The sequence below is a fragment of the Anas acuta genome, chromosome 2 (assembly GCF_963932015.1).
Source record: "Anas acuta chromosome 2, bAnaAcu1.1, whole genome shotgun sequence".
NCBI classification, from domain to species: domain Eukaryota; kingdom Metazoa; phylum Chordata; class Aves; order Anseriformes; family Anatidae; genus Anas; species Anas acuta.
In genome coordinates, this window is record NC_088980.1 from 33,609,864 (window position 1) to 33,731,788 (window position 121,925).

General features: G+C 41.1%; 2 protein-coding genes, 4 long non-coding RNA genes and 1 other non-coding gene across 20 annotated transcripts in view; 4 read left to right on the top strand and 3 right to left on the bottom strand.

The window, feature by feature from the left end:
- Nucleotides 1-662, bottom strand: part of LOC137852431 (uncharacterized) — a 1,717-nt gene extending 1,055 nt beyond the window's left edge. Inside the window, exon 1 of the long non-coding RNA XR_011093824.1 lies at nucleotides 126-662. This is a non-coding gene — a long non-coding RNA (uncharacterized lncRNA). The remainder of the gene's footprint in view (nucleotides 1-125) is intronic.
- A 55,591-nt stretch (nucleotides 663-56,253) lies between these two features.
- On the top strand, nucleotides 56,254-60,750 carry LOC137852436 (uncharacterized). Its single transcript, XR_011093840.1, has 3 exons — nucleotides 56,254-56,369; nucleotides 56,465-56,867; nucleotides 60,612-60,750. It is a non-coding gene; the product is annotated as an uncharacterized lncRNA (long non-coding RNA).
- On the bottom strand, nucleotides 56,350-78,969 carry LOC137852435 (uncharacterized). 4 transcript variants are annotated; one of them, XR_011093838.1, is made up of 6 exons: nucleotides 71,968-78,969; nucleotides 69,597-69,766; nucleotides 69,367-69,515; nucleotides 60,622-60,699; nucleotides 56,816-56,872; nucleotides 56,350-56,610 (listed from the first exon to the last, which is right to left on the bottom strand). It is a non-coding gene; the product is annotated as an uncharacterized lncRNA (long non-coding RNA). The 4 variants fall into 4 exon arrangements; XR_011093839.1 differs by having other exon boundaries at nucleotides 69,367-69,511; nucleotides 69,597-78,969; XR_011093836.1 differs by having other exon boundaries at nucleotides 69,597-78,969.
- A 57-nt stretch (nucleotides 78,970-79,026) lies between these two features.
- Nucleotides 79,027-82,896, top strand: IL6 (interleukin 6). The gene is made up of 4 exons (XM_068674167.1): nucleotides 79,027-79,505; nucleotides 79,610-79,723; nucleotides 79,886-80,032; nucleotides 82,308-82,896. The coding sequence occupies exons 1-4, from the start codon at nucleotides 79,254-79,256 to the stop codon at nucleotides 82,497-82,499; spliced, it is 705 nt and encodes a 234-aa protein (XP_068530268.1). The 5' UTR covers nucleotides 79,027-79,253; the 3' UTR covers nucleotides 82,500-82,896.
- A 9,715-nt stretch (nucleotides 82,897-92,611) lies between these two features.
- On the bottom strand, nucleotides 92,612-97,288 carry TOMM7 (translocase of outer mitochondrial membrane 7). Its single transcript, XM_068674168.1, has 3 exons — nucleotides 97,147-97,288; nucleotides 93,998-94,046; nucleotides 92,612-92,833 (listed from the first exon to the last, which is right to left on the bottom strand). Exons 1-3 carry the CDS (start codon nucleotides 97,247-97,249, stop codon nucleotides 92,818-92,820), a joined length of 168 nt encoding a protein of 55 aa, XP_068530269.1. The 5' UTR covers nucleotides 97,250-97,288; the 3' UTR covers nucleotides 92,612-92,817.
- Nucleotides 97,289-97,308: 20 nt separating this feature from the next.
- Nucleotides 97,309-108,704, top strand: LOC137852434 (uncharacterized). 11 transcript variants are annotated; one of them, XR_011093829.1, is made up of 7 exons: nucleotides 97,309-97,403; nucleotides 98,219-98,289; nucleotides 100,989-101,024; nucleotides 102,180-102,276; nucleotides 103,643-103,798; nucleotides 106,097-106,157; nucleotides 107,777-108,704. It is a non-coding gene; the product is annotated as an uncharacterized lncRNA (long non-coding RNA). The 11 variants fall into 11 exon arrangements; XR_011093830.1 differs by having other exon boundaries at nucleotides 107,862-108,704; XR_011093828.1 differs by having other exon boundaries at nucleotides 103,643-107,921; nucleotides 108,209-108,704.
- Nucleotides 101,272-101,359, top strand: LOC137852848 (small nucleolar RNA SNORD93). Its single transcript, XR_011094075.1, has one exon. It is a non-coding gene; the product is annotated as a small nucleolar RNA SNORD93 (small nucleolar RNA).
- Nucleotides 108,705-121,925: the final 13,221 nt, after the last annotated feature.

Sequence of the window (121,925 nt, forward strand, 5' to 3'; positions counted from 1 at the left end):
CATTTCCTCCTGGTAGAGATGGACAGATACAGACAGAGTGGCACTATCAGAGGCAACAAGGCTACAGAGAAATCCAAGTGGCTTTCCCCTTTCCATTTGGGTGGTGGTAGAGTGGGAGGGCTCACCTCAACAAATCTGCTGGCAGGTGTTGGTGGGCGGTTGCTTTGAGGAGGTTGGGCACTCCTGGTGACCAGGAGTCAGGGACGAGGTTTCAGTGATCCTGGCTTTGTCCTTATCTGTCCACAGCCAAACCATGAACATGTTTGTCCTCCACATCTGCCAGTGCTACCACACAGCAGCACTGTAGCAAACACCTGGGGGGATATAAGACCTTCAGGAAGGCCAAGCAATCACAAGGTGCATGTGTATCTGTGGTCTAGGTCTACTAAGTGACTTTTGAATGTATCCACATAAAGGCATTTTGAACTCTGTGTCTACAGTTACACCTTGGTGGTCACTCAAGTCTCAGTCCAAGAGCTCTCCTAGCATTCCCCATAAGCACTGACTGTTCAGTTGTTCTTCAGGGATAACGCTTCCTTGTGGGAAAATCTTCCATCACTTTTGTAATAACCTATTGAAGGAAGCAGTAGATGGGTGGTGCAGGGAAGAAGAGGTGACAGACCAGAATAGCTCTCTCCATGCCAAGACATGAACACCTGGGGAAAAAAAAAAAAAAAAAAAGAAGAAGAAGAAATTGGCTTTGTCCTGGTTAACCTGGTCTCTCCAGTCTTTTAGCCTCTGACTGCTTACAGACATGCCTGGAAAGTTCTGAAAAGGCAGTAGGAGTCAGGGAATTAAAGAAATTGTGATGGCAAACCAGTGTGATCTAGTATGTAGATTGGTTAGTCCAGTACAGAAAGACCATCCATGGAAGGTTATAGATATTGGCTTTTAAAGGGGGACAGGTTTCAGTGAGAATATCAGCTACAGAGGCTGAAAACGTTTATGATTTTCGATTTTGCCAGGTGTATTTCTATATCAGAACAGTACTTAGCTCTGGGGTGTGTGCACATTAAGCTGCCTGAAATGTACACAGGTCACGAGGGAGCACCCGGCACTGTGCAAGAGGACACCTACGGGTCAGTCCCCTGACAAAACCACAACAGCAGCCCTGCAAAACCAGCCAGAGGAGACTCACAACAAACTCACAGCATTTTTCTGGACCTACACACAAGAAACACATAAGATGATTTTTCTATGCCCATGAGAAAAAAATGCTCAATCTCACTGAAGCTGCAGAAAAAAAAGACCTTTTTTGTACTCTGCCTGCAAGACATTTACAGCGTTTTCTGAGATGCACTACCATTGTAAACAATGTTATATCTGTAATTGTAATGAAATAAAATTATAAAGTCATGTAAAGGTTAAGCTATTTCTAAGAAAATACCAAATAAAATTAGTCTAATTAACAAGTTGACAGTGAACTTATTAGCTTATGGACAAGCAATTCTAGACTACCTAATGATGTATTTAGCTAATAGCCCAAACAGTGTGTATCAAAGCAAATTTAAGATAGACATTCTGCCAACTAGAGGACCTGGCTAAACTAATAAATTTGTAGCTGAGATTAATTTTTGAAATAGATCTTCAATACTCTTATGGCAGCCCGCCTAGACTGTTGTGGTTAGACAGTAGCAATTCATGCCTTTTCTTCTAGTATTTTTACTCATTGGCAACACAATTTGTGAAGAATATAACTTGAAAACCAGCTTAGCACCCTACATCACAATTAACACTCAAAACTTTAAGACAATAAGCAAGAATAATACATTATTTCCCCATTTATGTGATAAATACATTTATGTGACCTCCTCAACATAATCAGATGTTTACAGCCAGACACTTCTCTTTAAACGTTGTCCTTAGCAGTGATCCTAAAAAAACCCTAACAGACATGAAGAAAGCAAACAGAAAATTATTTAATTAGACATTTAAGTTTCTGCTTCCCGGTTCTTTCCAAACAGCATTTATCTCAGGAAGACTGACTTAGTGTTTAGTTAAGATATAGGTAGCTTTCTGGTAATGATAAACTAATGGACTAGTAAACTACTCTTCCTGGTTTGCAGTGGTTCTGTTTCTAGCATTGTTCGGTTGTTCCACTTGCTAGAAAAGAAGAGTAAATACCTTGTCTGAAACTTTCTAAGGTTCAAGTGTCTCTGCAAACAAATACAGTAAAATAAAAAAGAGGTGAAAAAAAAAAAAAAAAGGAACGTAAGTGTCTCAAGAAATCTGATAAAAACAGGATGAAATATAGTGCATCCCTCTAAGATTATATTAGGCCTCCACTGCAAACTAAGAAAATCTTCCTATCAGCCTTCACTGATGCTGCCAGTCAGTAAGTACTGATTACTGATTAAGTAATTCATGAAAAATTCTATTTTGGCAAGTGAGAATGCTGTCTGAATGCAAAGTTATTAAAACTAAATGGGTCATGTAAAATCACACAACTTGTCCTGTGAGCTCCACAAAGCTGAGCCAACTTTGAGAATGTCTGAGAACTTCTTACTCTGAGAACTTCTAAGCACATCAGATCTCATTAAAAACAACAACAAAAAATAATCACACAACACATTTCAGAAGTCACAGAAAATGGAACAGAACCAGTCTGTTTTTCGCATAGTTCTTATTTACACCCAATGGGCACACACACAGGCTGAACACACCTATAGATCCTTACTACAAAATGTTAGGTGCTTTCACACACACACACATTTATTTATTTATTGTATTGTAGGCTATTTCTATTATTTCCACTCTGGATTAGTTCAATTAATTACAGCACAAGGACAGGACCAAGCAGCCAGGGACACAAATATTCAGAGCTACCCAGAAAAATGTCCAAGCACCCATATCTCAGGCAGGAGTCTAATGATCACTCTGGAGGTAACCATTAAAAAAGAGGGGCACAGGAACAATCTTCCTGTCAACACTACTGGGAGAAGGAAGGGAACAGCTTTTGACATGCGATTTTATATCTTCATGACATGATGTGGTCACCTAACAAATCTCTCCTGATCCATGGAGGGCACCTGCAGATCACCCCTGATTTTCAGAGATTTACCATATTTCTTATATCGATTTTTCACCTTTGGTTTTTGTTTACCTACAGTGTGTCTGCATGTAAAAAGATCAACCAGGCTCCCTTTACTGTCAATGTAGAGAAACAGGTGTTTGTAGGTTTGGATTCAGCCACTGTATTTTGAATGAAGCCTGTCTTCCAAATGACTGTTTTTCTCCACTAACTATAAACCAAATTTAGGCAAGCAGCTCAAATCTAGACAGCTGCACTGCAGACGCCTAAATTTTGCTCTGGGTTTTTATTCACACTTCTGCAAATGGGCATAAAATGTAACTAAGCCAGGACAGAGCATTTACATCACCTATGAAAATACAGATTGATCTCATACAGTACAAGGAAATTGAAAACTGAGCATTATAGGCTGCTCTGGAGTAATTCAATTCTTATCTAAAGCTGCACAGGTGTATAAAGTGCAGAAGCCAACTGTGTTGTTGTTTTATTTTGTTGGGATATTTTTCTTTATAAAATCTCAAATTCCCTGTCACTGAGTGTTCCATAATACAAATACATATGCAAATATTTGTTATTTCTAATAATAGTTGTATTTATTTCACATAAATTGTACAATACTTGTGATTGCCAGTTTATCAGGATAGCAGTCATTGGCTTATTTATGAAAAAAAAAAAAAAAGTGTTTGAATAACTTCAGCCAAAGTAAACAAACCTCTCAGGTAAATGTATGCTATGCATGCCCTTCCTGTTCATCGTCTTGGATATCAGTTGCATGCCTGAATTAAATAAACAGGCTTTATCTCTTGTTACACCACAAGAATACACATACCTGCCTGCAAAATGTTTGGTTTTGGTAGGACCCACAACACAGTCTTGGCTCTGAACCCCTCATCCTCTTTGTCACAGGGAAAACAGTAACTCTCAGGAAAGTCATATACAAGCAGGCTATGTGTTGGTTAATCCATTCCCCAAAGGCTGTGTTTCTATGGATGAATAAACAGGGTGCAGTCTGAGGACAGTGCCTGGACTTGCTGCATTTTCCAGGCACAGGCAGCCAGGGGCAGAGCTGGGGAGCTGAGGAAGGGGGAATATGTTGTGCCTTTGCACTCCAGAGTACATGAAGGAAGTCACTGAGATTTTAAAGACAATGAAATTATTCAAACAGTTCATCCAGTTTTAACAACACTGAAGTAAGACTGCTGAAGTAAAGCTGCCAAATTCTTCCCTCTTTCTGCTTTGGGACTGTCACAGATTATCTCTGGCCAATGTACCTGCTCAGATCCTGCTTGCCAGCCCAGCTATCAAAATTATGGACATCATAACCATCACACTGACAGATCATCATTCCGTTGGGACACTAAGAATAAGTCCAGGGCCTCTGTCTTTAACACAAAGACTTCAATGGGCACCAAGGGTTGCCAAAATGAATGTGTCCTCTTCCCCAGAAGAAAGCCTGTGGGCCTCGTGGGACATTACCAGTGACACTTCTGACAGTCAGCACACTGACAGCCATATGGCTCTGTCTTCCTACCTTCTACATACGCCTCCATAGCTTTCTGGCACTGCATGTGTTCCCCTATCAGAGACATGAAACATGAGTGCCAAATGGCAGAAAATAAAAGCTGAGGCTGCCCCACACTCCCACAAAACCTTCCTGCCCACCTCCCTCCGCTGATGCTGCCAAATCTCACCCCAAACCCCACTATGATTCACAGATGGTTTAATCAGTCCTGTTCAGATAGATCTTGTGACTGAACAAGCACCAGAAATGGAAGGCACTGTGAAAAGGTAGCAACCATACCCAGCAGCCCATCACGGCTCCCAGGGCCCAGTACTTTCAACCAGCACAAAGTTTCATATGCTCAGGAGAGGACATGAGACAAGAACAATGAATTCCACAGTTGCTTCTCCTCCACCATGTTAAGCAGGTGCCACTTGACTAAAATAGCTGTCATAGAAACTATAGGAGAAACCTCTCTTCTTCAAAGGCATAATTGGGCATGCAAAGTATCCCAGGTGCATGGGTAATGGCCTGCTATTGGCTATGGTCAGCCCTTCTCCACTCTATTTCTGAGCAAGCTCACAAAGAAAATAACCAAAGATAAGTACAGTCTCATATAATAGAATCATAATGCCTATATTTAGATTCAGGACATGGATGTGAAACCATTTTAGTCGATGCAAAATCTCCTGTAGTCAGTGGATAGACAATAAACATCCTTTCTCAGACTCCTGGAGCTGCCTCAAGCATTTGATGTCTCAGACACTCAGATCCTTTCCCTGAGAAAGAAAGGCATGGTTCAGAGTGATTGTCTGAAATGATCTGAGTTCTTTCTGGAGCAGAGTACCCAAAAGTACCACGAGAAAACTGCGGTTTTATCACAAATTTTCATACAGCTTTTATTCAACACCTATAATCAATCGTTAAATAACAGCAGTAGGAAAACCAGGACCTAAGTTCCCACAATATAGAAACGACACATAGCTTTTACATCTCCTCCAGCAGATACCCCCAAAGCCACCAGTACTTGAATGAGATCTGTTCATAAATGAAGAATGACCTGTGGAAATGGCATGCAAGCAAGGCAGAAATGATAAGAGAGAGCAAGAGAAAGCATTTGGAGAGTTTGCAGTCACAGCTCAGTAGCTGTGGCTGGAGGAGCACGTACACTTCCTCAGAGCAGACTTGTTACTTGGAAAGTCACTTGTGTTATCTTGCTGAAATCAAGATCTCACATAGCATCACCTAACAGTCATTCCTGGCTGGCTAGGAAGCTTGTTCCTGGTAGATGATAATTGATTTTAGTAAGTCATGCCTTGATCATTCACCGTCTGATCATAGCATGCAGTATGTCTTGGCAGGAGGCTGAAATTACTATAAAACTCTGCTGACTATCTTCTCAGAAACACAAACATGCCAAACCTTGCTACCACAAGCAGCTGCTCTGTTGTACACAGCTCTCCCCTCTGGAAGAACACACACCAAAAGCACACCATGGGCCTGACTAGTTTTACTCAGCACTTTGCAAGAAAGCACAGTGCAGTTGCACTGTAGGAGCCCCACGCAGGCGGGGAGCCGTGTGTATTTATGGACATCCACACTCAGCTGAAAGACTGCAAGTGATGACACATTGAAAATGCTTTTGAAATTGATTCCAGCAGTTAATTACCCTCACAGTTAAAACTTTGCTCTTTGGAAAGATATTTATAACAAGTATTTTAGTCATCTAATTGAACTGTGATTCAGAATACATAAGTCTGGGAGCCTAAGTTCCCTGCATGTCCAAAGGGAACGATGCAAATATGAGCACATGGCTCAGAGCACCTGAATAGATGCACAGAATCACACGGTGTGAATATCTATCTTCGTCTTTGTTAGTTTAAGATAACCTAAAGCCATGTTCTAGTTCAGGTTCATCGCCTTCACATAATTACTTTTGATATAGCAGAGAAACATTAAGGCAGAGCAAATCCGCCTGTGAATACAATGAGAATCATAACACAGCAACGTGCAATCAGTAGCACAGCTGGAACTTCAGCCCACACTTCTGCACTTTGCTAGCTTGTGATAGGCTTAAGTACGTACTTATGTCCTGCTCAATGGGGCCTGCAGAAACAGATCTCAGCTGTTATAACAATGCTTTTGACTCTGGCACGCATCCGTGTGAGGATTTCCAGCTTCTCAGATTTCCTCAGAATATTCCTTGTTTCCTGGAACATTTGGAAGGGTCACAAACATCTTTCCCACTTCTGTGCCAACACGTCTTCCAGGGCAAAGAGTTCAAGTGGCTTTGTTTGATTCACTTTTCCCAGAGTTTGTCTCAAACAGGAGTGTTGGATTAAAAAACAAAACACAGCAAAACAACTATCCAACAAACCAAAAACACCCTACCTTCATTTTCTCTCTATTGCTGCATGACAAAAGTTAGTGTTACAAAATATTTGCTTCATATTCATCATCTACTGACTTCAGTGGCTACTCTTTCAGACATAAAACCTGGGCTCTGTTCTTTCTCGTAGCTGTTTTCTAGTATATCCAATGACGTGTAATTGGGGGACAGATATACAGACTGCTCTCCGGAAGTGTGATGTTTCTATCTTCTCCTAGCAGCATAGCACTAGCTTGTGCTGGCATGGGTGGGCAGGCCATGAGACATTCAAAAGCTGCTGAGATTCCCACCTTGCTGTAATGGCTAGGTCCCTTGACATTTTCTTTTATTCCAGCACAAGGCTCAGCAGAAGAAAATGGACTGGGTAGTATGATCTCAGGGGCAGAGCAAGCTTTCAGGGCCACGATGGATCAACTGTTTGGTTTTACTCTGTACCAAAGACAACACAACCGTTTCAGTTTCACATCCCACTGACAAAATCAGAAGCAGAACAATGTGGGGCTGAGTGATTGAGCATATGTTCTCGCTCTGTTCCCAGGTGGCGTGAAGCACAATCACTGCCTTTTGATGATAATGTTTTGCTTTCTGAAAGATTGAATACAACATCCTGGTTTTCAAATAAATAAATAAATAAATAAAAATAAAGTTCACTATGTTGACCATTTGCCTGCTCTGTTGAATATGCGATCAGTAGTAAAACACCAGATCACGAGTCAGCAGAGGACTGTTGTAGTATTTACACTCATCTATGCAGAAGGCTTTGGTCAATACAGGAAATGGTTTTCTAACCCTTTCACGTACACTTTCTTGCTAGAAATTCTTTAGAGGCTGTTGTTTCCCTCACCTGAAATTTTATAAATGAATCACCAACAAGAATGTGACTTCCCTTATGCATCTTTTAAACTGTCCAGCCAGGAACTGTTTTGTATTCAAGTGAATTTCGACATGGAGAAGACTTAAAATCTAAACCCTCATTGACAGGCATTTAGAAAAGCATGCTATACTACAATGTCACCTTACCTTTGCTCTTGAGGCTGAAGTTTCTGAGAAAAATGTGCAATGTACACACTGATAATGCACAGATGCACTCACACAACACATACACATTGAAGTGCATTAAAATTTACATAATCTTACTTGTTTTTTGTTTCTTGTTTTTTTTTGTTTTGTTTGTTTGTTTGTTTTGTTTTTGTTCTTTTTTTGCAAGTCACTTTATGTAAACTCGCTATTGTGCATATATATACAAGTTTGCAATGGTATTGAGTATCTTCCTCAGCAGTGTCTCTAAATCATTGAGCAGACTACCCATTACTGTCACTATAAAGTGTCTACAGAATATATAAAGACACTGCCTTTTATATATGCATTAAGCTGGGTTAAGTCATTGGATCTAATTAATCTTCTGTTACAAGTAACTTTTTTTTAAAAGGTGGTCTAGTGCAAAGCTTTATGTACAAATTGGTATGGAGAGATGCACTAGGTTAAAAACAACTCAGCTCCTGTGGCACAGGCAGTCCATCCGCTGAATGACAATAATTGACCATGAGCATGTTCTTAGCATGCCCCAATTGCAGAGTAAAATGTGTTAGTTTAAACCACCATGAAGGTGCCCGCACCCTCAAATAGTCAATAGGCTGCAACGTGGCTATTGGAAACCTTACCACATCTTAGGACAGGCTTAATTGTCCCCTTGGTGTAACCTGAAATCTTCCACTGTCACATGCCAGGTTGTAAGGAGCCAGAAGAGCTGTTCATTTTAATTAGGTTAAGGTACAGAAAAAGAGCAGGGATCAAGAACCGCCCATAAATGTCGCTACAAGGAATGAGACATAATGCATCTCCACCACTGTGGGCTGGGCAAAACAGTGAAGTCTCCTTGTTATGAATTGTGAGTCTTAGAAGAGCAGGGTCCACCTCAACTCTCAGTAGTTCCAGAAAGTTTTAAGGCTACCTGAAACAGAAAATTGACTTTTCAAAAGACCAACATGAAACATCATTTTTTTCTTTTTGCTTCCACATTGTAAAATTGTTCCATTTTGAATACAGATCCTGCTTATCAAACACTATGATTTTACATTGCATTAAAGCTGCTACTATTATATTTCCTAACATTCTTTAATACAAACAAAACCAATGTTCATTTGCTCACTTAGTGAACCAAGTTATTTGATGAAAAAATACCTAATTTTGATGAAACAAGCAAAGACAGGTAATGCTTTTCAACAAGATCAAAAGCTATATCAAAACGTAAGGTTTCTATGAAGAAAAAATATTTGAAAAAAAATCAATGCACTGCTGCAGGGGAACTGTCTTCTCCTTTAGTCAAAGAGTGAAAAATATATAGTGAGTAGCAACAGTGCTGGGAGCATCTGCTAGCTACAGATACATTTGTGATGATACAGGTCTCATCCCTGTAAAAATCCACAGTGGTCTTGCTGGTCTTGGATTCTGTCCCTTCTCTTCAGGCCTTAGTCTTTCCCACACTCCACTTCCTCAAAGTTGTCTTGAAACCCAAAAGAGATTTAAAAAATAAAAATAAACTTTTATTATTCCTTGAGAAACACAACTATTTTCCAAGGAGTATCAAAGTGGAAAACAGGCTGAATAATCAGAACTTGGTCTTTATACAGAGAGAGAGTTATCTTCTGCAAATCCTAAATATTTTGCTCCAAGTTATCTCCATCACAGCAGAGAGGGTCAGTAGTCGAATTTATTCATAGTTCTGAATTAGAAAAAATAAAAGAGAAATCTCACTGATGATGAAGATACCAGAGCATGTTGACTGAAAGAAAAAAAAAAAAAGTCACCGCTGAGTGAATATTCCTGTGCAAATGTGGATGTTGTTCAGTTTGACTTTTGACAGGGTTTCCCACAGTACCCTTGTATCCAAGTTGAGAAGTTACAGACTGGTGAGACAGAATGCAAGATGAATGAAAAGCTGGACCACTGGGTTCAAAAGACAGCATTCAACATTTGGTCAAACTGTCATTTGGTTATAAATGGCAGTACCAACGTTGACACTATGAAGCATTTTCATCAGCAACCTGGATGTTGGGGTCATGCACACTCTCAAGAAATGCACAGATCAAACAAAAACAGGCAGAAAGCTGAAGGAATTTTTCATATTGATGTTTATGTAGCCACTGTGTCCAGTTTTACATCCCCCAGTGAGCTCAGAACACTGGAGTGAGCTCAACAGACAGCCACCAACATGGCAGGGGCTGGAGCACTTGCCCCGTGAGGAGAGGCTGAGGGAGCTGGGCTTGTTAGCCCAGAGATGAAATGGGTTCATGGAGACCTAACAGCAGCTTGCCAGGGCCTTTGGGGAATTACAGAGAAGATGGGGCCAACCTCTTTTCAGAGGGGAGTAGGGGTTTGGACCAGACAACCTCCAGAATTCCTCTCAGTAGTTCTGGGAAATGTTTTGTATGAATTTATAAAGAAAGAAAAGTGGAACCTTGAAATGTAACCTTTTAATTCATACAATCAAGTAAAATTAATTTCTGATTTAATGTAGAATCGCTACACAAGCCTTTAATCATGCAAATGTCATCTGTGTTTTCCTTCTATACAGGTTCATAAGCTGTGCTTATCAACATGACATCTGATCAACTTCTAGGAGTGCTCTGAGCAGCATAACATCTGGCATGTAGTTTGTTTCATGGTTACTGGCATTCTCTTCTATCTATTTAGATCTTGACTCCTTTTGTTAGGGACATTCACATAAACAGGATGTTTCTCTTTCTGCCTGTACTGATATCCTATTGATGCGAGTTCTCCTGCAATAGCCATTTTTAGCAAGGTAACATTAAAGGCTGCGATTACCAGCAAACAAAATCAAACCTGCATTCAAAATGACAAAATAAAATGGAATCTTGTCCAGATCCTGCTAAAGAAACTGCTCTCTGTCTCCACTTTATCTGATAGCCACGAATGTAATTTGCACAGCTGTTCTTCAGGGACTTATACAAAGGCTTCAGGCTCTGGGAAGACCTAACCTTTGTTTCTTTCTGGGTTGATTCTATCTCATTTTTATAAGGTCATAAATCAAGGCTAGTGAGAGAGAAAATATATTTGGGCTTTTGAATACAAAATGAGTAAGAAAAAAAGCTGTCATTTAAAGCAAATTCCTCCCCCACTACCACCTCCTTTTTCTTCCCAAGTGCAAGCTCCCTGCTGTACAAATCAAAAGTATGCACCGAGATGGTGCCTAAATCTTTTATGAAATGGGCCCTTCACTTGCACTTCAATGGAGCTTGCTGTGCATTAAAATTTCTTTTAATGGCAGAAGGAAATAATTCTGCAGTTATGGCTCTCTACTCCCTGCTGCATGCAATATTTGGGCTGAATATGGGACTTATGGAAGGGTACAAGTATTTGTGTTAGCGTCCTTTATGCTATATTCTTATGGGCCACAAGACCTGAAGGTCCCTATGGTCCTGTAAGGGTAGAAAACATGTACCTCTTGAGGTCCATGAGACCCCTATATACATTCCACAAATAGTTCCTATGCCTACCATCTGTAACATCACTCATCCTGCAGCAGGCGCGTTATAGCGTGGGTAGAGTGAAGCAACCCAAATCACTAGCCGTGGTGGGAAGGAAGCCAGCATGGTTGCCCAAGGACCCAGCCGCATGCTAGCACTCTCCCAGGGAGCAAGTAGAAGTGCCCCTGGGAAGGCATGACTGTCCTCCTCGGATTAACACCTCCTGGGGTTCCCTCAGCCCTATAGTGTACTCTTCTCATGGCTCTAGGAAATGGGGGAAATTTGACGTGAGGTAGCTTATGGACATGCACCAATTTGCCTAGCCACAGATGAGCGGATTCCCTGACATTGGGCATGTTCCTTCCTAAGCCCTCTTCCTTCTCCACAGCTATTTGCCCCCTGCACAAGAGCCCCCCACTAGCCACATGGCAGAGGATATACAAGTACTACCTTGTTTCCCCAAATCTTGCACAATATCATCTATACTGTAGGAGGTATCTCTGCTGCTCCTCACTGTTGTGCAGATGTCTGAGCACTGAAAGAATTGCTTCATTCTTTCCTTAAGTTGTTGACATTCATACAGCCCAGGCAAGACTAGCTCAGATCAATGCAGCTCACGAGGGTGCATGCTTGCAAACGCATTTAGCACCAGCCTTCAAAGCAACCCCCTCAAGCCCAAAAACAACAAAAAAGGAGGCTTCAAAGGATCTGTCTACCCCCTCCACAACATAATGTCCCAGGCTCACTGCAAACAGAAGTAACAGAAAAATCTGCCCTAACAAGGTTCAAGAAAGACATTGAAGTAAACTCAGCTGGATTCCCTAGGAAGAACAGGCTCTTTCACCATGGAAAAGAGATTTTTTTTCTAAATGGTAGGTATGTTTAATAATACAGAAGCTGCAGTACCATCATCCAAATATTTGTTTTTATCCCTGTGCAGGCAAGCCTGGCTCTGTTCAACAGTCAGATCCTGCTTTACTGTACACTTCCAGCGTGAAATCCTTCCTTACATGTTTTTCAGTTTTATAAATACCTGTCCTACCTCAAATAAACCCTTCCCTGTACTGTTTAGGTATAAACTCCAATTACAAACTCATGGGTAGAGCAGGGAAAAGACCTCATTTCCTTATACTGTAACTCAGCGTATTTCAGTGTCTCAGTTGTTGCTTTGTTTTTACCTGGCATCAGATATGAGATATAAATTGTGCTTAGAATAATTTTTCATCATTGTTTCTTGCAGGTATCTGCCAGTGAGTTTATTAAACCTGAAAAAGTAATACCAGTGTTTTTTTCTGAACCAAAAGTCATTAAATCTAATCAGTTTTCTATATACATGTTTAAGGAAACAGAACTTAAGGTACAATCGATGATAAAAATTGTTCAATGTCATGTTCCAGTATGTTACGTTTCTTCCCATGCTGCCTTGGTACACAATGTATCCTATTTTACTTCAGCCTGTTTTTCTGGGTTTAGAAGCAATTGTTGTAGTGTATCAGTACTGGGTGTTCTTGAGAAGACTTTTACATTAGTACACAACTAAGATCAGAGTACATTCATGCTTTCTAGGTGCTCCTGAAATGAAGTATTTGTTTTGCTACTGATAAATTCAGGATGTTTGCAATGAAAGAAAAGATATTTTCTCTCTTCCTCTGTCCACAAGTATTTGGAATATTACAATAAGACACAAGAAAAGCCTTCAGGAATGTCACTGGATATCTTGATTTACCATTTGTTTTTAATCTTGCCCATCTAGTTCAGGCCAAAACCCTGAAATCTCATTTTCTTCTCTGAAAATTAATAAAGAATCTCCACCTGACTGTTGGAAGCTTCATGGCACAGTCATTCTCATTTTCTCATACTAATTTACTCCAAACTCTGACTGCAAAGCTGAGCAGTGACTACCATACAGACAGACAGATAGATGGATAGCTTTCTCACATACCTTTTGATTTCCATATCTACCACATTAAGGACTCACTACCTGGGATGTGTTTGTCTATAATCTTGTTCAGTAAAGCACCTTTCTGTTCTAACTTCAAAAGACAACAAAATGTATCTTTCAATCTGCAGTGACTGGCAGATGGCCATTACCAAGTATCTTACTTTCTTTGAGTGTAGTTCATCAATGCTTCATCAATGCCATTCTCTATGCCATTAGACGACTTGAGTTTGTAGTGTGGGGTGTTGCTTTTTTTCCCCCGAAATCACATTCCATTGTCTCTGCAATCATTGTCTATTCTCATCTTCACATAATTGCTGCTTTATTAAGAAAAGTATTTAGAAAGTTCCTCCCAAAACCTCTACTCTGAGTACTTTTCAAAAATGAAATGCTAACAGAACAATTTCTCTCCCACCACTAGAGGAATGCTAAGTAGCAGGACTCTTGGTTTGTTTGGTTGGTTTTTTCTTTTTTTTTTTTTTCTGTTTTTTAAAATCTTCTCCCCTGAAACTGTATGAGATAGTTAAACACTAAACTGATGTGGGTGGCATAAGAACAAGAATTATTAGAACAGCACAAAACAGGATAGTACAGGATAGATTTCCTGTCCTGAGAAGGTAGACAAGAAGTTGTGTGGGAAGGCCAAGTGAAAGAGGAAGAAAAGAAACAGAAGAGAATAAGAGAATTTGGTGGTTTGTCTGGGACCTGGTCTTGCAAATACATGCTGCTGGGGCCACGCTCTGCAGATCAGACTGCATGGCTTCACATGGGACAGAATTATGTTAGAAGGAGATAACGGCAGAGCCAAGCTGATAATGATGCTGTGTCAAGTAAACCACAGGAGGAGGTTCACATATTCAAAATTATTGTTTCACCTCACTTAGGGAACTGAATATTGCAGCACTGGCATTCACAGACTTATGCTGATGCTCTGTTTGCTCAGTTTTAATTACAGGCAGATATGGCAGGAACATGCACAGAAATGAAACCTTGGTCGCAGAGGTGCTTGAGAGCAGCTGTTCCAGCAGCAGTCACCAGCAAGGCACACCACCACTAGGAGGATGACACCTTTCCAAAGAAGCTGGAGTCAAGAATACAGTAAGGTGCCTTGCAATGGGAACATGGGCACAGAGGAACCTTTCCTCACACAACTCATTTTCAGTGGACAGTCAAACACCACTCGCTGAAAAAGCTTTTTGATAGAGAGATGAGGCAGCTGAAATCGGAAGGTTCATGGAGCCAAGCCATGGGGCTAAGGCTGGCAGGGACTTACCTCAGCATCAACACTTGGTGCTTGTGCTGCCATGTACTGACAAAGGTTCGCTCATTCTGTATGCAGAGCTTTTACTGTCTCCCTCTGCATATTACCCGGTAGATAGCCATCATGTCATTTATTATTTACTACAGCTTTTGACAAATTGAATCCTGGCAAACACGGGTGCAATTCTTCTGAAAAAGTAGAACTTTGTCCATTGAGAAAATGGCCCCTGACATCTCTGTGGCATCCTGCAGGCTCTGCTGGAGGGCTGGGCAGAAGGAGAGCCACAGCTTCACAGGGCAGCTTACCATATCAGGATGAGTTCAGAGAATGCCTAAAAAACATTACTTTTTTAAGACAATGAATATACATTTTACAGGTGTACTGCAGTGTACGTTCAGTAAACAGCATGGTGGCATTTCTTTCCTCGGTGAACAGCACTACCATCAAAAAACAACTCCTTCCAACATGGTGTGGAAGCTGGAAATAAATAACCCTTCTCACCTCAAGCATTTGACATACTGTCAATCTTGAGCAGGCATAGTTATCCCCAGAGCTGTATTTTTAAAACAATTTTTCAAAAGCACATCGCCAGCACATTGTCAGTGTTCACAGTTCATTGAATCACGGAACCGTGGAGGCTGGAAGGGGCCTCAGGAGACACCCAGACAGCCTCCTGTTGAAGTTTCTTGTGGTTTTGCCCAGTCAAGTCCTGAAAACTTCCAGTGGCACAGATTCCACATCTTCTCTAGGCAGCTCTTCAGCTAAAAGTGTTTTCAGTTTTCCTCTTAAAAAAAAAAAAAAAAAAAAAAAGCTTCAAATCTTTCAATTTCTGGGCAACACAAAACATTTTTCTTCTGATTTACTGAAATGGTTTCAATACATCTGACAAGTGACAACCAGTCAGTAGGAAATTCCAGCAGCAGTTATATAAACACCTGAAAATAGGTGTGTTTAGAGAGGGAATGTTGATGCTGAGCCATGGCTGTGCTGCTACAGGTATTGCTAGACTTTAGAGATAGTACAATGTTAGTAACCCTCATCTGAACAACGTCAAGGTCAGTTCTAGTTGGATATCATGTACGTTTACATATCTTCATGTCAAATGAAAGAGAGAAAAAATTACACCTACATCCACCATTTTCAATTTTGAACCAATTTACCCACAGTGGTTGTAACTATTCAAAATGTCACTTCCAAAAAACTTTGCACAAGATATATTTTTCATATCAGGCAGAGCAATCCCTTCCTCCTGTTGTGAAGGAACAGATCGTTCAAGACGGGAGTCTGGGCTGTGCTAAAGACAGCTAAAATTGGAGCCAGTTCCCAAAATAGATGTCAAAAACCCAGCAGGCTCCTCTTCCCTCCACGGCTGCCCACACTGTGGGAACTGTTCCATCAGTGTTACACTCCTTAGACAGCTCTTCTCCCATCTCCCCAGGCCCAAAAAGGAGAGCTTGCCTTCTGCCCCCATGATTAGCCCTGCCCACACATGCCCTCCTCCCCCAAGCTGGCCAGGTTTAGCTTGAGAATTAAGCCCTGGAGAGTGTCCAAAAAAAATCAGGCGGTTTATTTGCATAGTAATTAAGGAATAACATTGATACATGTCTGCTTTTTTATTTCCACACCACGCACACTGAGGAGAAACTCAACCCTATGCAGAGAAGCAGATTTTGAACCACCAGTATGTGAGCAAGGAGGTAACGGATCAGAGCTCCCACGTTCAGCAGATGGCAGGTGAAAAGCCCATGCACTCACCCAGGCTGGTGACAAACAGGGAACCTTTCCTCATCGTTCAGTGGGCACAATTTGAGTTGGCACAATTCTCTGTAAAGCCACTCCTACCCACTTGCAGTAGTTCAGCAGGGCTCAAGTCATGCCTCATGTACACAGAATTATCTAGGCTGGAAAAGACCTTCACCATCACTGAGTCCAACCACCACACTGAGCTACCAGGTCCCATCACTAAACCATGTCCCTTAGTGCCACATCCACACATCTCAAATATCTCCAGTGATGGGGACTCTACCATTTCCCTGGGCAGCCTGTTCCAATGCTCAACCACCATGTCCATGAAGAAATCCTTCCTAATGTCAAATCTAAACCTCCCCAGCAACACTTGAGACCTTGCATCCCACCACTTATCACCCAAGAAAAGAGACCAACATCCTCCTCTCTGCAAGTTACAGACTTTTCCTGGGTAACAGGAGCCTTATCGCCTCTCAAGATATTTTGCAGCACCAAAATTCTCACTAGCACTGAACACCTCCGGGTGAAATACAATCCAGGCTATTGCAAGCTAGGCCCCCCACTGGGGTCTCTTGAGTTATAATGCCATGCCTGCTCTCGGTGGTCACCCAGCTAGAAAAAAGAGCTTTAGATGAGGTTGGCTACAAAGCAGAACTTGCAAGAGAGCTTTCTCCTTTTGCATGTCCTGCAGATGCTGGAAGCCCTGCAAGTTTGCAACATCAGCTTGCTGCCAGGGGAACTGCCTGATTCCTGTCCTGTTGGAAGAAAATCCCTCTCTCTCTCCCCTGTTTTTTTCAGGATGTTTTGAGAGTGTCAATCCTGAGGCTTCCTGCACCCAGGCTTCCTCTCCCAGCTCTCTCCAAAACCACAGTAATGAAGCAATCAGGACCTTTCAGCAATCAGCGCTTTGGTATAATCCTTCCTCTTTGACAGTCAGTGGGAAATAAATCACTGGCTGGAGCTTGCTACAAATACACAACAGAGGCATGTATAACATCCCTTAAAAAAATGACATGAAAGACAGACTAATCAGGGATTCTACAGATATCAGAGGAAGGTATTTTCTATAGCAGAGAAAATACCTTATTTTCCTGAGTATTTCCCATGCAATTTTAGTTTAGCTTCACGCAAATGTAAATGTGGAAGGTAGAACGCAAGAGATCTCTAGAGGTTCTGTGAATTTTCAGCATTAGTAAACAGAGGATTAAACAAAATTTGAAGGAAAACACAAGCTTTCTATTGTCCAGTGTATTATGTCTTTACATGAAGGACAAGATGAAGGAGAGAGACATGTGGCCAGGAGAAAAGCCATATGAAATTTCACCTTTTGACATAATCTAAATGAGGAAGCTGGAATGGAAATTAGAACAGCAAAACAGGAGTTAAAGCATTGATTGGTAGCAAGGGGTTTGGCTTAGAAAAGGATTCTTATGCTCCAAATATTTTTGCTGATGAATGAATGCATTCCAGCACTTACTTTAACTCTCTCCATCACCTCTTAGGAGAAGAAGCCTCCGTAGATGCTGAATCAAACCACACAAATGGTCTGGATCAGCGTTTAGGAAAACACAGATCAAGTTTTTGTGATGTTTGAAGATGAGCACTAGCAATTCCTTTCTAGCTGTTTCAGGCACCTACTGGAGCCTGACACACAGATACTCACTTTTAAATTCCAGTTCATTGGACCAGAAATCTAACAGCAGAGTGCTCTGTCCAAAGTACGTTGCCTACTGCTGTACATTTGTGGAGTATTCATTGATTTCAAAGAGGTTATAAATGTATTTTTATTCCAACTTTTATCTGCTTCACTCCGCAATGTATCTCATCACCTCCCTAAAAGAGCTGATGAAAGCGACAGCTCATTATTATTTTTTTATCACCCTTTTAATGATGATAGCATTAGAATTCATCACCTTGAGAAGACACAGGGCTCTTCAAGTTGCAGAAACTTTATGTTTAAAGTTATAATTTTGCTTTGAAGCCCCATGTCCTGAGACTTCAAAAAGAATTTTCCTCTGCAGTAAGGAAAGATGGAGGAAGAAAAATAGACAGCTGTAATGATGCAAGTTGAGGTATCTGATCTCACAGAATAAGAATACCTTGGAATCTGTACGTGAATTTATCTTAGTATTTTCTGAAGCCAGAACATGTACCCCTAAAGATATAGTAACTGCAATCTGCAAATGACTCCTAAGTCTTAGATCACTGACCATACTTCTTCAAACTTTTGTTGTCATTATACCTTGTTGCACACCATGCGTTAGAGAAAAGCCAATTGAGATATTATAAAAGAATTTGATAAGCCTTTCTGTGCCCAGAGCTCTCTGCTCTTATTCCCATTGGCTGACTGATGCACAAGCAGGACAATATGAACCCAGTCTTCAATTAGCCAAGTTAATTAGTTCCAGTAAAATAAAACCCAAACCTTTCCACCATTGCAGAAAAAAAAAAAAAAAAAAAAAGAGAGAGAGAGAGAGAGAGAGAGAGAGAGAGAGAGAGAGAAGGTAAATTTGCTTCCCACTCCTTGTTCCTCCAGTTAAAACTGAGTTCATCTCTCGGTACTTGCACACCTGATCACCTGCCAACATTCACAAACCCAAGGAAGTTAACAGAATCAAGGAAATGGGGAAACCCATGGGCATAAAATAGGCAGTAAACATCAAAAGGGATGATCTCCTTTACATCTAAAGCACATATATGTCCCATAGCTCACCTATTACCTCTTTGATGCTAATTCCTTTGGATGTAGAATGTATTGTTCTGATAATCTTTTTACCAAAACCAAGCCTTTCTTTTTTTTTTTCCTACATCAAAGTAGACTGAAATTTCTTAAAAATTTAATGTTATAAGCCTAGTTTTCATTCATTTCTTAATGGTCAGTTGAAAAAAAAAGAAAAAGCATAGAACATCTGGATTCTGGGAGCTGTCATCTCCAGTAACGTGTCTGTGATACTGACTGCTTTACACCTACCCTACCTCAAGATAACTTTCATCTTCCAACCAAAAAAGCAAAAAACAAACAAACAAAAAGACAGTAACCAAAAAAAAAAAAAAAAAAAAGGTGGATGGGCCCATGACAATCCCAAGACCTACTCACATTCCAAAGACCCCAAAGACCCTGAGTTGTGCCTGGGCAGAGCAGCAGTGGACATAGCAAAGGCTCATGCATGCAGGTGGATGCAAACAAAGCCAGCCAGTATCAGACCATAAAAGAGGAGCAGTAGGGAAGAAGCTTGGGAGATGCATTGTGCAGGCCAGACCAGGCCAGACTGGGGGGTGAGTGGACACAGACAGGAGGCATCTGACAGAATATTGCCTGGTAGGTAATATCATAGTGATGATGCCTCCATAAATGCTGGGGAAAGGAAGTTCCCAGAGCATTTGAGCTGACTCCCAACAGCCTCACAGCCTTTGTGCTCTGTGCTGCATCCCAGTGAGGTCATTCCCCCTTCCTCCTTCCTCCCAGCTTTGCAGTGAAGTGACGTCTGTGACTCCAGACCGGACAAGGGCAGAGCAGATCGACTGATCACTTCCTTCCCAAGGCAGGTCTTGTCTCTGCCATGGAGCACAGGACTGGGGCTATCTTAAGACTTTTCAAGGTACTGGATGGTGGCACAGAGATGATGAAAGACCCACAGCCCCTGACAGTGGAGAAGCTGCTGTTTTTCTGCTAAGTGGTTTAGGAGATTTTTGTGTACAACTCACAACCCTGCAAAACAGGGAAGAGGCATGTTCACCAGGGAAATGCTGCCCGTTGGTCAGGGGCTGTCCCCGTGGCCTGAAGGAGCAGGAGGCACAGCTCTTCAATACAAGCAGGAAGCAGTGCTTCCTCCAGTTCCCCTGTTTTCGCTCAGAATATTCATTTAGAAAATTCATTCTTAACATACCTGCTTCACATATGAGAAAGAAGCCTTTTTGAGAAGAGAAATGGCAGCACAAAGATCTGGGAGATGTGGGAGTTAGTCCAGCAGAAATGGGTTGGTGATTTCAGGCCAACTTTATCCTCAGCTTGAGGAAACCTGCTGCTTGTATTGAGCATAAAAGCAGTATTATTCAGTCTCACTTGGGTAGATCAAGAATACATACCCCATGTTTTGGGCTGCAGTCATAGTGCAGAGCAGCAGTACAGCCCCACACTCATCCTCATGCAGTACATTTCGGCAGTGTTTGGGGAAGGGTTTTGGTTGGCATACAGAAGGTTGCTTTCAGAGGAAAAAAAAAAAACAGATGCTGTGAGCCAGGCGTGTAGAAAGTGTGTTTTAAGGCTTGCTGGGTATGCAAAGGCACAGAATTCAGTGTAAAACAACCAAAAATTGAGTAGGGATTAGTGACAGAATGTAGGACCTGTTGCATCCTGTAAACATTGCTGCTAAGGCACTTAGGGCAAAGACTGAAACCGTGAAATAAAAACACAACTGCTCGAGGCAAAACAAGGCCTGACAATACATTTGGTATATCAGAGAAGCGTGCTAGAGAATTCATGATATGACAGACAAGGGAAATAAGGATAAACAATAATTAGCTAATATGCTATCAGAGAATGCGATGCTGCTTGCATCTAGAAACATTTTAATCAATCTCTCTGATATTACACATTTATAAAGCTTTTAAAAGGCTTAGCAGTTCATTGATGGAAAAAATAAACAAATATACTTTTGTATCTATAAATCACAAGGTGTGTCAGTGGCACTGCAAAATCATAAACTAAACCTTGACTGCTAAATGATGGGATCCCGGCTGATCTGATGCACCATTTAATTTGTCTGGTGGAAACCTCCCATTTGTCTTGCTTTCCAAGTTACTTGGAGACTAGCAATAAATCTAGCTAAATGCCAGACAAAAATGCACCTCTGAGTGGTCCTTAAAATAGGATGCCCATGGAGAAACTTTTCCTGCTGCTTGTGGTGTGCCTGACCCTTGCCTGGACAAAACTGTCACCTGAGCAAGGTGATGCTCCCAGGCAGCAATGCATGGTGTATGCTTAGCATTGGAAGCTGCAGGCAGGTATGGGTGGTGATTTTCAGTGCTGAGCAGGGCTGTGTTTGCACTTTACTGCACATCACAGGTCTAGGCAGCACCAAGGGGGCACAAAAATCCTGCCTGGAACCTGGAACAAAAGCTGGGCTAAACCCAGCTGAATTTCACTCAGACATGACACCATGCTGACACACCTGACAAACTGTAGCAAACCTATCCAAGCTGAGACAGGACATCTTATGGAACTGATGTTTTCCTTAGTTACTTCTACTTTTTTTTTTTTTTTCCTGTGAGAATTCACAGAGTTTCCAAACCAATTTCAATGTAGATTTCCAATACTTGCAAACTGCATTATGCCACCTAACAATACAGCATGAAGCTGATTCTCCACCATGTTGTTACATGAAACCCCTATGGCACTGCAGGAGAAAAGCAGTAATCAATAAAATACTACTGCATGTGGTGCTCAAAACAAAAGACCTTATTCTTCTGAGGGCAGTTTCAAGAATAGGCATCTTCCGTGAGCGTGATTGTACTCAGACCTCATTATATAAAAGCACTACTGGATTAATTAGTTAATGTCTCCTAAGCCTTTTGAAGAAATATGGGATTGTATATATCAGTGCTAGCTGTTATTTATTTGAGAGGTAATAGGGAATATTCTGTATCTAACTGTGACAATCCCCTTTGGCCTCAACCATGAGATCTCAATAAACAGGTGCAAGACCAGGACAGAATCCAGCTTTAATTTTTAAAAACATTGCCTTTACCATCTACCACCTTCTCCAGACTTCAAATTCTACTCCACTACAAATAAACTATTCTTACACAAAAGCAAGGTATGTTTCACCCACAGAAATCATCTGTCCCTTGCTTCCAATTTCCTCACAAGCCATAAACCAACACACTGTGCCTGGAGAGGGAAGAAAGCTCAGGCAGCTCTGAGAAACGCAGAGCATGAAAACGGCAGAAGTACTATGTAGTAAAGGCATGGACAACCAGGGAGTTATTACACTGTGAAAGCAGGATAACCAGCTACCACAGCTCTTAACAGTACTTCACAAAAATCAGTTAGACACATCTGTGCCTATGTCAAAAAACAAGACAGATAAACACCCTAAAATGCAACCCACACAGTCTCATAAGTGTACTTGAGAGGATTGTGTTAAGGCAAGAAAATACTGTCTAGAAAGCTATCAATAATTTAAACCCTTCTAGAAAGATAATGTTAGATATCACTTCTAGTCCTCCCTAGTATTTATACCCTCCTTGAAGTTGGCTTTCACAGGTTTCTTAGACAAAAACTCGAGTATAAAGCTCTCTCCAGTATATCCAAACAGTAGTATGCCTGAAGTTCAAAGGAAGCAATACATCCCTAGAGGGATTCAGTTTGTTCCCCAGAGAGGTGCTGTAAGGGTGGGAACAGACTCTTCCCAATGGTGAACGCAGTGTCCCCAGTAGCAGTCCCTGGACATACAATTCTGCCCCTACACTGCAGAGAGGCTGTGCAATTCATCTGAGGAGAACACCTCCTGAGCCATCTTTTTAACGTGCGCAGGCGATGTTCAGAAAGCCCAGCCCCCTACCATTTCTGTGTGGCATGCATCTGTGAGTAAACTCAGTATGGATCTCAGCTCTTCCGAGGTGACAAAAATACCACAGTTATAGACAATACCTTTATATCTTGCAGGTTATGTCAACAGTTTACTCCTTAAAGCTTGTCTGTGTTTAAAATATGTGTACTTAAATTAAGAAAATTAATTAGGGTAGGTTGCAAGTTTTAAATTCTATTCCCCAATAACACCAGGAAAGGACAATCTGATGTTGGAGAAAGAAGAATTTAAAGAATTTATTTCAAGATAAACTAGCATGCTGATTCCAGAATAAAAGACTGGCCCCATATGGAATATCCCTGGATCAATAATCCTGAAGACACTACATGCACCTAAATACACCTCTATCCATCCAACAGTGTAATCACAGCAAAACCTCAAAAAAAGTAAAATTCTTCTTTTTATTTTTTATTTTAAACCAATGCAAAGAGTTAAACCAATCAGACAATTCAAAAAAGGCCAAACTATGAAAACCAGATTTAATTACAGAACCAAAAGGCAGCACTGTTCAGGAAATTGGAAGCATGGATAATTACCTTGGGAGATTCAAAAAGTCTTTCTTTTACTGCACTAGCTATCTCCATCCATTATTTAACAAGGATGCCAAATTAGCCATTTTTGGTGTCAGGTTGCTCCTGGAGAAGATGCAGCAGCCAGGGGACAGGGTGGCTCACGCTGCACTGGTTTGTGCTGGGGACAAGGAGCTGCACTTTGCTCAAACCAGCTCAGTTATCCCAGTCAGTGGGCTCTTCGTCACCATGTTTCGGTTCAGCACGTGTCTGCCTATACACAAAGCAACTCCTTGTGGGATTTTCTCCTAGACATCTTCATATTCTTGTCCCCCTAGGATGTTTGGAGCAAACTCAGTGAGGGATAAGAGTAAATAAAGGAAGAGGACATTAAAAGACTGCAATGATACTTTACTGTTCTGTCAGATAAGGGGACATCCTGCCACCAAGCCTTTACATGTCCCATCCTCTTTACACCCCTATAGCTTCAGGTGCTGCTTGCCCCACATTTCTGCCTGTGCCCAGACCCCCTGCTCCCTCTCTCCCAGCAGCTATCATTCTCCATCTCCCATGCAAAGGACTTGCAATTCCCCCCTTTCATCATCATTCCGTTTCTTCTTTGCTTCTTCTTCTAAAGTTTAATCTTCTCGAAGCTGTCCTGGGAGTCTGGGAAGCACCAAGATGTGTTCTTACACATGCGTGTAACATCACCCTGCTCTCAGAAGCATCAGAAAGGCATCATCCCTTCCTGCAGCCCCAGGGAGCATGGCATGGAAGAACGTACACCCCAGGACTGAGGCAGGGGGACAGCAACAGCCAGGGGCTGAAGCCCCCAGGGAGTCTGCCCCAACATCCCAACGAACCCTTATAGCGCAGTGCCCATTCACAACCCAGCACCCCAGATGGCACCAGCCTGGGGAAGAAGCTGAACGGACAGCCCATTTCTTCGCCATAGATATTTCGGAAATGACATTTCCTGGATTATTTTAGTTTGCTTTACCAGTTGATCCTGCGAGCAGAGGGAATTTCTGTTTTTTCTCTTAACGATGTTACACAACATTGTGTTGAGCCGCATACATACAGCCGGAGGGAAAACTAGTCTTAGCAAGTACCTCATCTTGGCAATCAGTTTTTAAACAGATGTTCAGCTGTCGTAAGATGCATTGTAGTAGTGGGCTGGGCCCTAGTACAATGTGCAGCCAAGGATGTAGCGACAATTGTACAGGATTAATTAAACTTCCTGAATGACCTCACTTAACGGCCCTGCAGAGACCAGATAAGAATCACACAGCTTGGCTAAGAGCCTTAAAAGGGAAAGGAAAGGGAGGGAAGAGGACTTTCCGTAAATGCATACTTCTTTCCCCGGTCTGGGTTGCAGAGCAGCACCTGCAGGGCCTGGCAGAGGGCGGCACGGCTCAGTTTGAACAAAGGGAGCCAAATAGGTCAGGCGAGCAAGCAGATGGCCACGGGCAGCTCCACGACCTTATGGCAACACAGGCGGTCCCACTTCCTTGTGCTTTGGTACCTTGCCCTTACATAGCTCTCTCTGCCCACCCAGGGACCCCAATGCACCTGAGACCCAGCACACAAAGCTGGGGACACCCATGCTGCAGGTAATGCCGTTTGCTGGCTCACTTCCTCAATCCCCTGATAACTGCATAAATGCATCAAAAGCTGTCTCTGTCCAGCTGACTATTATCCCACAGTCCACTCCCCGCTCAAAGAATAAAAGACCATCACTAATTTGGCTCCTTTCACCTACATCAATCCTCCAGGACTACCTTAGCTGGCTTTGCAACCTGAAGACGCCCCCCAGATGCACTCTTGCCATACAGCCTGGTGTCATGCTGCAAAAACATCTGGCAGGTTGCTCAAAAGATGGCCAAGACTGCCTTGTTCTGGAGAGAAAGAGAGCTTATCCATAGACATCAGCTGTGAAGCATCCCCTTATGATGACTGGGACCTGGCCCATTTTATTTGCCCATCAGGGTCACTACACAAGGCTCAGAGGAGATATCCACTGGTGCTGCTTTCTAAACATGAGCCACTTTACCTGGAAACAAGGATTTGTTCCTGCAGGTAGATGTCTCTACTAACATAGATGCAGCCAAAAGTGTTCAAGAGTTCCTCTGCCTGTTTAGTGGCTGGGTTTTCCATCATGCCAATCAACGCACTAAGCAAGGACATGATCGCTGTGGGCCCAGACATGGAAGCAATGTTGGCATACAGCCAGAGGTAGGATTCTCCTTTCTGCAGCAGGTGAAAGATGAATTATTTTAGGTGTAAGAAGTAAAACTGGAGAAATACTGAGATTCACAGTTTCTGAGGAATAACATGGCTGCTTCTCTTCTATGCACCCATGTTACTTGCTGTGTCCCTACAACACTGCAGAAAACATGCCCCTGTAGAGCTTTACCATTCACACTTGCTCCATCAGCACCCTGCCTACGCGCGTACCAAGTGCCAAATGAAATCTTTCAACTCCACTCATACAGCCCTGCCACTTACCTTGAAAGCAGTTTTGCCTGGAAGACATATGGAGATAGGAGATCAGAAAGTTACCCGCAGAATGGAAAATATTCTCCTACACACTTTTTAATTCTCAACATAGGAAATATCTTTTGCTTTTCCTGAACAGGAAATCAGCGATAACATGAGGGTGAACACAGAGGAATATTTGATCACCATTCTGTTTTGAGTATCACACACATTTCTAATGTATTTGTGTGTTGATCTTGCTATATTACAAATAAAATGAAGGGTTGTAAAATACTGCTGGAGAAAGTAAAAGACTAGAAGAGTTAAATAACTTGCTGAGGTCCCAAAGCAAGTTGCTGATAAGAATCAAGAACAGAATCTATGTGAAACAGCAAAACAGAGCAGAATCCAACATGATTGGCAAGATGCCTATTGATTTCAAAGGGACCACAATTTAGTCCCCAGAGTCTCGACTTCTAACCTGCCATTCCTGTAGCACAGCAGATTATCAGCTGAGAAATTCCTGTTTCAGTCTGATCACCATGATGAAGCATGTGAAATGCATCTTGATAAGCAAGTTAAGATAAATGCATTTTTAAATACAGTTTAACAAAATAGGGTTAGTACATGTTGGTACCATCAAAGACAGGGTGAAAAAGTTTTCCGGGATTTATTTGCTTTATGTGATCCTGGAGTCAGGTCCCTGGTGTTCTTACAGAGCCCAAAAGTCCAGAAAAGAATATCATTGGCTTCAAAAAATCTCATCAAGTTTCCTTTCCAAATGAAATGTTAGTCCCATAGAATTTAGAATATTGCATTCAAACAGGGTTAAACACTTTCATTTAGTCTTTAGCATGGGTTTAATTACTGTACAGTTTGATCTCTTGGAGCTTTCCCTTCCCAATTAGACACTGCAAGCAAATGAGAAGAAAGGAAGAACTATGGATGTTACCACACTCGTTATGGGGCATCTCTTCTCAGCAAAGTAATAACAAAAATAGCTAAAACATTGCAATGTTTCTGTGGCAAAATCAGATGAGAAGAGACATCCATAGCTGGCAAAACACGTCTTGTACAATGACAGCTAGACTGGCTACCAAAACACTCCATCCTGTGAGCACCTCTGAAGTAAAAAAGACATCCTTTGTCTCAAAGATTGACCCAACCTGTGGCAAGAGGCAAGTGCAGAGCTGCCCCTGGCAACCCCAAGGCTTTCTTCATGCCCTGGTCCAGACCAGACCAAGACAATGCGTGACCTGAGTGACTGCACAAGCCAGCTGTGGCTGAGAGACTGGGAATACCAGCAAACAATGGGACTGCACTGGAGAGGCTGATGGGCAGTGGTCATTGTTTGCTTTGCACAATCAGAAAATAGCAGTATCACATCTTCTGTGCCTTTTGTCATCAGCTGTTAAGATCCTATAAAAGAGCTCTGCAGTATACATGTTTTCAAGTTTTCTTTCCACATATGGGGCTCAATACAGCTTTAATTCCTTTAAAAGCACACGCAGACACCTAATGACCTTGTTCAGATTCCTGCTGAATGTCTTCTGCATAATGCCCAGGCTTTATGGTAAAGGTGTATCCTAATTAGAAAAATTATTAATAATTAAACTCCAAACCAGTTCTTAAAACAGGTACATTTAACTGCTTACAGTGGAAGAACAGAGCACACTCTTTTCCATGGACATGCAAGGCCACAGAAGCATTTCTCAGTCTAGAGGTTCAGGTGAAAACAGCCCCAAAGTTAGGAGATCCTTAGTTCTAGGTCAGGCCTGTGACTACAAATAAAAGCATCAACCTTAATCTTACAACAAAAAGCATAGACAGTGTAAACAATTGTTTGATCCAGAGTGCTTACAGTGTACAAATGTGATTCTTCAGGACTTACTCAGATGAAGGTATCACTAACTTGTAGATATTCACAAAAATGATTAAAGCAGTTATTTTCCTTCAGTATGGTTTTAAAAGTCTTTTTGATAACAAAGCAAGCAACAATAAAACATGCACATTTATATAAAAATCAGCCTCATCATCTGTGCTCAAGTTGTCTTAGGTAAGATGAGACTTTGAAACTCTAAGAATGACCCAAAACTCAGCATTCTCAGATTTTGGAGAAGGGAAAAAGGGAGGAGGGGGGACATGACACATTTGGTTTATGTTTTCTTCTACTGACTTCTTTTTTCCATGGGCTTTATTAGAGAAATACTCGCTTGCTTAATTTTTTTTTGATGTTGTTTTTCTTAAGAGACTTCCCTACTAGATTTGACAAAACCACTTAGATGATATTTTGGACAAGTTTCTGCAGAGGGTGCTTTTTAGTCCTCAGCTTCTAGGCTTTTCTACCACCTCCTCCCATGGTTTGGTGTCTCTGCAACAACACAAGCACTCACTTTCATTCCAATCAAGCCTTTCCCATGTTGTAAAGCCCCAGCACTGTCCCAGTGCCCATCAGTTTGCAGACACTGCCAGAAAGCCCAAGGATTGCCGAGTGCCACAATGCTCCTCTTGGCAGGATGGTGGCCCCCAGCCTGAGCCAAGCCTTTGCTGATTTCCTGCCAGCCAGAAATCATAGGAGAGGTGAAAAGAGGGCAAATCCCATGCTTTAGCAGAAACCCAAAGCAGTTGCTTTGTTAGGGAAAGCTTCTAGAGAAAGTCCATTTTCTGTCATATGACACCTATCCACTTGCATCCTTTAGGGACATTTCCAGTAATTCCAGACACTTTTTTTTTAAGCATTGTGTTCATGTAGGAAGGCTGATAAACTACCAAGACTGGTACTTGCAGAACAGCACGTTATCTGGAGAGCCTCATGGATTTAGTCTATCCTTAGGCAAGACTGGGCCCATTCATAGCTAGAAAAAAGTGTTAAATACACAGCACCAGTGCAATAAAAGTGAAATATTTCCAGATTTTCTCAAGATAGAGCAGCTTAGCACAGAGGGAGCTTCCACAGGCCATCTCTGACTTCAGGCTGCACCCTCCCAGCCCCTCCACATCTCCTCTCCAGAAGCTGCCTCTGCAAATAACATTTTGACCTTTATCTAGGAACATGAAGATGACCAGGGATAACTTCCTCCTGTCCTACTCCATACCCCAGTCTAGGACCAGCGTACTTGAAACCTGCTGTCTTTCAGCCCCTCTGCAGCTTATTTGCAACCTTTAAGCAATGACCTGCATGCTCCCACTTTCCCATGTCCTACAATGTGCTTAGCATTTCCACTACTTTCCCTAAAGATGCTGGCAGGACACAGACCCCACCCTGAGGAACAGGGAAGCCCTCTCACAACTGCCAACAACTGCTCTGAAACAGGTCATCAAACCTTTTTAATTGACATTACAGGAAAAATTCCCAAATGCTTTCAATGTTGAAGCAAAAGACAGGAGTGGGATAGCAATGTACTTCAGATCCCCTTCTCAGGAAGAGGCTTGAAGAGGTTTCAGCTGCAGCTTTTCCAGGGTCTTCCTTGTCCTGAGAAGGATGTTCTGCCTGCAGGACTTTGGTTAGCAGCTCAGGAAATAAGGGTTCAGTACAATGAATCTGTGAAAAACCTTGATAAATAGGAGTTGGGGGGGGTCAAGGGGGATGGTGTAGAAACCAACTGGATTTTTATTCTATACTTATTACTTCTGCCAACTAGCATAAATTTAAAGAAAAAAAAAAAAAATAGCAGGCTGTCAGAGGGAAACACCTGCAGCTCTTTGAGAGTCCCTCTGCTTTGAATTTGAACTTCTTTGTTTTACCAGTTTAAATGAAGCAATTAGTAACATGCTGCCAATTTTTTTTTAACATGCCTCCCAAGCAAATGTCACCCATGAGCTTTTGATAAGACCATGGCACACAACAGACACAGGGGAGTGATGATTCCAGGGTTTGTTGTTGTCACACTTAAAGCACAAAATACCCCTGCCCTGTCCCCAGGGGTGTGGAAAAGCAGAGTATCTGAATAAAATTAGCCTAGCTGGGTACCTAAGAAAGACAAGTGCATGCACACAGAGTGTACTGACCCCATACTGCTCATTCGGGGGTTGATAAGGAACATATGTGAAGACATTGTCGTGCTGGAAGGATCTGAAGACTCCCTCCTCCCCTCAGGCAAGTTCCCTTTTGGCTTCACAGCTTGATCCTGGGTCACTCCCGCTACTCCTGTGATCTCCACCACCATGCCTGTGCAACCAGTACAAGCTTTCCCTCATGCAAGCAATAAATTTAACATAGTTTGTCCCCTAGAAACATTCATCTCAGCAGTCCTCCTCCGCCCACCTGCGTCTTCTCTAAATCCTGCTGCTCTCTCTGCATTCATTAATCCCCCAGGCAATTCTGCATTGACTGAACTGATGCCTGGGAATAGGAAATTTTCCCCAGTGGGGAAAGAAAAAAAAAAAAAAAAACAGGAAAAAAGTAGTTAAAGCTCATTTTAAAATGTCTTTTTAATGTCTGGATGACAGAGTCCACTGAGACAGCATCAGACTGTTTCTTGGGCAGTAGCTAATACCAAAGCTTTGGTTCTGTTCCCTTTAGACCACGTAGCTGTGTGGAACAGAAGACTTTTCTTATGAGATGCCACTTTCTGGGAAGGTTTTTTTCTTCACAGGCTGAGATCTGAGACCACATGCCTGGAGGCCCAGAAAGGCACCTTCCTCCACTTTATCTTAACCCTTAGTACCACACAAATCATTAACATACTGAGTTCCCTGGCCTGATGTGCCAACCCCAGCTCACCTTGCACTTTCCAGGACACTACAGAGGCCACAGGAGCACTTCGTGAACCAGAAGGGCATGTGCTGTGCTGTTGTATTGGTGGATTTGAGCACCCTCAATGCATTGCATCAGGCAGGAGTTAAAACGGGCATACAGCACTGCAGTACCTCACAACACCATGAACCCTGTGGGGCCTACACAAGCAAAATCAGGCCCACTCACCGAAACCTGCATCCCTCTGGGGGCTGTGCACCAAAGGTCACTCAATCTTCTGCCTGCTTTTAATCCATTTTAAAGCTGTCTTTTCATTAACATAACACAGCTGCAAATGCAAAACCTTAAGCTTCTCTGCTAGGGATTTAAAGAGGGTAAGTAAATAAATACAATGGGTGCAACAATTCCTAATAGAGAGGATTTTTTTTTTTTTAAATCAGAGGTAAGGGTACTTTTTGAGACTTATATTCTAAAAGCACTCACAGACCAAAGATCAAGTTGCTTGATCAAGGTCTGTGGTCCTAAGAATAAGGGGAAACTCCAAGCACTTGTGAGAGCGACATTGGTTAGGCCAACATGCATCAACCTGTGCCACACCACCTCCAAAGACCCCTGCCCTCCCCACCTCTCAGCCCATCATCAAGGGGCTTTAGTTCTCCTGTGTTGCCTTTTGCTGAATTCTGGCTTTCGTGACACCACCCCTGACAGCATTAGGACCATGTTCCCCTCAGGAACTCTCTCACCCTCTGTGCGGTGATTCTGGGACCCCTGCCCAGCTTACATACCCCAGGAACTGAGCACTTGCCTGCCTTGTCTGCACCAAACAAGGTCTGCTTTTGACAGCAATCTACAGGACAACATTGCCCAGATTAGATGGAGGCCAAGATTTCTGCACAAAAAGCACAATTGTCTGTAATTGAGCTGATGGATTTGTTCTTGTCAACATGTAAATGGTCCAGAATAGCTGCACAGCTCTTCTTCCATGCTGCAGTTGTCAATGGACTTAAATCACTAGAAAGCTTGCTTTCCTACAGCCCCCCCTCCCCCTGCCCAGCTAAACTCTGGATATTGCCTGCTATTAGAAAAATGATTTCTCCTACAGCACTGGACCATATGGCTGTGTTAGCATTATTGCTCAGATTAAAGACTTTCAGCCATCTGCTGGGCTATCAGCACCCGTTCTCTGCCTGTCCATACCCCAGCTCAGCCACTGCATGCTGAAGCCGGGTACATCCCTGGTTGCAAAGGGATTTCTCTACCCTACACCTCAGGGCTGTGAGCAAGGAGAACTGGCTGGGCAACCGTTTATTTATTCAGGACGAGCCAAGCTCCTCAAGGGGCTGAGAAACCTCCTCTCTCTGCATATGGGCTGAGGTCAACATCAAAAAACATTGAAAAATGGCCTTTTTATTACACATGCCACCACTCTTCAGGTCACACCTTTCCCAAAAAACTGCTTCTCTCCCACTCCATTAATGCCACTATTCCCAAATCTTAGACTGGCCACAAAATCTTAATTTTTGCAAAGCTTTCTTTCTTGCATTGGAATGAACAATGTCACTAACAAATTTTGAAATCTGCTGGAAATGTAAATTTTTCTGCAAGAAGAAATATCAATCCGAAATTTCGAAAACGAAAATTCTTTTCTTTTTTTTTTTTTAATAAAACTCTAGAATAGATTGGTTCCAGTTTGAAAGAACCTAGAAAAATTAAGACCAACTACCTGATCACTTCAGAACTAACCAAAAGATGGAGCATATTATGTCACCTAAATGCCTCTTAAACACTGCCAGGCTTGGGACATCAACCACATCTCTAGGAAGCCTAAATTGCTATAGTTTGCAAATGAAGAGTATTCCAGTTTGCACATGCAACTTAGGGTATTGATAGGAGCTGTTATTAACTAGTTTGTACACAATGCTGCCTGAATACAGTCCAGTCAGCATTAAAGAATTGGTAATGAGGTACCTCAGCCCAGCAACTCAGAGATCTGTGAATAATGAAACACCAATGTTGTATCTCGGGTGATCAATTTCTGTGAGTTTCCAAACTCCTTATTCTGCATTTAAATATTTTAATATTAATTTATTCTAATGTCATCTCAAGTGAATAATGAGTGATATCACAATTGTGGTTTAAGAAACTGCCAAGAAAAAAAAAACACACTGTTTTATTTCTGCTTGACCTGGTTATTAAAATATAGAGCACCAGTCTTTAAGCAGAAATTTCTCTATAACAAGCCCCAAAGGCTATTCAGCCAACTACAAGAATTTTATGTTTACCTTGAAAGCACTCCTTAGTATAGGCTAATGATATCTAAAAACACCCCTAAAACCTGCAGTTATGGGCTAAACAACTTCTACAGTCTAGAATAAACTCAGTAGGAAATGCCATAATAAAAACAGGAGAATAAAAAAAAAACTAACATTCAAGCAAAATGCACCAACAGTGTAGACAAAGTAGGCATTTCTTTAAGGCACCTAAATCTTTTTTGTCTGACCACAGAAATTCTTCCCGATCCTCCAAGACCTATTGGTACTTTTTTGGGGGAGGAAGGTTGCAAGGGGGGAAGAATCCTGAACTGTTGTACTGCTGTTTTGCATTTTCCAAAGCAGTTAGAAAATGTCAGTTAGTTCTTATGTTTGACCTCCAAATTGTATTTCCACTTAAATTCATTTGTCAAAGCATAGGGAGAAAATTAGTATTTTCTTTTTTCAGACTTTCTTGGGCACCTTTACTCCTGTAAAAAGCAATATCAGATTAAAGTGATTCTCCCCTCTGTATAAGAGGTGAAAAGGAAATTTAGAAAATAAATCTAAACAATTCTTATCATAGCCTATTTCAATTACCACCTTTCTGAATACACAGTTGTGCTGTTGTAATTAGGTACAGAGTCATTATATGTAGTTAGATACTACAATGACTTGGCAGGGAACATGCAATGTTTTTAATGCAAGGTTAGCTTGCCTGTGACTGTCAGAAGTGTACCCTTACAAGCTCACAAACTCTTTATCCTGACATAAGTTGGATCTCCATGAAAGGAAAGTCAGACTCTCCCTCTCCTGGGGCACCATTCTTGGCCCACATCCTCACCTCTCTGTTGCTTATAGAGAATCAGGATGAAAAACTGGTCCAGCTGAAAATTAGCTAAAACAATCAGACCAGTAACCAGTTCCCCCTTCCAGCACAGTGTGACCACACAAATGGCTTTTGCTCATGTCAGGGGATGCTGCTGCCATGAAAGGAATGAAAAAGGAGGGTGAAATCACTACCTCTGCTAGCTGTGCCATATTATGCTCGCCTTAAGCAACCATGCACATAGAGCAGAGTTTGCTCAGTGTGTTTTTCTGGGTGTTGTACCAAGTTAACATCAGGACATCTAAAACGAAAGCACTGACAAAGGTTTTAAACTGGTGATGTTTTAAAAATAATGGATATAAACCAAGTATAGGAGATTCTAAATGACGTATAAGAGACACAAGGAAAAGGGAGTAAGATTCCAAGTATCAGAACTGTTATGGCAAGATTCCCCAACAGAACCCAAAGGGGTTGGAGGTGTCAATGCCTGGAGCAAGTGTGGACCAGAGATCAACCAGAGGCAAAGCAGGAAGGATTCATTAACTGCCCTTGAGGCTATAAAACTTGACAGCCATTGAACATCATTTGAATCTGTCTTTTTGCTTTTGGAGGACCTCATCCCTTTCCAATTATTGAAGAGGACAGTGACTGTTTCTACCACAGGCTCCAGTTCTGCATTGTTCTCAATGCCTCTCTCATGTCTCCTTCCTCTGAAGGATGTTGTCACGATGAAGAATGGTTTATGTATCTGCCTGAAACCATCTCAATTCAATTCTGTCAACCAGTCTAAGAAAACTATTAGCTCATCTTCCAAAGTTTCTTTTCCTCTATGGTCAATATTAGAATAATTTTTAGATAACGTATACATATTGTAGAGGAAAATTAACCCACAGTGCATAACTACCTCAGACAGCACATACAATACCAGCATTCCATAAGAGACTAAAGAAACCCCACGGCTGTTGATGAGAAACTACAGGAGGGAAGGCCTGTTTGCTTTTGGGGTAAGTGACATCACATAGGAGTGACTGAGGAGTTGAGACGCTGTCTTTGGAAATAGCAAGATATTCTAAGAACAGGCCATTAGTCTGTATTAGGTAGCAAGCTCCACTTGCTGACTCTTTATGTCAGGAACCTGTACCCAGAAGTGTCTCCTCAAACGTCAGTTCCATGCAATACTTTTTTTCTAGTGTGTATGAGTTCCCACCCTCCTGGCATGGAGTGGCCAGACTTGTCACTGAGACTACTGATCTCATCCACAAATCTGTGACAATTATTTCAAATGAGCATTACATTAGGTGAAGAAGAGGCAATGAGGTCAAAGACACCATTTCAAGTTTACCAACTGCTGCCTCACTTAGACAGTTTTTTTTATTTTTTTCCCCATCCACCATGGCCATGGTGAATGTGCATAGTCCTTCTATACCAGTCTGCTTGCACACCTGTGGTGTTAAACCACACATTTGGAATGACGCCATGGAAACTGCTTGATTGCATTGTGGTCCTTGCTGCTGACAAATGCAAGACTGCCAGGTTTCAGCACAGCAGAAGCTCAGGTTCTTTAGCAACAACATAGACAGATTTCAAATACAAGTCATTCAGCCAATGCATTGCTCTTCTGAAATGTGAAGAGAGGCAATCAAAGAAATTGAACCAAAATACAAAAGGCTGCAGTCTGGCTCTCTTTTCCTGTATGCAGCTGAAGCAGCAACATACTTAACTAAAAAAATCAGTATTCAGTAATGCAGCTGTAACTATCCAACACCACAGAATATCATAAATATCCAACACCTATATGGCTGAGGCCTTACTGATGCAACTCTGCTTCTGCAAGGATCAAAGCACTCCAAAACAGATCAAATGAATAATTAATAACCATTGCCTACATCCCATCAGCACGAAATTGCTCATTTAATTCTACTCAAAGTTAAGTCAGTTTCCCAAGATCAGACTTCTTATGAAATTTACTGCAAAATCCTAATATTTCAGAGATGGATTTCCAATGCTGTTCATAGTTTGTTTTTTTTGTGACATCTTGACAGAGTGAATTCTCTTCAGTGCTTGCCTCAGCTGCAAGTTACAAGCACATGCATTAAAAAAAAAATAAAATAAAATATGTCTGAGATCTTGATCTGATATCTTTGTATTCCTCAGTCTGGAAGAGAAAGGACTCATAAGCAATTAGATAAACCCTCTAAAATCATAAGTGGCATAAAGAAAGTGAACGGTTACTCAGTTTTCCAACACAAGAACAAGTGACTGCCCAAAAAACAAAAGGAGATAATGGGTGTAAAGCAAAGCATGATTAAGCTGTGAAACTACCTGGTACAGGCTATGCAGATGCTGAGAAAGACCAAGAATTAAGGAACTTTGTAGGAGTATAGTTAATCAACATTCCTAGTAATTGAATTCCTCACTTACACAGTCTAGTAAGTATTGAGTTATTCTTCCTGGACTTTACTGTCTGTATTACCTTGTACAAAAATGGGCACCTGCAAAAAGCAAGTGAGTATTCCAGTCTGTAAAGGGAAAGGTGTGCCAGTTTGGACATCCGGAAAAAATTAATATACTCTCCATCTCAAAAATTTATTTAAAAAAAATCATATGGCAACTCTTTTGTATTGCAGTGACTATCAATAACATTGTTGATGTAAAACCTTATCTACTCAGTATTGTCATCTCAATATCAAAATAAGTTCTAGCACAATCACACACCATTGAAGCTTCTGACCTTTTAGAAGAATTATCTGAAAGACAACCCAAAATATAGAGAAAGCAGAAACAACCTCTTTTGTTGTATTTGATGAGGAAGAATGTGGGAGAGGCAGCTCCCAACTTAGACAAGAAATATAAAAATTGAATTCTTTCCTGAAACAGGTCAACATATAACCATAAGAACATTTATTGAAAGCAAATGATGCCAATGACAAGCACTCTTTCAGGATCTGTAAACACATCAGTAGAACCCACAAGGACTTCATAGACATAATGAAGCTCTGAGTATGCATTCCTGATGGCTGCAAGCTTCCACCTGCATTTTCTCCAGATATTTGAGATCCTGGCAGGGGACTGCAGGTGGGTAACTGCACACCAATAGCTGAGAACCTGGGACAGAAGTAACTGTGATGTTTTAAAGACCTGCCCAACACTACTGAAGACAAGAACAACTGCCTGTATTTGTATTCCACTGAAGGCACACAGTACATTATGTAGCACATTAGACTTAAAAGCTCCCAGTGTATGAAATGAATTATGCAGCAGTGTTTATTGAACAATTTTACTAATAAGCCATCTTAGATTTAAATAATAATATTTTTATATGTAAGGCTTACAGTAGAAATGATTCATGCATTCAAAGTGCCTGGAGCAAAGTGTACCTTCCTTAGAAGAAATCTTACTGGAGCTAAGAACCAAGAGTTTACCAGCTCTGAATAATAATGGAACATAGTAACAAAATGCCTCTGTTTTTTTCTGCCATTTCAGCCGGTCTAGAGGCAGCCTTGTGACTGGAGCTCGGGACTGTAAATATTAGGTATGTGAGACTATCACAGGTAGCTAGTGGCATTAGCTGGCAGCTCTGGCAGCAGATTATTCTGTGATGTACATCTACTGCTAAACATTGCCACAGACAGAAGCTGATGTAAAACTGATGAGAAACGTGAGGTGAAGTGACAAGGAATTCGTTTTTGGATTTTGGTCCCATTACATTGAGATCACCCAAATATTCCAAGAAGCCCATTAGAAAGGAAAAACACATTTGTTCAGCCCTGCTCCACATGCTTTAGAATCTTATTGACTTATGTGTTAGTGTATGGAATATTATAATTTACTGCAATTATAGAATTACAGCCATATTACATTACATAAAATTGGTATCATAATGTTGCATAATTATAACATGCAATATAATATACATACTAATTACTATACTATGCAACATTATATTATAGTGTATTCTGGCATTTCCCATGCTCCAACTGCAAATTGCCAGTTAAAGCATTTGCTTAAACCCCTACCACAGCTCATTTTGGCTTTCCAACCTACCTTAATTTGTTTTCTTCATATTTTGCATGGTCATCTTCACAGTTTGTGCCTAACCTGGCTTGCTCGCTGCTTCACCACAATATTTTTGCCTTGGCACATGTGGTTATTCAAATCTTGTCCTGGTGGATTATAAGCCATTTCAAATTAACACAGAATTGTTACAGAACCATCACAAAACTACAGACGAATAAAGCTTTGCCACTACTGAATGTCTGACTTTGTCTTTTTTGCTAACTAGAAAATCTTTTGGAACTATTAGTGTATCATAACAATTTCCTTTGGTTTGAGTAGTATATTATAAATACCATATCTACCTACGAATTGTTGAGCACATCTGGAATCAATGGATCAGCTACAGTTTGCAGCAGCCATCTTTTTCGGTCACATCTATTAGCTGTGATGGGGAAGGAGTCTTGCCCTGGGTCACCCAACAACCTGCAGCCTCCATTCCAGCTTTACTGTGTGCTTTGCACCCTCCTAGCCAATCTTTTATAAATTTATATATATACACACACTAAATTAACAATAATGTTAAATAATTGTGTCATTGTGTTTTGCTAATTTAAATTCAAACACATTATCTGTATTACTGTCACCTATGGACTTGTTCCAGTTTTAGCTAACTTCAAAAATAGTGTAATTTCATGTTTTCCCTCTGAATTTTTGCATGGAATGAATTATGTAACTAAGGACCAAATCCCAGAGGTAGACAGAAGTGTTGTTAAAACTTTGCTGCAATACCAAGCAGGATTTATAGCTTGGGTAGTTGAATTTCCCCTCTGAATTAGAAGTTACCACAAGACTTCACTTGTCATCAAGCACAGCCAACAAGGAACTTGTGTGGTGGCCATGACAGACAAGACAGGGGTTCTGCCATCCATAGCCACAGAAAGAACAAGCCAGGTGCATTTTCAATAACATTTTCAATGTATTTGGAGTTTTCCATTTTAACACAGAAATAGGATTTCATGCAGAATTTTGTGTTACTCTATCTGAAACTTTTTTCTTCTTCCTCACTAGTTCTAGCAACTTCTCCTAGTTGACGGTGACGCAGAGAGCTCAGCATCTCAGAGTGCTCCACAGAATAAAACACAGACTCTAATCATAAAATGATTTGCCATTTGACCAAAGGGCTCGACTGAAAAAGAATAACCTAGCATTTTTCCCTGCTTAATTTAATTTGCATTGTGTCTCTCTACTGGTCTCTGTTAATGCAGCCCACTTTGCATTTTTGGCAAATGAACCTTCCTATTCCTAAAAGTGATTTTTAATTAATCCAGAAGGTTCCTTTCAAACCCCATCAATTCCTCTTCTCTCTACCTATTTGTGTAAAGAGCTTTGGCCTAGATTTTGTCACCCAATGATGTCTTCCAGGAGAAAGCCTTCCGAGGCCCATTTATGTTTCAGGATGGGACTAGAGAGCTGTCTTGCTTTCTGCTCTCTCTAGGAAGCTGTGCTCATGCTGTACTAATCACCTTTGATAACTTGTTTTGATGAGACATGCTGATTCTGGTTCCTGACCTTAAACAGGTTAAAGGGGACGTATTTTGCACCACTGAGCAGTCATCCTCTGCAAAGCTGACCCTGAGGATACGTCTGGCTGAGTAACTCAATTTGCTGCTATTGGAAGTTTGCTGCCATGGAAAATTCAGCTGTGGGCTGTGGTTGTAAATACTGATTAGTACTTCAATAATAGTATTTAAAGAATTCTTTGTAACTAATTTATAACTATTCAATATTTAGATTCCTATCTCCTTACCATGACCTCACTATCTGCCTTCTTGTAACCTAAGCATTTATTGCTAAAGGTAAGCGAGAGTGATAAGTGGCATGCTCTGGCTTTGATTAAACTCCTCGTACTCCCTTCCGCTGCTGGAGGAGCAAACCACGGGCTCCCAAGGCGCTAGCAGAAACGCCTGCAGCGGCCGAGCGGAGCAGAGCCGAGGATGCTCGGGCAGCTGGCACCACCTAGCGCCCGCCGCGGCTCCGCACCCCGTGTGTGCGCACCGGGGGGAAAGGGGGCAAGGAGAAGGATGCCCGCCCCGGGCAGGGCCAGTTGTGGGGTATTCCGGCATGAGCAGCTCAGGGGAGCACAAAGATGCAGCTTCAAACCGCAGAGATTCGTCCATACGCTCAAAAAAATTTTTGAAACTTCAGACGAGAGATAAACTGGTTTAAAGATGCTTAAAGCAAAAGAAAAGTTTTTAGAACTGGGACATGAGGAAAATACTTGCAAAAAATCCCTGAGCAATTAATTGAAAGACTGATGGTTTTGACAACAGTACAGCTTCAGGGTGAGGGAAGAAGAAACCTAGAGCTCCAGCTAAATTGGGGCTGGAAAGCACCTGCCACAGGGAGCCAGTGCTGACAGTAAGTGGAAACACTGGCTGCATCTGCCATCTGCTCTGGCTCAGGGGCTGCCTCCGGGAATCCTCTTAACCTGGATGGCTGGGGTTGAAAGAGCCTATGGCCCCAAGTGAGGTGGGGCTGGAAAGGTTCTGTCAGAAGGCACATGAAGAATGCAGCAAAAAGCCTGCTCTCCTCTCTCTCTCTAAGCATGCCATAGTGACTACCACCTTAGCTTTGGTATTAGCTCATCTTTGGAATTGTTTTCCTGCCATAATTACATGCAACTATGTTTTTAGCCCCTCCATTAAACACATTAGTACTTTAAATCCCATGATATTTGTGGGTTTGTTGTTTTATTTTATTAGATTATTATAAGGCTGTTTTTTCTTTATTTAGCTGTTATTCACATAAATCAGATAAACACCAAATGAAAAAAATATATATATATGTATTCCATGAATTCACCAAAGGCAAATTAAAGCACTTCAGACATTAGTTCTGTGAAATTAGGGCTATTTTGTCCTTATTCCTGTGAAATTAGGGCTATTTTGTCCTTATTCCCAGCTGCTTTATCACCTGTCTTCTGTGCGCAAATTCTGCCTGATACAACTTTCTAGTATTCCCAGCTCAACCTGACTGACATCTGAGATGTGGTCCAGCAAACCATGGCACACAATAGCACAGCAGGGACTGGTACTGAATTCTAGGACAAAAAAGCTGCTCATGTCCAAGCAGGAACAGTAGTTAACAGCCATTTGGCTTAGCATTAGAAAATGAGTGGACTAAAACTATTGAAAACCTGCAGTATTTCCTGCATATAAAAACATACACTGAAGTTCTGCTTACAGATCAGAAGAGGCAGCACCACTGTGAGAGACTGGCATTTTAACCGTAGATTCACACTGGAAGTATACAACCTTGACTCAGTATGCATATTTCTGTCCACTGCTAGCTCCATTACCCCCTCAGAATATCTTCTACAGTAAGCTGATGTCTCAAAAGCTGTAGTTTCTGCTCAGCAAACAGCATCTGGTTTCCAGGCTCTCCTGTAAATAAATTTGCTTTACACTGAAATGGTGCAACAGGTGAGGAGAGTTTTGAGCTAGCACAGTCCATCCCAGAAGTTAGCTGCATCCCATTCCTCCATGGTAACAGCCAGCTTTCCCAATCTTTGGTAAGAACTACCAATAGACTTCTAATGCACAGAAGAGATGCAGACTGCAGCCACACAAAGCACTGTGACTCACAGGCACTTGATCTCTTTGAGGGAAAAAGCAGGATATTTATTAAAAATAATTTTCCAAATGAATGTTGCATTTGTATCAGAATGCTTTTTGCTGATGCAAAAAAAAATAATAATAATCTGCCACCTGAAATAAAACTATTTCTCCCAAAGCTTTAAGTTTACCTTTAAATGAAGACTACTCAGGCAATTGAGAATCACCTTTTCATAGCTAATTGCTGTTGGTAGTTTCTGAATCCTTTTCCTTTTGTCACCTCTAGCAGCCAGCACTCTTGAGCTATCTACACCACTGCCTCCAGCTGACTTCTGGTCTGAGAGCCCCAGCACCTTGTCAGTGAGACCTGGCAGAGCAGTGGTGTAGAAGGGCTCAGGATCTACTCAGGACTGTGCAGCAGTAGTGGTGATGCACCACTGGGGGCAATCTCCACCATCTGCAGAAACAGCACCTGGCACCCAGTGCAGAGATCTCATTTCAGGCAGGACTTCTGCAGGAGGGTATAACCCTTTCAGGTGTCTGTATGCAGCTCTGCACAGCTTAGAAAATAAACAGAAGTCTGTGCATGTACACAGAGATACAACCTCATTAGGATTACAGAGGATAGAATAGGTTACACAATTGGAGCTTACAAAGGACATGGGATTTTGCAGTTTAAGATCCTGAGGAGATTGTGCAAGATAAACAGAGTCAGAACCCTTAACTTCAGGAGAGCAGGTTTTGGTTTATTCAGGGACCTTGTCAGGATCCCATGGGAGACTACCCTAAAGGAAAAAGCATGCAAGAACAAATGGCTGGTCTTCAAGAACAGCCTCCTCAAAGTAAAGCACAGCCCATTCTGACATGCAGAAAACAAGTGTGGGAGACAGGCACCATGGAAAGGTCAGTCCATTCCTGGATGAACAGAAATGAAAAATGAAAGCAGACAGAAGGTTGAAGCAGAAACAGGCTGCCCAGAACAAATATAGGAACATTGCTTGAATTTACAGGAATGAAGTTGAAAGGCCAAGGTTCCTCTGGGTTGGAACTTGCAGGGCACATGTAGGTCAGAAATAAGGACTTCTGTAGCACGTTGGTAACAAAATGAAATCTAAGGAAGACACAGCCATGCTGCATAATGAGGCAAGGAAACTAGTGACAGAAGACATGGAGTAGACTGAAGTGTTAAGTGTATTTTATTCTATCCTTAGCTTTCATCAGTAAGGTCTGCTACCTGGTCTTCCGTTTTCCTAAGCCTCCTAGTCTGTAGGACTTACCAAGAGAGCACAGACCCATAATGAAGCAGGAGTTATGACACCTACAGGTCCCACCAGCAATTAGGCATTAGAGCCTTCAGGGCCTAGGATGGGCTCAGAATGTAGTGTTACAGGAGAAGAGAGTACAGCTAAGGAGTACTGAAGTCAGTTGGATAGATACAAGTCCCCAGGAGCAGGTGATTAGACCACGAGTCCAGGTCTTCTGATGAGCAAAGGGAATTCCTCATGGGAATGAGCCAGAGCAAAGTTCCTCTTTGTTATGCACAGCTTTGCACTGAGTACTGAAGCTTTTCCCAGACCTATTTCTAAATCTGACCACTACATCACAGACCCACATCTGATGGAGGTAAACAGTGCATTAAATCAACAAGTTAAATTGTTCTTCTAGTGCATGCTGGTCAATGTTAGAGCAGCGTTAGTGGAGGCGTGTTAAAAGAGGATGCAAGAAGTGCCTTTGTAAAGTGTATATATGGACAGTGAAGTAGGATGTCCTTCTTGCTAAAGTGGTGAAGGAATGGGATCTACGTTCATTAAATCAAACACAAATAAATTCGGTTAATGGTATAACTACATTGAGGGAGAAAAAAGTAATGCCTAGACACTATATTTCTTATTCACGTACTACCATTTCTCATCTCCTCAAGTGTGATGAAATCTTCCTCTTCACAAACCACAATGTTATTCAAACTGTAAAGACTATAGTTGCTTATGTAATGGCTTCAAGATCCTCTAAAATGGAGAAAATATAAAGTCCTCTTGTTAATATTTCAGATGGTGACATTTCTTTTACATTCACATCATAAACGTGAGAGTCAATATACGTCAAAATGGCAAATGATTTAAATAACAAAAATGATAAATTACAATGGTTGGAAACAGTCATAATTAATTTTGTAAGTGATAATCTTATCAGAGAAAAATGTTTCACACGTACACTAGTGTACAGAACAGAAATAATAACGCTGTACCTAAAACTGAAAACACGCAGACCACTCCTTGCAAAATGCCAGCATGATTCAGTTGAGATTCAGTGCTCTACAGTTTAACCTCTGATTCCTGGACATGCTCTTGTTACTTCTTGTGTGAGCAGCTGTTATCATCCAAATGTTCTTCCTCACAAAGTCTGTGGCCTTGGATCCTTCTGAGAGTTACATGTGTCCTTTATATTATGGAATTACTGTAAGTGGGCATTCCCATTGTTTTCAGCTATGATGTGGGGACAGGTTCTGTGCTGGCATCACTTCCAACAAAAAACAGAGGACTCTAAGATACCAATGCTCCTGGGGACATGTGCTAGCCAGAAAGGGTTCATGTGCTATATGATCCATCTGTACTCCTCATAAAGGCTAAAACATGCCTTACACACAAGACTATTTCAGCCTCATGAATGTTTAGAGGCAGTTAGTGAAAAAGGGTCTCTTTGTTGTTGTTTTTTTTTTAATGAGTCGTGGAAAAAAGGAAATTGTGATGATGGAAAAGCCATTGGAGTCATACTTGTTGCATGGTACTATTATTTCCTCTACAACTGTATGCAAATTCTTCAGTGGGTTTTACTGAGAGTTGATGTTTCCTCGGGAAATCCCCAAATCAGAATTATTCCAGTATGAATTTCATAATTCCATGAAAAGTTTCATAAAATTGTCAATCATGTCACTCTCTAAAATCATCTTTGCAATTGCAGGATATGTGGTTACAGTAGAAAGGTGGAAATGCCTTGTTAACACACATATATTTATACAGATATATAATTATTACATCATATATTTTATAATACCTATAATAATGTATAATATTTTCTTATATATATCGTATATATAAGTATATAAAAATGAATTTTGGGAATCTCCTCAGTGTATATAAATATCTGAGGGGTGGGTGACAGAAGAATGTAGCCAACCTCTTCTCAGTGGTTTGTGGGGATAGGACAAGGGGCAATGGCTGCAAGTTAGAGCACAGGAAGTTCCGCACTGACATGCGAAAGAACTTCTTCACGGTGAGGGTGATGGAGCATTGGAACAGGCTGCCTAGGGAGGTTGTGGAGTCTCCTTCTCTGGAGACATTCAAGGCCTGTCTGGACGCCTACCTGGGCAGCCTGCTCTGAGGAACCTGCTTTGGCAGGGGGGTTGGACCCGATGATCTTTCAAGGTCCCTTCCAACCCCTACAGTTCTGTGATTCTGTGATTCTGTGATTCTGTGATTCTGTGAATTCAATTTAATGTATATATATGTATGTAGTAGTGTGCATATGTACATAATGTATCTGTATACAGCACAATTTATCACTGATCTCTGGAAGCCACATTATTTGGAACAATGTCGGTTTAAGTCATAGTATCCACATGCTAGGGAAACTAATAAAAAAAAAAAAAAAAGTCAAATAAATGAATGAAAACGGATACATATGTCATGCCAAGAAAGACTCAGCAAATGCTTTCCAAATTGAAAGTTAAGCTTCACAAATCTATTGGGGTTCTTTGAAGACGTCTATGAGCATGTAGACTAACTAGCCAGATCCAGTTGATATAGTCCACTTATGTCTCCAAAGTGCATTTAACATGGTCTTTTAAAGGAAGTTTCCACAAGATAAAAATAAAGGATTCTGCATGGGTAAGCAATGATTAAATAATAAGAAACCACAAAGAATAGTCTTTTTCTCAGTGGAGGAAATCACCAAATGAATCCCACTCATTTGTGGGGATGAGTGGGAATATATGACAGAGCCTTCGCTCTGTCATATATTCCAACATTAGGGGAAAAGGTCATATACTTCAGTAGCAGTATTTGCTGATGAAACTATTCTAACTCTTTGTGCTGAAAGTAGTGACACTCTGGAAATTGTTGGCATGAAAAATTGCTGGGGCAGAGAGTATCAGCAGGTGCAGAAAAGGGTCAGGCAAACTCAGGGACAATATATTTCTAAATCAACAAGGGAACTGACAAGCCAATGTCATGTCATCACCTAGATTCCTTGTTAGAGACAGAACACTGAACTAGGCAGACCATTTCTCTGACTTAGTAGAGCATTTCTATATATTTTATGTACACTTTTTAAGAGTAATAAAGAGGTAGGTTAGTTATGAAAAACTACAGAAACAGTCCTGAGTTGCTGGGAGATTAAATTGCTTGTCGATAAATTTGTTTGAATAAAAATCCTAAATTCACAAACAGAATGATGAGCTTTGAACTAAACATTATTGCTCAGGAATGAGATCTTGGGGTTATAACAGAAAGGGCTATGAAAACATCCATTAAATATCCAGTAGGACTCTGTTAAAGAAAAATAATGCAACAAGATACTATGCATTAAAAAAATAAACAAATAAAAAGAGGGAAAGAAAGAAAACATTTACAATAAGACATCTTAACAACAACAACAAGAAAAAACAAACAAACAAAAAAAAAAAAAAAACACAACAACATGCAGAGAACTTTTTTTGACTGACTTGTGGTTTTAATTTGCTATTGCTCTATTGAACTAATGGCTGAGTTCATTACCACATAGCTTGCTTTCGTTTTCTTATATGAGCATGTTTTTTCTTGCCCCAAGTAAAACAGGATATCCATCTTTCAGAATTTCTGTCCTACCTTTTGCAATACCATTCATTTGTATGTGGTAAGAGCACAAGCATTCAGCAAATTACATTGTGGTCAAAGGAAGTTCGCAGCTTTTGTATTGCAAGAGGATAAAGCTTTTGTTGACTAATGTGGGACTTCCTACTTCCCCTTACTTTGATGTCATATGTTTAAGTTTAAAGGAAGAGCAGCAGAAATAATAAGTGTTACACTGTTTACTTTATCTCATTTTGCCATGACACTCAGCTTTAGTGAGAGCAGATTTAACCAGCCTGTAAACCCGCTGTGCGTGCCCCTATTCCCTTGCCAGTAGGCAGACGACCTTGTGTCACCCATGCAAAGGGTATGAGATCTGCCTTCACCTCATTGGTGAAGTACAGTAGTTTCTCTTTTAAAGAAAATGCTAACAGTTCAATGTTTTTGCTGGATTGTCTTAAATAACAAAAATGGACTAAAAATCATGGAGAGAGCCTGTAAAATAATTTTGTTTTTCTGAGGAGATTTTTCAGTTATATCTGACTTACTGTGACAAAATTGGTATACATATTCATTTCTTAACAATTTTCAATCCAAAATTTTAGTTTTAATTTGGAAGGAAGGGAGTGCCCAGAGTAGAATTTTAGGACCTGTTTGCTCTAGGAAAATCCACTATGATAAGAACTAATATAGGGAACTAAGTTCTGACACTGCAAAGTTGAAAGCAACAGCAAGTGAACTGCAAGTGAAAGTTGAGCAACTAAGACTCTTCGATATAGTTTGTTTCTCGTTTTGCAATTTTCATTTTACCAACTTTTTAGCTTCACTAGCTAGATAACTTTTGGTCTAGAAGTAGCACAGAAAGATCTTCAGTTCTGTTTAATATCTTCAGTTCTCTTTAATATCACCTGTTCTCTTAAATATCTTTATTAATGATCTGGATGAGAGGATCAAGTGCATCCTCAGTAAGATTGCAGACGACACCAAGTTAGGTGCGTGTGTCGATCTGCTCGAGGGTAGGAAGGCTCTGCAGGAGGATCTGGATAGGCTGGACTGATGGGCTGAGGCCAACTGTATGAAGTTCAACAAGGCCAAGTGTCGGGTCCTGCACCTGGGGCGCAATAACCCCAAGCAGAGCTACAGAGGAGATGAGTGGTTGGAAAGCTGCCAGGCAGAGAAGGACCTGGGAGTATTGGTTGATAGTCGGCTGAATATGAGCCAGCAGTGTGCTCAGGTCGCCAAGAAGGCCAACAGCATCCTGGCTTGTATAAGAAGCAGTGTGGCCAGCAGGTCTAGGGAAGTGATTGTCCCCCTGTACTCGGCTCTGGTGAGGCCGCACCTCGAGTACTGTGTTCAGTTTTGGGCCCCTCACTACAAGGACATCAAGGTGCTCGAGCGTGTCCAGAGGAGGACAACAAAGCTGGTGTGGGGTCTGCAGAACAAGTCTTATGAGGAGCGGCTGAGGGAGCTGGGATTGTTCAGCCTGGAGAAGAGGAGGCTCAGGGGCGACCTTATCGCTCTCTATAGGTACCTTAAAGGAGGCTGTAGCGAGGTGGAGGTTGGTCTGTTCTCCCACGTGCCTGGTGACAGGACGAGGGGGAATGGGCTAAAGTTGCTCCAGGGGAGGTTTAGATTGGATGTCAGGAAAACTTCTTTACCAAAAGGGTTGTTAGGCATTGGAATGGGCTGTCCAGGAAAGTGGTTGAATCACCATCCCTGAAGATATTTAAAAGATGTTTAGATGTAGAGCTTAGTGATATGGTCTAGTGGAGGACTTGTTAGTGTTAGGTCAGAGGTTGGACTGGGTGATCTTGGAGGTCTCTTCCAACCTAAATGATTCTGTGATTCTGTGATCTTGGTCAATGAATCAGCATTTCTGTCCCTTCAACTGAGGTGTGAGAGCATGCAAAGCCAGATCTCAGGGATATCCGATAGATTCTCCATGAAATGTGAAAAATCCTGGCCAACCTGCTTCATAGAGTTAAGGTAAGAAGTTAGATTAAAATTGAAGTGTTTGAACATAAATATCATTTTTTGGGGGGGGAAGGGAAGGGAAGGGAAGGGAAGGGAAGGGAAGGGAAGGGAAGGGAAGGGAAGGGAAGGGAAGGGAAGGGAAGGGAAGGGAAGGGAAGGGAAGGGAAGGGAAGGGAAGGGAAGGGAAGGGAAGGGAAGGGAAGGGAAGGGAAGGGAAGGGAAGGGAAGGGAAGGGAAGGGAAGGGAAGGGAAGGGAAGGGAAGGGAAGGGAAGGGAAGGGAAGGGAAGGGAAGGGAAGGGAAGGGAAGGGAAGGGAAGGGAAGGGAAGGGAAGGGAAGGGAAGGGAAGGGAAGGGAAGGGAAGGGAAGGGAAGGGAAGGGAAGGATCAGCTGTTTTTAAAACACTTTCTTTACTTGTAAAAGGACTTTGATTCTTCAAGTTAAATTACATGCATATATACCCTTTAGAAAGTATTTTATAAGGGTGTTATAATGGTTCATTCACTTCAAGTCTGTGGCTATTCTCCCTGATTAATATTACATATCACTTAAAAATAAGTGGGTTAGGAGGAAATTGCTTACAATGAAGCACATGAACAGGCCAGGATCACACTGTTTCCTTCTGGATACAGACACTTCAAGATTGTCTTTACTTCCAGGAATATGAGCTATTTCTTCAAGAGATTCTCACCTCATGGGGTGTCCAGGATGAGTTCTGCTCAGGGGAGGAGACAGTCACTCAGCATTTTCACATTTTGTTCAAGAGATGATCCCTCCCTCACCCATCACCTTCTGGGTCTTTCCTGAAACTTTCTACCCCAGGAACGGTAGAGAGGTGTTAACCTCAACAGGATTTCTACCACAGACATCTAACATATCAGAAGTATGAACTTACCCGAGGGAAAGGATGACATTAATATTACTACCATGGGAAGACAGAGAGATTTTCCTGAGGCTAACCACAGACCAGATAAAAAGATAGCGACATTTTCCATAAAAATGTTTAATTCACAGAAGTTGTTCCATCTGTGAAATATTTTTTTCAAAATAATTTCAAGATAGTTTCATACACTTAGCTTCAGCTAGATAGCTTCATCAATTCAGAAATTAACTGATGTCAGGGGACTCAGGTCTTCCTCATTTCTAATGTTATCTCCATTCCTTTAGATATCACAAATTCCTTGCTAATATGATGGATGCTGCAATAACTTTGGCTTTAGGTATCTAGAAAATGAAGAACACTACTGGTGTTTCAGCTTTTAAAGGCAGATGCTTAACAGTGGCCTACAGGAGTTTCTTATGGCCATCAAAACATGGCCAGTGGCTCCCTGTCTGTAGCATGGTAGGCAACAAAAGGACCATGTCTGAATCCTTCCCTACTGGTGGTGTCTTCCAGTGCAAAGAAAAAGAGTCTTTGATCAATTCCAGGAATTAATGTGTCTCTACATGTTCTTCAAACTAAATTATTTTATTTATTTTTCACTTTGAGCTAAATCTCTCTCTCAAAATTAGGTTTAGGGTTTGATTGGGAGGGGCTAATTTTGAATATCTTCATTTTATGCCCTACACCTGCTACATCCTTAATATGCAGTGCATAATTAGCATGTAAATGATTATAAGGTACTTCATGGAAGGTGAAGTTTGAAGCCCAAAACAAGAAAGAAAGGGAAAAAATGAAAGTTTCTAACATTTTATCATTGCTTTTAAAAGGAGTGAGACCAATTTACAGAAGCAAACCAACCATTAGGGACCTCTTTTCCAGTGAAGGTAGTTACAGTAAAACCACACTTTCGAACATTGTCCTCTTAGACTTCATTCCTAGTCTATTTCATCCATTTTATGTTTCATTTCCAGCAATGAATAAAACCCTGAGGAGAAATAAAACTAATTATTTGTAGGTGGCCCCTCACGATCTCCTATTTGACTGTGTCAAGCCAGAGTCATTCTGCTGACGCACCTCCCGTCAGCCGACTGTACAGTACAGCGGTGGCTCTCCTTCCCTCATTTTGCTTTCCCTTTCCACTTGGCAGAGGTATGTGTGTGGGATTTCAGAGTTGCCTGCCAACTTTGAAATGAGAGATGTGTCCAACTCTTATTGGTCGCTCTCAATTTGTAAGGGATAAAACAACAATTTGAAGTTTCAGACAAATACCAGGAAGGAAAAAAATTCTTTGCTGTTGATTTACTGGAACACACTATCATCAGGACTTGAAGGGAGGGAATTTAAAAAGAACAAATTGCATGGATTACGCAAGTTATTAACTTTCCAAGCTGATGAACAAGACCAATAACGCACACCCTAGAGTAAGAACATAGGTAACAAACATCCAGTTCACAGCTGCCATGTCTATCTTAAAACCGATCTCTGTATAACTTTCTAGACTAACCAGTTAATACACTGGCTCAAATAATGGCTGAATTTTCCCCTTCTCCTCTGCTCTGGACTCTTTTTGACCTCTAAATAGGACTGCATCCAAAGTTATCCTCATAGCACTGTGCATTTCCAGTTTAGTTTGCAGCAGTGGTTGCATAAATTAAAATTAAGAAGCAGCTTTCTGATGCTTCCTAAATCATATCCTTAATTATGTCAGGGCACAGCTAGTAAGATTTTAGGGATTAGACCCAAGATCAGTCTAAACTAGCTTTTGAGATACAAAACTTAAGAAGGACATCAAACCATTTTTGAAACATAAGCTGGAGACTGCATTTCCCATATACAGTATCTCACCTTTAAAATATGATATATCAGTTGGGGAATCTTTTTCTAGAGACATCATAAGATTTTTGTGGGAGTTGCAACAGAAAGAGTAATAAGAGGTCTATTAAACTTGGAACCTAGTGGTGGACTACAAAGCACGAATGTATATGCAGGGCTTTGCATGAAGACTAAGTGTGAGATATGTATCTTGCAGCAGCCAGTGAATTCACAGATTTTTAAATAATATCTATATAAGACTCATTCTAATAATAATAATAATAATAATAATAATAAAATAAAATAAAATAAAATAAAATAAAATAAAATAAAATAAAATAAAATAAAATAAAATAAAATAAAATAAAATAAAATAAAATAAATAAACCTCTTTTGAAGTAATATTATACAGGGTAAAAGAGTAAAAATAACATAAATATCTTAAAGAAAGAAAAATGTTTTTACCAATTTTTGGCCTACAAAGAGTTCTGTTATTTAAATACGACTCAGGATGTTTTCTTTATTCTTAGGACTTCCTAGGCAGTTATCTCAGCAGCCAAAGAGGACCTCATATAAGTTAGAGAAGAAGAATTTATCCTGGCGTAAAAACTACTGATTAGCTTTTTAAAAGTGGTAGGAGTTCATGTTGCTATTTTTAAAATTCTACATTGATCCAAAAAACCCACGCCATTCCTAAGAAATGAAAAATACTCTGAAAGCCTGATAAAACTTTTGGGGGGAGGGGAGAGAGGGAGAGTTTTTCTCCAAATAGTTTTCCACTGCCAAAAGCATAAGTAATTTTTCAGTCCAAGTAATTCATTTGAGGATAGTTGTTTTCGCATTATATCAGAGATCATTTCGTACTCCTTCTATTCCAGATGGTCCTAACAGGCTACCTAGTGCTTGTAGGTACAGCTAGGAATCTCACAACCTTACAGGTGTTTTACCATTACCCCAGACTGGAGCTCTAATGCCCTTTGTCTACTGCAGCCTTCCTGTGCCTCCCAAAATTGTCACCATCTCCCATGGGTTCCCATACTTTCCTTTTGGAAACTGAAACTAAACTGCTTGCAAAGACAATTTGCCCACCTCTGTACTAGAGGTATAAACTAAACATGCGGAGGCAATGTGTAAAGATGGATACTAGTTTCAGTAGTCTTTCTGTATAGCAGTTTATTTTTTTGGTGCATTTCATATCCATTTATTTTGTCCATGAATGCAAAGTACTGGTAGTTCGAAGACCAGATATAAATTCCCACAAAAAGGATGTTTCATGTTCTTCTCCTTTCCCTGCTCAATGGAAAAGCTGTGTGCAGTACTGCTTATTATGTTCGAGCATCTTTTTCTTAACACAAGGCATAGGACAAGAGTTGGACATTAAATCCCAGCAAGGTAGTATCCTTATGTTTAGATCACTGTATCTAACTACACCCAAGCTTTAAACCAGTCATGGCAATACCAAGTTTAGGATAAGCACTCAGTTAACTCCCCCAGTTTCCTAGGAAAGCTTTTCACTCTATACTGAGCCATCTGTTACCATGAATATGCTGCCAGAAGATGCACAAGATAACTACTTCATGGGACAATGACCTCACTCACTACATTTACTCCAAAAATCACTTGTATGGGGTCCTGGTGGAATTATTTTGTCACTGCCTTCAACTTCCCATAACCTCACACCCCCAAGACCTTGAAGACAAAGAACTGCCAGATTTTTACCTGTGCTATGTAGGCTGAAGGAGGTCAGTCTGGTGCTCTCCTGGCCTGCCCATAGGTTAGTGTGTTAACTTTCAGCCTCCTTAGCCCCCATGTTCCTCACAGAAAGTGCCTAATTCCCCTTCCAGAACATGCATATATGCAGCATGCTTTTAGATGACTACTATTGTGTTCAGTGATGCAAATATACTTTATTCTAGTCTCATTATTTTTCCACAGTCAGCTCAGGAGAGATTTTTTTTTCTATTTTATCTCACAGACATGGGATAGTGTAGCAACAATATCACTCACCAACAACTTTTTTTGAGGGGTTGCCTTTTCTCATTTTAAAGAGAGAAGATACTTTTCAAGAGTCTGTTTTCTAAAGCCACGGAAATTATTTTTTTTGCCAAAGAAAAGGATGAGTCAGGCTGCTCGCAGATAGTACACGCAGATCTTTTAGAAGTACATTAAACTGTTCTCTGGGAAATAACTCACATCTGACTTCACAGCCTGACACAGCCAGTGCAGGATGACCAGAACACCATTAGCACATGAATCATGCAAGAGCGACAGGTAGCTGAGCACACAACGTTATGTCACAGTTACATCAATATTTAGAGTACTAGAAGAGATAATAATAAAATAAATAAATAAACAAACAAACAAACAAACAAATATATAATTGTCAGAATACAACTGAATCATTCATCAGAAGCCAAAATACTGTGATGAGCCAGACAAAAAAAAGCACCAGTGCATTCACACCCATATTGCCTCTGCTGCCAGCATGGCCCAGGGTGGTGAATCCCAGGGGAAGGCATCAAGCAGAGAAGATCACAGCATTCACTACCCCCATAACTTTTGGCAGTCAAAGAGAGACTATTTGCTACAATTTGATTCTGGTACACAATAAAAAGAAAAAGGCAAAGAAAAAGGCAAAGAAAAATAAATCAGAATTAAATAATAATAATAATAATAGAATAAATAAAACAATTTAGAATAAAGACAATGCACACAAGCAGGGACTAAGGTATCCACCAAGCATTGTTAGACAGCATTTTCTTGTCTCTGCAACTGAGACTTTACTCTTTTTGTGGGAAGAGGACTCTACTAATGCTCGCAAGTCCTTCTAGGCCCCATACTGACTCAGTGCACAATTTGTTCCACTCTATCTGATGGAGCAACTTGCTTCCTATCAGCATACAATGTACTTACCTGCTTGCTGGATGCCAAAACCAGCCAGCTGTCTCAATGCCAGTTACACTGAGCAGAAATAGCTGAGCGTAATTTAATCTAGAGAAAAACTGTAACACACTGAGGAGTGAAAAGACTCACTTGTTAGTTAGGGAGAGTCCAGAGAACTAGTAACATCTGCTCCTGCTAGGTTACCATTTCCAGAAAAGTATTTGATGGCTCCATTTCCAGAAGAATGGAATGAGAAAGTCTTTCCTAAGAGAGTGACTCCAAGATAATTTAGCGAGCCATTGAAAACATGATTTCTTATGGGTGGAATTAACTAGAAAAGATTCTGTAAAGTTTGCAAAACTGAAGTCCATGATGCCAATTATGTTCTTTGGCATAATAATCCTACACAAAACCTAGATCCCAGGGGAGAGTTACCATATCTTGTGCACTAAATTTTGTGCTATTATTTCAGAGTCAGAACAGTAAAAAGCAAGAGCAATACCTGAGATACATGTACAGGATACTTGTAAGGACACCGAAATGCAGTCCCCATCACTACCAAAAAACAACCACAGATGTCAAACAGGGAGCTGTGACAAGCATACCCAGCTTCAGGAGTGCTGAAGGAAAAGGTCATCCTATTTCAGAGGGGATGATGCTGGATAGAATTTGTTTTTAATTTCAACAGATATTAAGCCAAACATTATAAAAGAATTAGTGACTGGGTCCTTTCCTCCGGCATACTGCTGGGAAGCTGTAGTGTTTAGAGGCTGTGATCTCACTGACTCTAAGGAAATTCAGAAACAACATCAACAGATGAAGAGGTGGCAGCAAGCCAGGCCAATTTTGCTCAGAAATTTCTGCTGGTGGTGCCTGCAGAGCTATCAAAACACTGGCTGAGTGTGACCAAGCCAACATGAGAACCAGGGGAGTTTTATACCACCACACAGTGCTAGGGAACCAACATGGTCCCATCATTCTCACTCCAGAACATGCTTTTGTGAAATTATTTTTCGGTTAACTCTTGCTGTTGGCCATGACAGGGAAGCCTGGTTTTTCTTAACAAGAGTTTTCCACTAGGGCAGGAATGTTAAGAATTCAGCAGCAAAGACTGAAACGTTAAGAATTCAGCAGCAAAGACCAGCAATGTGACATGAGATCAGCCAGTGTAAACACGTGGCATTCCTGGCTTCATGGAAAATATGAAGAAACAGGACAACTTTCCTTTTGAAAGTCCCAAAGCTCCAAAACCAGTCTGAAAAACCATGGTTACCTAATGTAGTACGCAGGCAGGGAGAAGTGAAGAAGTGATACAGAGATGAAGCCATCAGCCACACTCATAGGAAATATCCATATTGCACCTTCTTAAAAAAAAATAAAATAAAATAAATAAAACTGTTTTAGAGTCCTGTCCAGTTTTAGTTGGTGTCTGTGCTGACAGGCTTCTGAAAATACAGCTGTAGGGAGAAATACTCGTGGTACTTGCAGGCTGCAGTATAGCTTAAATATCTTCCAACTGTAGCTCCTATAATATCTTTCAGAGAGAAACTTCTGCTCTAGCCCATCAGACCTGCAAACAATAAATATTAAAATTCCAAAATTCCATTTGTTTGAGATAGAGTCTATGCTAACAGAGAAAATTCACAAAGCTCGGGATCTTTCAAAAGTTGTAGGCAGGAAGTGTGGCTTGTAACAAGTTCTGGAGTTGGAAGAATAGAGGATAACAATTTAGTTCTGTGACAAAAGGCTTATTACAGTCCAAATGAATGTGTATAAGCTCCAAACACCTGTCACTCAATTGTAATAGAGTGGATATTAAGAAGAGTGGTTTTGTAACAAGACAGTTGTAATGAGTCCAGCTTTTGGTGATGCTGAGAAAAATCTGTTATGTAGTGGCAATGTGCTCTGATTTTCCTCTGATTAGAGCTAGCTGGGATCCCTCTTAGTCTGTGCTACCAGGGTAAAATCTACTTATTAATCCACCAGATGAAACATCATAGTATGTTTATTTCTTTAAGAAACTCTAGTCATTGAAACACCATTTGTAGAAAACAGGCAGCAAGTTACCCTTGGGTTCAGGTTCATTGCACTCTATGATTAACCTCCAGGCTTCGGGTTTTCTTACCTTTAATTTGAACATTAGACAACAAAATTAAAATTGTCACATGGCTTGAAAAATCAGTAAAGATGAGTGTGAAACATCAGTTAAATAATTTCTAAGATGTAAATAACTTGTAATGTGTACTTTTGAAAATAGCATTTGGCCTCAAGGATTTTCCTGGGGGCTTTGACATTCATTCCTTATGTCTTTGGACAAAGCAGCTTCCCTGCACCTTGAATTCCCTGCCTGCACAACAAAGAGAATGACTGTAGGTAATCTACTGGGGACTGACTGACTGATTAATTACAGTGATATTGCTACTGCTAGCAGCCACTGAGTCAGCCAGGGATCGCCACTTCTTCATGCTCAGGATGCAGTGCAGCTCATCACAGTTTCTTTCATAGAAAAAGGAAGCAGGAGAGGACCCTGCACAATCTTGGAAAGCTTTGAACAACAGCTGAGCTCTCGCTCTCGAGAAATCACAACCATTTCCTCTTGCATTTCTCCTTTAGCACACTTATGCTATACTGACCAACCATGGCTCTCAAGAGGCGCCGAACACCAAGCTTCAGATGAGTGAGTCATCTTGAGACTGTGCAAATCAGATAATAGGGCTTAGGAAATTGGGAAGAGAGATAAGGGGGTTAACATTCCTTTTTTTCTCCTCACAGGCTTCCCAGGAAATAAGGTCAACTTATTTCAGCAAGAAAGACTTGCAGCTTCTTCTTTTCTCTCTTAGCAGGTACATTTGATTTCTGGTCAATGGATGGTGCTTGCTCTTCCCTTTTTCCATTGAAACCAAGCAAACCATTGGCATCTGCAAAGCAATCAGAGTGAAACCGCTTCAGTCTCTTTCAGGGAGACTGAGAGAGGCTTTCTGAAACATAACAGGATGCGAAAACAGCTGTGCTTTGTGCAGGGCTCCACAAGGAGCACTTGCAGTGGACACACATCTTAGTGCAATGCTACACTGCCCAGAGAACTTCTGCTCATCCTGCACGCCTCTTCCAGTGACATCTTACCTTAGTGCACTGCTTTAAAGTTATTGCTTCTGATGTCCAATGTTTGGCAAGTGTGGTCTAAACCGAAATAAATAAATAAATAAATAAATAAATAAATCCAAAAATCAACTCAGTTCCTTCTTCTGTCCATGTTTAGGGTATTTGGAAATTACACAACAATAATTGCCAAATTCCATTCACACTCCCCCCACCTTCCTGACCAGCCAGCTTTACTCTCAACCTCACATACAGTAGGTTTGGCTCACATCAAGACACCCATCCTCCTGAATATTCTGTGTGCATAAGTGTTATGACAGCTGTGGGCTGTGTCAGGACTGGCCAGCTGGGCAGAGAGCAGGGAGGAGGGGGCTGAAGTAAAGATGACAAAAGGCAGTTGTGACACCAGGCTTTGTACAGAGGAAATCAGGGATTGTGTTTCAAGTGCAGCTAAACTTTGATGGCTCCTCAGCATGTATATGAACTCCTGTTTTTCAATAGCAGTGTGGTTTGTACTTGTATTGTTTTGCTTTTTTTTTTTTTTTAATTTTAATCAAGATGTAGCCACAAGCCTAACACTGAAAATAACTTTTCCTTCCCCCTCCAGTGTAGACAGTGACAACACCTTCCACATACACAGACTTCTAGACTTAAACAATTGGCCAAGCTGTGGCACCGTCAGGTGGCTGATGTGCCATGGCATTAGTTACACTGTCTTACTGTGAGAAATCTCATGGGTTTAGAGAGAGAGGCTTTCCACAAAATTTCAGATGCAAAAACATCTTTTCTCTTTGAAACACGTGATAAATAGAAAAATAAATCACTGCCCAACATGGGCACTTGGATTGTTATATATGGGATTTGAGCCTCAAGGTTTGTTTATGATGCCAACCTGCCTCAGTGCATACTGCTTGATTCAGCCAAAAATACATCCCTCTTGCACGGTGCCTCCGCAGCAAGCTGCAAAGCTCAGAGGCTTCATTCTGCAGATGAAGTGGGGTTGCCCCCGAGATGCTACAAATCCCAGGAGTTCCCTAACACTGGGTCAAGAAAACCCAGCTCAGGTCCTGGGTTTCTGCACTGGCTCTGCTGGAGCCAGGCTGCAGGCTCTGGAAAGCTTATCCACTGATGTCAACAGGGATTTACCATGTGACCGTGTGTGGAAACAGGCTGTGAAAGCTGTTGCAACTTACAGTAAGAGCAGCAAAGGCAGCAGGAATATTACAAGCGCCTTTTTACTGCAGCAGTTTGTGCTGAATGAAATCCCCGAAAGGCCCTGACAGCTGTCCTCTAGCAGGGTAACGGGTGGTTAACAGGACAGAGAGTAAGTGAGACAGCTGGAGGTTCCCCAGGGCAGCTGTGGAGGTTTCCATATCCCAGAGATAACACTGGGTATGAAAGGAAAATAAGAAAAAGCAGGAAGTGATATAAAGCAGAGCAGAATCCACATTTCCTATGACCCAGCAACTTTCCCCAGGGCAGAAGAGAGCAGAAATCAGAAGTGAGTTTGCTGTTTTTTGTTTCTGGATTAATAAATAAATAAATAAAGGATCAGTCATGAGGTAAAAACACTTTGTAAGACTGTGAGTCAGCAGAAAAAGTTACTTGCTTAGAAGACACATGAGAACGTGGCCAGGATGCAGCAGTGAGTCAGTGAAAGTTGGAACTTGGGCTGCTGCCCTCACCCTTCACCCAACCCTTTGGTCTTCATTTAATAATGTGTGCACCTTGGAACAAGGCAGTGGTTTACACAGGTAAAGAGAGAGCTCATCCTGTGTTGTGTAGTCAGCATGGATTCAGACTGCACGGTACAAATAAAAGTACTGGATGACATTATTTGCCTTTTCATTAGGTGGTTTTTGGAGCTGATCTTCTACAGCATCTCCTGTGGTGTGGTCCCAGAAAAACGGGATGGTCAACAACAGAGGAGCCCTCGGGCATACACACTGGTATAAATCCAGAATGACACAGACCTGGATCCTCTGTTTTTCCACAGGAAAAATAAATGTGAGGAAGAAAGCCTTGTCTCATCACAGCCCTACCCTCCGGTGTTTTTAGGGGAAGACCCCTCTGAAAAGATAGTATGCCTTCTAGTAAATCACACATTGGCTTTTCTGAGAACCACCACAAGGACACTGGAGCAAGGAATTATGTCTCCAAGATGGGCACAAAACTTATCTTTCATCTCATGGGGTCAAAAGAAGACAGGAATAAGTCTCATCCCCAAGAAAGACGTTGAGAGGGTAGGACCAAGTCCAATTGCTCTCTCCTGTCTGGTTTACTTAGGCAACACTGTAGACCCACGTGTGGTACCTCTCAAAGCATCTTTGTTAATGGCTCTTAACCAGGTTACTTGAGGTTGCTTACACAGTTTTAACTCAGAATATGAATTATACACCCTTACAGCACTACTGCTAGGTCTTTTTTGCTTAGTCTCCTGCTTTATTGTATAAAAGTCTCAGTACAGGCTCTACACACGGGAGACTTCTTTGCTTTCCAGGTCCTTACTGCCCATGGTCCTGTCACTCTGAACAGTTTGTAGTGCTGTCTGAGCAAATAAAGGAGATTTTCAGACTTTCAGGCTGTCCTGCTCACCTTTTAGGAAGTGTTAATTGTCCCTAAACTCTTCAGATAGGCCTATATAGTGCTTTTCTTTCCCCTGATATTAAAAGATAGTGTGCAGACCCCATCAAGAAGTAAATCTCATGGCGAATAGCAGTGTATAACTCACATGGAAGTTGACTTTCCCCCACAGATTTTATGATCTGAGATACAGCAAAAAGGCAGAAGCCAAATGCAGAGACAGGAAAAGTGAGGGTAGCAGTGAAGGCAGGTGTGGTTACATGACCTAGTCAACACAGAGACCTGGTAAATTATGAGCTGTTTCTGGGTGCTTTGTGTGGTAGACACCATGAAAAATAGGGCTTAGTGAAGGAAAAATAATGGTCTCATGAATTTTGAAATAGTACGATATGCAAAACCATGAGGCCAGGGGCTTACTACAAATCCACGAAACTCGGGACAGGATCTGCAATGTTATTCTCATCAGACGTGGTTAATAATCACTCTTTCCTTATTGCTCCTCGTCTAACACTTTAAGCCTCATTGCTCAGCACTCTGAAATCTTCTGAAAGATTAAAATGAGCAACACTGGTGGTTATTTTTTTTTCCCTAAATTTCTGCTGACAAACCCTGCCGACGTGTTAGAATACACTGTTGGTTTTGGGACACTGCCAGAGGATCAGCCAAGAAACAGTCTGTGGGAAGCGTCAGGAGCAGAGACTTCTCACCAGTCTTACCACTGGAATTATAGGAGTGAGTTAAATTCAGCTATGCAATCCTCAGGCGTGACTGCATCCTTGCAGATGTCAGGCTCCAGGCTCAGGACCTGGTCTCTGTCCAGTTTCTAAGCCAGGCTGCCAGAGGTCACCCAAGGACCACCATGACCTGACTGGTGAGTCTGCTGGGGATAGATGGCTCAAAACTGCCCGTATCTTCTCTTCAGAGTCCCCTCTGAAAAGTAGCCCTCCCTCCAGCACTAGCTAAAACAGAGGCTGTAGCTTCAGGTGTTAAGGAAGGTCTACACAAAAATAAATAAATAAATGAATAAAAATTTAATAAATAACAGTCCCTCCAACCCTTCACTGTTTAACCCCAACCCTGTTCATCTTGTTTCCCTCTTTTGCCTCCTCTCCATCAGCAGCACAAGCACAAACCAGGTCTGGAAACTGTTGTGGATGAAATCTGTGTCTCACCGCATTTGTTGGGGGGACTTCTGTTAAATGCACATCAAAGTTCAATCTGAGAAAAGGCTTACAAGACTTTGTCACCGGTTTACTCACTCAGTCACAGTGTCATTCCTTTGTTTTGGTCAAAGATTCAACATTGCTCCCCAAAACATCAATGAACTGCAAGGAAATACCAAGAATACATTAAGAAATTGATCAACTCTACAGAGACTTTTGTTAGCTAGGTAGTTTAAAAATTTGGAAATTCATACCCCTGTGTAGTTCCTCTCTGTCACTCAAGGCAGTATATCACCACAGGCTCACTGATGCAAGTGGCTGTTCATGAACAGCACCAACTGTCCCCCTCCCTCCCCTAGCGTAATTAAGAACTGTTAGAAGAAGCACAGTGCTGAAAGGAGCATGTCAGCAGCTGTGTTAAGGGAGTGAAGAACATGACATTGAAGGTGAAACATTTCCTCTACTCTTATGTGAATGTCAGAAAGGCCTCTCTGCCTAAAAATCTTCATGTGCATCACTTTGAATTTCTGGAGGATGTCCAAGCTTACCTATGGAGAGTACATGTACACACTACTGCTCTGGAGAATGCATTCTGCTTGGAGTCTCCTTTGGCAATCTTCTGGGTAACCACTAGATTTTTAATTACTTAAGTACAACCTACCTGGGGAAAAATAATAATAATAATAATAATAATAATAATAATAATAATAATAATAATAATAATAATAATAATAAAGCAGCTGCAAGAGCCCTTGAAAAGCAGTTCAGGTCATACATGTACTAAAAAGTTTGCCTCTCCACCCTGTCTTGCATGGTAGTTCTACATTTTTTAATAACTATTTGATGACTTAATTACAATTATTGGCACTCAGATAGTGCAGGTTACCTAAGGGCTATGATAAACATGTAAGAATACCATTCTCTAGGAATGTTAACATTGGATTTATTTGCATCTGCTTTCACCTTTGAGCTTCTGGTGACCAGTATTGGGGAATCATTCTGTGTCTCAGTCAAGAGCACTTTCTGCTTGTGGCACTCTGAACAATGTGCCAGGATGGAATGAAAGACTGACAAACCCTCTCAGAGGCTGCAGGGCTCTAAGAGAGTGACAGGGAGCTGAACTTATTAAGACTTGTGCTTAATGTGAAGACATTAGCGACAGTTTAGAAAACATTACAAATTGTAGAAAGGCAAATAAATTGTGTTTCTCCTGTAATCTATACAATTATTAAAAGAATTTTACTTAGGAAAACTAAAGCATGAGACATCTCTATAAGATTTCTAAAATCTGAAATAGGAAAAATTTGGTTTTGGAGATGGATTTCATTTAAACTGCTTGTTATTTAAAGGAGAAGGTAAAAGCAGTTTTAACGCGCATGGGAAATGGACCTATCACTGTTATTTATGCCTCTGAACATCTCTTTCTTCTCATTTGCTAATACCTGAACACAGCAGTAATGTTACCAAAATGGAGAATCTTAGGCTCCCTTACACAATAGAAGGCTGAATGCAGCCAAGAAACAGAATTATACTTTTCTTGAGGCGTTTTCAATTCTTGAAGATAATTCTCATAAATCTCATTAATCCTTACTGTGTGTTAGCACCATGACTAGCAGAAAGAGAAAATAAACATTTAAAACGTTATGGACCAAAAACCCAGATATACTGGACTAACACTGGCCAAGATGTTTATGCAGTTGAAGGGTGGCTTGAAGTCCTTATGCTTGCTTGATAGGGTATTTAACCATACCGTGCCAGTAATTTTCCCCACACATTTTATACTGAAATAATTTAGCAAATCTCTATTTTCCTGCTTAGGCAATTTATCTTCAGGATGAATGACTACAAGCAAGCTGAGGGCAAGCATTTCTTTTCAGTCTCACCCACTTCAGAACCTCATGACCTCCCAGTACTTTATTAAGTGTTATTGATGCCACTATTAGAGCCATAATATCCTCAGAGTGTTTCAGGTGCACTTTTGATGTTAATAGTAATAATGGTAATAATTGTAGTAATAATAATAATAATAATAATGAAATTTTCATCCCTTGTGATGATAGACTTAGAAAAACAGATAAATATTACCCAGAGGCTCAAACCCAGCAAATCAAGTATAGAAAGAAAAAAAATATTTAATATGCATTTAGCCTCTTGCTTTCTGGAATTGCTTATCACTGAAAGGTCTGTACACCTGACAATACTGGCATTGTATCCTCCTGATAGGATTCGTACAACAAACCCACCCACAGCAGAGAACAAAATGGGCTTAGCTGACTGAGTTAATTTTTTTCAGGGACCAACAAGCAGGGCATACAGTTGGCAAGGTTTGTCTGAGGAAGCCCAAATAGAGTAGGGAGAAGAGATGTGAGGATCTTCTCATTCTTCCCTTCTCTGGGCATCCCTTTTGGCAGCAGCCTGGCTGGTCCAGCAGCCTGCACTTCCACTGCCATTTTGTCACAAGGGGTGGGGAGGGTATTTTTCTTTACATTTTGGAACAGTAGTAAAGAGAACATTTCCTTGACTAACTTGCACTTCAGCTTCTGTGTTAAGTCGGAGAATGTGATGAAAATGTTAGTCAAGGTAAGATCCATTCAAGTCCGAGCATGAAGTTGGTCATTTTTGCAGAGCGAGAAGTGGAGGAAAACATTTTAGCAACTCTAAGAGAGTTTAGGAAACAGTTCATATAAATTTGCCTGAAATCAAAGCTAAAATGGATGGATAAAGAGTATTAAAATGGGAATATTTTAACTTCTTCACATGCCAAGTTATTCTTTTCTAGAACTATGTAAGCAGCCAGGCCAAAATGAGTGCATGTGTTGATTGAATTGTTTGGAGGATTTTTTTTTTAATTTTATTTTTAACATATGTATAACCTTACATTTTTAAATAAAATGGTAAGAATGATACACAAAACATGTTGTCTAAAAATACTCATGTAAAATGCAAATGATTTTATTTCTTTGGGTTCTTTTTGCTTTTCTAGGACTGAAGCCTGAAGCTTTGTTTTCTTTTCTCAGAAGACTTAAAAAGTAATTCACATTCCAAAAGCAGTTACCAGTTACAGCTTATCCTGTTTGTTTTTCAAGAGAATATGAAAAAAATATATATATTTTTTACATATAAATATACACAATTACCACAGAACACAATTTACCGGTGCTAACTATTTAATTGCCAGAGAAGAGCCATAGGCTAGTAACACTATTGTGAGGTCTGTAAAAAGGACAGCATGAAGATGAAATACTAGGTGGATGATTTAGCTTACAGATGTTCTTCATTCTCATCAAGTGGTATTCTATGTCAGAGAACGACAGTTTTAATTTCCTTTGCTGATTGCTCTGTTTAGATTACTTTGACGCAAATTATTGCTTTTACAAGAATGTAGACCAGCTGGAAGGCAAACATCTCTCCTAATAGTTTTTTTCTCATGTTCTTTATTTTCTGTTTCTTCATTGTCTGTAGTGGAGGTGCAAAGTCAATCCTTATAAATTGGGTTTATAATCACAATTTCAATATTTTTAGGCATTCAGGTGTAAAAGCTGGTCCCTAAATTACAGGGCTATAATTCTAGCTTAGTCTGGAGAGCATGTAGTAGCAAATGAAATGGTAACTGGACTAAGCAGGATCAAGTAAACATTTGATGGATTCAATTACAATGGATCTTAGTTACACAGCTTAACTTTTATGTGCATTTAGCCATTGTCGTAAACATAGGCTAACTGCAGCACAAGTTTCCCTGACCTTGAGCTTAAGGAGTCTATGCTTACAACACAGATAATTACACTGAAGCTACTAGTACATCTGTTATAACACCTATTATCCAGAAAACAGCCCAGCAAAATCTGTCCCAGAGGCTGCAGCACCTATTTGAATTTCCACACCTCGCAGTGCCTCCTAGACTGGCCACCACACTTCCCATTACCAGCACATTCAAGTAAAGACCTTGTTCACTGTGTGTCACCTCAGACCACACTCTCCTTGGAAGGACTCCGTGTAGGTAGGTGCTCCTAGTGTTTCCAGCTCCACATCATCCCCTGCCTTCTTGTGCAGGGAGACCATCCTGTGCCCATCATCACTGCCAGTCCTTCTGAAAACTGGTTAAAGTAGGAAGAAAGGACCATCCTATCATGGACTGCTGGTGTTTCTCCAACAGCATTGATGGCAACTTTGACTTCTCCAATGAAAGCGTGAGACAACAAAAAAGATGGATCTGGCATGTTACGTGAGTTGACTTGATCTCTGCTGGGTCACATGAGAAGGGCATGTCCCAGTGCTGGGCTGCAGATGTGGCCTGTGCCTTCTACAGGTGGGTTTAGACTATGAGACTTTTCTCCTCAAGTATGAGCCAATCAAGCCAGGTTATCTCTCAGTGCTGAAGATTGGCTCAATTACTTCTTGTCCAGGCTTTCCCATTTCATATACAGTTTGGCCAGGATTTGTTTGCTCTAATTTAGTTGCCAGGACCTTTTCCAAACCTCTAATGCTACATCTTTGGGCCCCTCACTACAAGAAGGACATCGAGGCCCTGGAACATGTAAAGAGAAGGGCTACAGAGCTGGTGAAGGGCCTGGAACACAAGTCCTGTGAGGAGCAGCTGAGGGAACTGAGGTTGTTTAGTCTGAAGAAGAGAAGGCTCAGGGGAGACCTTATTGCTCTGTACAACTGCCTGAAAGGAAGGTGTGGGGAACTGGGAATCAGCCTCTTCTCACACTTGTGATAGGACTAGAGGGAGAATGGCCTCAAGTTACACCAGGGGAGGTTCAGGTTGGAAATTAGGAGACATTTCTTCTCAGAAAGAGCAGCCAGGCATTGGAACAGATTGCCCAGGGAGGTGATGGAGTCACCTTCCCTCAGGGTGTTCAAGGAAAGGCTCAACATGGTGCTTAGGGACATGGTTCAGTGGGTGACATTGGTGGTAGGGGCTGGTTGGACCTTGGAGGTCTTTTTCAACCTAATAATAATTAGGTTGGAATAATATTTATTGATAATAATAAATAATTATTATTATTTATAATAATAATTTTGTGATCTTTGCCAGTGAGTTACACATGGCTAAAATCATTCGCAGGCACTGAAGCCCATTTTCATGTTAATAAGCCATCTCACTATACATGTTCTCATACATAACTTCATGCATAGACATAAATGTGTAATTTCTAAACATCTTGCCCTCACTGCCAAACCCAATTCAGATCATGCATCATGCTGGATCATGCTGTTGGAGCTCAGTTTGTTCCTGAATCCGTCTCAAAATTTTACAATGAGCCTTAAGCTCTGATCCCACACTTTGGCACCATCTCATGGGGGATCATTTATTTCACTGCTTCCTTTGGGGTGCAACCGGGCAACAACAACACAACCACAGCCATCAGATCCTTTCAATCTGTGGCCAAACTATCATCTGGTACCAACCCAAAGCACTTGTGAAAGCAAGTACACCAAGAAATTCGTTTCCCAAGGAAAACAGGGCCATGCACACCAGCCACTAATGCACAGTTCTTACCAAAGTATGTGTATAGGAAACACAACCCTGAACATGTGGCAAATCTCTTCTTTTCTTGAAGCAATTTTGGCATCTCCCAACAGTGAACGCACATCGGGAACACAGTTACCACCTGCAGTAATCAGCTCAGTGTGGTAGATGTGCTTGAGGTCCCTGAGAGGAGTCAAACTGTCTCTTTATTTCACTGGAACAACACTGACAGAAAACTGAGTTGCAAATGATTAAGGGATCTTTCCTGCTACTCTCAGGAATTAATGGACCTGAAGGTTCAAGTGTCTCTCCCCCAGAGAGATGGTCATCCCAGCTGAACAGCAGTCTCACTGGGTGAGGAGTTACAAACTGTTCTTGCTGACTCTGCCCAGGCAAGTGCCCCATCTTTTGCAAGCTCTGTCATTCCATGACTCAAAAGTGAAAGTCATGTCCACTATACTTCCCCATTTCATTTCGCCTTTTAAATTGCTAAGAGACTTTGACACTGAAACTGCAAAATAAATAGAATTTGTGAATCTTTCTAGCAAAACTCTACTTCCCCTGCTTCCTTTTTCTTCATCTCCTCTTGAATACTCTTTTGAATTTTTCCTTCCTCCCCAACTTTTCCCCCCACTCTTTTCTATATCCCCATTCTACCTCATCTGTAGTCTTCTTCATTGAAAAATGATAGATTTTTTCCAACCCTAAGCACTTCCTTTTGTTCATTACTTTGGTCATTCTCAGCTCTCCTGCAAAAAATACTGAATCTTGTGAAAAATAAATTGAGGAAAAAAAGTGATAAAGACAATCAATAAGTAATTTTCTAGGTTCCTCTGTTTCAAAAAATGCAGGGAAAGCATCATTTCTGCTACTAAACTGAGGCCCAAATATAAAAAGAGATGGCTAAACATTTTCTGCCTTGTCCTTGTGTGTCCTCCCTGTAAGGCACAAAACCTGGTAAAAACAGCCTTGTCCCCAGATCTCTTTCCTGCCTACCACCAACATGCACAATAAACGTGTCAGAAAGGTCTGCCTTAACAGCAGTTTGGGTTTTGAGAGGTTTTCCTTTCTTTGATTCGTTCTGTCACTAACATGCTGTGAAGAGTGTCTGGGAATGTCCTCATTTTAATGGGACATGTGATCTTTGGGGTGGAAGGCACCTCTGGAGGTCATCTTGGCCACCCTCTGCTTGACTAGCCAGTTCAAACCTGGGCCAAGTTGCTCAGAGTCTCATCCAGTCAAGCTTTGTGCTTCTCCAGTGCTGGAGATTTGATGGCAATCTGGGCACCTCTTCCAGCATCTGACCTACCTCACTGCATAAAGCTTTTTTCTGGTTAGGAAATTTTTCTCGTGGTTAGGAAGCACTTTCTTGTTTGAAAGTCACATTTCTGTTCACAGCTAGTTTATTCCCATGCGTTCATTGCCCTCAGATATTTGCACTGCTGATAGGCAGATAGGCAGCAGTCTTTGTCCCCTCTGAGGCTTTGTTTTGCCAGCCTAAACGCAGCATCCATTTCCCAGCTCCTCTCCAGCACAAAGCTCTCCATCCCTCTGACCACTTTGGGCAGCTCTGGGCACCCTGATGGGCACCAGATTATCTCTGCTTAAGCATGAATGATATTTAAATGAAATATCACAAACATCTGGGCATAAGGGCACTATGCTTTGTTCTTTTCTGTTGGATATACCTCACCAGACCATGCTGAGATCACATCAGCAGCATATCCACTTATATAAAAGGATCCTTCTCTTCCACAGTTATTTCCATCCAATGCTTTTGCTGCCATCACAGCACCCAGCTCATAAGTTCATTCTTCTCCACGAACTTATTAACATTCAGCAGTGCTCTGCCTTTTAACCAGCTCTGTCCACACCCAGGAAGTAAATGAAGAATACTTGTTAGCAGGGCTATGCTACCACATACCAATCGCTTCAAAATTCATTGGCACACTTTGCTGCATAATAATCCAGGAGTTTTCTAGAAAAATAAAAATAAATGCCAGATTCTCTGTATCTTGAATTCAAAGTAGAAAAATTATGACAAATCTGTGATCCAAAATGTCCTGCATGCATAATCATCCTAAAAGTGTGCAAAAAGAGCCTACCTGAGCAGTAGCCAGCAGTATGCTCACAGCTAACTTCCATTGACATCCTCTTTGCAAATCACATCTGAGCACCTAGAATCACCCATGCCCTGTCCAACATTTGCATGCTGGATGAGAAAATGAGAAGAGTGCTGTTTGGATGCTACCAGTGGAGCTGGGACTCCCTAGCACAGAAAGAGGTGGCTGTGGGGCTGTCAGCAGATGAACTCCTTTCTCTCTGTGCTGGAGGCTATAGCTCTGCCCCACACCACAGTAGCATTGGCAGAAGTTGCCCACACACCCTTAGTCCAGCTCTCAGCGTGCACAGGGGCACCAACTCCCCCAGAACAGCACTTCACGCTTGTCTGGTTTTGTTGGGCATAGCTCAGTTCTGGAATTACTGGCTGGGAAAACAGTGAGGAGCAGAGATGGAATCATGGATGAGGAGTTAGCTACCAATAGGCGAGATTTCTATTCCCTTCCAAATCTCTTTGTTGAGAGATTTATGTTTATGCCAGCTGTATTATCTTTTCCAATCAGCATTCCCAGCAAAAGAGTTACAAGCACTGCTATTAGAGCACCCGTAGTTAAAACAGTTTCGCAATGTGGGGAAGATCAACAAGATGGACTTTGTTGGCCTCTTCCCAATCTTCTTGAACTCAGTGGCAAAAATCCCTTGGTACAAGGGTACAAGAGGCGCTGGTATGACAAAATCTGTTCTCCTAAAATCTTTGAGCATTTATGCATAGAAATAGATTCTTAAGCCATTTTTAACTTGATACTCTATATTGAATCAGTTTCATTCTGTAAGTTCAAACATTATTATAAATATAATCCCTGAACATCTGCTCAAAACATATGATAAATACCCTATCACGTCAAGCGGAAATTCTGAAATTTCACCCCAGCAATTTGAAGCAAACCTAATTCTTTCATCTGCTCAATCATTTACTAAACAATCATTAAAAAAAAAAAAAAAAAAAAAGACACAAGAAAACTGCCAACAACAATAACCCTAACATTCTGTTGCAGCCCAATGATAAGACCACCAAGCTGAAAAGTCAAATTGTGTGGGCACTACTATTAATTAGGAGAAATGTTACCTACATGGTATGAGTTGTTAAAGAAAAAGGAGATTTTTTTCAGCACTGTAAACTAACTGTAATGAATAAAATACACAAGACTGGAAAGTTAGAAATCAGCAGAGAGAAATGACACAAACCATGAGAATGTGACTGGTTATTTGTAATAGGAAAATACTACATTACTTACCTAAAACCAACTGTTTTCTTTGCCTAAGCATGATCTTTTATGTCAGTGTATTGCATTTCTTTTTCTTCTGGTGCTCAGGCTCTTGGAAAGATTCCATTTATTTCCAGGAAACATTTAACATATTCCTCCTATGTTGCATAAAATTCTGCCTGAAAAAGAGACACCTACATCTTCCAGCTCAGCATATGCTGAGAAATGTGCATTGAAAGTAAAGGTTTCAGACACCATACCTTAAAAATAGCTTTATATAGCGGAACCCTGGTCCTGTGGATGTCTTCGTATGCTTCACTGCTGTGTAGGCATAGCGTTACCACCAGTGACAACAAGACTACTCAGAAACACGGTGCAGGCACCTAATATTTGAAGATCTTCCACATCTAAGACAATACTGTGCAAGAAGCTGGAGAAATGGAAATATGAAGAGAAGTACATCTCAAGACAGCATTCAAAAAGTGACCCTTTGGTGAATATTTAGGAATAACTCCAGACCATGTGAAGTGCCCAAGACCACTGTGTGGCTCCTTTCAGAGCCAAGACTAAAACTTCTGTTAGAGATGCCTCCCTGTGCAAGAGTTTCTCCACTAGAAAACAGAGTGCGATTGTAGTTACTGTCAGCACCACAGCAGAGACAGGAACAGATTCCTCTTTGCTCTGGGTCTGTAAAACAACATGTTGAGTTTTTGGCAGCTTTGCTGTGGACTATCTGGATGGAGCTTGAACCACAGAGCAGTGGGAATGCCCCAAGATGGCCAACCAGCTCCAGTTTCCCCTCTCCTCCCAGGGAGTGCTTTTGTCACTGCCAGTATAGCTGATGTATGGTACAGCTGAAATTATACTGTAATATAATACTGTAATGTAATATTTAGTGTCTATGGTACAGATACAGATAGTAGAGCTGAAGAATTTAGTCTTCTTTTCTGCATCAGGAAGAAGAGATCTATGCCACTGAGGACAATATTCAAGACAATGAAGCTGTGGTTCAGAAAGACAGTCATTGTGGCTTGTTAGTTATCTACTTTGTGGAAGTATATCGTGGTGACTGGGCCCTGATGATGGCAGTCCCTGGCCCCAGGGCACTTCTGTTTGAGGTGTAACATCATCAACACTGCTACCAAGCTCCAGGGCAAGGGACACCAGGAGCTGATGGTTCCCTGTAATGATCGTTTACATGTCAGGTGATATACAGTAAAATTCTAATCTGACATCTCTTTAGATGTGCCCAATTTTAGCAGGAAACTTTCTAGACTCTCATTTACAATTCAATTTCTTAGCAAACTGAGAAAGCCAGTCAGCTATCACAGATGTCCTGCAATCTAGAAACACCAGGAGCCATCCCTGATTTTTTTAGAGCATTTACAGTGGAAAAGTAATATTTTCTATTTTGTGTAAATTACTACTTTGGATTTAATAAAGTCATTACAGATCCCAAAAAAAAGGAAGAAAATAAGGGTAAGGCAAAATTTTCACTGGTATTTCATTTTTTCTTCAAGACTGTGCAGTAGCCTTGATTTACTGTAGTGTAATGTAAGGATTCTTTTCGTGTGACCTTTTTCTTCCTTACTTGAGAATGTCAGTTTAGAAGGATTTAGAGACATGTTCCCATTGTATAGTTTGTGACCTTTCAAGGTTATTCTCTTCTTGTTACCCCAGGCTTATCAAGATTATTAGTGCTTAAGGGGCTAATTCAAAGGAAGAACTGGCACAACAGGCAGAGTGACTTCATCCCCTGGCAATGAACTGAGTGTCAATGGCAAACAAGGGATTGTCAATGGCAAACAAGGGATTTTAAGCAGATGTCATCTAATGTATGGGACCAGTAAATTATCCCTTTCTTATACCATCTGACTGGTTTTCTTCCTTGCAAAAGCTCAACAAGTTATATATATTTCTTACCTTGCTAGCCTTTGATCTAATGGTACTACTTTAAGAAATGTTTTCTCAAATCGTGGTGAGAGGGACTAAGGCTAAGGTGAGAGTGAACAAACTGTACAGAAGGTAGGAGGGATGGTAGAATTCATTTTCCGCATTTTCCATTCATCTGTCTTTCCTTTTACATACAAGACAGTGCCAGGTTCATAATGAAATCAATAGGAATGTTGACGTTAAGTTCAGTGTAAACAAAATCCACCCTTTTACAGTAATTTTACCATACACTGAGAAAATTTAAAAAGCAACTTTCCTTCTGTGTGACATTGATTTTTCACTTTTGATAAGCAGTTATTTTACTTACCCCCCTGTGGCTGCTTCTCTAAAACAATACACAAAATTTGCTCTATACATACATCATAAGAAAACTATGAAATATGAAACAAAAAGGAATTCTAGGGAAGTTAAAGTACTCTCCTCCTTCTACATTTCTTATCATTGTAAGAAGCCAGAAAATCTTCGCTTTGCTGACTCTTGGCAGACTTTTGGTCCTGCAGAAGATTTTGGTAGACCAAAGAGCAGTGAAGGTTGTAGCTAGGCCATCTGCCCACACACCAAAACCCTTTTCAAAAGCTATGACTTCTAGAGGTTAGGATCTCGTGAAGTTTGTAGTCCAAAGGATCTTGCAACCTATTCAAATTGCTTAGTATAAAAAAATGGCAGGTGTGGACTAACCTATTCAGATGGCAAAATACGTACTAACAGTTGTCTAAGACTCCAAAAATCTTCAGCTTGACTTTCTTTTCTCTTTAATGGGCATCAGGCAAGAGGAGTCCTTTCAAAACCACAGGAGTTACAACAGCATAAAACATGTGCAGTGGCTGTCTGTGAGCAGTGGGTAGGGCTGGCTAAAAAGACCATTTAGGGAATAACAAATATGTCCAAAATATAATGTGAAAGCTGAAAGCGCGAGGAGTCAGAAGTCCTCCTGAATTCAGATTGAATTTAGCTATGAGATTTTTTTGTTAATAAAAGTGATGAACACTTAAATTTCTTAAAACCTTCTATTTTTTTAATCTGGTTTCAAGAGTATGTGCTACTTTGGAGAAGTGAGAACTAAATGCTATTTTGGGATGAGGTAAAATGTTCTTCATGTTTGTCATAACGACAGTTCTTTTATTTGCAGTTTTTATTTTTATTTAATTATTTATTCAGTCCTAGGAATCAGGCATCATCACACTGACACAAATGTTTGGGCAGCCATGCAGAGAGTCATATCATAGAATAGATCCCACTGAAACCTGTTTTTATTACATTCCTTTGCCAGGTCCGTTTCCAACCAGATCCTCCCCCCAGCTGCTCAAATGTCAATACCAACACACATGGGAGATGGTGAGAAAAAGTGACTTGTGGCAGAAGTCAGACTGTGGCCTGGCAGTGCCATTCCTTTGAGTAATGGCTTTCCCATGCTGATATTAACCCACAACAGCTATGGAACCATGTAAGAAGTGTCAGGCAGAAAGCAGCAGATTTCACTGGACAGGTATGTGGCACCTGGGCTGACTGGGAAACATGGATAGCACATAGCTGAAAAGTGCAACATTCACCAAGGAATATATTCTATATGACTATTTAAAATTCCTTTAAAAGAAAATTATCTGAATTAATTTTTAAAAGGTAGCAATTTTATATTTGTAAAATATGGAACACTGCACCAGAAATTTTGCTTAGACTGTTACAAACACATAATTAATATACCATGAAATGAAACACATAAGTTTATTTTACCAATTTTTTAAAAGCACCTGTAATTCTGAACTAAGTCCTTGATCTCTGTTCATGTTTGCTAATGTTTGTTGTATTTATGGGGAATAAAGAGAATGCACTTCATTTTCAGACATGTTTCAAAAGCCTAAGCACTTCATCCTGACAAGTCCAGGCAAGATGCATGAGAAAAATGCAGACCATAGAAATCCCAAGACCTGAGCCTTTATAAATAACAATGAAGATGAGAGCCACAGGAGTGACGTGATGCTGCAGAGCTAAGGTACAAAGACAACAAGGGAGATACCCAACGCGTTCCCTCTTCACACCAAAATTGCCACTGTCATACACCATTTCAGGCATAGGGGAGAGTTAGGGTTTTTCAGACTCCATTGGTTCATCTAGACTGCTTCTGTTTTTTTTTAGTGTTCTTTTTTTTTTTCCTTTTTTTTTTTCCTTTTGGTTTCACATGTATTTTTAAAACCAGCAGGGGAATCGCTACATTCAGAACAAGTGATACCAGGGGACTTTACACCAAGCAGCACCTGACTGGGGCAGACAGAGCCATGATGTTCCCCTGCAAAGGGCTAAGTGAGAGACAGTCAAAAAACATGAGGAGCTCTTGCACCAGCGCAAAAGAAACAACAAGGAGAGGAGCTTTTCCCCCTCAGGAAAGCAGATCTCTCTCCCAGGCAGCCAACACTGAACTTATCCTGGGTTTGGGTGTGCAGACCAGCTCTTCCTCCCAAAACGCAACCTATGGAGGAAGCAGAGACAATACTGTGGGTCCTCAGTCCTGCCCAGGCTTACTCAACAGCTCTGAGGTCACAAGATTTCTTGGGAATCACTTTCTATTTCTGCCCAAGGGCTACATTTCTTGTGTTATATCCTGTGGCAAACATCACCTGAAATACAGGCCAGCCCACCAAGGCAGCACAATGATTCCTGACCTCTTCTATCTGATGAAAAATAGTTCACTTTAAGAGGACAGAATGGAAAATACCTGATGGCCATGATTACTTTTAGGAGTTGGAGAACTTTCCTGTAAAGTAGCAAATCTGGGTTTCCAATCCCTTTGGATAGGAAAGAGATGTGATTCAACATCTCCCATATCCCCATTGAGCCATCTAAACTAAAACCACCTAGCCCTCTAATTGGCCACCTGGTGGAAAGATCTAGTTGGACCTAGACCATTTGAACCCTCTGACGACTGGATCAAAGTCTTTATAGCCAGCTTGCCCCCTCAGGATACTTTTGTTTCAATAATAGCAGTATGGGAAGAGTGAAGATTACAGATCCAGCACAACCTATTAATCCTTGCTGTTATAGTGTTTTGACGTGCAATTACAAAGGGCTCCCACTATAGTAAGTAGATTCCCTTTAGCAAATTCAGTATAGAACAATAAAGGGCTTTGTTAAAGCCTTCACAGCAAGGAGGAAGTTGTTCAAGGCAGTTTCTGAGCAGTGATGTTAAGATTTTTTGACAGGACTGTAAGGCCAAAGGTATGACCATAGTGGCAAACTCCTCAGTAGTTCCCCTATATCACTACAGGATCCTTGAGCTCCAAAAACCTTTGTATAATTGCACATCTGTTGGAGCAGGTGCATAGTGTGTCTTGTTTTTCTAGTTATTCATCTCCTATGAAAAAAATCCAACACATATAACTTACTATTGAATGTTATCTCCCAAAGGGAGATGCACTAAATTCTTGCACCTGATTCTGGCAATGGAGTTATGATACATTTATCAGTGGTCCAGTAAAGCATTACTACCACCTTGTAGCATAAGTAAAAGATAGCCCTCTAGGTGGACAGTCTGTATGACTCATTACACTCAGATTGGATATAAAAATGACACCTACTTCCACTTTAAACATCTCTCCATATTCTAAGCTCTGATGTAGAAGTAAAGCTCTCTCAAGCCTAAGAAGTAGTATATCTTGAATAATTTTGCATACAATTATAAAAATAACCACCGTTCAACTTCAGCTGTCAGTTGAAAAAGAACCTTCTGCTATCCAGGAGAAAAACACAAGAGGATGATTATATGACTTGGGTTAGGTTAACTTACAACATTGCAGAAAAACAGTCATGAAGTAAAACAGAATGAAGATGCATGGCTAGAGGTCAGACTGAGTGAGAGAACAGCCTGATAAAGAGATCATGGTCACAAAAAAATAGACTTGAATGTAGGTAAATACTTAGATCTACAAGGGTCTCATTAACAACATATCAAATTTTTATGTAAGATTGAAAGAGATCCTATGCTTACAGAACTGAACTAGACTTGGCATGCACTCAGAGGTGTGATTGTTTCATAGCTAAACATTGACACCCCTTTGTTCTCCTTTCACATTGAGCAAGCTGTGCAGAAGAACTTACCTTTTGAATGTTTTGTAAAACACAATCTACTTCTAACATACTATGTTAAAAAATGATAAACAGTAAAAATAGCAAATAGTTACACCATTCAGTACCTCTGATATACTCTAACTGCTCGCTGTTTTCTCTTTTCAGCTTCATCATCTTCCCTGATGACTGAAAAACCTTCCTCTTCTCTTTAGTCATAGAATGTCTTTGAATTTTCATCTTTCATACTTAGAAGAGAGCTCAAATGGAAACAAGAAGTTGTTTAAACCCAAGCAGAATTTACAGTCAATTTACTTTCAAAAGCGGACAGAGACTTTCTATAGAAGCACAGTCCATCAATTCAAAACACAAAACTCATAATAAAAAAGGGATCTTCGTCAAAACCGTGTATACACAAGAGTGGGCAATGGTCATGAAGAAGCCAAATACAGTTAGTATGCAGGTGCTGAGCTTGTGAAAGACAAAATATGGGAGAACTTGTAACTTGACCAGTTCTCTGCTCTGGTACCTCATGCAGCCATATGAAAAGGTGTGCAGCACCACGATGGAGGCAAAGTGCAAGCTACCTTCCTCCCATGAGAAAGGTTTACGAAATCACTTACTGATGCCATTTATCAGTGCAGCCACAGCAGAAAGGTACTACTGGGGCAAGTCTAGGGTGACTGACGAGTGCTACCTTAATCCCATTCCAGAGTTAAAATGGCTGCTTAAAACCACTTTGAATCATAAAGGTGTACATATGGGTATCTGTCTGCAATCATTATGATTTGGCAGGGACATGTCTATTTAGGGTGACCTGTGATATTTGGATATTCCCCAAGAACAGTTATCTCCAGGGCCTCTTTAACTTGGGACCACATACTAGCCAGCCTGAAGGTTGACTAGAGAAGACCATGGCACGATTTCTCTTCTGAAGACTAAACAGATAAAGTTGAAAATTAGAACATAAATTAAAGCTAAGAATTTTTCCTCTAAACCTCTAATTTAGCCTAAGGCATGGAAATTCATGGTATTTGCATATGATATGCTCAAGGAGAAAATTTGAGTCTATTACTACATATCCTAGTCTTGTTTAAAAATGATGCAAGCCTGCCTTTAGGGAAAGAAAATGAGCAATCCCCAGAGCTTTTCACAAAAAAATCCCCAACATCTCTGTGGTTCCCTGCTGGCAAAGAACCAAAGAAAATTTCGATGCAGCAAAAGCAAAGGTTGTTCCTGTGTGCCAGTGCTCTTTGGTGTCACGTGTAGATTCTCAAAGCAATGTTTAGTTATGAGAAACATGAACGCAGGATATCAATGTCCTGCTCTACCTGTTCAATTCAAGTAGAGCACGAGGCAGTTTGGTTTCATTTTCTCCTATTCAACCTCTTGGTGAAGCCGGTAGTGACTTTTTATTTGAAAATACGTGGAAAAAAAACAACAAAACACACCTCTCTTCTGAAGCGTGGGATTTTAGATGTAGGCTCTTGAAGATGATATCACTAATGTATCACAGAAACTATGGAGAAGAGACATGGAAGCACTTACTGACCCTTTAACTTCAGCAAATGCTCAGTACAAAAATACTTAACAAGAAATAAGCCAAAAAATGGGTGAAGTGTTCGTGTCTTGATGGACAACAGAAAACCCATCTCTTAAAGAGCTATAGGAACTCAAGATCCCTTGTTAATAGTTTTGAGGGTACCCACTATTTTTGAGGGTACCCACTAAGAAGGTTTTGCACATCAGGATGCAGCCATCTGTCTTCTGCTACAGCATCTAGTAGCAGAAGCATTTTAATGGCCTTGTGTAAATTTGAGTTCCTCCTCTTGAATGCTGTGCTTTGCGCTGGATTGTCAAGCACTGAGTTTGTAAGGCATTAATTAGCAACTTTCATGGGAGCATGTAAGGATACTCTGTACTTCTGAAAAGTCACACTGACACTCAAATACAAAGACTAAACAAAACAAAACAAAACATAACAAAAATCAGTAAGAGGCAGTAAAGACAGAAAGCTTAGAAACTTTAAGATGAGAAACAACAATTGGAATTTTCTTGTATTTCACTCTGAAGATATAACTAGATGCATTGTCAAGAGTAAACCCATATAACAGTGATCAGCACAAAAAGGTCTTTTGGACACTTCTAAGGAATGGACATGATACAAGGAAAAAAGGACAACATCAAATAATATCACAAAATTAAAAATTACAAACAAGACTAACTTTCAGAAAGCCTGCTGAAAATATGTTATTAAGTAAATGTAGCATTCCATCAAGTTCAGGTGATTTTAGGAATAGTCAGTGTTTTCAGTTCAGCTAGGTAAAGGGCAACAAAAGGAAAGCTGATCTGTCTGCAGGGAACAGGTCATGAGCTGCCTGGAATTGGAAGGAAATATTTCTCCTGGATGTGCATCGATGTGCTATCACAAATGGAAACGAGTGTCCATCCCTGCTGTATCTGCCCCTGATGAACCAGAAGGCAAACACCAGGCTTGTCTGCAGTACTGAGCTGATCTGGTCTGCTTGTTTCTGGCCTTTGGCGCCTTGCAAACAAATCCTTGATATGAGTCACTCAAGAGTGTTAGTTTTACGTTTTATCCTTTTATTCTGTTATTGTTTCTGTTATTCTAATATTATCCTATTATTGCTATGGCTTCTCTCTGCTGAGCACCAGGCATGGTTCTGATTGCTGCTACTGAGGATCACTCTGTTATACTTGCATCTCAGTGCTGTCATCTCCCCCTGGGCAAAATCACTACAGCTGCCTTTCCACTCAAAAAAATAAATAAATAAATAAATAAAATCTGCTTCTTTCCTGAGGTTGTCTATCCAGGTTCTTCTGAAAAATAAATAATATATATATGTGTGTGTGTGTGTGTGTGTGTGTGTGTTCTGGCAGTGTCTGCCTTTGTTAAAAAGGAGAGTCCACATGAGGACACCCAAGTGCAGTCACACTGTGTCATCCTTTCTCCTATGCCCCATGTTACATCCTCCTCATTTTCTGCTTCTGTCCACCTGAGATAAAGGTACAGATTTCACAAAAACAAGCCCGTTTTGCCAAAATCGGTTCGAGCCATCCCAGCAGTTAGCCTGGAGCAGTCGGTCTCAGCCCGTGCCCCACGCGATGGAGCCGGACAGACTCACGTGCCCCGGGTGCAGGATCTCCCTGCGAAATGTTAAAATTCCCACCGCCCCCCCCAGGCAGGTGGAAGGATAAGGCTGCAGATAACAGGTAACTGCGTGGCATTTCCTGCGGTCCTTGCCCTGTGCCGGCTGCAGGAGCTGGCCCTCCACCCGCTGTGCATGGGACGCGCATCGTGCTGTGCCTGTGACCGCGTACAGCTCGGACGTGTGCACCTAAACGGGCGCGTTTAGTCCCGTATTTGTACACAGTAAGAGCACGGGAAGCGCAGATGTAAATCACAAAGCACTCGAAGGCTGTGGCTCTGATGCTGGACACCCGACGGGCGTCCGTGCCTCCGTGCAGGCTGACAGCGAGGGGGCCGCGGGGACCCCGCGGGAGGGTGCCCGGCCCCGAGGGGCTCCGGGGGGGGCTCCGGCCCCGGCTGCAGCCCCTGTCCCGGCCCGGCGGGGCCAGGTGAGCCGGCGGCTGCGGCTGCTGCAGCGGGAGCCCGGCCCTCAAGGAGTTACCGGTTGGGAAAATGACTTCATGTTTCTGCCCGGCTCCTCTCGGCTCGCCCCCCACGGCCCCGTTTCACAATCCCGCCGCGCTCAGACGGGGCGAGCGCACACCCCCGTGTTCTCAGCCCGGATTTTCCCAGGCCGTGAATAATCTCGAAGCCCCCTCGATAAATACACGTTCAGGGATGCCCGGAGCTCACTCAACCCGCCGGCCTCTCCTCCTCCTCCGAAGACGGGACGGAGCCGAAGAAGAAGAGCCTCACCATGAGCTCTCCCGACGGCTGCCAGGCGGCGAGGAGCCGGGGGCCGCCCTCCCTCCGCTCCGCCGCCGCCCTGCTGCTGCTGCTGCCGCTGCTGCCTCCGCCCGCCGCCGCCGCGCCGCTGCCCCTGGCCGCCGGCCCCGACTCCTCCGGGGAGGCCGAGCCGGAGGAGGCCGGGGCGAGGCGGGCGGCGCTGCCCGACTGCGAGGCCCTGGCCTGGCTGCTGCACGCCCGGGCGGCCCGACTGCAGGAGGAGGTGGGTACGGGGCCGCCAGGGGGTGGGTGGTCGTCCTCCCGGGGTCGGGGGGCTGCTGCCCGCCGCCGAGGTGCGACGCGAGGTGTGGGTGTCTCTCCCCTCAGATGTGCGAGAAGTTCACCGTCTGCGAGAACAGCATGGAGATGCTGGTCCAGAACAACCTCAACCTCCCCAAGGTGACGGAGGAAGACGGGTGTCTCCTGGCTGGCTTCGACGAGGCAAGGAAGCGCTCCCCTTCTCGCCCGAACCCCGGCAGCACTTTTGGGCTTGCCCCAAAAGCAGCTTGTGCCCCCTCCCTCCTGCCCACCTGCCCCTACGGACCACGCTCCGCCAAAGCCACATCTGAGTTAGAGCTGACCTTCTCACCTTTCTCTTTCCAGGAGAAATGCTTGAAGAAACTCTCCAGCGGGCTTTTCACCTTTCAGACCTACCTTGAATACGTACAAGAAACTTTTACCAGTGAAAAGCAAAAAGTTGAGTCGCTGTGCTATAGCACAAAGCATCTGGCAACGACAATAAGGCAGATGGTGAGTCTTTTTTATTTACTCAGACAACTTTTGTGACTTAGAACTGATGTGTAGTCGGAGGAATAGGGAGCTTGTGAAGCCAAACATTTCCCACTCTTACTTCTCTCAGGATGAACAGATGACAGCAGTTCCTTATGCTCGGATACTTAACCTTATGACTAATTTACAGGTTGTGTCTGTTTTGTTAAAGAAACTACTCTTCTTCCCACTTTCTGTTTTCATTTTTGATTTACCAACTGACAATTAAATGCAGCTTTCTGTTTAAGAACAAATAAGCTAATGCTGCCTGGCTGAGACTTCTCAGGCAATTCTTTCCTAACTGCAGTTCAGTCCTAACCTCCTAATGTTGCAAAACTCCAAGGAATACGATAACTTATCTTAAAACCTACATGAATAATAGTAAATACAGTTTTACAATATTATGAATCTTTTAAACTCTCCAAAACAAACTTTTCTAGTGAGCTGTGTGGTGTATTCAAATATCACCAATTTACAATCAAAGAAAACAGGTAAATTCAGAACATAAGTTAATGACCCAACTAAATTAAAGGCGCTGCCTATTGAAAAGCTTGCAACCATCATGGGGAAAAAAATATATGTATATTCTTTATAGACATCTGATTCTCTTTTCATTTGGTAAACTAAAGGCTATTCAATTCTGACAGCTGTTTTGTGTGTTTTGGAGTGCTTTGAAAGATCACACTTTAAAATTCATTTCATTCCTGCAGTTCTTACTCATGTTAATAATCCTTAAGATGAATACTTTCTTTGTCATCAGTGAAACTTTGCATGAGTAAGAACCACCCAGGTAAGTAAGGATTCCAGAATTAAGAACTGCGGAAGTCTCAGGGCATTATTTCCTTCAAGGTGCTTTTCAGTGTTGAAAAGGCCATTGTTTGATACTAATACCTTTCTTAACATATTTATTTATGTTCATCATTCTTTAAGTGAAAGGAAGCTGAACTGCTTTTTTCACACCGTACTTGCTAAGAATAATAGTCCTGTCATAAGACAGCAGCTGAGTACTGACTTCAAACTCATTAGTTTGCAGAAAGTTTGTTTTATAGCTGGGTGAGACTAGCCTTTTCTGAAAATTAGAAAGGTAGAGGTAATTAGGACAGGTGCAATTAAACTCGATGGTCAAATCAAACCCTTCATTTGAAGGAACTATGGAGATTTTGAGAAAATCGGGAGCCTTGATCTCCAGGGTGGAAACTTTTCTTTATGGGAAGTCTCTCTGCTGTTTAAGGCAAAGAGAGCAGGTGGAAAGAATCTGTCATTTGTGGTCAAGTCAATCCATTAGCAAGATACCCGTCTGGATATCCAAATTTAAAAAAAAAAAAAAAAAAAAAAAGCATGCAAAAAGGTGTCTGATATACCTGTAACTAAACATGATCAGAATCCATCTCCAAATAGTCTAGACACAAGTAAATGTTCAAATGTTCATTACTTTAATTTGACAAAAAAAAAAAGTTCCAGAAGGAGGTGCATGTGCTTTTGTCACTTGTTAAAGAGTAGGACAGATCTTAAAAACAGGATGAATAAGACACTTTATTATTAGACTTCTAGAAACTGAACTGAAACTGCTCCATGATTTGGGCAAGTCCCATTTAAAAAAGTCATCCAGCCACACCATGGGACAAGCTCTTTGAAACCATTTGGGTATCCAGTTCCCAGAGTTGACTGCTAGAATTAGATATGAAACTTCTCTTACTCATCTTGTCCTTAGGATGTCACACACCAAAGAAAGTGGTAATGGTTAATCTTCCATGTATCTCAATGCCTGGAAAGTAGGAATTAAGCAGCTAGACAAGTTTGGTGTCTTTTGAAAACCGTTAATCTACTACCAAATGCGAGAGCACTTGAATGTCATCTAATTAACTTACGATTCAGGATGCAGCAGCCAGTATGGATTAGGGCATACTATGTACAGCATCCTCCCAGCTAACCACATGGTAGGTGGACACCAGGCAAAAGTCTTTGATCTGTCCAGTGCAGCGCATTTGACTGGAACATGCAAACTAGAACAAATGCTATAGTTTAGACAAGAGTTTTTGATTCTTCTGGAGACATAGCAGCAGATAGAAACATACCTCAAATCCCACCCCAGAAGCGGAGCTGTAGATATACACAGGTTGCAGGGAGGTCTGCCGGTAGCTGTGCAGAATGGGTGAATACACAGCTGGTTGAAACATATTCTTATGTATAAACCAATCACTGTCAAGATTGTTTAAACCATTTTAACAAGGGCACTTTAATATTCTGTTTTTCACAGGTGATAAATCCTGATGAAGTGGTCATCCCAGATTCAGCTACCCAGAAATCCCTCCTCACAAAGCTGAAATCGGATAAGACCTGGATAGAGAAAATCACCACACACCTCATCCTCCGAGACTTTACTTCATTTATGGAGAAAACCGTGAGGGCTGTTCGCTATTTGAAAAACACCAGGAGTGTCAGTGTCTGAATGTTTTAATTCGGGCACGATCCTTTGTTACAAATCTGTCATGTGGCAGATGACAGTGTTGTTCTGTTTTAAGAACCAGAAATAGTAACAATGGTTTTCATTTTTATATATCCTCATTTCCTTTTAGGAACCTATTTATTGTATTTAAAATATTTATTCATTTCTAATGATTTCTATTTATATTTTCAATATTTAGAAATAATTTAAAGAAAGGACCTATTTTATTTCATTTCTAATGGTATTATTCAGAATATCAACTTATTTAATATGTATTTGATACCAAAAGAATTTTTCAGAAGCTAGATTGTTGTATAACTTATGCTTTTAAAATATTTGAGATTGCATTTATGACCTATTTATATTTTGTAAACAAATAAAAACTGATTAAAAAAAATGTATGACCTGTTTGAAGTTTAATTAAGATGGAGGGACTCTAATATATCTATATTTTAATGCCGGTAATTATCAAAATAACTATTTTCAATAATTTAAATTTTTATCAGTATAATTACAGCAGAAAGCTACATAATACATCTATACATACATATACAGCATAATCTCCATAAAATTCTTAAAATGGTATATAAAGTAAATAGATGTACTGTACGTACTGTATTTACATCAGTATGTACTGTACGTACTTCAGTACTGAATATGATAAAGCATTACTGCTCAAGAAACAAATGGATAATGAGTCCCCTATATTTAATAGGGAACACTATAAATTTGTAAGTAGATGCTTACAAGTCAGCAATCTATTTGAAACAAATAAAGTGGTCAGATATTGAATTAACAGGTTTGATATAACCTGATTATCCTCTGATTAGACTTACTGCTGTCATTCGAGGGAATTTTCCAAGTTTGACCAAACATTTCTCCCCTACCCCGAAGATGAAAAAAAAAAATCTTAGGATCTTTGCCAGGTGGGAGAAATCAACATATTATTGATAAGACATCAGTGACTCTTGATGATCTAATCCATTTGTCTTTTGTCATTTATATTCCACTAGCATGGAGAGGTTACCATAACATGAATGCAAATTGTTGAGCACTGCAGAGAAAAAAAGATCCTTAGACTGAGTACCAAACCACTGAAATATTCCTTACCTGTTTCATCTCTTTCATTGTGGCTGTGGACATACCTCATATACCCAAACACATAGGAATTTAGCTCATAGCACACATAAAGGATGGAGTCCCTTGAGCTTTGTCCTTACAGTGTGAATGGAAGAACATTAATGACCCTCTCTCTTGAGCAGCACAATGGTGCAGATGAGGAGATGAAAGGCATGCCCTGGAATGTGGATAAGGATGTCAGTAAATTCTCCTCTTCCTCTGAGAGATCTGATCCTCTGTGCACGCATTCCACCACTGGGGATGCCAAAACAGTGAGCAGTCAGCTCATAGCCTGCATCTCAGAGGCTCAACACAAAGTGAAGTACAATTGCTTTGCCCAATATGGTAAAAACATATGGCTCAAATTGTGCAACACCTCAGGAAAGAATGAAGAGACCTCAAAGTGGTCATCTTCAAGATGTCTGTGGCGAGTGGGGTTTCCTCGCAACATAGAAGACAGTACTTTAGCTGTCCTGGCACACAGTCAAAGCTCTTTTCAAAGCCTAACCTTGCAGAGATTTTCTTAGTGAATGCTTGGTTAGAGAGCATTCTGGTGCTTACCATGACAGCTAGGGGAGAGCCACAAAGTTTACCTAAATCACTTTGCCCTTTTCTGAGTAAAATGCAACAACCAGTCTTAAAGCCGCTGGGCTGCTGTCTTGCATGCATGTGGCTTTGAGAAGGAAAGAATGTAATTTGCATCTGTTGGTCTATATGAAACTCTGAAACATCTTCAGTAAGAATTCAGTAAGTGTCCTTAAAAAAAGGAAGTTCTCTGAGTGAGGTCATGTATGAAGGGTTTACCACCAAGAATCTTCATTCTTCTCCCTCTTGAGATAGCAGCAATGAAAAATACATATTCTCCGCTCACACATACAGCACAGATCATACTGTACGTGATCCACAGGAGACCTCAACGGGGGTCCCAAGTTGAACTCTTCAAGGACTGTATTACTATGTGAGAGCAGAGGGGAAAGAAAAAAGAAAAAAAGTAAGGAAGGAAGAGAAAAAGAATCTGGGCTCACCGCTCTCCTAGTACTGGGTGATGGTTAAGAATCATTATAAGATTTTTATTAGTTACTATGAAAACCTTAACTAAACAAACTCACTCTTAGAAAGGATTTCCTCCTGGAATTCCAGGAGACAGCCCAACTGCAGGGTACTGAAATCTCCTGCAACAGACTGACAAGCATCTGCACTTCCTACCTGCACCCTTCAGCTAGCAGCCACCCCGTGTCGTCCGTCACCATAGCAAAGATGCAAACATTACTACATTTCAGGATGTACAATGTGAGCAAAGATCACTGCTTGCTAGGAGATGCTGCTGGTGCTGTCGCTGAGGTGCCACCATTTTACCTGCAGCTCCTCCACAGCCACCTGCAGTTCTCAGGGTACCTCCATGCAGCAGCTGCCTTGCTGGCCACTGTTTGCCTGTTGCTGTGTCAACTTCAGGCACTCTGTCCCCAGGATAAGTACCATTTTCTGGAACCTACTCACACTGGTGCCTGTGACACACAAACACTCGTAGTGGAGTATTCAGATGGAATTCAGAGAACTAAACACTGCTGAGCATGTTAAGAAGCCTCTCTAACTCATCTTCCTTTTTCTTTTTTTTTTTTTCTCCAATTCACTCTATAGGAAGTATTTTACAATAAGCAACAAATACACATGAGCATTTACTAGTTGGTAGCTCAGCGCAAACACATATAAAAACGGAAAAGAGTAGAAATGATCAGTCTACATTTTTACAAATTGATCCCCCAAAAATAACTGTGCTACTTTTAGCAACAATGAAATCATAGAATCTTCTAGGTTGGCAAAGACCTTCAAGATCATCACGTCCAACCATCAACCTGGCCTACCAAGTCCTACCACTAATACATGTCCCTTTGTGTCACATCCACACGTCTATTAAACATCCCTGGAGTTTCCAGGGACTCCACCACTTTTCTGGGCAGCCCGCTACAATGCTCTGCTACCCTTTCTGTGAAGAAATTATTCCTAACATCCAAACTAAACCTCTCCTGGTGCAACTTGAGACCATTTCTTATGTCTTATCACTTGTCACCTGAGAAAAGAGAATACCCTCCTTGCTGCAACCTTTCTTTTGCAGAGAGCGATGAAGTCTCCCGTCAGCCTCCTCTTATCCGAACTAAACCACCCCAATTCCCTCAGTCACTCCTCAGTTGTCCTATATGACCCATGTGATGGCACTCAAGATGATCTGCACCACGACCTTCCCTGGTAATAAGGTCGGACTGACAGGCGTAGTTTCCACGATCCTCTTTCCTGCCCTTACTGCAGATTGGAGTCCCATTCCCTAACTTCCAGCCAACTGGGACCTCCCCAGTTCACTAGCGCTGCTGGCAAGTTACTCAAAGTGGCTCTTAAAAGACAGCACCTCATAACTGAGGGCTAATTCACCAATACTGAGCAAGGCAAAAAAAGACCTGGTAGTAGTTAATGGTAAGAACTGGGAAACTACCCAGCAAACAAGCCTTACAGCTGATGATGTACAGCACTAGGTTCTCCCCACAGACTGTGAAGCCAGCTAGTCTGCCTCCATGTTTGTCTTGCAGCTCTATTCACTAACATCACCCAGAAATTTTGGAATATACTCAACAGATTACAAACTCCCTTTATCCCAAATTAGCTTTCCTAATGCAGGAAGAGGGTAGAGAAAGTTACATTAAAAGGAATGCATGCACTCCGTAGTATGCAAGAAAAAGCCTGTGGTATTAACAGACAGTATCAGAGGAAGATAAGTAATAACGTTTGTCTTGGTGCTGTAGTCATGACACTAAAATGCTAGATAAGAGAGAAAAAATATCATTTGAAAAGACCTAATACTAAGGTAAGTAATCTGTAATGCAGAATTACTTAGTTTTTTGACAATGATGGTCTCATTTTCCTAACTTTTTAAATGTATTTTTTCTTAATAGAAGCCTGATGTGAAATAAACAAACCAAACAAAACAAAAAAACATGTCAGACACAATCCACTTCTGTGAACACGTGAACTCCATTCAAGACAATTTACTAAGGTAAAATCCTCACTTCAGAGCTTGCCTTCAAATCTTCTGTAAAGGTCTGAGAAATAGGTTTTCATGTACACAAGATACTAATTTCTTTATGAAAACATCTCAAAGCACAAAGAAAATAAATGGAGCAGACTACAGAGCTTCTGCTAAATCTACAAAATTTATTCCAGAAGCACAGTAGGATGTTTGAACTTTGCAATCATTTCATTTGCTGCATTACATTCATTTCAATAGTGTCATAACTGTCTGGTTTTCAAAATCCTGAAATATTTGAATGGTGACTATATTAAAAAAGTAGTTAATTGCAGTCAGCGAAGATACACAGCAGTACCATAGCCTGCCAAGTAAGCCAACGCACCGATGTAAACTTTAAATTTTGGCCGAAAGAACAGATTCTTTAAAAAAACTGTCTCCGTTTCTAGCACCTTCACTGACTTTATTAGTGGCTGGTGGCTAGTGAGGTTACCACGGATGCTGAGGTTAGAGGTGGAGTATCCACCACTAGCAGATTAAATGGAGCAGTATCACTTTTCAGCAGTAATGAGCAATCAGATAGACTCAACTAGCTTTTGAAACTTCACCCAGAGTCTCCCACTGTTACTTGTAACTAGTAATTTAATTTAAACAATAAAATAATGAGAAGATAAATATACAATAGTATACATCACAGTCAGACCCTGAAGTTCTAGAAGTGCTGATAAATATACGTATTAGTATAAACCTTATGGTATTTGGTGATAAAGTTTCTTTAAACCCTTACTTATTGAATTGAATGGTTAGATAACAATTTCAGATCTCTCAATGAAATACTTTCTTCCTGAAAAGACGAAAAATAAAACCAACCCTGTCACCCCCAGAAAATGCAGTCTCTGCAGGCTCCAACACTGAAAGACTATTTCATCGCCAAGCTCTTAAGTAAATTAACTCAATTCTGTAATTTTAACATATTTACCCTAATCTCAGTATACTTTCAAGGCAGACTTTGGGGGTCATAAGATAACACAGTACAGAAATCTTGCAGTCTGAATTCCTATTGAATGACCAGAATCTAAGAAGAATCAGTCTTTCAAGAGAAAATCTATATGCAAAATAAATAAATAAAACATTAATCTTCAAATTCAGAAAACTGAGATTTGATTTGCCCTACCATATTTATTTCTACCAGACAGTGCTCCCCTAACGCACTATGGACATTTTATTGTTTCAGCTAAATTTTGACTATTTTCAATAAGAGCAAATGTATTAGTGACTAGCTGTTCATCTCTTTGAATTTATATATAAATAGATACAATTCTACATTCTGCAACATATAAAGAAGGAAAATGATATATTTGCAAATTATATTAAGAGTTTTACTACCTGAGAGAATCCCTACTGTGGCACACACACACACAGATGTAAAATCACCTACGGAAAGTTCAAAGTCCAATCTTCACCTTAAAAAAGAAAAACTGCCTACTGTGTTATCGCTAGTACATAGCAATAGTCTTCCTCTCTCTTCTTCCATTTCTGCTAATAATTTGGGTAGAGATGAAAAGGGACCACATCTTGACTACACCTGTAGATCCCACATTATCAATATTAACAAATACAATGAAGTTCAAAGATGTTCCTCAAATTCCAAGACCTATAATCCTTACTAATCATACGGCTTAGTGACCTGGGACTGGGCTATAAGAGAAAATGGAATTTGTTAGAAGGGAGACCATTTGGGATGAAGGCAGATATATAGGCAATCTTCCAGTCTTGCTGGAAAAGGCCTGTTTTCCAGTTGCAGTGTTACACCATTTGGGGGGTTTCTGTAAGAGTAAAAAATCCTGAGAAACACCATTAGGACATAACTGGAAAATTATTTTAGGACATGACTGGAAATCCAGGTTTATCTCACTTCCCAAGCTACTAACTGCTCATTGCTTTGCAGTTGCTTGAACTTCTTAAGTTATTGTTGATAGAAATTTGATTTCTTAATCACAAGAAAAATATAAGAGTAAATTCTCTTTTCCACTTGGCGGACGTGCATCTCCTCTGCCTTACCCATTCTCTAATCCTGAATTAATAGAAGCATAACTAAGAAACAATGAATGTAACCCACAAACAGTTACTGCGTTGCACACCATCATGGAAAAATATTTAGAAATTGCAATTAACTAATCAGTTTGAAAAAGTAAATTAGTCATATGACATTAAACCAGGATGTGGTTTACTCCTGTGGTGAGAACAGATGTAATGAGCTTTTATTTCCAAAATTCATCATAAGTACCATCATAATTTAAATTCCAAGTATATAAGGAGATATTTCCAAAAATATCCAGGGTATATAGCTTGTTTTAGCATTTTTTTTTTCCTGTTAAAAGCATGTCAGAATCCTGTTGTATTTACAACATGATGCAATAAAAACAAAACTTAAGAAGCACTTTGTTATCCACAGCCATTTTGTGAGACAGCTGTACACAGAAAAGCAGCAATGGTTTTACACATCGCCATTGTGTGGGCCTGTTGTTACAAAATCATGATAATTGCTTTGGTTTGCAGTGTTTACATGTTTGAAAACTATAGGTTTAAGTTACTTTGACTTTTGCTGATGACTTAAGGAAACTAAGCATGTATCCTCTTGCTTTTTAACCATGATGTGATACATCATGGTTAAATGACATTACGCCATTACGCTGGCTGTGTCTACACCAGCAACTTGGAGAACCAAATACTTGTTCCAAATTTCACATCAGCTTCGTTGTTACCTCAACTGACCAGTCCTTGAAAAGCTTTTGGGGCAAAAAGGTAGGTTCCTTTGTAGATTAACTTACTACGAACAGATCTGTAAACGATTTTGTTTATTCTCCCCTGTTCACTGGCTACCCTACAAGGCACAGAAAGTCTTTTCACGCCACGCTGTCAGGAGATCCCAGGAGAAACCCACCAAACTCACAAGACTCCCCCAGCATTACACACCAAGCATGACAGGGCTCTGCTCCTTGGCTATGTACACACCTGTATTTTTCTCACAGCTTCATAATTTTCACTTCTAAAAACCTTGTCTGCATTTCATACTCCTTTACCCTCTTCTGATCAATCTCATCTTTATTTTTCCAGACCCTAACCTTCTCCTTTTTTAAAAAAAATAAAATAAATAAAAATCTAATATCTTTATCCCCCTTTACATTTGTAATGACCATGCCCTAGGACAGTTCTTCAGAGATGGAGCCTGCTCATTTCTTCAGTCCTGGTTTAAAGATAATTCCTTCTTCACAGATACTCTCCTCAGACACCCATCGGGCCATTGGCTGGTGCCGCTCTTGCAGGAAGAGGCCAAGGAGGTGGACCAGGACCTTCCGACATGCAGAAATGTTGACTTCCTCGTGTCAAAGTACCTTATTCATGGTACTGCAGGTCACTTGAGACACACAACAGGGCATTCTTCTCACACTAAAACCCTTGAGATTTGGCCAAAAAAAAAAAAAAATCCCGAAGATTTGGTAAACAGCATAGCAAACTACAATCTATGTCAACCTTTGATCTTCCTAAGACCAGTCCAGGTGGAAACACTCCCCTCAGCCTCTTGCACAATTATTTGCACAACACACCCCAGCAACAGCTTCCCACGTGGGGCACTACACGAAGACTATGGCAACCACAGGCATGCTCCACATCCACTTGGCAGGCACAAGGCATGCGGCTGTGCCATTCCTACGTCCGGGTAAGATCCGATAAAGATACCTCAGAGCGGGTACGTTCTGCACAGCACACAGGTAAGCAGGAATGATTTTATTTCACACCTCTCAGAGCATGGCCAAAGCATAAACTTTAGTTAAGCTGTGGAAGTCACGGTCTGATTTTCAGTAAACTACACGTTCTGACTTCATTCAAACATCAGAGTTCATGCCTGGTCTCAAAGGACTGCATCACAAACCCCATTTCTGAAAAGAAGCCATACTTGGCTCCAGAAGCCACTGATCCACGTGACAGAAGTCTGCTGAGTGGGAAAGCCCCTGTTTGTTTCTAAGTGTCTCCCATCCCATGGTAAAACAAACGCTTTTGGGGAGTCTGACAAACAGGAAATGTATTTGAGTCCTTCCACGTTAACCCAGAGGCCTGCCCTCTTCCTCCTAGCAACACACAAACACTCTTGACAAAACTGGTGTCTTTGCTGAAGTTATTTTAAGAGAATTAAGATGCTTTATAGTAATCTGTTCAAAATACAACTTCAAAGAACAAGGATCTGTTCCTACAAACATGTCTGAATTTTGTGAAAATGACAGCAACTATCAAATAAATTCAAGGTATTGCTAACAAAGACTCCCTTCATTTTTAAGTCTTAAGAGAAAAAGACTTCTCTGATCCTGTTTTTGTTACATTATTAGTTACCAAGACTTCTGGTTAACGGCTATTCAACTCTTTTCAAGATAAAAATGAGTTTGTAAGGAGTTTCAATTAGTGTTTCTCTCTCTAAATAAAAAGTGACTGCATTAATCGAACACATTTGTAATATACATCAGCATTCAATTTAACTTGACTTGAACATACTAGGAAGGACAATTTATTCCTGAACTTCAAAGGCCACAGTTTGCATGTTAATGACTTTTGTGAACCACAATTGATTTATTTTAAAAGAAAAACAATTGCAGTCATTTATCTATAGCAATGATTCACTAAAAATTTGTTATCCAATGTGCTTAAAGCAAAATTCTCAGAATAAGCACTGCCTAAGCAATACTTATCTAATAATTCCAAGTCTAAAAAAAAAAAACTGAACTAATTACTTACAAGGGAAATTTTGACGATAATGAGGTCACAGAATCCGGCCTGTGCTTGACATATCCATGCTTATTTATACACTTTTAACAAAAGAGACAAGAACACTTCCCCATTTGGAACTTCTTGCCAAATACTATTGTTCCTGGAAAGCTGCCAGAGCGACCATGCGGTGGTTAAGACCCACAAACCACATCCCCAAATCTGACACACAACAGAGTATATGAAATACACTTTTGCAGGTGTTTTGGTCCACAGCTGCATTTTGGGTATTGTGAAACACAAAGGTTGACTTTGAGAAATCCGAGTTACTTTGCACTGCTACCTTTGATACACTGAATATACTTTGCACAGTAACATTTCACTACGAATTCTGATAGCAGAGGAGAAAATGAGAAACCTCCTATTCCTTAGTTAAATTAAATGTAAAAACTGGCTGAAAATCTAAAGGGTTAAAAAAAAAAAAAATCAATCTGGAATGCCTTTGTTGCAATGTTGCAAAGAAACTTTTTGTTTGTTCTGTAAAGTATCACTGCACAAATACAAACTAGCTTGTATACTTCTAGATGGGAGAGTAGAGTAACCTAACCTGTTCAGCTTTTATTTTAACAGAAAACAAGCAGCTGCCATTGCTGTGCTCTGGTTTCATTACAGAAATGGAGAATGCCAAGTGAAGACAAAACCACCGTATTCCAAAGAACAAGACTTTGGAACAAAAGAAAAACACACCGTAATATAAGAGTCTTCTTCCTTCAGCTGTACGTCAATAACTTCTACTGTACACAAGCATACACACATACACAGCAATTTTGTCACGTACTCCCAACCCCACCCCTAAATTACGGAAAATTTAAATAGTATTTAAACGTAAAGTCAGAAAAACATATACATCTCTCAATCCTTAAGATACCCAGAGCTGAACAAATCCAAAAGAAAAAGAAAACAAAAACCAGGCCTGCACAGAGCAACCAGCTGCAGAGGCTTACCAACATTCAGGCAGAAATCTTTGAAGAATATGAAAACGTTTAAAACATCAGCTCAGTTTTCTGGTTATCATGAAAAGGAATAGTTACCCGAAATTTAACCTTGTTATGATGATCTGTGGGGGTTGAATGTCACCAAATTTAGAAAAAAAAATCTGGTTATCATTCCTATAATAAAAAAATACTATATTATATGTAATGTAAAGACTTGAAAACAACACATATGCATTCAAATGTATTTATTTAATTACACTGTGATGCAAATAAGTTAGGTCCATATAAACTCCATTTTGTTGTATGTACAACCTATGTCTTTAGCAAGCTGACTGAGCCAGCTGGTGTAAGTGTCCGCCTCATCCTCTGGAACATACACATCTTCAGACCCTTTCTCTGTCCATCGTCTGGTTCTAGAGCAGGACAGCCACATCTTTCATCCCCAAAGCAGACTGAAAGGGGGAAATGAAGGTCAGATTCACAGTATGTGTTTGTTTTTAAATGGATTTTTCAAAAGCACAAGTCAGAAGAAACAGCCCTATAAAAGTACAGAATAAACACTACCCATAAAGAACAGTGAAATAAAGCTACCTTTAAAATAAAATCTAAGCCTACGGAGCATGAACATGTGCCCAGAAAAATGAGCATCTGTAAGCTTTGGAGTAAAACCAAACACATGCTTCTGGTATCTGTATATCCTGTTATACTACCTTTATGTTGTGCAGACATATGCAATAAACCAAAGAAAAAAAAAGTCTCAAGACACTAGTGAAACTAAACAGAAATACTGCCAGAAAAAAAAATACTTCAGCAACTTAGTTCTTAAGACAATAGGATATTTTACTGAAACTGTAACATCCCTGAAAATGGAATTTCTATGGTTAATATATGACCTTGCAAACAATACACACCAATCAATTATTTGTTTTAGCAGCATCTCTGGTTCTGTACAGCAAACAAAGCTATTTCAAGAACAGTAAGAGTAACACTTCCTTCATAACCTTAATTTTAGTAGTTTGAGCCATGGAAACTCTCCAATAAAATTCAAATATCACAAGAATTCAAGTATTATTAATGCCAGGATGTTGCAGCAATAACAAATAGCCCCACAACAAACAGGCAATGAGAGCCTATGTACTTTGATTCATTACAGTGATTAATATTAAAGGATATATCCCTTTATTTAATGCAGCTTTTACACAGTTTACCACCCTACTTGCAAAGAGGGAAGGAGACTGGGTTTTATTTTAAACTCATGTTAGAAAGCTAAGTAGTTATTCCTAGGTGCAGAAAGAAACTTGCACAAACTACCCTTAGAACAGATTAGAAGGGCAGCTTCCACTCAAAAGGTACAGGAAGTTCCATATATTAAAAACTGCATAAGATTAAGAGCAAAATACTAAGGCCCTTCTAAGAATTTGGTTTGCTGTCTGTTCTGGTTTAGATTTCTAGGCAAAAAAGAACTGTGACCAGCTCTGTTATCACCCCAAACAATTAAAAACTATGGATTAAAGCAACTTTCACAGCTCTTGCTGTCCAGCATGAACAGAGATGACAATTAAAACCCTGATCATCTACAGTGTTTTTTTTAATGTACATTTGGACCTGATACATACCTCCAGATTGTCGGCTCGGGCATTCCAGGATCTGCACCCCTCTTAAAACCTGAAGTGAAACATACATTACACAAACATTCATATGTATGTGCAGATTTTTACACAGCTAAAACAGCATCAAATCATTCCAGCCCATTAAATTGCAATAAAAAGAACAGGGAGCTGTGATTCATGAAGACATAGACTCACCTCAACAAAGGGTTACAAAATAGTCAAAATAAATAGACTTGGGTGTATTTTCTTTATTATTATTACCTGCATCTCTCTCTGACTTAAAATTCAGGGTCAGCTGGCTATGTGAGATGGTGGAAATGATTACCCCAAACATCAAGGCACACGTGCATGCATACATGTATCCTGTCACGACTTTGACTGGGATGGAGGTGTTTTGGTTTTTTACATAATGGCTTGTACGATGCTGTGCTTTGGATTTTTGATGAAACTAGAAGTGATAACACCAACATTTTAGTTGCTGCAAAGCAGTGCTCATGCAGAGCCAAGGACTGTTTAACTTCTCACACTGCCTAGCCAGCGAGCAGGCTGGGGGTGCAGCAGGAGTTGGGATGGGACACAGCCAGGACAGCTGGCCCAGGCTGGCCAGAGGGACATCCCACACCATATGGCTCAGCAATAACAGCTGGGGGAAATGAACAGGAAGGAGGGGATGTTCGGAGTGATGGCGTTTGTCTTCCCAAGAAACCATTACGTGTGATGGGCCATGCTTTCCTGAGGATGCCTGGATGCCTGCCTGCTGGAGGGAAGCAGCAAATAGATTCTTTGGTTTGCTTTTGTCTTAACCCACAAGTTCTTGCACTTTTCCCTTTCTGATTCTCTCCCCCACCCCACCTGGGGAGAGTGAGCAAGTGGCTGGGTGGGAACATAACCGTAACAACCCCCACATGCAGATTTTAGGTGTTATTATGAAAGCAACCTGGTCAAACAGCATCAACAGTGACACCTGTAACTGGTATAAGGGCTTGAGGAGATGTCCTGTGACAGCACCTGAACTTACAGCAATATTTCAATAATAGCTCATTGAATTGAAGATTAGAGAATTCTAAATCTTAAACCAACTAAACTTAAAACCATTTTGGGGGAAGGGGGTGGTTAATTACAGAGAGTTCGTCCCCAGCTAATGACTCAGATACCAATTCACTAAAGCAAGTGTACACTAGAGAAGCGATTCAAGGTACAGTTTACTAAATAGCTTTAACTCTTGGACTGTAAACTAAGTCCTGAAACAGAAGCATAAAAGACACGCATTGTTCAACAACATGCTTACTATGTTTACTGTATAGAAATTGATGTTATATGGAAAAAACATATTTACAGACTATAACTAATCAGTGACAACTTTCCTGAAACACAGGCCATGAAGGTTAATGGAAAAACTCACATTAACTTCATGGACACTGGGTCAGCCCTTTGAAGATAACCTTGTCTGATTTGAGGCTGTTAAACATTCTGACCTATTTTCTTTCACTGCCATACTTTCCAGGAGAAGTGATTTAAAATTCATGAAATCGTATTAGCAGTCGAACTATGTGTGTGAAACAGATTTAGCTAATGTTTCTGGTTTTTCTTTTTGTTTGTTTTGTGGTTTGTTTTTTGTTTTTTTTTGTTTGTTTGTTTGTTTTTCCCCTAGTACTTTTAAATAAGCAAGCCAATTCAACAAAACTACTGGTCTAATTCACGTAAGAGGGGCAGCCACTTCAAAACAAACATTAAAAACAAACAAGCAACAAAAAATACAACCTGACCAATGACCTGGAATTGCACATCTCAGACTCCCTTGTACTTATTCTGAACATCCTATCCTGACCTAGGTCTTCCACAGAAAATTAAAACAAATAGCTGAAAATTTCATTGCCTGTGTTTAGTTTAGCCTGCGTTTCATATACATGGGTCAATACCAAATTTGCCTCGAAGCAGTGACACCAAGCACAGTGTAGCCCCTTGCCCGTGTAATTGCTGTACAAAAGAGGTTCCCCCAGTTCTACAGAATCTGAGTGGCTGCCACCCCCAAGTGTCTGTGGGGGACAAGGGTGGCACCTGCTTACACTTCATGTCCTTTTATTAATTACAGCAGGCAAACTTGTAAGAAGACAATATAGATGTGGAACAGCATATTTATCGCTTGCAGGTAAGAAATTAAACAACTACAGATTTGTTTCTTAGGGTTACGTAACAGAAATATACCAAGCGCCCTGACAGCCCTGCCCATGGCGGGGGTTGGCACTAGGTGGTCTTTAAGGTCCCTTCCATAGCTTCCATTCTGTGGTATCGGTACAGCTGCAAACACAGCCAGATGGCTTTATTTAAGGTGCTTAAGGTATATGCTTTCCTCAGAGCTAAGAGTGATTCTCTCAGATACTGTCGTAAAAGCGAAACCAACTGCAAACCTCAGCAGGAACAGAAGTAGGTCGCAAAGCACTGCTGCAATCCCACCCCCAAATAACCAATTTGGAAATAATCGGTAAACTAAGAACGAAAACGTAATTAAACTTTAACCTGGCTCTGCCAAATGGTTTTACTCGTTGTGTTCGAAGCGACCCCTTTTATTTCTGGTTGTTCGAGCATGTGTGTAACTGATTATCTATTAAGTGCCTCGGCCCTTTAAATTGGGTTTAGATTTTATGTATTTTTACGTGTTATATTAATTCCCCTGGATTAAAAGCCACTCAGCTCTGCCTGCAAACACGCACAGCCCGGCTGTAAGCGTGTTGGCGCTCAAGGTGAAGATGTCTGCCTGCCTCGGCCGCCTCTCCCAGAAGGCCCCACACATTTTAGGGCACGAAGCCTCCTCCCCAGCCGTGCCTGGTGGCTTCCCTGGGACCTTTTAGAGAGAGCAGCGAGCAGGAGCCCCGGCCCCACCGCACACACAGGCTTCTAAGCAGCCCCTGCCCTTCAGCCACCCCCACCGGCGGCACCACCGCGGGGCCCCGCACCCACACACCCCAAAAGCCGCACGGGGGCTGAGCCGAGCGGCTCGGGGAGGCTGCAGCCTCCCGCACACCCAGCCTCAAACAGGGGGGTCCCCAGCCCCCTGCCCGTCCCCCCCCGAGCCCCCCAAGCAGGCGGGGGCCGCCCAAGGGAGGCCCCCGCTCGGTCGCCGGGCGGCGGAGGTCCGCGCCCCCGCCGCCACTGACCTAGGTAGAGCACGACGGGGATGAAGCCCCAGCGGATGGCGAACTGGCCGCCCTTGAAGAGCTGCTGCAGCCGCTGCTTGGCCTCCTTGCTCAGCTTCGGCATGCCGGCGGCGGGGGAGAGGGAGGAGGAGGAGGAGGAGGAGGAGCCGGGTCGCGATCGTCACTCGGCGCCGCCGGGGAGGCCGGGAAGGGGGAGGCTCGGCCCGCCCCGGCCTGCAGCGGGGGCCCCTCTGGCCGGCGAGGGGGTGAGGAGAGCTGTAGGTGGCTATTTTATTTATTTATCTATTTATTTTATTCCCGCAGCGCTCAGGTTTGTGCTCCGTGGAGGCTGGGAGGTGGCGTCTGGTCAGGGAGACGTGAAGGGGGCTGCCCGCCCCGCCCCGTCCCGCTGCGGGGACACCTGGGGGCTGCAAGGTCGGCGAGGGTGATCGGGGAGAAGTGGTGTGCTTCTAGACCTAATTCTTAAAAAACGCCAGTACGGAGCTCACGGCTTGTTGTCCTCGCGCACTCAGAGCCTGGGTAAGCAGTGAGGCACTTTTTGAGCGGGTCTGGTCTCTGCAAGACTTTGTCGCACTGCCTTAACCCCCAGGGTGCTCTCAGCTCGACCCCGCTGCCTGTGGGACATCTCACTGCGTGGTGTTGGTGCCTGCAAGCTCGGTCACGGCCGTGCTGCTTTCATTCCTGCTCGAGCAGTCCACTAAGTTTTGCTGCAATGCCACATCCAGGCCTGCGTGCTCCTAATATCGCTGACGTGGCAGCGGTATTGACACTGGCAGTCTGTATCGACTGCTGTGTCAAACTCCTGCCGTAGTTTGGAGGGGATTTAATTGCATATAGAAGCTGTGGGGGGGAGAAATTCACCAAGTTGCTGCTTGTGGTAGACCAGAAGTCTATTCAGTTTTGTTCAGCATCGTGGTTTACAGTAGTAGTTTACCTAGGCAATAATTTCTAGTTCTGTGGCCCACTTGTCACCTTAGGAACAACTAAAGGACAGTGCTTTTAGATGAAAAAAAAATTAACTCCAGAGCTATAACATTTACACAAATAGCTTTTTCCACATTTCTCCTTCCAGTGCATGGCTGCATATTCCGCCCTTCAGAGACAACGAAGATACGAATTTGTAGCTCGCTCCTTGTTTCCCAGGTACGGACAGGTAGCAAGTTGCATCAGTGATCCTGGTGGCCCGCAGTCTGCGTTTCTGAATGTCTACTAACAGTCAAAATGTAGGGTATACAGGATTATTGTGGTGATGTAGTGAGAAACATACCCTCTGTGAAGTTGTAAATGCACAAACAGCCTGTCCTCATGAAAACCAGTGCATATGTGCTATGTTTTCATATGCATTAAACATGTGATGGATGACACCAGTAATTCTAGTCAAAATCTGTAATCTAGTAATTCTAGTAATTCTGTGGCTGATATATCTAATGATGTGTGGTAGGTAAAGCTCAGTTCATGAGTGGCTTCTTTATCAGCCAAATAGCTTATCCCTGAGGCTGCAGGCCATCATGAAGCTGCCCCTCAGCCTCCTTTTCTCTGGGTTGAACAAACCCAGTGACCTCAGCTGCTGCTCATGCATCTCACCCTTTAGACCCCTCACCATCTTTATAGCCCTCCTTTGGAAGCTCTCTAATAGTTTTATGTCCTTCTTATATTGTAGTGCCTAAAACTGAACACAGTTTTGCAAAACTGCACACAGGACTCAGCATCTTAACTTGTTCACACAGAATAACACATAATTTCTCCCTTTGCTGTCATTTCCATTCACCTATGCCTGCTCAGAAGCACGTAATGATAGATTTTTGTGCTTCCAAGAGAATGAACAGAAGGGATTCATTAAGTAATTGTACGTGCAGCCCTGTCAGCGAGTTACTTTTAAGATGTCCAGTACATCCAACAAATACTTTTAACATAACATCCTCAAGATGGTCAAGAGGGGCTGGAGCACCTCTCCTGTGAGGACAGGCTGAGGGAGTTTGGGTTGTTATTGGGGTTGTAGTAACACTTCTGTGAATGGTATTGGTTTTACTTGAATTATTTATTTTCTTTTGTCTGATAATCAGGACAAATGCACTTGAAATGGTGTGCCCAGGAAATCAGAGAAACAACAGCCATAAGTGTTGGGTGACAAAAGTAGTAATACTGTATTGAAAGCTTTTCATTACAGAAAAACCCTTTGAATTTCTTTTGTCATGTAGTTCATGGGACCAGCAACAACTGTAAAATATGAAATAAAGTTGCAGGGGTTTTAACTGGCACAAGAATGTGAATCTGTAATGGGGTTTGTTAGTTTGTTTTAATTTGATTAGTAGTAATTCTGTACGTGCTATGTTTTCATAGCAAAGAAATCACAGAATCACAGAATTGTCTAGGTTGGAAGAGACCTCAAGATCACCAAGTCCAACCTCTGACCTAACACTAACAAGTCCTCCACTAAACCATATCCCTAAGCTCTACATCTAAACGTCTTTTAAAGACCTCCAGGGATGGTGACTCCACCACTTCCCTGGGCAGCCTGTTCCAATGCCTAACAACCCTTTCGGTAAGAAGTTCTATACCACTGTAAACTGGCCTCATGCTTCCATTTTTAATGGGTGAGGGAGAGAACTGAAATTCTTGCGGACAAGTCTGAATCATTTAAACTTCAGTCTCTGGTTCAGGGAAATAATGGCACTTGGGTGGCTTTAGCCATTTTTGTTGCCTGGTACAAGGGGTACATTTCAGGCTAAAGAATTCCAGACCTCTGAAGTTTTATCTCAACACAGCACAAATCCATGCAACAGCGTATGCAATCCAGAAGGCTGGAGAATGAAACAAAATGAAGTAACCTGTTAAGGCCTTGAGACAAATTACTGTAAACTCTACAATGGAAATCCCTGTGTACCTCCATTATGCAATTACCACTTTTACTTCTGAGATTTCCTCTTCCATTTACTGTGAAGAAACTGGATTAAATTAATCTGCTGGAAAACTGGAAAACAAAGTTAAAGTTTGGCTCTGTTTAGGAGGAACTTATATTTTGAAGACACTATGGTAGATATTCCATACTGTAAATCGTTATAAACAAACAATACAGGACATATTTAACAGATTTCCAATCCGGGGTGAATCTTTATGATGTCAGTGAAAAAGGGTAGCATATAATTCCTAGGCTTTATGTTTTACTTAATTATTATGATTAAACTTTCTATAGTGTCCTAGTAATGATCATCTTTTTTCTTCCATTCCATTTTAGTATTCCTATTCCGTTAGTTTAATAAATCCCAGCTACTCTGCAGTACCACTGCTCTAGGAAATGCTGCTTGTCAGTTTGTAGAAACCACATTTCACAGAAACAAATAGAAATGGAAAGCACTACAGTCAAAATAAAAAAATAAAAATACTAAGGCTGTGTGATTATGCCATTTGGGAAATGTCAGAACTCTAAAACGTCTCTTTTTCTCTTGATTGTTGTAAGAGCAAAATCACTTGGGGTTTAATACATTTGGGCTTTTGCAGTTAGCGTGTTTTCAAAACGTTGAATTACAGAGCAGTGACACATCAATTTTTTCTGTCCAGATTACTGTCTCTTTCATATGAATTTCTGTGTGAAATACATATACATTGGCTGTACTCTAGCCTCTATATAATATTGGATATTTCTAAAAACAATTATTGTCAGATGGGTGTCCAGAAAATGAGTAAAGTGTGATCACTTTACTAGGTGAGTCTACAGTGGTAGTAACAAAAGGCAAAGTGTATTTTTTTTTATATATTTAATATAATTAACGTACTATTGATTTGTTAAAAAAAAAAAGATGGAGATGGGTGCAAGGCAATAATTGCGTTATTTTTCATTACAGCTCCTGAGGCCAGTGAAGGACAAACAGCAGTCTGAGGTGAGAGAGCATTCAACGAAACCTCATCAAATGCTTTCCGAGTTCTTTGAGAAAAAGTACAGTTGTGCTTAAAAATTAAATATTACGTGCTGCACACAACTTTCGTTTGAACCTGACCTTCCCATTCTCCCCATCTTCACTTAATAATGACAATCAGTGGTTACAATAAAGATACTGCTACTTTCTACTGTAAGTAGTTACCCTAAAAATATAAGAGTTATGTGGATGTTTTTATGATTGTAGTACTTGGCCAGAGATGAAAACAATCATCTGACTGCTTGCATAGCTGCAGCAATATGCAGAAGTCTGATGAATTAAAGGATTTTCTGAGGCCAAAACTAATATCTATGTTCACTCATTCTTGTTTGTTTTTTTTGTTTTGTTTTGTTTTGTTGTTGTTGTTGTTTGCTTGTTTAGGTTTTTGGGATTTGTTTTTGTTTGTTTGTTTTTTTAGTTAAGCTTTTTTCTTTTTTTTTAAAGCATCTGGGCAGTAAAGGTTTCACTAATTTTAGAACAATTTTCTTCTAAAGATACTGGAATGTATACTTTTTGCTTGTCCACAATTCAAAACTAAATTTTTGATGCTGAAGAATATGTTATTGTAACAGCACATGCCCCCAAAGGTTTTACAGGATTTAAAAGATGCTTGTTTTAGGCAGATTTTTACTGAAAGACATGATGAGGAAAACAGTAATTATATTTGGATTTGCAAAACAGTCTTTGCTCTTAGTATACTTGTTTTTATATCAGTTCTGGTCTTAGTATCTGAGTACATTGTATTAAGGTTAGGCAACCTTAAAACAACTGAGAATATAAGTCTTTGCTATCAGTTGGCAGCATTGCATATGAAAATGAAATATTTCTCTTTGGTACAGAACATGGAATTGGAGCATTAGAAAAATAGACTTTTAATTAAAATTCATGTATAACTTCCTTTCTTCAGAATGGTTCTAATTGTATTTACTTAACATCCATCTACAGAAGAACATATATGCTGCTGAAATAACTTTTTCTGACAATGAAATATTTGAAAATCATAACCAATCAATGCATAGCATTAGCTTCACTGATTTAAAATGGCGCTTTTGAATTCATTCGTTTTAATTCTACAAAAGCAATGTATACAACAACAACTAATTATCTCCTTTTTATAAGCAAAGAGAAGACAAATAGTAAAGCAAAAAGAAGCACCTTGGAGTTGAAACATTCCAGATGGATTTGGAAGAGTTCTGTGTGGATTTTCTGGTAGAATGTGAGTTTTTGTTATTTAATTTCAGTCATTGTTAAAAAAGCAATATTTTCAGTTACTGTTTATACCCATATGTATCCTTCTTCCTTTGATACTAAACAAGAACATGTTTGTTAAAATGAAAATTTAAACAAATAAATAAATTTGAATTTTATAAGCATAGCTTTAATTCTTAGTTCAAAGATATTCTAGGTGTTAGTGTTGTCATTATAATAATTTCTAACAACTCATGTAATGCAAATTAGAGGATGCAATTGCAGAAGAGTTCAGAGCATGATAGGTATGGTAAAAATCTGTGTATTTCTAGAATTTGAATAAGATTACCCAGTCAGCAAAGGAAATGTGTCAAGTACATACTAAATCTCTCCCGCTATATCTAAAAGTTGAACAGATTAGTAAATCAATATCTGCATTCAGTTTATCTATCTTGATTGTTCACTCTGGGTATATTCACTTCAGAAACTTAGAGAAAAACTTTTTGGCACATTTCAAATTCAGCATGGCCTAACTGTGATGTGAAGAGCAGTTCACACCCCTTCTTGCCAAGCTTCAGTGGGATACACTGCATGAGCTTCCTTCCGGAATGGTTATGTTCCAGAAGGAATATCAAGTTCCAGAACTTGAATTTAAACCAATATTAACAAGTGTCAGCATTTATGTCTGACTGTATTTTTCATGTTTCGGTAGTTCAGATTTCACTGACAATTGAGATATTCAGCACAGGGAGGATTAAAATCATTAAAGAAGTAATTAAGGTCTTTCATACATGCCCAAAGGTGATCCTAGAAAGTTCTTTTCTTCCTTTTCAGGTCGTATTTAGTGCTGTTAGGATTAAGTGAAGAGCACCTCATGCTTAAAGAAGTTTTCACCATTAAAACTTAATCTCTTAAAATGCTGTCCCTTTTGACTTTAATACTTCTTTTTAAGCTTTGTCTATTTTAGCATGATCATATTCCATATTTAACCCAGACAGATGATTTTAGATTTTCCTGATTTTAAACTATTGTCCAGCATCTTCTGTCTGTATTGACAGCCTAAGTCACATGTCTCTAAGTTTGTCTTTCACTGTCGCCCTTCGCTATTTCCTATAAAATGTTATATGAACTCCTAAAGTTTTTGTTTTGAATGACAACCATTTCAGTAAGAATTTTATCATATGCAGAGGACATTCAAGGAACTCTTGAGAGTTCCTTATGTTCTGCATTATAAAGTCTGTTAGACATACCTGACACAATCTGACCCTGACTTTCACACATTTGAAAGGCCCAGATAAAATTACATTTCTATAGTACTTTCATTCTTTTTTTTCAAGTGTACATTAAGTGTACATCTGAAGAAACTGCATTTTACTGCTCCATTTTGGGTTTAGGTAGCAACCACAAGAGATTAAATGCTGTTGAGTGTAATGAGGTGTGAAGATGACAAGATAAATGAACCAGAGGCGCCTCATCTTCCAACACACAGCGGTACAGGTTTTGTATTCCAGACACAAACATCACCTTGAAGTCGTACTAGATGAATCGCTGTAAGTATAACTGAGATAATTTTTGTTTGTTTGTTTGTTTTTCTCCGATTACCTTTGTGCTTTAAATATGGTCTTCCTGAGTTAAGCAATGACTTAATTGCCTGTGAGATTTGTCAGAAAGTTCTCTCTGAAATAAACACAGTACTAGAAGTTTTTCTTTCTTTTCACACATTGGGAGGAAGGACTGCTTCTAGTGACAGGGTACTAGACTAGAGTGATCCTGGTCTCTTAGGATGCTAGTACTTGACTGATACATAAAGCTCAGTATATTAGAATTGTTAACTGTACCATAGCAAAATATTTTTCTGTAGTTCTTCTAACAGTCCCTTTAAAACCATGTGCAGAATGTTACTTCCCATGTGAATATTAGTTCTGACAACTCTGGTATGGATGATATGTTGGTGGAAAATGTGAAGGACGGGAATCAGCCAGTGAGCCTAGATGGGACTTTAAAAAGATATTTACAAATTATTTAGCTACTATGAAAAAGAAAAGAGAAGCTGACTAAAGGTCTCAATTAATACATTGTATCAGCCTCTCTCAATTTAGTTCCTCTTCTTCGTTGCTTTAAGACAACATTGATCTAAAATTTATTAGCAGTGTTTCATTAACACCAGTGGAGGGCAGGCTTGAATTGGAAACTCTGCTTGCTACTTCAATTACTTGAACTTAAAATAACAGATAGTCCCTCGAGCTCAAAGCTGATGGAATTTCTCTACTATTCTAATTACTCTTCCGCTGGATAAAAGCTTCTTTACAATTGCTGTTTGACAAAATGAATGTTTTGCTGTGTTGGAGAAAGAATAGTGAATGTTTAAATAAAGATGATAATATGAAAGTGGATGAGTCAGTTTATTAGCAGCTGTGTGCTATTCATGGGGGAGAATCCATGCTGCTTAATAATTAATCACATATATCTTAAAACGGTTTTTAAAAACAAGTGAACATCAGTATCCCCGCTTTATAGATGAAGAAACTGAGGAATAGAGAGGTATCTTTGCAAATTATCAATTTAGGTGATCTGCAGAGGCAAGAACAAAATCCAGATTTCTGAGATCTAGTCCAGTGCTCAAGTATATCTTTTGCATAAATAAACTACGGTATGTCTAACAGCTACAAACATGGAACTGACTGCTTGCAGCCCAAATTGCTGAGGAGCTTACAATAATGAAATGGGCAGGTAACCTGACAGGCAATGCTGTTTCTCCTGTAGAGGCTGGGTCAGATCAGTTGGCTGAAGATCTGCACTAAAAATTGTATGTTATTAAAAGAAGTACTCTGCATGTTCTTGTATATTTGTCATTTTTTAAGTTAGATTGTACTCTCTCCAAGGAATGAAAAGCCTTTCTATGTAGACCTTAAAAGCCATTCCAGTCTGAGTATTAGACTGGAATGTATGGTTATGGAAATGTATGGTTAAAAAGTCAATTTGCATACAGGTGAAGGGTTAAGATACTAACTGATTGTTCCTCCATTCCTTTCATCTTTAATTATGAGGGTTTCAAATTATGAGCAAAACATGAGGCTTCCTATTAACTCACTGAGACCATCCTATTTACTGTACCTGTGGTCAGTAACATTCATGGGATTTGTGACTCATCATTAAGTGTTCTCCTTCATTAAGGCACTAAATTGAAAAGCTAAATATAGTTGCTATTTTTATTTGATTAAATATATGTATTCTACTTTTTATGCTGTCTTACGAGGTCATTACCCATTGTAACAGCTTTTAAAGTATTAAAACGCTCTGCATTTATTTATGCGTAAGCCTTAGCATAAATTGTTCTGTTTCTAGAAAAGACTGGAGGCATACTGTTATGAAGCCTCCCATGCCTAAGACTTGTGTAAGACATACCAGAGAACATTTGGTGCTGCATATTAAAAACTCCATGTGTAGAATGAGTGAGCACATTGCACAATGCATTTTTCCTTTTTTCTTATTGCTAGTTTGCAGTGGCCATCGTGTTGATGGTGTGAATTAGTCATTGGTTTATGACTCCAATGAAAAGGACCACGTTCAAAATCATAAGGTAGAATGTAAATGAGTGGGCACTTAGAGTTTGAACTCAAAAACTGGATAACCTATTACAGTGTTACTCATTTTTGGTTTATTTCCAGACAGATCTTGTTAAAATAAGAGTCAGAAATGTCTGGCAGTGATTTAAAGTACAATGTGGCAATTATCCCAAAAGTTATTACTGTACATTCAGGCAATGAATTTCAGGTTGATAATTTCTCTGTGTACTTTGTGTACCTCACAAAGAGTTGACATCTCCAAATATTCATAACTTTCCATAGCTCACAGAGGCCTGAAAATGCAATTCAAAAGTGAAGAAATTAATTTTCTCTTCTGCACAAGGTAAGCATCAACACTTTTCTATTTTTAAATGATTTTTATGTTTATGGCTTACAAGCTGTCTGACAAGAAAACTTCTCCTCTCAAAATGACTGCTAGTTGAAGGTGTTTACTTACAGACTAATTTTGCAGCAAATCAGTACCTGCTAGCACAAGAAAAAGGAAGAAAGCTAAGAAAGCTAATGGTTCAGTTGACTAAAACTGTTGCTTTAAGACATGTGTTTCCCACTGTGAGACTTCTTTATTCTTTAATTCATCCCTAATTTTAAATTGCTGCTTGTAAATTTCCAAAACAAAATGTTTCATACCCCCAGGGTAAATGTAATGATATGGGGAAGGATACATGTATTATACCATAGTTTAAGTCTAAAATTAAATCTTAATTCCAGTGAATTAAGACCAATGTCTTCCAGTATCTTTTAGATTTCCTGTATTTCAGCATGCAAAGGCTTTAGCTCTTTTGCTTAACAGTCTCAGTCTCTTGCAAAGCACTAAAATTCTCTTCATCTTCAGTGCAGAAGTACAATAAAATGGAGGAAGTAGCACATTCTGCAGTTGGAGAGCAAAGATGTGGGTTCATGGGAAGGACAGCGTCCAGATAAATCTAAGTCCATCTTCCTAGCTTGTAGTTGGTTTTGTTTACATTTTGCTCCATAAGAAAAACAGAAACTCTTATTGGTAAAATTTCCTTCAGATTACAACCAGAGATAAACCCATCCTGTACTCCTAAATTAAAGTTTTCTTGTCAGATAGCTTGTAAGCTATAAACATAAAAATGTACAAATAAAAAAGTGTTGATGAAGCAACTATTTGAAATAGGATGAATATGAAAATTAACATTGAAAATGCACTGAAGATGGGGAAAAATGAGAGGATAGTTCTACTGCACCACCTCTATCTGTTCAATACACTGAGCTAAAGGAGAATTTTACCTTGTTGTTGTTACCTGTGTGACTGATTACTTATTTCAGTTAAAACCATTAGTAGTTGTTAAGGGTAAACATGCTTGTGCTTTTGAGGGCATGGCAAGTGTTTCCTACTGAAAGCTTCACAGGTTTTCAGCTCCACTTCCATGTAACTTTTCTTATAGCAGTCTTCGGTGGTATATCTGTTTGTTTGTACTCAACTGTCCCTTTTATTTGTAATATATAACGTGTTCAAAAAGCTCATGATTTAGGAGTAGTTAAGATATTACTACCTCAGAACAATAAAATGTCATTGTTATGTACACTTGTGTTTGTTCTGCTGAGCAGGCCCATCTCAATTACAGAGGGAGCTGCAGATAATGCCAAATACCTGTTGTATTTGGAGCAGTGGCGATTGCTGTAGGCAGATTGACCAAACATTTCTGCTATATTCCTCTACGTAAGCGCTCAAGTGTCCTTCCCTCTTTCAGTAAATGCCTATGTTTATACTCACTGTCACAGGTAGCAGAGAATCACCCATTTATTCTTCGTGGAGAACTTTGTGGAGTCTACTACCTGTGAGCAGACTCTGCTTAAATTAGCTGGAACTCCTAATCACAAATCTCATTTTTCACATCCTTCAGCATCCAACAGTCTGCTGCAACTCCTGTTATACCTTCTGGGATTCTATGTATAGGAATTTCTTTTCTTCCCCAGGTGGCTCCAAGCCAGAAACATATCCATGTGCAGAAATGAGTCTGAATGTTGTTCACACCACTTTTTTTGTGTTTGTTTTTCTTAGTAGTTTCTACTCTTGAACTGGTCACCGAAATGCCAGTAAGCCTTGACATCCTTCTAGTAAGTAAGTACTGCAAAAGCCTTCCTCTCAGAGGACTAAACATTAGATGTTACCCGGGAGCCATCTGTATTTGAACTTAGTTATCACAAAAAGAGCTTACATGTTTGCTCTGACACAGTTATTTATTTATTATTTGGAATTTAGATTGGGCTTTTGCAGAAAGTAGGAAGGCTTTCCTACTTTCTGGGAAGTAGCTCACCAGCCAGTTGGCTTCTGCTGTCCCCAGGGCTAGCCATGAGCTGGCCTTTCCAGATGCTTGTTGACAGTCTTATGCTTGCAATTTTTGCCAGGCCAGTAACATGATCACTGCATAACAGCCTGCCTCACAGCAAGTCAAGGAAAAGAGGGCAGATGCTAGCAGGAATTGAGACTACTTGGAGATTGATGCCTGGCAATATTCACCAGAGGCCTGAGGAAGGTGAAGGCTTTCAGAGACCAGGGCTAAGCCCTGCGCTGGGTTTACGTGGCAAGGTTTTGGTAGTGTGGGGGCTGCAGGGGTGGCCTCTGCAAGGAGTGCAGGAGCTACCCCATGATAAGAGTTCAGGAAGGACGGCATCCTGTGGGAGGGACCCCACGTGGAGCAGGGTCAGAGAGTGAACATGAAGGAGCGTCGGAGATGAAGAGTCAGAGACTGAGCACAGCCCCCATTCCCTGTTCCCCTGTGCCACTCAGGGGGAGGACGTAGAGTAGGGTGGATGGGGGGGAGGAAGGTGGTTTTAGTTTGTTTTTACTTTGCACTGCTCTAGTCTGTTATCAATAGGAAATAAATTATATTAATCACCCTTACGCTGAGTCTGTTTTGCCTGTGATGTAATTGGTGAGTGAGCTCCCTGTCCTTATCTCAACCTATGAGCTTTTATTTTCCATTGTCTTTTCTTCCCCTGTCCTTTTGAAGAAGGGGAGTGAGAGCAGTGTGGTGGTGCTCAGCTGCCCATTGGTGTTAAACCACCACAACATGCAAATACTTTACAATTCCCATCACAAACTGGATTCTCTACCTGAGTAAAATATTCTAAATCTAGAGCAATCTCAAAATTGTCTTCTCTGGAGTACCTCAAGGCTTACAGAGATCAAGAACAGAGTTTCACTCTATATTTGTTCTCTTACAACTGATGTTAGAAGGCTTGCAAAGCTTTTGCCTTAGTATCTATTTGTCACACACTTTATCTCAAGTCATAAGGTGAGCATCTAGGAAAAGCCTAGTTTGCTAGGAACTACATCAGCCAGCTGATAAACAGTAAGAAGTTGGGGGTGAGGGGAGAAGTCATCTTCAAGGATGAAGAGTCTTAATTCAAACACTATTAAATTATACAGAACCCCAAAATTAAATTGTTGAAGTTTAATTAAGCTGTGAAAGCAGCCAAAAACTGGGAACTCAATCCAGCCACGCCACATGTGCTCAGTCTCAGTTCTGCAAAACTGGAGCATCTGTAACAGGCAACACGGCAGTAACAAGAGGTTGAAGGGAGGAGGTGCATGGGCAGCTGCCCAAATATAAACAAGCCCTCATCCAGTTGCATAACAACTCTATTTACAAGATGACATTAAAAAAAAATAAATGCTGACAACCACACTGACATCCTGAAAAGCCCCGTGAACCTGTGTGCATAAGGGTGTGATGCAGGGAGAGGCTGACCCAGGTTCCACTTGCAAATGAATCTTAAAACTGTCAAATCTCCAGGATGAGGAAAGGTTTGGGGCTTTACTCCAGCTACAGAGGGCAGGCACCACTCTGCCTCCTGCGGGTTTGGCCACCCAAGCCACAAGAGATAAATCTGAGGGGAGGGACGCTAATGGGCCTCTAACAGTCCTGGTTTTAAGATTCTGTGAAGCAGTGATAACAACAAAAAGCCGTCACGGGCAGATCTATGATCACGAGGACCAGAATTCAGTTACACTCACAAGCTTGTTTGGGAGCTGGCAAGATCAGCCAGGAGATACCACAGACAAGCGGCACGAGAAATGTCACCTCCTCTGGGACAGTCATTTATCAGATGAACTACATCTGGGTTCTGCTTAGGGTCTGCTCTAGCAAACACATTTAGCACTGCTGCAGTCACTTTAAATGCAAGAACTAAATACACAGCATGCTGCCGTATGTTAAAATCCAGGATGTTCAGTTCAGCAGTGAGAAGTGAGTAATACAAGTGACATTAATTGAAATACATTTCAGGAACCTACTTTCCATCAAAAAATGTCCTTTCTCAAAATCAATCCCTTCATGAGGCAAATCCATTACTTCAACATTTTTCAGGGAAATCTCAATGCTTTTCCTTGTTTTTTGTAGGTCACGCTTGTTTCAGAATTAAGCAGGCTTAATTGCAATGTTGCTAATTACAATAATTTTTCTTTCCTTTTACATATTTTATATGGAACATACACAGGGACAATGAGAAAGAAACACACGAGTGTTTCTGAGGTAATTTTTTTCTTGCAAAAGTCCCAGTTAGGAACAAAGCCTTTCAAAATGCTGCCATTTCTGTGGAAGAGCAGTTCGTGCTCCCAGCCAGCCTTGTTCAGACAACAAGTGTTTCTTGGATCGCAAGGTCACAATTAAGTCCAGCAAGCAAAGTACAAAGCATTACAAAAAACAGCGCTGCTCAGCAGCAAGGCACTTTTTCCTGGCCAGGCCAGTAAGAAGAAACTGCAATTATTGACTCAATATCTTGACACTGAAACCACACAATACCTTTAATTAGGGGAATCAGCTCCTTCTTCCCAAGGAAGGTTTATACCACAGCCAGTTTGTTCTCACCCACCTTAGGGCAACTGAGGCTCTATTAACTCAGAGGGAAAACAAAAAGTTTGATAAACACTCCTAAAAGGCTCCACATTATCTGCCAATGTGCAGTCCGTCATACAACAGGAAGAAATAAATTCCTTTGACCTCAAGCCATAATGCTGTGACTCCTGCGTAAGCTTTCAGTGGCGTTAATACTGCCATGTGGTGCTTTTGGTCTTACCCTGCTCACTGGGGATATTCCGCGTCCCTCCTTCACACGCATTGCAAATGGTAAGCGTGCCTTGCACAAAGAGCTTCAAATACGACTTTTATAAGCAAGACTGAGAGCAATTATAGCTGCCTACCCAGAAATATAGATATTGGCACCAAAAAAAAAAAAATAAATAAATAAATAAATAAATAAATAAATAAATCATCCTTATTTCTTTGTTGTCTGTCACTGCAGCTTCCAAGTAAGTCTAGAAGCAGCTACAGGGAGGCTGCCACCGTGAACACAGGAGCAGCTCCCAGGAAGAGCTCGTCTCCGTGCAGATACGTGCCTAGCAAAATATCACTTTGATCCCCAAATAAAATGGAAAAGGCAACACAGTATTTTTGCTTCAGCCTGACAAAACAATTGCATGCTGTAACTAAACAAAGACAAAAGCAGGTAGTGGGATGTACGAATACGTACGTTTTCAGCACAAATACCAACATTTCTGGGCACGCTGCCCCGAACCGTCTGGTGTTTTAGTAGATACCAGCTCATGGATAGATTTCTGTGCTTTCAGAAATGCAAATGCTTCTGAGAAGTAACATTCAGCTTGGCCTTTTGGAGCAGAGCACCCCATGCTGGAATGACTTCCAGCAGGCACCTGCTTTTCTACTTGTGGCTTCCTAAGGGGGCCAGAGCAAGGAGATGTACCTGGAGGCCAGCAGCAGCCAAGTTAGAGTGCTCCTATGTCTTAGAGGGTGTAACTCAGTAATGTACCTTTTAAGCAGCTACCTTATGACTGAGAGGAGAGCTCCAGAGATGCTCCAGCAGTGGATCCACACCTCCAGAAGTGTAGGACCAAGCAGAGTAAAGTATTGGATCCGCACCCCCCTTGCTGCTGCAGAAGGCACGGAGCTCAGGCTTTGGAGGCTCTGGTTCCACAAGTGCTGGCCTAGGAAAAACAAATCTTTAAGCTATCATTTTTAAGTGATAGCCTGCCTGCAAGAGGTGCATGTTTATGAAAACGTACCCACAGCAGGATGGGCAAACTTTTCCAAGGGTAGATGCGATGAGCACGCACACAGGATGAAGGATGACAGCCTGCTCTCCTGGGCATCCACAAGGCCACGCGTACTGAATGCAGAAGCCTGGTGGAAGACAGAACATCCGCCTTCATTTCAGGTGAGTGGAAATATTGTTAAAGAATACCAGAGCTTCCTCTTAAATACTGTAAGTAGTGACAGAAGAAAGTAAATCTATTTCTGAACAGTGCTGCACTGATTCTGCTAAGGTAAGAGGGGAAAACCACATTTCATTATGTTGCAGCATGTTCAGTGAGCTTGAAATCAGCTTAATTCTGTGCTGTCCTTCTGGAGCAAACATTTCTGACTGCGGCTACATGAGGAGAATGTGGGCTCTGTAGATGGGCAAACCATTCATTATCCTTTCATTTTCCATCCATGCTTTTGAGTCCTTTGTGTGAGCTGGTGAAACAGCCGGCTAACTCCCTGTTCCCCAGATACGAGTGGATAAATGTGTAAATGGTGGGCTTTCTCCTCCGGTTCAAGGCAGCTGGACATTTTCTCACCTTCCAGCAACAAAATGCTGTAAAGCCTCTACTACCCTTTCCAACAAAATGCCTCGGTTTACTCGCCAGCTTTTATTCTAGTTGATAGGGAACAAAGCTGATTAAACACACTGACTACAGCATGCACAGTCTAATAAACTGGACTAATAACTGTTCCTGTCACCACAAAATGTCACATTTTGGTGTAATGTCCAATAAAGAATCACCTGAAGCAGATCAAAAGATGTAAACTGGCTGTTATAAATGAAGTCTCAACTCAATCTGAATTTAGTAATATTTATAAAAAGAATAGTTATAAAAGGCAAGTAAACAGCGCTGGGTGTGTGGGGAGTCTACGCTCCATCAACACGCACACACGAACATCAAACATCCTAAATATACAGAACATTGCTTTACATACTAAACCTGAATACATCTATACATATATACAATCAGAAAAGGTAACAAACAATCCTTTAAGTTCCATGACTTACAATGTCCATGAACAGTCTCCATTTTCCATTCCTTTTCTTGACTACAAATAAGAGTCTCCATTTTTCCATTCCTTTTGAACAATATGTCTTTAAGTTGTCAAGCAACTCGGTCTTCTGGCCTTATGTATCCCATTCTTCCCAGATCGAAGAAAAACGTATCCATCTCCTTTTCAAGGCCAATAATCCTGGGTCAAAAGGCACATCCATGTCACCAGGGAGCGTAACAGCAAAAGCCTTCGATGGCTGTAGCGTTCGGGGGGCCGATGGCATAGCAGTCGGATCAGTAAAGGAGCCCGCAGCTCCCTCACTGTCTGGCAAACCACACGTGTCTGACTGTGGCCCCACACGGCTCTTTAAGGCCTTAGAGACTGCTCGCCAGGTGCCGAGCAATCCCACTGCAACCTTGTTGGTTTTGGTTGCAGAGTCCCACACCTTGACCTCAGTTTGGTTCAATATTTCAGGCTCATAATCTGTCCAACTGTTAATAAGGAGAATAAGCTGTAAGGTTACCAGGACAGTCTTTGTTCCTAAGGACATATGATTCCCCATAATGCGCAGCTGCTTACCAGCGAGGGGCAGCTGCGTGCACGGCTCCGCTTCTCTCAGCTCGAGCTTCTTTCCAGCTCCAGTGCGCCCATTTCCAGTGACTTTCTGTACGAGCTTCTCTGAGCAGTTTGCTGAGTTTGGCCGAACCCATCTTCATGAGGCAATCAACGTGCCTGCTCCCGTCCTGGTCTCCGTTCTGCTAGCCTGTCCCTATTCATTCCTTCTTTCTACTTCTTTATTGATGACATAACTTCATCGTGTTGCCTTTTTTTTATCTTGAGGGCAGGCTCCCCTCTTATACCCTTCTCCCCGTAGCAGTTCTTTTCAAAACAACTTTTCATTGGTCAAACAATTTTGCAAATAACAACAGCAAACACCCAGAAACTCCCATGCCTTAATGGCTGGAGAACAAGCAAACTGACACTGCATGGAGTCTCCTGAATCATCCTTCTTTGTTGACTCTAAACTCTTTTACATTCCTCATAGCCTCATCGTTAAGAGTCTGATGTCACCATCAACCACAGGGCTTGCTGACCCCCATGGCCACACTACCACATCTTCCAATTCTTTATTAATATCAACCATCTTCTTGACAGGAATTACCACTCCATATATAACACTGACCCATGCAGGGAAGTGCCTCCCTATTACAGCCAGCCTGTTAGCAGCATTAGGCCTACTTCTCTGCTGTGCTGTACCACATTGGTGCCAGATGTATAAATTGTTAGGCCCTGGAGCCAGCAGGGATGGAGCTGCCTGTCAGATTCTGGTAGGATACTTGCCCTCATTTTAATCTCGCTTTTGCAACAAAGATTACATTTATGTAAAGCTGAAAGCAGCAGGGGATCAGTGATGCAGCTAGCACCAGGACACGCAGCTTCCAGACCCAGCAGTGCTGCGGGCAGTAGCGTGACACAGCCCGGTAACACAAGAGCGTGTGACATACAGCCGTGCATCCGCACGCGATAATTAACCACTGACAGACACCAGGAAGAGGACAGGCTGTGTTACATTCCATTAGCTGGCCTTTCTTTTGTCTGACAGGCAGCTGAGCACTACAGACGAAATACAATTTCTGCAGATTTCCTTCTCCACGAGCACTATAATTGCTGTCATTAACACTGGTCAGCTACGACAGCAAAATTGTCATCTCATTAGTGCAATGTAGTAGCTTATAAAAAGGTACAATTTATCAGTTTTACTAAGTAGCTAACCAGCATTTCCCTTCTAGCATTCATTTCATGTACTTCCATGCATGTTTTTTCAGGTAAGTCAACCACATTCTACATAATTCTACCAAAAAATAGAATTTCCCTAAGATCTATAAATTGGGATGAATTCAGCTGAGGGAATTCACACGTCCCTACTGAGAGGAAGAGTAGCAGATGAAAAGTGACACAAGTGCTCCATGTTTGCTGTTGGAGAGTTGGTATTTTCCATCCTGCTGGTTCTGAGGGTATTACCTGCATGTCAGTCCATAGGAAGACGTCTGGTTGAGCACCTTGTACCTCTGTTTTGACTTTCTTCTGTTTTCCTTATGAAAACCTACTTTCATAGATGCTCAGTGTTTTATCTGATGTTTGATTTGTACGTCAGAAAGGTGCAGAGGTTAAAAGAGGGGAGCAGCAAGGCTATGGGAGTCTATGCTAGCTCATAACTTGCTGACTGTGTGTGTAGGTATTGAAAAATTTGGACAAATATAGTCAAATTGGGTTTTTATGAGGCATCTTCCCTCCAACTGCTAGAGAGACCTGGGCAGTGGCTTCAGGTGAGCCCAAGTCCTGTGTGTGATGCACACTGTGTGCCTGGGGAAGGCAGGCTGAAGAAAGAAAAAAAAAAAAAAAAAAGATTTTAATGCAAGCACTTCTTCACAGCACAGCACAACAGACAGCTTCTGTTACCTTTGTTTGAAGCCTCAGGGAAATTGAATCTGCTGTGATAATTAAAAGCCTAAAGGAGATTAGCCACTGACCCCGTGATTCACCAAGCGAGCTGCTGTTCTCCTCACCCAGAGGAGTCCCCCACAAGCAGACCGCACACTATGGCACCTGGATTAACCCTTGGAGGTGGCTCTGCTCCCTGCAGCAGGGAATGGTGCCCAGCTGAGGCCATGCACTGCCCAGGGCTGCCTGACCTTTTGCTGTTAATGAAGAGAAGCAGTTGTGACACTAGCTGTAGGAACATAACCTTACCGCAGGGTTTGCTTTAGCCTTTGAACATGCATCGCTATGTCCCTGTACTGAGTGGCCGTGTGGTGACAATGCCAATCTTCTTCAAGACATTTGCTTACATTTGGTGGTCTCAGCCCCTGCTCCTCCCCTTCTGTTCTTTGTTTTCCTTTTTTTATAGTTAAGGAAAGTTTACACGTACAGTAATTTCCTTTGCAAATGTTGACCCATTTTGTCTTATAGTAATTCAGTCAATGCCCAGGACTTTCTTCTGATCATACTAACCTGTATGCTTCTTTCTGCTTCCCCTCCCTTCAGCCCTTTACAGGTGCACAACTAAGCTTTTAAAGGGAATTAGCTGTATGTCCAATGCCAGCTTTCCATATAAGATTTCTCCCCTTTCTAAGGTGCAAATGCTGTATACTCTCTCCTTTGACTAAAATTTATTTGAATATTTTTATTTGTTTCTTTCTTTGCTTTACTTTATCTCATACCAATAAGTTTCATTTGTCTAGCCACCTTCATTTCTCAAAATTCACCCTTTGGAAATAAAAATTCCTTCAAATCAGGTCTATTTTTTCTTCTTTATCTAAAACCAAAACAGGTTCTCATCTGTAACTATCTCCTACTTGTCTGTACAGTGGTACAATGAAACATTGCCACAACCCCAGCTGAACAAAGTGGTTTACATGCTAGTAGTTTGGCCTCACCAGCATTATTCCCATTGAGGTTAATTAACTTCTCCCAGTTTCAGGAATCTAATCCCTACACTATTCATAAAAACGCTCAAAGTCTGAAACAGTATGCCCTATTCTTTTTTTGTTGTTTAATAAGTCTGTTGGTAATAGCTTCCAGAAGCGATAAGGACCTACATTATTGATATAATTTGTCTTCTAATAAAGAAATTTCAGTCCCTCCTAAGGGCAGTTTCTGGTAATATTCCTCCACCAAGATTATAAATGTGTCCCCACAGGCAGACCTGTAACACTACCCAATCAAGAGATTTCTGCCCAAAGGCCATACAGACATTTCCTATTTTTTCTTAATTTGCCACCATTGCACCACCCTTCCCTGTGCCTTTTCTCAGTACTGTGGTCTCTCCATGCTCCATGCCCAACAGCTATTGCAGTGAGTTATTTCTATAGTACCAAGCTCCACAAACTGCTGCATGGGTGCTCTCAGTTAGTCTTGCATGACTGGGAAAAAAAAAAAAAAAAATTCTAAGTAAGTCACACTATGCTGGCCAAACCAAGCCAGTGAGACAGTGGGATTTTTTTTTTTAATTGGGATCTTTTGTAAAGTCAGATCTGTGTCTCATTCATGCTCTGGGTGGATGGGTCTCACACCACCACCACACAGGACAGCTCTGCTTTTCCAACCCCTCAGCCCTGCTGTTTCTGCACACCTCATGAACCACAAGCTCCTCGTTCACCTCTTTGCTTGACATCTGCAAATCCTGAGATGTCTTCACAGCTTCCAGCCCTCCATTTTTATTGGCTCTGCTTCTTGTCTGACCAGGCTGTGGCCCTTGCAGGGCCTCTTCCAAAAACTCCCTCAGACATCCAGCTGATGGCTAGTACATTCACCAAGATCTCTTAATTCTGTTATTCCTTACAGCTTAAGGGGCACTGCAGCAGCCAGTCTAGTAGCCACCTCCTTTAGGAAAGCAGAAAATCCTTCACACCCACTCACTTTCTCTCCTCTTCTTCTTTAACCCTCTGACAGAAACAGACATGTTTCCTGACATGTTGTCTAGAGGTACCAGTCCTGTTCTTAACAGGAAAATACGACAAGAAAGCCATCAGTGCTTAGACACACAGAGCTGAGATAGCTCCCAGAGCAGCCCAGATGCCTTTTTCAGAACTGCCTGCAGAGACAGATACAGAGGAAGAGCACCAGGCATTGTCACAGTGCTACTCTGAAGGCTCCCGTTTCACTCTCCCATTCACCTCTTTTCCCACAGCTGAGCACAGAGCGTGCTTTATACAACGCGTTCCTGCTCCCAGGCGTGGAACAAAACCGTCCCTCAGCACTTGTGCTGCACCGCGCTGGCTCTTATTAGAGTAGGAAGGAGTAATTACAGGGATTATGAACGCGGTGCTGAATGTCAAGGCATATTAAAGCTGTTCAATATCTCAAAATAGAATAGAGATTCTTCCACCTAAGGCGCTGCTTTTCTGCCTGAAATTAAATTATGGCATCAACTGCCTTGGATCTACCTAGTAACTAATTTTGTTGGCATATTTAAGAAGTTACTCATCTCACCATTACCAGAATGCGTCAAAACTCTTTGTGCTCACAGGCAGCACAGAGCTTTTTATCCAATACTGCTCCTAAGGCACAAAAACACCCTGTCACTCACCAGGAACACAGTGCATGTATCATGCTGCTGTATGTACCACGCATGCCAGGCTTTGGGGATAAGATGGATGATACAGTGTGGTATTAGGGACAATTCCATTTCCCTGTAACTTCTTTCGAGTTGTCTCTATGCACATTTGACTTTGGGGAATAATGCCAAAGCAGTGGACTAGTCCATTTAGAGTCCAGATTGCAGTGTCTCAGGAGACTGGCAGCTGAAACGCTGCTCGGGCTCAACGCTGCTCCCACTCCTGCAGCCATATGGGGAACTTGCCACCATACAAGCACTTCAGTACCCAGCTGCTGGCATCGTAACACATCTGAAATCCATCGGGAGGCCTGGAGAAGTGGTGAAAAATCTCTCCTCAGCCATTCACTGAGCTGGGGAAGTCTTGAATTCCTGAATCAGGTTCATGCTCGTGTCAGGGACAATGCTTTTGCAGTGAGTAGCAGGAAAAAGTAAGATTTCATGGAAAATTGAAGAAATTTAAAAGTATGGATGTGATGCAGTTTGCAAGGCAGTTGAGAAGCTCCTTCCCAGCTTGAATAGCTAAGAAATAAGGCTCAGATGTGTCAGCTAGAGCTGAATAGCTATCGTTCAGTTATAGAGATGCTTTAACAACCTTGCTGCTGTTCTACCATTAAAGCCCAAAGCAGCTAGCACTATTGTGTATTTTTAAGTGGGATTCTGAAAGGAAAAAAAAAAAAAAAAAGAACAGCAGAAGCAAGAATGATGTAAAGAGACCCATGGTCCAGTTCTTTCCACCTTCCCTGCTCTAGACATTAGAAATGCAGCTATTTCACAATTACTCAGGTAATCCAAACAGATTCAGTAGAATTGTAGCTCCCAGTACCTGTCCTCATTATTCCAAGCAGATATTTACCTCCCAGCCAGCAGAACTGCTAAATCAGGTCTATTCTTCCTAGGCTTCTGCCTGCTAGTAAGGACTTTAGTAAAAATAGGACAGCTGCTGACATTATTCAGAACTATGCTAAAACATTTGATCTGAAAGCTTATTTGAGTATATTTTGGCTCTGTGCAGCAAGAAGGGAGATGCACAGACTCTGTTCAATAGGAAGCAGTAACAAGGCAGTGTTGTATCCAGTTGTCCAGGATAAAAAGCAAAGGAGAGGTGTGATGTGAACTCTCCAGGTGTCAGAGAGGACATCCCTCCTTTAATGTGCAGGATCAGTTAGATGGTGCCTCTGATGGGAAGCCGGAGGAAACCATACGCATGTGTGCATATATGTACACATGCATGCATAACATGTTTGTGTATGCATGATTTTAAAGAATCAAAGTTCTGTTCCTACTTTGATAGGAATAAAAGATGATATTCACTTTGTAAGCCTGAGTGAAGAAGTATCTTTTCAGAAAAACAAAAAAACAAAAAACAAACAAACAAAAAAACAACACTGAATCTTTGTTCTTTGTTTTGGTTCACTAGTAGTATTGCAGAAATATCAGCAAATCCCAGCCATGCTGAGGTCTTCTTGTGCCAAAACCAGATGCTCCTTCATTTATCTTGTGCACTGCAGAAGTAAGCACTGGCATTCCTTCTCACTTCCTCAGAAGTCTGCTCTCTCACACTAGAAAAATCCAGCACCATAACCCAGACCGAGAAGCCATAGATAGAGGACTGCCAGTATTAGTCAGCATTAACAACAATAGCAACGAGGTAGCTTGTCAGAAGGGCTGCATGACTCAGTCTAACTTCCACAAGTCTTTCCACGCCATTAAATTTCAGTATTGTCCCAGGAAATTTAGAGTAACAGGCAATTAAACATGCCCTCATTTTCGAAATCAAGTTAATGAAGCGAGCACCCTGCGATGTAAAGGCTTGTTTCACAAAGATTTCTAGAGTCACACTGCATTAGCAGGCATATTTATTACCTGGCAGCTGCTGGCTGTGAGAAAACACAAGTGTTGAAGTCCCCTTTAATACAGAGCTAGGTTAACGTAAAACATGAAAAATAGTTGTCACAAACTAAAGGCAAGCAACTAGTTGCAAAGTCTGTAGAAACAAATGTCAATTCTGTAACTAAATACTTACTTGTTTCAAAGATCTCTCTCACTCCAAACTGTCCCACAAAGAGGCTTTAAGGCATCCTCATCCTCCACTGAGGGCTATATTTTGGGGTGCCATTACCTTCTTTTGTACTCCCTACCACAGTTAGTGAATAGAAGATTCTAATTCAATTTTCTCCCACTGATCAATCAGTATTCCTACTTGAAACCACATAACAGCCTAAACATTCCCTTTTACCTACTGTCACTGAAAGAGCAAATCTTATGCAGCCACTGCATCAACTCTAACTTGAACTCCTCCAAAGCTAAAATCCTTAGTTTGGTCATGTAAAATGTTAAGAATCTGAGATCTGGTGAGTGCCTCACCATCCTCTGAGTGAAGAATTTCCTCCTAATGCCTAGTCTGAATCTCTCCTCTTTTAGTTTAAGGCCATTCCTCTCTTGTCGTGTCATTATCTACCCAAGTGTCCTTCTCCATCCTTTTTATTAGTCCCCTTTAGGTACTGGAAGGCCGCAATGAGGTCTCCCCAGAGCCTTCTCTTCTCCAAGCTAAACAAGCCCAGTTCCCTCAACCTTTCTTCACAGGAGAGGTGCTCCAGCCCTCTGTGGCCCTCCTCTGGGCTCACTCTAACAGGTCCAGAGGGACACAATCCCCTCCCTTGCCCTGCTGGCAGTTCCTCTGTTGATGCAGCCCAGGCCGCAGTTGGCCTTCTGGGCTGCAGGCACACCCTGCTGGCTCATGTCCAGCCTTTCGTCCACCAGAACCCCCAAGTCCTTCTCTGCAGGGCTGCTCTCGGTGAGTTCTTCTCCCAGGCTGTGCTCCTGTCTGGGATTTCAAGGTGCCCAGGTAGTAGTATGGGAGTCATCTACTTCTGCCATCAACCAGTCTACAACTTACCTGCTTATATTCACCTGAGATTCAGTGCTTTCCAGTGGGTTAGGCATGGCGTCTTGACTGACAAGAAGCCTCGCTGTGTATAAAATAGGTACTCCACACATATAAAGTAACACAGTCAATCTTACTGTGACTTCTAGGTGTGTATAATGAAAAAGCTGAGCAAATATAGTGCTGTCTGTGGTGGGTTTACCCAGCTGGCAGCTGAACTGCACCGCAAACGCTCTCTCACTCCTCCTCCTCCTCAAAAGGAAAAGGGGAGAAAATACAATGGAAAGGGCTCAAGGGTTGAGATAAGGATAGGGAGAGCAGTCACCAATTATCATCACAGGCAAAACAGACTCAGCATAGGGAGATTAATATAGATTATTGCATATTGTTAGCTGACTAGAGCAGTGAGAAACTAAAACCAAACTAAGAATTCCTTCCCCCATCCATCCTCTTCTACATCCTCCCCATAAGCAGCACAGGGGAACAGGGGCTGCGGTCAGTCCCTAACACTTTGTCTCACGCTCCCCGTGGGATCCCTCCCACGGGATGCCATCCTTCCCCAGCTGAGCCTGTGGGGGCTGCCCACAGGCAGCAGCTCTTCAAGAACTGCTCCCACATGGCTCCGTACCACAGGGTCCATCCCCCAGGAGAAAACTGCTCCAGCACGGGTCTCCCACGGGCAGCAGCTCCCCCCAGACCCCCTGCTCCTGCAGGGGCTGGAGCTGGCCCTGACCTGACATGGGGCAGCTGCTGGGCTCTGCTCACAGAGGCCACCCCCGCAGCCCCCTGCTACTAAGCCCTTGCCACGTAAACCCAATACATTGTCTAATGTGTATTTCAAAGCCTGTAAAAATAAATAAATAAATAAATAAATAAATAAATAAATAAATAAAATTCTGCTGTATTAAGTATTTACAAAAGCATGCAACTTCCAAAAAGCAATACCAGTTTATTTTACTGGCCGAAGTATTAAACACTAAACAAGACAAGCTTCATGTTTATACAATGGGAATGCCAATT

Bases quoted from the DNA above. Each gene is read 5' to 3' on its own strand.
- IL6 (XM_068674167.1), top strand. From the start codon at position 79,254: ATGAGCTCTCCCGACGGCTGCCAGGCGGCGAGGAGCCGGGGGCCGCCC. The intron at 79,506-79,609 runs GTGGGTACGGGG...CTCTCCCCTCAG, and splicing joins CGGCCCGACTGCAGGAGGAG to ATGTGCGAGAAGTTCACCGT. The intron at 79,724-79,885 runs GCAAGGAAGCGC...TTCTCTTTCCAG, and splicing joins TCCTGGCTGGCTTCGACGAG to GAGAAATGCTTGAAGAAACT.
- TOMM7 (XM_068674168.1), bottom strand. From the start codon at position 97,249: ATGCCGAAGCTGAGCAAGGAGGCCAAGCAGCGGCTGCAGCAGCTCTTC. The intron at 94,047-97,146 runs GTCAGTGGCGGC...GTTTCACTTCAG, and splicing joins CCCCGTCGTGCTCTACCTAG to GTTTTAAGAGGGGTGCAGAT.